General features: G+C 39.0%; 5 protein-coding genes and 1 long non-coding RNA gene across 17 annotated transcripts in view; 2 read left to right on the forward strand and 4 right to left on the reverse strand.

Moving 5' to 3' along the window:
* LOC122875080 overlaps window positions 1-808 on the forward strand; it is a 2922-nt gene extending 2114 nt beyond the window's left edge. The window contains exon 2 of the long non-coding RNA XR_006377743.1: window positions 103-808. This is a non-coding gene — a long non-coding RNA (uncharacterized LOC122875080). The remainder of the gene's footprint in view (window positions 1-102) is intronic.
* The window catches only part of lmo7b (LIM domain 7b), a 31366-nt gene extending 16290 nt beyond the window's left edge, over window positions 1-15076 (forward strand). The window contains exons 10-32 of one of the 11 annotated variants that reach the window (XM_044193745.1): window positions 1062-1121; window positions 1823-1991; window positions 2547-2692; window positions 2920-3103; window positions 3326-3952; window positions 5191-5535; window positions 6922-7036; window positions 7800-7961; window positions 8100-8275; window positions 8399-8462; window positions 8547-8606; window positions 9231-9266; window positions 10182-10207; window positions 10345-10452; window positions 10535-10624; window positions 10889-11076; window positions 11317-11361; window positions 11733-11785; window positions 11866-12037; window positions 12182-12370; window positions 12477-12585; window positions 14051-14153; window positions 14454-15076. In XM_044193745.1, coding sequence (XP_044049680.1) covers window positions 1062-1121; window positions 1823-1991; window positions 2547-2692; window positions 2920-3103; window positions 3326-3952; window positions 5191-5535; window positions 6922-7036; window positions 7800-7961; window positions 8100-8275; window positions 8399-8462; window positions 8547-8606; window positions 9231-9266; window positions 10182-10207; window positions 10345-10452; window positions 10535-10624; window positions 10889-11076; window positions 11317-11361; window positions 11733-11785; window positions 11866-12037; window positions 12182-12370; window positions 12477-12585; window positions 14051-14153; window positions 14454-14476 — 3250 coding nt within the window. In that variant the 3' untranslated portion in view covers window positions 14477-15076. The remainder of the gene's footprint in view (window positions 1-1061; window positions 1122-1822; window positions 1992-2546; window positions 2693-2919; window positions 3104-3325; window positions 3953-5190; window positions 5536-6921; window positions 7037-7799; window positions 7962-8099; window positions 8276-8398; window positions 8463-8546; window positions 8607-9230; window positions 9267-10181; window positions 10208-10344; window positions 10453-10534; window positions 10625-10888; window positions 11077-11316; window positions 11362-11732; window positions 11786-11865; window positions 12038-12181; window positions 12371-12476; window positions 12586-14050; window positions 14154-14453) is intronic. The other 10 variants (XM_044193794.1, XM_044193762.1, XM_044193754.1 and 7 more) reach the window with 10 other exon arrangements.
* Window positions 15077-27083: 12007 nt separating this feature from the next.
* On the reverse strand, window positions 27084-28972 carry LOC122878590 (BTB/POZ domain-containing protein KCTD12-like). The gene has a single exon (XM_044201525.1). The coding sequence runs from the start codon at window positions 28716-28718 to the stop codon at window positions 27924-27926; it is 795 nt and encodes a 264-aa protein (XP_044057460.1). The 5' UTR covers window positions 28719-28972; the 3' UTR covers window positions 27084-27923.
* An 11118-nt stretch (window positions 28973-40090) lies between these two features.
* On the reverse strand, window positions 40091-48028 carry slc5a7a (solute carrier family 5 member 7a). 2 transcript variants are annotated; one of them, XM_044204301.1, is made up of 9 exons: window positions 47807-48028; window positions 46723-46951; window positions 46202-46315; window positions 45626-45781; window positions 45352-45500; window positions 44875-45018; window positions 43905-44058; window positions 42913-43130; window positions 40091-42793 (listed from the first exon to the last, which is right to left on the reverse strand). In XM_044204301.1, the coding sequence occupies exons 2-9, from the start codon at window positions 46904-46906 to the stop codon at window positions 42107-42109; spliced, it is 1806 nt and encodes a 601-aa protein (XP_044060236.1). In that variant the 5' UTR covers window positions 46907-46951; window positions 47807-48028; the 3' UTR covers window positions 40091-42106. The 2 variants fall into 2 exon arrangements, with proteins under 2 accessions (XP_044060236.1, XP_044060227.1); XM_044204292.1 differs by having other exon boundaries at window positions 46723-46948; window positions 47807-48027.
* Window positions 48029-50072: 2044 nt separating this feature from the next.
* Window positions 50073-59016, reverse strand: arl6 (ADP-ribosylation factor-like 6). Its single transcript, XM_044198298.1, has 8 exons — window positions 58844-59016; window positions 57742-57895; window positions 56732-56793; window positions 56485-56553; window positions 56296-56390; window positions 55862-55991; window positions 54639-54694; window positions 50073-53109 (listed from the first exon to the last, which is right to left on the reverse strand). The coding sequence occupies exons 2-8, from the start codon at window positions 57859-57861 to the stop codon at window positions 53084-53086; spliced, it is 558 nt and encodes a 185-aa protein (XP_044054233.1). The 5' UTR covers window positions 57862-57895; window positions 58844-59016; the 3' UTR covers window positions 50073-53083.
* Window positions 59017-59911: 895 nt separating this feature from the next.
* LOC122877153 (ephrin type-A receptor 6-like) lies at window positions 59912-118450 on the reverse strand. Its single transcript, XM_044198283.1, has 20 exons — window positions 117893-118450; window positions 111343-111407; window positions 99389-99517; window positions 98459-98608; window positions 98199-98360; window positions 97851-98079; window positions 83686-83841; window positions 82374-82724; window positions 71437-71561; window positions 70886-71048; window positions 69453-69558; window positions 67312-67382; window positions 64030-64155; window positions 62634-62819; window positions 62446-62507; window positions 62146-62355; window positions 61887-62036; window positions 61591-61784; window positions 61226-61375; window positions 59912-60751 (listed from the first exon to the last, which is right to left on the reverse strand). Exons 1-20 carry the CDS (start codon window positions 117969-117971, stop codon window positions 60637-60639), a joined length of 2979 nt encoding a protein of 992 aa, XP_044054218.1. The 5' UTR covers window positions 117972-118450; the 3' UTR covers window positions 59912-60636.
* Between the last annotated feature and the right edge of the window lie 20782 nt (window positions 118451-139232).

Below are 139232 nucleotides of genomic sequence, written 5' to 3' on the forward strand. Positions count from 1 at the left end.
TCCTTAGGAGACTTCCTGTGTGGTTTTTTTATTTTTTTAAAGTCTACTGTTAATCATGTTGTACTCATTTCACGCATCTTCTGTTCTTTTCTTCGACTGTAGCCATAAAGCTTTGGGTTCTTCTGAGGAAGAGTTTGACTTCCTTTCCTGGCTTGTGACATCTGCTACCGTACAAAACATCTCTGCCACATCCGGAGAGCCTCAAAAGCATCTCTAAGAAACTCTCTCCAAGCCTGAACATTAATTCCTGCCCTGCAGATCCATACCTAACGCACACAGTCCCAAACACACACACTGTACAGACACAAGCTCTAACACACTGTCCTACTCGTTATCTCGTTGTGTACCACAGTGGCAAAGTGCACCTGTTGTTGTTTTTGTATTTTCAAATCTCTAACCGATTACCAAACTACACAATTGTGGTAAAGACATGCAAATTTTGCTCTGTTTATCAAAAAGATGTTTTATGAAGTTATCAGGAAAATGGAATGTGCTTTGAATTTGTAATTTTACATATTGTTTTCCTAACTACTGCATGTTGTATTATCTGGCACTTACTCTGGGCCTTTTGTTTATAGTGCTGATGATGTGAGGACCAGAACAGCACCATGCTGAGTGACTCATTAGTTAATAATGATTAAACGCGATGATTCATGCGTTGTCATACTTTTTAGAGCCATAACAGAATCATGTTATTTATAACATATTTTGTGCCAGCACAAATGTTTTCCAGTTTACTTCATGTGTGAATATGGCTTTGGTGTGGAAAAATAAAGTGTCATAGTGGGTCAATGAAAGTGACCTAAAATATTGTGCAGCATGTGAATTTGTGCATTAAACACACACTGTGTATGTGTGTGGTAGGTTTGTATTACAGCTGTGGCACTGAAGCCATATGTGTTGTATCTGTCAAATGACTACCTCTTTTGTAAGTAATATATATATCGTCTGCATTTTGTGTTACTATGCTGTTTAGTTATTTTTGTCAAGCCAGGTGCGTTTTATATTTAGATGCATAATGGCGTTCATCAGTCTACGTGTCTGTTTCTTTGGTTCTGTAGAGCATATCAAATCCAGGTCAGACCTGAGAGACCAGTTCAGGTCAACCCTGGCTGGATTTGGTAAGTCCTGAAGTTTTGGGCATAAAATTGGAGCAAAGGTGTCTTGAGACTGCTCTCACCATAACTGCTTTGTTGCTGCTTCATCTGGGTGTGCTTTTGTTTGTATTCAGCTTACCTACAAAGGAAATTATGCTGCCAAAATAACTTGCCTTTCCATAAAGATGGAGCACTTGGTACACCTCCCACTATTATTTTTCTGGGCAGAGACTTGACAGTAGAATTTATGACAAACTACACGATTGTTTGTAATCAGTCTTGGTTCCTCCCATCAAATTATGTCACAGTTGTGATATACCACCTGCTAAATGCTGCTGTAAGTTATTTGAATGTCACATCTGACATCCTCTGTTGCCTGCAGCAGTGCTATTACTTGTTACAAGTCATAGCTGTTGTGTTATCCAGACAGCAACATCTGTTGCCATTTGTACTGCTGAGTTACTTGACTTGCATGCAACTCTCCTGCTCGCACTTGGTTAAGGATTCTGTTGTTTGGATGCAGAATGTGCCGTGTTGCAGCTGTTAATACCATGGCATACGCGTGTGTGTGTGCGCGTCATTGCAATACCACTATTAATCATCCTTGTTTTGTGTTCTCAAGTGACACTTTCATGCAAGTGCATTGTTTTTAAATATCGTCTTTTATTTGCTCTGTAAATCCATTATTTATTTCCATGTTTTGCCTCTTTGTCTGTCTGAACCAGGAGCAAATCACTCAGTGACATCCCGATGGTATACCCTGTACGTAAAGTTCCTGACGTGAATACCATTTATGATGTGGAGAAGGACACTGGCGTGGCACGGGAGCGGAATCAAGAAAACAAACGGAAGTGTAGTGTTGCTGCCAAGGACAGTGAAGCTCAGTGGCAGGATGTAAGTCTAGAAAAGTCTGACAACAAAAAGATGTTGACAAAACAATCTCACTATAGTGTCCCTTGAGTAGCTGTTACTGTGATATGCTCAAACGCTTTCCATGTTCTTAAGCAGTTTGCCCAGCTGTCATGGAATGGTAGATGTTCACGTCTGTTTTTCTGAGCACTTCTCTTCCATTTCTCTTCCATGTTGTTAAAAGTTGAGATTGAAAGTTTATTCTTTACCTTGATAATAGCAGTCCTTTTAAAGTTAAAGTAGTTCTGAAAGTTCTCAGAAAAAGGGGAAATTTGAACATCTACAATTCCATAATTGTAACAACAACTATAACAATTCCAACTGAGCAAACTTCACTTTCTGAGGAACATTGTGTTATTTGATTGAAAGCTCCAGAACAGCTACTGAATGAACCTTGTGGTGAGAGTTGGCAATACTACATCTGAATATGGTCCCTTTTTTTTTTTTTTTTTTTTTTTTTTTTGAGATTGTTGTGTCAACTTACAATATTAATATAATATTGATAATATACAGGATTACTGGGTCATGCATTAATTTCAGGACTTGACAAAGTGGAAGAACCGTCGCAGGAGCACCAAGTCTGACCTCCGCAGGAAGTCGCAAGACAGAGAGCATGTCATTACCCAGATGATCAATGGTGCTGTGACTAACTTTGAGAAGAATGAAGCAGGCGGATTGCTAAACAGGTACACTCCTGCCTCAAATGTAATGGAAAATCTTAAGCATGCACTTCCAAACCCTGTTGCTCCCAAAGACTTTATTTAAAGCGTGCATGAAAAGATGCTGACCTAGCTTGATAACTGCTCAGTATGCCACAGTAAACTCATGTAATATGTCACACATCCTCCCCCTCCATCTCTTCTGCTTCCTTTTATTACATTGGCTCTTCTTCCCTTACATGCCAATCCCCCAGAGACCAGCAGTCACCACGCAGGCATAACCCTGCCCCCCGTCCTTACTCCACCTCTCCTCCATCAAAGTCATCGAACTGTGATCTCCGGCCACGTACTCGAGCTCTGCTGGCGCGCAGCTACACCACTGAGGCACCTTTCATCCCCACGGCTCCGCTTAGTCCCCATAACTCAGCCAACACTCGGGTAAATTATGTTCCGTTTTACCTCCCTGACCTTAATGAACGTCCGTGGCTGTGTTTTACTTCAGTATACTTGTAATGAAAATGCCTACATGACTGATCAGAACAGATTCCCCAGATACAGGTGCAGTTGTGCGAGGCAAGGTGTATAACGTAATATATATTTGTTATATTTTACACAGTTACATGGCAAATCTCTAGCCAGTGTTGACTTATTTCTTCTTAGGGATCATCAGTTGGAGCCATGCCTGCCTCTGATGGGAACATCTTGGGAGAGGAGACCCACTTTGCCTCCTTGGCTTCAGATGGAGCAGGAGTTACCACACCTTCCCTGGACTACCCTTTCAGCTCCCAGACCCAAGCCAAAGCCCAGGGTAGCCCAGCTCCTTTCCAGCCCACATCTGAACTGGCCCAGTCAGAAAATGTTTTTACAAACCAAATCGCCACTCTGACCACAACTGTACAGCCAAACGAGACCACAAATTCAACCAGCACCAGGGATCCTACGGCATCCATGTCGAGTCAAAAGGAACTTCCATTCTGTGTTGATCCAAATTTTTGCCCTGATGCAGTTAATCAGGTAGGAGTTGATGATCTTGAGGGCCACCAGAACCACAAGTCCCAGGAAGAGAGCCACAAGACCTCTTGGGAACCAGCTGTGGAGCAAGGCAGAGGCCGGCAGGCTGCAGGCGTGTACAAGTACCTTTCCAGGACTGGGTCGTGGTCCGGCTCAGCCAGCCTTCCTCGTGGTTACCGGAGGTCCGAGGGCTCATCCCGTCTCTCTACTGCAATCACAGCCAGACCATTTGGGACCAAGCAGTCCAGGGTGTCCTCACTGCCGAGACTGTGCAATGTGAGTTCACTGCTATAGCACTGTGGTTCTTTGAATGGATTGGAGTTTAACTAAATGGTTTCCACACAGTAAGTCACCAAGTGGGGAAAAAATTAAATTGTTCATTTTTTTTCCTTTCCTTTTTTACCTTATGTTGTTTCCTGCCATGATATTGACTTAAAGAATAAGTCTGGTGTTATTAATGTATTATTTCATTTTTGTTGTCAAAAAATTCCAAGACCAAAACCATCCTTTAAAAACGGGTCACAAAGACATGATTTTAAATGGTAGCAGTTTTGAGGTTTTAGCTAACTTTCTTGTTGGCGACTGTTTTTCAGCCGTGGATTAATACACATTTGGCATGCTAACAAGTATTTACTTCTGCAGGACAGTGTAAGCGTGATCAACTAAAATGCCCATAGTCATAACAAAGGAAGGAACATGTGCACACAGGGCAACGGTGTGGATTATTGATGTTTTTTAATAGTTTTTGGACAACAGTGGAGGTCTATATAGGGTTTTTTTTCCCATGGGATTTGTTGATGACATACACATGGAATATCACCATTACATATCTGTTTTTTCCCAACTAAATATTTTAGTGGTAACTTATTGGCATACAAGTAGGCATACATAAAACATTTAACCAGTACTGTCAACTTTTTTTTTTTTTTTTTTAACTACCATCCTCCCTCTCTCCCGCCCACAGATAAAACTGGAACACTATATATCTAATGAATTTTATATTACCAACACGGTTAGTTTTCGACAGCCCGTCCCCATGATTCATTCAGGCTTTACATCCTGTTTCAACTTGAAATCTGTCCAGCTCTGAAATCAAGACGCTCTCAAAATGCTGGTGATTACAGGGATGGATGTGGTGGTACAACAGAGATAGGTCTATGTGTTTAAAAAGCATAAGAGCTTTTAAAGTAGATAACTTTATTCTACACAGTCTGGACTGTTATAATTCTGGCTTAATGGTGTGAGGCTCAGGAGGGTGCATAGGGACTTGTTTAGTCGGCCAGATAGGCTCAGACTAGTTAAAGTAATAAGAGCATTTCCTGTGTGTGTGTGCTATATTTGCTATATATTTTCTTGGAACGCCCGCCTCTTAATAATAGAAATGCTGCTGCACCATTGTGTCAACTCACTACAAGATTACACATTTTTATTTACATTCTTTACAAACTGTTCTACATCGATCAAATGTATCTGTATTGTCCTTCTGGGCACATCTTGTTTTTGTTCATCTCCAGGTAGACAACAACCAGGGTCTGCTGTTGAAAAGTGAGAAAGAGGAATCTCTTTCTCCACCCCCTGAATCTTCGCTCAAAAGACAGACTGCGTCCGCCCATCTGAAGGGTCAGTACCAGGCTTCAACCACACAGAAGAAAGCTAACAAGGAAAAGCAGAATGGTACAGAACAGGGGGAGGAGGTGAAAGGTGCCACTCTTTCCAGCCAGACCTCCTTCCAGATCACTGGCTATCACCATCAGCCCTACAACCAAACCCAGCTACTGCCGCAACCTTGTTCGAACCTGCAGGCCCACCACAACATAAGCTCGAGTCTCCCCTCTAATGTGAGCATTGGCCGCCCAAAGGTATGCTGTATTATTTTTCAGCACACATTTGTACTGTGTGTACATATTGATGCACTTGTAAAACCATGAACATCTTTGAAACTTGTAATGTTTGAATCTAGGATTTAATTATGTTGGATCAAACTGTACTCTTTCTAATTAGGGATTATCAAATAAATTTCATATATTGGCAGTGCCTGTTGATCAATAGAAAAAACAAATGAGCCAAAGTTGTCTAAGAAGAACACGGGCATGGATGGAAAAATAATCACTTTTCAATGTAGCTATTTTACTTGGTGCAGAGATCAGGCACTGATCAATATCTGCTGATATTTATTGTGACTTAAGTGACTGATCAAAATAACCAATTGTTAAAAAGTTTAGGCAAATAAATGAACACCACTCATGGCTTTCACTGCCTGAGATATCATGATCAGAGAGGCATGCAGAGGAGAAAGAGCAATCTAGAATTTTGACTAAGAGACAGAATTGCCTGTTTTGTATTCATAACATAACAATTTATAATTAATGATTGCTCTTATTAAAATAGCTTTCTATTTATGAAATGAGTAGCTGGTAGTGTAAACCAAAACATTAATATTTTGGATTACAACACAAGTCAAACTTGGAAAAAGTTTATATTCTTATAGAGTCTTCTTTCACTCATACAGGGATTTTCACTTATCTGGACTAATCAGACCTTCTCTCAGGACTGTTTGTTTGATTGACCTTTTGCAGAGCAGACCTTTTGGCTTGTCATGGCAGGAAAAACAGCGGTGTAATTGATAACATTAAAAACTATGGTATTCCATTTAGATGAGCTACGTCCAGGGTGCTAGTATTGTGCATGCTGGCTCACTGTTTTTCACCTGTGCTTTTCCTGTTATGACAAGTCAAAATGGTTGCCATGAAAAAGGTCTATTGACATTTCCCTCATTGTCCTGTTAGTTGTCTAGCACCTGTGAGGGTGACACAACTCAACTCCTTTTATTAGCACTGTTATTGGTACATGGCCTCCAGCTTATCTTTTTGAAGCTAATGTTCAGTTTTGGACGCTCTATATGAGGTGTTTTTAATATTCTGCCCACCTTATTTGATTAAATGGGGGTTGAAGAGACACCTTCCAATATAATTCTGTACCACCACTAACTTAAGCCACAAACATTAACGTAGCATTTAATCAGCATCTCCGACAACAAAAAAACCCCTGAACATTCTAAATGTCCCAAAGATGGCATTTGTTGCAGGGCTGCTGTGATGATTGGACTACATTTTACATAATAAACTGGTCCCTCGGTGTATCCCTTACTGTATTTGTGTAGCAGGCCTCTGAAGTTTCTAGTTTCCACCAGGAAGCACATGACATTGGATCTCAGGGTGTCACCTTTACGTGTGCGTGTGTTTCAGGTGGATCACAGTGACATGAGAGTGAGCCTTACTCTTAAACCCAACAGTAGACCAGACTTTGGTTTCCAGACTCATTGGGACTCGACAGGGGCGAGAGTCAAAATCATTCAACCTGGTAAGACTTTTTAACTCTGGATTACTAACATCACGTTTATGGTTAGGCTGACATAGTTTTGAGGATTGAGTCTTTTATTGTGAAACAAGGACATTTTAGTGAGAGGGATGGCAATGCTACATTGTGCTCACGATGTTTTTGTTTGGTTTTGTTTTGCTTCTCCACGAGGAAATTGGTTCCAACATCATGCACTTAGAAACAGAACAGTAATTCAAGACACTGACAAGTCTCAGCGTAGACAAATTGTCCCTACCGAAACACAAAAAATTATGTTACTGAGGCAATTTGTTGAGGCCTAAGACAAAGCAGCTTCTCATGTGGTAGGAAATGAGCAAAAACAGTTACTTTTTTATGCTAAAAAAGAGAGAAAATATAGATTTTGATTATCCAACACATTATAATAAGGGCACACTTGAACAGTGAAATTGTCATTAGGATGTTAAGTATTACTCTTTCTTTTGTGTGCATTTACCGCACATGCATAAAACTACAAAGTCACTGTAGCCAGTGATTTTAAAACTCAACCATGAATATTTAATAAGATGTGAGAGGACGTGTCACTTACTCGCTGCTATGTAGTTTTGGCTTACTGGCCTGCTTTTCAACTTGGAACAGCAACCTTGTCCTCAGTACTGCTGCTTGTTTCTCAGTTTGTGCTAAACAAATCATTTCTGAAGCTGATACCTTTTTTTTTGTTTTCTGTTTTGCTGTCCTTGTTCTCACCTTTTCTTAATTTTCCTGATGCCTGTCCTGCCTTCCTCAGGCAGTCCAGCGGAGCTTTGCCAGCTGTGTGTGGACGATGAGATTGTGGCTGTTAATGGAGTTGCGGTGGCACACATGAACTACAACCAGTGGAAGGATAAAATGACATCTTCCCTGCAAACCGGCAGTCTGACCATGGACATTCGGCGCTATGGCAACAAGGGTAAGATAATGAGCCAAAAAAGACAGTCATGTCTTTTACCGTCTTCTGAAATTACTTGTGATAATAACTTCTAACTAGCGGTCACAAACGTTGGTTTATAGTGTGGCCTTGGATTTGATGGCTGGTTGTTTTTATTAGATTGGAACACCAGTGAGGGGAGTCATCACAACCAGCCAGGCCAGAGCAGGATGACCCTCAATTTGACTGCCTCAGCGCCCGTTCTGATAGGTTGTCCTGATCACCATGCCAACAGTGGTGCCTCTACAGAGACCACAGTCAGGAAAGTGTCCAAATTCAATGGGCAGACAGACAATGTGAGCAATGTTTTAGCCAGTAATCACTTCAATTAAAAAATGAATGCAGAAAGCTTCTTCTGATAGTGCAGCATAATAAGTGGTGCTCATCAGGTGAATCTTGGTGTTCTCTCACCTACCCAGGTTTTACAAGGTAAAGCCATGCATGGTGCGCTTGCTGACAACCACAGGACAGCCAGAAGTAAAGGTAATAATAGGCATAAAGTCTGTAATAGCAATAACGTTCAAAACATGTAATTTCTCACTTTATCCGTCCTTCCTCTTCATGTAGATAATAATAATATTACTAGGAAAAATCAGTCAAGGAGGGCAGAATTTTTCAAACAGAAAGGTAAAATACCAGTTTGAATTTAAACTAGTGTAGCAGCTTTGGTGGCTGGTGCTTGGCTTGGTTAATTGTTGGGTATTCATTAAAAGCAAATCAAAATGCACATTTTCAGTAGGGTTTTTTATTTTTTTTTATTTTTTTAAAGGATTTTAAGAAGGGGCTGTAAATTAAAAGGAATCAGAAAATGCACGGTGATTAGATGAGAACTTTTACTTTAGTACAACCATAATAACATTAGTCTATTAGTATTTTAATCAAAGCAGCCTAACTACAAACTATAACAACTATTAAAACATTGCAGCATGTAGCATTTATTAATGTTCACTATATTTCTCCATCAAAGAGCCATTAATTGTTTATGCAAACTGGGGCAAAAAACTGTGGTTGCTAGGTAATGTTGTGCCAAGACAAGCACTGAGCTGACAGCACTCATCATGTCTATAATATACGGTGTGCAACAGATGCTTCTTTTACTGAAGTATTTCACGTTCTTTGTGTTAATGGGCTTGTAATTTTTAATTGGTGACTTTCTCATTCTTTTTCACAATGACTGATTTGTAATGCTGTCCTTTTTATGGTTGTTAGTGAATCTGATGTGTGTCCTACTACAATGGCTTCTCTCTCCAGGCTCTGCAGGATTCAGCTCATGGGTTTACTTGTGTGGTAAATGTTTGCAATGTGTGGGTTTATTTATTTATTTATTTTTTTTTTTACTGTACTCTGAGCAACATGCTAGCATCTAAAATCTGTTGTTGTGGCGCATCATCAGCAAATGAACAAAGCAGATTTGTGTTGTCATACAGTGTGTGGATACCCTTTTTTATTAATTTACTATGGCATGCTAAATTCTTTGCTCAACTGTTTCTTTTTCAGTATTTGCGTGCAGTATCTTTAACCTGGGGATACATTAGCAGATTAGTGTGCTGATCTACATACAGACTTGCTGAACCTGACATCCTGATCCTTGATCAGGACCAGTGGCTGTCAAAGATAATCTTAAAGCGTGAGAGGTCTACAGATTTAATCTTAACTACTCTCATCTACTGACACATGTGAGCCACCCAACATCTGATAGTTATAACCAGATATTCGAGCCAGATCTACAGGTAATGTTCTTTCAAACGGCAAGATTATAATTGCGTTCATTTTGTCCAACACTTTGTATTTTCAGTGAACATCCTAGCCACTAGTGCCTCTAGCAGGACTGTATACTAAATTTGTTGTGGCCTGCTAACCTCCAGCTGTGGAGTCCATGCAAACTGTACAATTCATGTTTCTGGCTACAGCTAGACCCAAAGTTTTTGTGCTATGTTGTAAGATGCTGCAAAATATTTGTCAAGGGTCAGTAGGATAAACAGTTCAGTTATCTAATGTGAAAGAAGGCAATGACACACAAAAATAAAAATTACATGATGCATAAAAAGATCATCCATTATGTGATCCAGTGCATTTTGCTTTGGATTCTGAGTCTTCTAATGTGTCCCCAGCCTTTGTGTGATGTATGTGTGACCTCTATGATTTACACACAACTTGATCATCTTCAGGAGATCTTTGCTGACCTGTTATTTTCTCATACAGGAGGTTCAGAATCTGCAATATCTGATGTAAGTTACCGCTTGATCAAAGGATGTTTGTGTGTGTGTGTGTGTGTGTGTGTGTGTGTGTGTGTGTGTGAGAAAGAGTTTGTGTACTGCACTGTGATCATGTTTGAGCCTACAGCCTTCTGTTTGTGCATCACCAGCTCCAGGTGCCATCCCTCAGCCCCTCCTCATCCAGCTGGTCGTGGGACCGTGAGGAGGATCGAAAGCGGCAGGAGAAGTGGCAGGAAGAACAGGAGCGCCTCCTACAGGTGAACACTATTTTCCCCAACACAGAACTGCATCTTCTTTTAAAGTTTAAAGCAACATACAAGGTTGTGTCTTTGTTTTCAGGAGCAATACCAGCGGGATCAGGAGAGGCTGGAGGCAGAGTGGCAGAGGGCACAACAAGAGGCAATGGGGGAGTTAAACAGGAACTCAAGGGTAATGTTGTGTTTTTAATGTTTTTTTGTTGTTGTTGTTGGTTTTTTTTTAATCGGCAGCTTAAAAAACACATCTGCCACCCAAGCACATCTGTGATTACCGTGCTGACAGTAATAAATACAACCTGCTACCCACATCTTTACTGCTAATTAGAGGCACATGAACCATTTGACAGAGTTGTAGCTTTTAAGTGCTATAGACTGTTTCTACAGAAGTATGTCATTTCTTTTCTTTATTATTATTATTTTTTTCATGTATTTGAAGCAAAACACCTTTGAGATGACCAATGGACGTGAGAGGCCTGCCAGCATCCGGCCCCATGTGAATGGACTGACAAACAAAACCAGAGAAGAAGAGCAGAGTGCTGACAGAGATGAGCGGAAGGAAGCGGGATCAAAACCTCAAAGTAATGCACAAGGAGTGCAGGATGACAAGATTACTGAACAAGCCTGGTAAATAAACAACACTGTCGACTCTTTTCCAACTTTGCTGAGTGTAACAGTGTTACATATATAGTGTAATCATTGTGCTTACTATTGAAAGCAAGATTAGACATTTTAGTTATATTTTTTTTTAAACAGGACATGATTTTTTTTTTTTAACTTGTCATGATCTCTTCTACACTGCTTCCGAATATGCTGTGCTTCCTGTTGCTTTTGCTGTGCCTTCATGCTATTCATGTTCTACCTCAGGGCTGAGGATTCCTGTGGCTTTGCTCAGCTGTCTCCTGCACACAGGTCAGAACAAGACTAGCTCAGTTTCCCCTTATTTTCAAACACTCAGTATGACTGAGTATATAGTATATGTTACCGTATAATAGTTCGTAATATTTATCTTTGGGCATAAAGGTCCTTGTGTAGTATGTTGTTCTACAAACACAGCATAGTATTGTTTTTTTTTTAAATAACTAATAAAGCAAGATGATTGGCTGTTTTTGTTAGGTGGGTATTATTTACCTTTACCCCTTGTGAAAGAATAACCCACCTTAAAGCCAACATCTGCATGCAACCCGTTTGTTGCAGACGCTAAAACCCCTATTTTTCCTCAAAAATCCTTTTATTAAAGAAAAAATTTTTGTAGAATGATGTGGACTGTTTTCCACCCATAGGGCAAAGTCCTTGTCTACCCCAGCATTAGCTGGCCCCCACAAACAGACAAGAGGTTAGTATACCTTCTGTCATAATATTCCCCTCTGTTCTGGTGATGTACTGGGCTAACCCCCGAAACTTTGATTGGTCCAGGTGATGAGAGGAAAAGAAAAGGACAATCTGTGTCTAAGGTTGAGCATGAAAGGCAGCAGATTTTGGAGGAGATGAAGAAAAGGACTCAGCTTCTGACCGACAACAGCTGGATACGTCAGCGCAGCAGCAGTTTTTACAAGGAACAAATCTGTGTTGGGGTTCCTCTGAAGAGGTGGGTGTATTTGTACCAAGTGGGACTTGGCTGCATCTTTTTAGGCAGCTGTTTGTTTGTTTCATAGCTTTTGGTTATGATATTTCCTTCGTCTCTTCCTTTTACCCTCTTACTACCGTTTTCTGAACTGTGACGTCTCTGCAGGCATGAGTCTCTGGACAACCTGGATACTTGGCGTCAGTGCCCACTCTCGACCGCTACATTCAGTTACCCTCGTCCACACTCAGCTGCCGCAGGTTACTGTGCTCCCAGTAGGAACTCCTCCTCCCGCTACAGCACTGGCGCAATATTATCCCAGAGATACACATCCATGGACCCCTCTCATTATGGCAGGTACATGATAATCATGTGAATATAGAGCTTGTCTCTGTTGTGCATATTGTATTGTGTTGTTTTCTGATACATTTTGGACTCACACTGTTAACATGTGCTGCCCCAGGATGGTCAGTGGCAGGAGGACTTGCTGTGTGTGTGAGCGTGTCCTGGGTAGTGGGGCAGCCATGGTCATAGAGGCCCTTAGTCTCTGCTTCCACCTCGCCTGTTTCCAGGTGAGAGGTCATGACCGGTTTAAGGTGCGGTCACAGTAGCCCCAGTCCCTGCAAATGATTATTCAGTCTCTGTTTCACTTCTGTGGAAGCGGTTCCTGTTTTGGTACGAGCTCCGTCAGTTTCGCAGGTCAGAGTTCACCTGTGTTCAACTTCGAGACTTTGGGGGGGGAGTCCACATATCACAAAAAAAAATTACACTTGGTTGAGATGGAGAAATTGGTATCGATTTTAAAACAAAGTGCAGTGGAAACAGCAAATGAATCATGACGTACATGAAGCAACGGACTTATTTGTCACTCAAGCTTTCAGCTCCGCTGAAGAGACGAAAAATGGCAGCAAACGAAAATATAATATGTGTGGGCATAAAACAAATAGCCGTCAAGTCATTCAAATGTATTTATAGAGCACATTTCAAATGTTTGTACAGAGAAATTTAAAATACAGTTAATGATTAAAAACTAAAATAAATAGATAAATAATATACGGACACAATACACAATAATAGATAAATACATGGAACAAATTTTCCATATTTCCATCACGTTTTCCACATGGCACTCTTTTTTTTAATTATGTTATGGCTGTCTTCTTCTGCAGTGGTATAATTGCACCCAACTGTAGAATTAGCGCCACCAGCTGTTTATCTCGAGGCACACAACTCCTAATATTCACATAACAGTAGTGAATGGAAACACGCATTCAGTTGTCTTGAAATTTGTTTAAAATTTGCGCTACATTTAGATGGAAACTTGACTAGAGACCACTCCACGATCATTCTGCCCAATATGTATTGCCTGCATCACATATGACATGACCATTATTTGGTGTTTATGATGGGGAATACTTTCACTGAAGACTGTGACCGCACCTTCAGTAAGATCAGCAAGAGTCTCATATCTGTAGTTTATATTATAGTAATATCAGCTTTACAGGCACCTGTACACTTCTGACACCTTTCTATGCTTCTATCTTTCTTAACCAGTCTGTGTAAGGCGTCTGGCCTAGTGGAAATGTCTGGTGTGGTAGTCCTGTGTGCCATTTCTCTCTTGGCCTCTAGTTTTCTGCATATGATTGGTTGAGTGGAAGAAGTCAGCCCGCTGACCTGCTTAGCTCTTAGATGCTTATTGTGAAAATCTCACTGGCAGAGGACCCCCAGATTTAGTTGACCCAGGTTATTTAGCATGTAGATGTAAAGGTCGATTCACTTCTATTTATTGTAGAATATATATATAATATATATATATATATATATATATATATATATATATATATATATATATATATATATATATATATATATATATATATATATATATATATATATATATATATATATATATATATATATATATATATATATATATGTGCTTGGGTGGCAGACGATCTGGTGATTTAGACACAAGGCCCACGTTACAGGTCAGCTGAATTTCTCTGAAATAGTCCTTTTCTCACTTCTCTCTCTCAGTGTGTGGGCTGCCACCGACATCTCGGAGGAACGGAGATCGGAGTCCAGGTTCGAATCCGAAACAGGAAGCCCTACTGTGAGCCCTGCTATTTCCAACTCAAGTGTGAGTATTGGTCTTTGTGAGGTGTGATATGTATCTGAGAGAATCAGTCGAGGTCATTTTCGCACATTTTCTGTAGCTCATGTCACTAGCCTTCCCAGATAGTTTTTTTAGTTATTTTTTTTTTTTTAATTTTCTGCTCAGACTCTTGCTGAATCAATACAAGTGTTCTTTTATGGCTAGTTTCCTTGCTGTGAAAAACGACAGCTAATCACACATTAAAACCAAATCACTGTCCAGGAAACTTTAATTTTATTTGCTTGTCAAGTAAAAATCTAACTCTATTAATGTTTAACATTTTAGCCGCTGGTGCCCCCTCCATGTGACCAACATGCTGTACTCCAGATAACAGAGTAAGCAGCCGAATCACTGGGAATTCCTGTTGGATAAAACTATGAAAACACAGTGGAAACATTGTACATACAGCCAAGCCATGACTTTTGTGTTTTACAGTAATTACTGATAAAACTGTAAACTCTATGATGTGATGTAAAATCTTGACAATCTGTGGATCCACAGGCAAAGTAGACTCTTAATGGCTGTTTTCTTTTTTAATCAAATATGGTACTTTGTTTGTGTCTGCTAATTTGTTTCCATGAAAGTTAATATGAAATAAAGTAATGATGGGGAATTATTAGTGTTTGATTAATGCTTTTATTTTAATGTTAGTGTTGCTCTTTGTCATATCCTTGTTATATTTGATATTTTCCAACTAGTGCATTAAAGATATCAGATATTTCTTGTTAATGTAACCCATGTATGGAGGCACGTTTTAACTTGTAATGAAGCACTTTCTGTTCTATTGTAATCTCACCAAGTGCACTTTGGGATAAATCAGTGGTGTGTGTGTATAACGCATATATTTCTCTCATGAAAATGGGCATCTTAACTGAAATGTTTTTGTAAATAAAGTGCACTGAACATAATCTATTAGGGTTTTTATTTGTTATTCATATGTGTACCACATGGTGGCATCATTGGTCTCCATAGTAAAAGAGAAATTTCAATGTCATACTGCACCTAGAGATGTCATTATTTGAATATGCCCAAATTATGAGATCGAACTATTTGAGCAGTGACAAATTTGTAAATGTTTTGTGTACAATACTACTTCTATTTTGATATTTCTATGACATGAAAACTAAAGTACAACTACTTGCCAGCATGTACTAATATCACTTTAGCTGACTACAATCCATCCATTATCTATAACCGCTTATCCTTAGAGGGTTGTGAGGGGCTGGTGCTGATCCCAGCTGACATTGGGTGAGAGGTGGGGTACATCCTGGACAGGTCTGACTACAATGGCATCTAGTAATAGGTAATCTAATTAACTAAACAAGAATTAACAACAGCTACAAAGATGCAGCACATTTTACATGAGGTGTCTTATGCTGTCAAAAGAAACTGGACAGAAACAAAGTTATTTAAATGTCAACAAATCTTCTGCCTACCCTGATTAGTGAGAGTATAACCTTTCTAAACTGTTGTGTAATGCAACAACATTTCATCTGTGTAATGCATCAACAGTTCTCAGAAATAAAATTGGACTAAATGCTGTGCTTGTTTGCTCTTGTGTAGTAAGGTATATGGGTAAGGAACTGCTAGTAAACCTGTATAGTTAATCAGTACATATATTTTCTCGTGTTTAGCTGGTAATTAATTCTGTTGTTATGACTTCTTATCTGTGCCGGTGAACTACAGCATCAATAAATGTCTTTGTTCAAGTATTTCAGAACTTGTATATATTTAAGAGGTTTCCTCTTTCTCTTTCTTTATCTAACTCTGCTGTAGTACGTAGTGTTTGGTTAAACAAAGAGCGTTTTATCATGAAATATTCCCATAGAATATCTGTGTCTTGTAATTCTTATATGGTATTTCTTGTGAAGACAGCCCAGATATAACTGCTTTAAAGTCCATTTTTGGCAACATTTACTAATGGAACCAAGTATGTTTTATATAAACTACTGACGAAGTGCGCTGCAAGCCACAGTAATTTCTCCTTAAGTGTAAAGGAATGCTTTTTGCTTTTCAAAATGTCTGTTTGTAAAACTTTTAAACACGTAAAGACTTGTTGGCACTGCAGAGAGTATCCTTTGTCCATTTATAGTTATTATACTAATTCCCATGAAAATCTTTTTTTTTTTGTAATGCTTTGCAGAGCACATACAATTCCATTCACCTCTGTTGTGTTGGGGTAAGCAAGAAAATGTTTTGTTATTTGGGTGAGCTGACTTTTTACAGGAAATTGGTGAAGCAAGGTTAAGAACGACAGAAGGGAAGAGAAAGTTTTCTGTCCTCAGGCCTTTAAATGGGGAAGTGCAATGCACTAAAATGGTAGATTCAGTCTCTGGCATCCAAAATAAAAGACGTCTATGGTTGTGTGCTCACTGTAGTAAAAAGTTATAGGGAAATGTGGACATTTAAAAAGTTGGGAGTTTGAGGTGACCTTTTGTTTGAATCATGAGGAAGGTTACACTGCAGCAATATATCCTATCTATGAGTAAATGTAGTACTGCAGCAATAAAAGCAGTATGTCATCCATATGAGGAAGTAACAATGCAAGTCACATTTAACAGCTCACTCAGATCTCGCTGGTACTCTTCCATCTGACATTTATGAACAATCTTCTTTTTTCTCATGCCACCATTCAACTCAGATGAAAGATAGGAGTTGAGGAAAGGAAGCTACAAGAATAGCATTACAAAGATGTTATTGTCATTGTGGCTGTGACCATGGTGGTTTTTGCTCTCTGTGGACCAAGACAGGCAAAACTGAGATGTTAAACATCGGTCATCCAGCACTCTTGGCCTGATAGATGGAAATGTTTTTTATGGTTTACTGTGACCTGGTCTTTTGGAAGGGGGATATGAGTTCCCCAAAGGCACAAGTAGAGACATTTTTCAGTTTCTGACATGCTCCATCTGTTTGGGGTGACTCTCTGCCTGACCCATTTAAATACAAGTACAGAAAGCTGGAATCAGCAGAGGGTAAACAGAACGGACAGGCTACACATGTAGAGACATTAGTTGTTTCAAATTTAGCTTGAGAGTTGACAGATGAACCAGATTGACTGTGTGGACAATGTTTACAGAGCAGAGATGTTTAACATTCCTCTGTGTAATGGTTAAACTCTCACTCCATCAGTGAGATTTAATCCTTTTATACCATGTGCACCAAAATGTTAGCTTTTTTTCCTAGTGATCAGTCAATCAAATCCAGATTACAGTAGAACATAACTGTCTTCAGTTTGCAGCATTTTTAGAACTGTAAAATGTACAGTAATTTGTCCCTTAGCTTACCTGAGATTTAATGCTTTAGTGCTGTTTGGGGCATCATATTTTAGAAATGAGCAAAGCCTAATCAAAGCTGAATGGAAAGTTGCACTTAGACATCAATGTCATCTTAATATGTGCTAAAAAACAAACAAATATTTGGACCACGAACAAGTGGACAGCTGTTGAATACTGCTGATTTATATGTTTGGGCATCTACAAAGAGGCTGCCAGGTGGATGTACGTTTTTAAATCTGTCTAACTGACAAGTGTAAATGGGGGAAAAGTAACCATGAGACACATGATGGGAGAGATCTGTCTTGAGCATCAGGACATTTTCAAAAAGCTACTGTGGCTGTTTTTCTTGTTTAAGACATGATTGCAGGGCAGCCATGTGGAAAATCTTGACCCTGGTCTTTGTCAAAGAATCTTAAGAATTTTTAAGGCTCCTGTTGCTTCCTTTGGGTATAGGAAACCACCTAGATATTTTATTTTTATTTTTTTTCATGGGAGATGCCCCAAGGCTTTTATTTATGGTGCTATTTTAAAACTGCTTTTATTGTTGGTTTTAGTGGAAACAGATTTTCATGAAAAACTCTCCCTACAAAGTTTCTCTAAGAGGTTCTCTGTCCAGTTGGCATCCACATCCACTTTAAATCTTGTTTGTCTTTGCAAATGTAAGCCCTTTTCATTACTAGTCTTGCAAGGTTTTAGAGAAAGTAACTTCCTCTCAGTGGTTTTCCCGCATGAATATGAGATCTTGTCTGAAAGATCTTTTCTGAAGTTTTATAGCACAAAAACTGCTCTGATTTAATAACTGTTTCACAGCTGAGACTCGTTTTCCTAACAATACAGCAAACAGTAGGAGCTGTAGATCTAACAGCTTGACATTAAAATGCTGACAGGCTGCATAAACAGGAAAGCATTATGACATGAGGAAATGGTTACAAGTTACAAGTGAGGCACTAACCCCTTCTGTCTACCTGTCAATCATCTGTTACCATTGTACTATCTGGACTGACTATCTGGACGACACAGGAAGCAACGAGGAAGAAGTGGGAGTGTCTGGGCCTTGCAGATATCTGGTGAGGATCCTGTCAGTGGAACATAACTGCTATAACATTGTCCAGAGCCCAAACAGACGGGCAGAGAGACATAGGCGTCCAGCTCAACGGACAGATAGGCGGGATGACCAGGAATCTGTTTTTACAATCCTCACTTAAACTGTATTTATGACAAAATTATGATTTTGGGCCATAAGAAGAACTTTAACTTCTCTTAAAAGTCAGTTAATCACACGTACAAACACTGCCTCAAAGGTTGTTCATACAGGTTGTCTGGTATTTAGAACTTTTTTAATGGGGAACAACTAAAAGAGTTCTAACAAGACTAAGAGTCTACAATCATGCGAGCGGCTCTGAGATTGTACTTACAGTAGGCGCAGTGGTTCAGCTGCAAATGCTAACATCAGCACGTGCTAAAATGCTTACAGTAACAGTGCTAACATGCTGATGTGTAGTAGGTATAATGTTTACCGTGTTTACCACCTTAGTTTTGCTTGTTATGCATGCTAACATTTACTTGTTCGCACTAAGCACAGCTGAGGCTAATGGGAATGTCAAAAGTCAGGGGATCATCAAAGTTATTACTATTCTTCCTGAGGGGGACGTGAACCATGCAGTGATTGTCGAGATACAGCAGGTAAAATAAGTATTGAACACGTCACCATTTTTCTCAGTAAATATATTTCTAAAAAGGTGCTATTGACATGAAATTTTCACCAGATGTTGGTGACAACCCATGCAATCCACACATGCAAAGAAATCTAACCATAGATGTTCATAAATTAAGTTATGTATAATAATGTTAAATGACACAGGGAAAAAGTATTGAACACACTTACTGAAATTCATTTAATACTTCATACAAAAGCCTTTGTTGGCAATGACTTCTTCAAGATGCCTCCTGTATGGATAAATGAGTTGCATGCATTGCTGAAGTGGTATTTTGGCCCATCTTCCACACAAACAGTCTTCAAATCTTGAAGGTTCTGTGGGCCTCTTCTCTGAACTCTGATCTTTAGTTCTTTCCATAGATTTTCAACTGAATTCAAGTCAGTTGATTGGCCGGGCCATTCTTGCAGCTTTATTTTCTTTCTCTGAAACCAATTGTGAGTTTCCTTGGCTGTGTGTTTGTGATCATTGTCTTGCTGAAATGTCCACCCTCGTTTCATCTTCATCATCCTGGTAGATGGCAGCAGATTTTTATCAAGAATGTCTCTGTACATTTTTCCATTCATCCTTCCCTCAATTATATGAAGTTTGACAGTACCGTATGCTGAAAAACAGCCCCCACACCATGATGTTTCCACCTCCAATCTTCACTGTTGGTATGGTGTTTTGGGGGTGATGTGCAGTGCCATTTCTGTGTATTATGGCATCCAAAGAGTTCAATTTTGGTCTCATCTGACCATACTATATTCTCCCAGTATGTCACAGGCTTGTCCAAATGTTGTGCAGCAAACTTTAAATGAGCTTCAACATGCTTTTTCTTAAGTAATGGAGTCTTGCGTGGTGAGCGTGCATACAGGCCATGGCGGTTGAGTGCATTACTTATCGTTTTCTTTGTACAATTGTACCTGCTAATTCCAGGTCCTTCTGAAGCTGTCCACAAGTGGTCCTTGGCTCTTGAACAACTCTTCTGATAATTCTTTTCACTCCTCTGTCAGAAATCTTGCGAGGAGCACCTGGTCGTGGCCAGTTTATGGTGAAATTATGTTCCTTTCATTTCCGGATTATGGTCCCAGCAGTGCTCACTAGAACATTCAGAAGTTTTGAAATCCTTCTGTAACTAATGCCATCAGTATGTTCTGGATGCAAAGGTCTTGAGAGAGCTCTTTGCTTTTGCCCATCATTTCTTCTGATACACCTTGGTAATGAGACACCTTTTTAGTTTTCCCATGTTAGTTTTTCCTATTTATGGATATTGATATTATATACCTCCATTACTGCTGTGCAATATCTTAATAATCTCATTAAGCTACACTTAACTCAACAGTACTTGCACCACTACTTATTACTTATATTATTACATTGTATTATTATACTGTATTATCATCATCAACCGGTAAACCCACTTGGTACCTCACACTTATTTTATCTTATACTTATACCCACCTGGTGGGTATAAGCTGCTGAAACAGCTGATATTAATTTGCACTGAAAAGGGGCAGGATTGCTTTCTAATTACTGGTTGTCTTGGCTTTCCATTCCTTTTTGCACCTCCCTTTCTTCATGTGTTCAATACTTTTTCCCTGTGTCATTTAACATTATAACACAACTTAATTTATGGACATCTATGGTTTGATTTCTTTGCATGTGTGGATTTCATGAGTTGTTATCAACATCTGGTGAACATTTAATTTCAGTAGCACCTTTAGAAATATATTTACTGAGAAAAATGGTGACGTGTTCAATACTTATTTTACCTGCTGTATTACACTCAAAAACTACAAATGTCAACCTCCTCGTGGCACTACAGAATAAGTCATTGGATCACCAAAGTCATTAGGACTCATCCTCTGGGGACCACAAATGTCTTTACAAATTTTCACGGCAATCTATCTAATAGTTTAAGTCTAATTGAGATATTTCAGTCTGGACCAAAGTGATGGACTGACTGACCCACCGTCATTGCCATCCCTTGCTTGCATCTCCAATAGCATGGATTAAAAAATGTGCTACAGTGCTTTTTGTATATTACGTCAAGGGGAACAGTCTTGAAATTTCTGAAATCATACAAAACCAGATTAGCTGCAAAACCACAGAAAAGTAAATATGTACAAGCTAATTGTGTAAAGGTGATAGTTCCTCCAAGATCAGTTACTGACAGGAAATATAGTTTTGTTGAGCCATTGCACCAAGAATAAAAATAATACAGTATCTTACTATTTGTGAAATGGCATTACAGCTCAAATTAAAGTGACCTTACTAACAGTCTCACAGGCCAACTTACACACGCAGAGGATGATAGGATGGTTCAGTTTTGGACTTTGAATCAACTTCCTCCACATCTTGCCCTTTCAGACAGCCTGGGGGGGGGGCTTGGACTTCTTGTGAAAGGAACAGCCACAGCAGGGGAGGAGGATGCTCCTTCTTTTTCCTCTCTGTTCCCTGCAGCTGATTGATGCTGGCAGCCTTTTACCTTTTAGTTTACCGGCACAGTGCAAGTCTCAGCTCTGTCGCTGGGAGCTTCACCAATCTCCGGTCTGCTGCTGGGTGCTGAGAGCAGCTCAGCGGAGACTGGCGACATTTACACCCTCCCTCTACCCAATAAAACGACACGGAGCAGACAGGGAGAAAGAGCTTTATGGTCAGAAGCACTAAGGTTGAGTCCTTGAAGGAGACAGATAACATGGAGGATCACAGATTTTAATCAGTCTGTCTGCAGCTACACCTGGGTTTTCTCCTCCTTTTGGCTGATAGCATGACATACACTTTTAAGTGTTTCAAAAGCAAAAAAGTTGCATGTAAAAGCCAGAAGAATTAAGAAAATCTATATCCTATAAAAGTATTTTAAGCACCCAAACTTACTGAACTGTTCATTGTAATTTCATGCATTCATATTTGTGCATTGATTCCACTTCACAAAAGACCTTGTTAAATAAGAATAGTCATGCTTGTTTTGTTGACAAGAAACAGATTTAAGAAATACAATCAAAAGTTAATTTTTGCTCTAAATATATTAAAAGAAGTTAAAACATAATTTAAATCATATTTGTTTTTAATTGCCTCTTGCACACAACTTGTGAAGACATGAGATGTCTTTGATAAAAGTCAGTTGCTGTTCAGGGCTAGCTTGATTCTTCCACTAACTTCTTGTGGCAGTGTGATTTGAAAATGTAAAAGCATATTGCAGGCAGCTTTAATGCTGCTGCAGGTAGTGTTATATGAGGCAGTTCCTTTAAATAAAACTAGGCTGTACTGTTGAAGGTTTTGTGTGGTGGTGTCGTGATTAAAAACATGATCTGATGTTTTTTTACTTTGTGTTGCATTGCTGTGCTCTCAGCTACAAGAAACAGGATAGTAGACGAACAACAGCTTGTCGTGTGCAGGTTTGTATGTCTTGTCTTATTGCTGGATTTCACTGAGGCTGATGTCAGGCTGGCCTTCACAGAGTCTTGCAGGGGGGAGCAAAGATCTGACTAGAATTTATTATTGCTTTAATTTCCTGCATCTTACCTTTTCTCCAGTGCAGTGATTGGATTTCATACTGTACTTGGACACAAAAACACACACACACAAAATAAAAAAAGCATTAACTCCAGAATGTACTGCCCTGCTAACGTAACATCACTCCTTGTAATTGACGAGGAAAAGAGGTAATTTAAAGCTGCCGTCCATTATGACAATAACAAAACTGCCAGATTGTAAAAATGAATGATGTTGCAGTATGAAAGATATCTGCATCAAATTGCTATGGATTAGAGTGTCACAATTCAAGAGCATAGTTGAGCTTTCAAATGATGGATTGTGGCTTTAAACAGTGTTTGAGTGGCTCTGCCAGACGGCCGCTCCAGTGGAGGATTTGTGAAAGAGGATGTTTGTTTTCTTGTGAAAGTGCTGGTGGTGTTTGGAGAAAAAGAAAAGGTCACTAATACATCATGTTCACTATGATGAGACACAAGTACACACAAGGACATTTCTTTTTTTAGTTGAACACAATTCTGAGAACTGTTAATGCTTCAAAGAATACATGGACCCTTAATGGTTTCACTGCTTGGTAACACAAACACTTAACTGGGCTAATTATGGGTTCAGGTAGTGAGCAAACAGTGATGGAACCCTGTTGTGTTACAATATGTGTACTTTACATTAGCAGTCAATGGCTGCAAAACTTCTCAGGGTTTGTTCAAGCACTGAGGTGTTTGCCCTAATACCGAGATAACTGAGGAGATAAAAGAGCTTTAAATAAAGCTCCTGAACAAGTGAGTAAGTGGACCATGAGCTGAGTTTTTTTGTCAACTGCTGTTTCCAATGTCAAGAATGAAATGTCAAGTACAACTTTTAAGAAAACATGGATGAGAAGTCCTAAAGGTGCTCAGAATCATGGAAATTCTCCATATTTCCATGACAACTGAGCAAACTCAATACGCTAATTAGGGCCATGTGATCAAAAGGTCCAGAACAAGGGAGTAAGTGGACCTTGAGTTGGGATTGTTTCCAGGTTGAAGAATGAACTGTCGAGCTCTGGTTTGTTCTGCTATTAGAGCATCAGAAACTTTACAGATATTTAAAGGGACAATCTGTAATTTTTGACAACAAGTATTTGAGGTTTATAAAAATGATGAGTTTGAGAAATAGATTAAATATCAACAAATCGAATTATCAAAGGGGAGTGATCCCAGGTTCCAGTCTTTTTGTTAAGATTTTTGATTACATTTGGATCACTGTTTGCGTCTTAAAAGGAATAGCTCATCGTTTTGCCTTCTTGCCCAGAGTTAGATGAGAAGCTTAATTAGCTTAGCTAATTAACAGATTAACAGGTTATATCTTGTTTGTTTAATCTGTACAAAAACTGAAGTGTAAAAACAAGTTGTGGTTTTATTTATGTCATCATTGAGCTTTAGAGGTGGCATAGGCAGGTAGGCAGCTTTTATTACTGTCAGACGGAGCCAGGCTAGCTGCTTCCCTCTGTTTCCGGTCTTTGTGCTGAGCTAAGCTAACCTGCTGCTGACTGTAGCTGTATTTAACAGACATAAATGAAAGTGGTATCAATCTTCTCATCTAACTTGCTACTAGAAAGGCAATAAGCACATTTCCCTAAATGTTGAATTATTCCTTTAAAATGTTTTGTTTTTGTCATGTAACAGATGCTTTTGTGGCCCAGCCAGATTTACTACGCTGACATACATGAATAAAATATATCCACTCTGCAAATGAACACAGCTGTGGAGTGTTTGATGTTAAGTGAAATCCATGTTTAATTAATAAAGACTTATTGCTGTTTTAAGTAGATTTAAGGTGACTAAGGTGAATATTTTGCAGTTGACTTGCTGGTTTTTTATTACAGTATAAGCTTCATGGTGGCTACAGTACTAATGTTTGTTTTAATTATCAGAGAGCCACCTAAAGTCACCCTTCTGAAAACATCATGTGGAAAAACCATATCCTCACTTCTTTCTTTGACTTTTTTTAGCCTTTCAGTCCTTTTGTTATCGTTAAATCTATAGTCAGATTTTCAACCACACAAAAGTCTGAGAGGTTCCCTCATTTTTCATGCTCATGCTTCAGTTCAATTCAATTTTATTTATATAGCACCAATTCATAGCAGAAGTTATCTCATTGCACTTTTCCTATAGAGCAGGTCTAGACCGTACTCTTTTTAATATTAATTACAGAGACCCAACCCAACCTTGGACAGAACCAGACTCAATGGTGGGCGGCCATCCACCGCTGCCGTGTTAGGTTAGGTTTCACAACTAAGCTTGAGAAATCCTGCAGTACCCAGTATTGATAAATGGCTGTCATTACTAGCTGTGAAGGAGCTCTGCTGTAAATGGGACATTTCAGAATGCTCTTAGATTTAGCTTAGGGCCATTGTATTTTATTTTCTGCTCTCACACCTGATCTAAACAAAGAGAAACACAGCTTGGATTAATTATTCATGTGTTGTTCTCTCTGTAAACAGCGTGAAGAGCTGGATAAATGAAACAGTATTAAAGACATGCAGGTCACAGTGAGCTAGAGGCTGATATGAATAAAGCCAGCACGTCTCTGTTATCTTCAGCTCTGCAAATTGGCTAATTTTGCTCTCTTTATCTGTCTCCCTCCTGCGCTCTGTTCATTTGTGTGCGTGCGTGCAACATTTTCAGCGTTTGGCCGATAGTTTTCTTACAGAAAAAAAAAATAGCATACATTGAGTGAAATGTGTTTTGGAGGTGTTTTATCACCAAGGACACACACCACATACACACACACACAACAAGGTCTGTAATAGAAATAGCTGCTTGGCAGAGAAACTCATAATCACATCAGAGGAACGAAAAAAGGACATTTAAATTTAATTAAGTGTTTTATGTGTCTTTTGACTAACATTTGTCCTGATGATCTCAGTCTAATGTAGAAGATATAAGGTATTAGAGGGCATCCTTGCCCATCAGAGCAATTTAAAGCATTCAACCATTTTGCTTTCTCATAACACGCAATGTGAGATTTGATCTGATTTTGCTGAGGACAGTGAGCACTACGTCCTGTTTCTGGAGATCATACTAGAGGAAAAGTTGTGGTCGATCCTTCCTTTTTTCTGTCCAGATGGCAGCATCAGCTGACAGCAGTTACGTTGTTTCTTGTATAGACATGTCTATCTTTGAAGCTCTTATGAATCTGCTTGGTAGCAGAAGTCTGTGTGGGAGGTTGGGTTGTTGGAGAAGTGCGTGCACATGTGTGAGTGTGCGTGTGTGTGTGCATCTTTGTTTGTGTATATGTCTTCATATGACTTTGCATATAGAGAGTAAGGGAACAAATCCCCCTTAATATATTTTACAGTAACAGCTTCAGTGCTCCTGGACACCTAACAAATAAATGATTCATTTTGACACATTTGTATTCAAGCACACTCTAACACAGCCCACACAAAGCCTTTTTTGTATTAGACTTGATCCTGGGATAGCTTGGATTTGTGCCCCAGGATCCCACAAGGGAACAGACATTTGATTACTGTACTTGTCAGCCAAAGAGAATACCCACCCCCCCACCCCCCAACCCCCCTCCTCCTTCCCATCCTGTCCAGAGGAGATAACAGAGCTCTTCTGTGTTGCAGAGAAGGACACTCTGCTATGCTTTGCTTTTCGCTACAATTTGCTGGCATTTATTTTAATTTTAGCTTGAACTGGACATAAAATCTCCTCCTCAGGTAAAAGAAGAAATAATTCAGTTGAAACAGTTGTGAAAATGTATATAATTCAGTAATTTACATAACTTAATATGATAAACCTCTGTGGGGAGAAATGAAAATGCAGAGTTACTCTTTCTCTTTTGGTTTAAATTATGTTCAATGTGCAGAAATAAGAAAATTCACAACGGAGTTTTGAATTAAGGCAACTTGTCTGTCATTTGTATATTTTAGTATTGTAGTAATTTTAGTGTATATTTTTTTGCACCATGACTGATGTCAGCGTTTACTAGAAAACACGACTTGATGGCAGATTATATCTGACATAATGTAGCTGTTGTTATTCATAACATCACCTCTCTCTCTCTTATTGATTCAGTGTTTCAATGTTAAAAACAATATGATGTGACTTAATTCAGGTCAAATTCTAATCAAAACATTTTGCTGGCATTATAGTTATCTGAGTTAGTTGATCTCTAAATATGTCCTTACTTGTAAAAGTATCCATGACTGAGGTCAGATCTGATCGCACAAGGGAAAAACCCTGCTAGATGAATATATCAATGATGGTCTTGTAAATTTCTAAAATGCCTTCTCTCTTTTTGGCAAATTCACAGAGAAGTCACCAAAACACTGGTGACCTGAGAAGACAAAAAACATGCTTACTTGTGTGAAAAGAAGCATCTATGTATTTGAAAAACACATAAATCTTGCTGTATATATAATATATAATAGTTTTCACAGTGAACTCAAGGGGACAATGAGGTGGATAGTGTTACACTTTATTTGCTGGAGCTTCATATCTAAAGAGAAAACAATGACAACAGCTCATAGATGGCACAGAACATTGTAGCATTGTGAAAAAGTCCCAATGTGTAATCTTGAAAGCTGTGATACTGTATATGTGCTCGATAAAATCTAATTTAACAAACAAAAAAACAAAAACAAAACAACTGATAAAAGTATCATACCAAAGAAGCAACTTACTGTCTTCCATACCCCCCCAAAAGAATTAAACACTTGAGAGTTACAAGGAGGAGCTGTGGGTCAAAACCAGACCAAACATTAAGCTATTTACAGCACACACTGTATGTCCTAGTTAATGTGTGCAGAACATCAGTAGCCTCTCTACAGTAACATGACAATGCAAGCACAGCTCAGTAAGGATCAAAAGAACCAGCTGCTAACATTTCTGCCAACCTGAGTAACCATTTATGTAATTCACTTAAGAACAAAACAGTCTTTGTGAAAGCCATAAAGGTTATGAGGCCATATAAATAACCCAGCTAAGGACCCAGTGACATATCAAAAGAGTCATTTTGTCTTTACTCCTCACTAACCAATGAGATTTATGTTTGAGTTTGGAGTAAGTCCTCTTGCAGAACAAAGGAGAAAATGGCAGAAAAGTTTAACTCTGGCTGATCCCACTTGCAAGGAGCAGAGAGTGGCAAAAAAAACAAAAAAAAACACGAGAAACTGAAACTAGGCGAGTCTGAAACTGCCAGTGTGGGATGTTAATTACGGTAAAGAACTAACTGGTGATCGCTCCCAGTGATAGTTGAAATAAGTCGTGAGCATGAATGCACTTTTGCAGATTTCAGTCCGTTCATCGAGAGAAAACATACTCGGTGTAACTGGTCCACTGTTTGTCTTCCCCCGGGTCATTACTGGCGTATGAGCAGGTCCCGGTGGAGTTGCAGGCCACCATGTGGAAACCCGCCTCGGCCAGCCGGTCAAACGCCTGCTCCAGAAAGTTATACTTGAGGTAATACCTGGCGGTGTATTTGTCAGGCGGTTTGTCCGGGTCGCGGCTCTCATTCAGGGTTTCTCCAAAAACCTCTTTAGCCAGACATATCTTGCTGCAGACGGTTATTCTGGCAACCCTGCGGAATTTAGCGTCAGCCTGGATGTCTCTCCCAATAGTGTAGCTGCCTCTGTACCCGATGGTGATGTAGCCGGAGTCGACCCCAGGAGAGCGCAGGGTCCTGTCCGAGGAGGAAGTGACCGGGCTGGTGAGCTGAGTCTCCTCCGGCTCCCCGCTGTCCTCCGTGCACGAGCTGTCTTTACTGACCGCTGCGAGGCGCCTCGACAGCTCCGGCAGCTGGAAGAAGTCCGCTTCTTTCTGCAGCCTCCTCCTCTCTTTGAAAAACTCGGGCAGGAAAAGCTCAGAGTCCCGTAAATAATCCAAAATGTAGCGAAACAGAAAGCCGTCCCGGTCGAAGAAGAAGCGGCCCTTGCTGTCTTTTGGCAGGTCGCCCGGGAAGCTCTGGGTGAACTTGGTCCACAGGAGAGAGTTGGGGACCGCCGTGAGAGTTTCAAGTCGGGTCACATACACCTGTCCACCCACGTTTAGCTCCACTATCTCGGGGAAAGTTGAACTTCGGCTGTCGGTTTGTGCCATCTCTTTCTCTCTTTCTCTCTCTCTTTCTCTGTCTTTAAAAAAAAATATCCTGGTAGCGTCCCTGTACGTGCCCCAACAAGGACGGATAGTTGGAGAGTAGCCTACCCTCACTGTACAGAAATGTTTGTATTGGTTTGGCTGCGTGGGAGGAGAAGGAAAAGGACGGCCAACAGAGACATTAACTATTCACTGGAAAGCTCTGAGAAAACATGCTGCCTTCAAGGACTCCATGTTAGCCTCAACTTCCTGCTTTAAAACTTGTAAACATCTTGACATCATGGTGTCCTTATAATCAGCAACAGGCCTACATTTACTCAAGTAGGCTACTTGACTGAAAGGAAAAGTTCGACATTTTTGGAAATACGTTTATTCCCTTTCTTGCCAAGAGTCATCTTAGATGAGAAGATTTATACCACTCACATATTAAGTATGAAAATAGCTACCTACAGCCAGCAGCTGTTTAGCTTAGCTTAGCATAAAGACTGGAAACAGGGGTAAACAGCTAGCCTGGCTCTGTCCAAAAACCTGCCTACCAGCTTGTCTAAAGCTCACTAATTAATCATAATATATTGTTTATACACTTAGGTTTTTGTATGGATTAAACAAACGAGATTAAGTACAATCTTAAATACAATTTTGTACTTTGAGTAGGCTTGAAATTGTGTGTTCAACCAAAGTAGAGGTTAACACTTTCGATGAATACCACTTATGTAATGAAGCCTGTATTAGTGCATTATAAGACTTGCAAGCCTTCATAATGCACAAATCAGCCTGGGTCAAGTACTGCAGTTGCTTATAGATACTTTACTTGTTTTTCATGACAAGTAGTAAAGATTTGGGAACACTGTGGAGCTATTTGTAACCATAATAGATGGCGAATGTTTTTATTGCCTGCCTTTAATGCCTTTATTACGGCTCATTGACTGCTTCAAGTGAAGTCAGGATGTGTTGATATCTGTATGGGGATGTTTGTGTCCTTCTGCAGCACAGTGCATAACATTAAAAAAGGTCAAGATGTAACATATTTTCATGTACATGTATTCCATTTGACTGCAGAAACTTTGATGCAGAATATGTTCAGATGATACTGATACACCCTTAACTGACAAGAAGCAGACAAGCTGTTGATGAATAAGTTATTATGGCAACCATAACAACTCTCCATTTATTATGTTAACATAAAGCACCATGATGTTAATAACACATTATATAACCTGTCACATAAAATGAGTGGCGTGATTATATACAGTCGGGATACTTAGGGTCATTCAGAGGTTCAAAGTTCATCCTTTACCGTGGAAACAGCAGTTTCACCTCAGGATCCATTTAGTACCATAGGTGTTCTGGAGCTTTCGAGCATATCACATGATCCTCAGCAGCAGGAGTCTGCCCAGTTGTCATGGAATTGTAGATGTTTAAATATACTTTTTTCTGAACTCTTCAACGACTTCTCGTCCATATTGGCTCAGAAGTTGTGCTCAGAAAAAAAGGAAAATGTAAACATTTTCAATTTCATGAGAACTGGGCAAAGTCCATCTGCAGGAAGACTGTGTGATATGATTGAAAGCTCCTGTACATCTACAAAATGGACCTTGAGGTGAGATTGTTTTGTGAACATACTTGTAATTTCCTATGGCTGTTGTTATAAGCCATTGTAATGCATTATTAATGCTTGATGTAACTTTTTTTGATGCGTTATTCTTGGGCTGTTATGCATTAAAGCTTAAAGTGTTGCAAAAATGTAGGGTGGCTGTGGTTTATTTTAGGAATCAAGCCATTAAACTGCATGTCAGAGTTCAGGGGGGCAGGGGCGTTACATTATTTGTCATGTCTGCCCTGGAGCATTTTTTCTTGTGCGCTGCCTAAACTCATCCTCAAGCCTCCCACGGTTTATGTGTTCAATTTGAACAATGCGTATGAGGCAAAGCTACACTGTGTTTGACAGGAATGAACAAATTCTGCTTTTGTGTAGTGGAGGTTGAAAACATCACCTTGGCTACGAGTCAATCCCTTGTTTCCAAGATGAAATACAATAGCTGGAATTCCACCAATGAACCCCACATTTTCCTGTGCAACTGAGAGGGGAGGTAGTATAAGTGTGCCTGGGGTCTTTGTGTGTACACCCCTGCACGGAAAATAGAATAGAAAAAATAGAAGCTCAGTACACATGATGTACCAAAAACCTCTACTTTAACGGTAAGATCAAGCAAGTCTGACTGATCTCTGGTGTCTCCAAAATCCCTTGAAAAGAGGCCGCACTTTTCCTCAAACCCACATAAGTTTTAACCCAGGATCGATTTCAACATAACACCAAAGAGCTCTTTGATCTAGTCTTGAAGTGCAGTGTAAGCTGTATTCATATTTCAGTCCACACACCAGTATTTCTGCTGACGAGGACCACTGACATTATCACTGACATTGTAAGAGAATGCTGATTAAGATCCATCTGTATTATAGAAAACAACACACGTTATGATATTGCTTGGAAACAAATGAGGTTTGAGAGAACTGAAGCATTTAGTGATACAGCTGCAGCCTGCAGAAATGATACAGTAAGTAAAAACCAATCATTAAAATTGGTGTTGATACAGTTGTACAATAAATATGATTTTGGAATAAATCTTGCAGAGATTTAGCCAATCTAATACGAAAGTAAAGCAAGTGTTAATTCAAGGATAAGACACAAAACATTGTGCATCAGTGGAAATTTTGATGAACAATTTTATGAAGCAAAAAGCATTTAAAACATCAGGAATTATGTTGGATTAAATAAACTGAATACAAACAAAACAGACTTTTGAATTAATTTTATGTAATTAAAATTTTTTTATGTTGATGCATTTTGATCCAAATATAATGAAAGAAAAACACTTCAGGTTCTATCGTGATGTCTTGATAAATGCATTAAAGTCACATGTTGCTCCAGGTAAGTTTGACATGAGTTTTCTGCAGAAGATGCAGCTGTACCAAATCAAATACATGCAGGGGAAAGATGTAAAGTGGATAATAAATTAATTCTAATCTTACTATTTTGTCTTTCTGTCTTCAGCATACCACCACCTCCACCATATTAGACATTAGAATGATTCTTGGTGGTTATAGCGTCATATCCAACTTTTACAACTGAAAGCATATAAACTTGTTGCTTTTTTGACACTTGAAGTTCTTGTTTTAGAGCACAAACGTGAACGTATCACCCAGTCTTTCCTACTTGAGACATTTCAATCTTTAGATTAGGGTGGCATCTAGTGGACAGTAAATAAGGATGCAGGTTGTTGTTACTTACTGTAATGGAGATTTTTACTGTAGCACCAAGCCACATTGTTTTTATGATCCACCTTCAAGACAACTGGCCATCGTTTGCAAGTTATGAAAGAAATTGTTCAACATGTATTAATGACAAACATTTCCTTTCCCAAACTGAAACCACCTAAATGAATTGTGGAGCTCTTCTATGGGACACTGCTTTAGCTTTTACTTTGTCTTTTACATTAAAAAAAAATTCTGGACACTGTATAAAATCCAATATGTGTGTTTGTTTATTGGAGATGTGTGGTTTGTTTCCATATTTATAACACTGAAAAACAGGTGTATCACAAACACTGGTCACTAATTTTGTTATAATAAAATAAATGATCAAGTCTCTTTCTCTGCACACCACACCTAAATGATCATTCTCTGTCCAGTCTAGACCTCATGTCTGTGTCATCTCCGTTAAATGTTACCATTTTTTCTCACAGTCTGGCAGAAGATAATTGGATAAAGGAAGTTGTACGGTTTAGCTTTCCTGCCATTTCCTAGAGAATATGAAGGTTATATATCATATAGGTTCCCACCTGAGAGCCATCAGTTCATGTATTCATCTGTAGTTTTTGGTTCATATTTCTAAGGCCATACATTATGTTGTGTTGAGTGTTGCTGACCCTGACAGAAGACATCATAGGCTTTATGTTGATGTAACATGCGTGGGTTAGACCTTTAATTTGGTTGTACAAAAATATGTTTTGGTTTAGAGAGAGAAGAAAGAGAAGTATGCTACGATGTGATTATCAATTTTGTGAGATTAAATAGCTGTTTAATACCAGTCAACATCTTAAAAGTAGTTTGCCAAGGTTTTTAGAGAAGTGAAATCCTTTTGTTCACTTAAAAATGTTTTTTGCATGTGTCCTTTGCAGTGGTGGAAGAAGTATTCAGATCTTTTACTTCAGTAAAAGTACCAATACAACAATGCAAAAGTACTTTATTACAAGTTAAAGATTCATAAATGTGGAAACAGCATTTTACTGTTGTAACTACAATACTTGAGAAAGCTTGTCATCAGTATTTGCTATTTACTTTTGAGTGACAACTCACCGATGATGAGGTCATTTAGTGGTAGAGAAGAAAACAATACAAATATTTAGATAGAATTTTAGAAATGTACAACACAAGTGTCTCTTTAGAAGTTACTTTTTTGCATAAAAACTGAAATAGAAATGCGCAACCCCATTTTTAGTCCACCTGGCTCCACCTAGTGGTCAGACACATCTTATGTCTACTGAAAAACAAACACTACATCCCATTTTTCATGTGTGTAATACTGAGACCCTTTATTTACCAAAAAAGACTTAAAAGGGAAAATATTTTTTCTTTTGTGCCGAGGTCAGAGCAGCTGTAAATGTGTCTAAAGTGAGCAGCCCAAGTCAAGGATTGTTGAAAAGGTTCATTGTATTTTGAAGTGCTGCTGGATTGTTGTGACTTTACTTTTACTCAGTGTGTATTTGTACATGTTTTTATGGATGTGTGCGCAGTACTGTATTACGACCTGTCTCTTAACTCTGCAATCTACAATCATGTGACCTTCTGCTTGTGACATAAGGCAGCCTTCTGATGTGACACCCAGCCAAGCACTGTCACTCTGCAGTGTACTGGAGTGTGCTCTCCACAGCACCCGGCCCATCATCCATGCGCTGTCGCCCCCCTCTCGCCCTCACCCAGCTCCTCAACAGTGATCCCCTCCCTGCTCCTGTCATGACACACAGGCAGAGACGAGAGACAGAAACCCCTTTCTTCTTCTCTGTCAACATGGAATCACTCGTCCTCACTCTTTCTCTTTTTCTCCAAAACACACTTGGAGTTACATTTGTGAAAGCAGCAGCAGTGTAGCAGCGAGGATACAGAGTTCAGCATTGTTGTATGCTGACTGAATGAGCGCCAAATGTTTATATGGACGGCCTACTGTGAGAAATAGGTCATGGACACGTGATTGGAGGAGGTATAGATCATGTGACACTGCAAGGCTCCATACATTTATTTGCCCTGAACTATCTAAACTCACATACACTCCATTATCTTATGGTGGACCACCATCTCCTTTAGAGTAAATTAAAACACCTTAAAGAGTAACAAGGGGCTGTAAAGCCGTGTTTCACTGTCCACTCGGAGTGCTGCATGCCCTCAACCGTTTGGTGTACCCAGAAATCTGCTCAGTTGCACCTGTAAACACACCCAACAGTGATGTCACGGGATCCTGGAGTACACCTGTACATCACTGCAACAAGGCAGGTAAGCAAAAACAAAATTTTCAGGGGGGGTTAAGTTTTGTTCTCTACCAACTCCTGAGGGAAATATCTGTCTCTTTAGCTGCTAAATGCTCAACTGTGCTCACCAGCTAGTCACAAACTGTGTCTGCCTGCCTTTTGGTGCTGATCAAGTAGTGCACAGTAGAGGGTGACATTTTTTCAGGAATCCTGTGAGTCTCGGGATCCTTGTGGGAGCCCTGAAAAAAAGTAAACGAGAGCGGGCATGACCCGGAATCATAGGTCCGTTTATATACATATATATATGCAGTTCTAATATGAAAAAACGCTATTTTCTGATTTTTTTAAAATCAAGAATGGGACGGGAGTCATTTTTCTGGGATTTGGGACGGGACAGGAGTATTTTTGTGGGAGTGGGATGGGACAGGAGTGAAAATCCACTCCTGTGTCACCCTCTAGTGTACAGTTGATGTGTCGGAGCTTTGTGCTGTGATTTTATTGTATTTTACTGAATAACCTAAAGCAAGTCATACACAATTAACATAACTTCCATCACGGTGCTACTTCCTGGTACCAACTGCAAACCACATTAACGAAAACACCTCTTTTGCCCTCACTATGTTTGTAGTTTTACAAAAGAGCTATAACAAAGAGAGCCAATGACAGCATTTGGGGAGCAGATGAAAGATGCCTGTCAATATTTGCTTGGTCACAGATCTGACAAAATGGTGGATGTAACAGTGACAGTTAAACTGGGTCGTGTTTAGATGGTAACCGTTAAACTGCGGTGGAATTGCACCAGTAGCCGTTGCTACTAGCAACAGAATGTTCAACTGAAACAAACTGCTGGTTTCAGAATAACACCTTTTATTAAAAATGAGCTGTAATTCATTTAGTAGCAGAATAACAGACTGAAAATTTGAATAACAGGATATTTATGGAAATGAACACATGCTAATGTACTTTAAACATGCACTAACAACTAGATCAGCAATTCCACACTGGCACCAGCTTTTAAAGGGCTGCTGTTTTTCAGTAAATGTTCACCCCAAAATAAAATAAATATGCAAAACCTCATCAAAGATCATACAGAAAAGCAAATGGACAGATGAATTTGTAGTTGACCCACAATAAGGAAGTAAAAGGTCTGAGTCATGGTGGTCTGAGTTCATGTAGGAACTGCACAACAAAAGTGTGTGTGTGTGTGTGTGTGTGTGTGTACTTGTACATGCTACATAGTGAGGACTGAAACATGTTTTTACCTACAGAATGAGGACATTTTTAGAAAGTGAGGACATTTTGGCCAGTCCTCACAACTTCAAAGGGCTGTTTGAAGTTAAGACTTGTTTTTAAGTGTTAGGTAAAAATTAGGTTATGGTTAGGGTTAGGTGAAGAAAAGGATAACTCCCACCAGGGTTATGGTTATGCATTTAGCTTTAAGGTTAGGGTAAGGGGCTAGGGAATGCATTATGTCAATAATAGTCCTCACAAAGATAGAAGTACAAGAATGTGTGTGTGTGTGTGTGTGTGTGTGTGTGTGTGTGTGTGTGTGTGTGTGTCTTTGTTGTGTCTTCAGTCTTACTCATGCTTTATGTGACTGGACTGTGTGTGTGTTCTCGTCACCTTCTCTCAGGGTTATGTCTGCACCCTTGTGCTCCTCAATCAGCTCTAATGGATCTTCTGGCTCAGTCTCAGCTGGGGCACTGATTGTGATACTAAAGACACTCAAACACACACACACACACATGCGTAAGACAGGGCGGGGCTGGAGGCTGATGTGCGTCGTGATTAGTTAAGGGGTACGATGACTCTCCTAACATTTTCTTCCTGCCTTTGTCCTTTGTCTCTTCTTCTTTGAAATCATGTCAAATTTAACAAAATCTCCAATGTGTTGTGGCCTTAAAATAAAAAACTCTTAATTTCTCTCTCATCTAAAATCTTAAGGCTGTAAAAATAAAACCATATTCCATACAAACAGCATTTCTATCTGAAATGTCGCAATAGAAATGTCTAAAATGTCTAAATGTCCCCCCCCCCAATCCATCCCATCACCACCACCAGGGCACTTGTGTGTGCATGTGTGTAAGTGAATGGTTCACATGGGTCCCATCCACCATCCCTCCCTCAGTGTCTTCATTTGGAGAGTTAACAGGTCCCCTGGGGCTAATGTGTGCTTTTGTATTTGTGTGTGTGGATGCTACATTATTCTCCCCAACGACTTTCTATGGGATGAAAAAAATTGACTGTCCATCCAGCATGCCCCTTCCTTCCTGTCTTTAGAAAAGAGATGGGCTGAGGGGAACATGTTGTATGGCAGGGCAGCCCTCATATGAATAAAGACAAGTCAGAATGTAGAGAAATAACGATACTTATGCTGTATTAGTACTTTACAGTTGCTTTGGCTTTGGGTTTCACAACAGAGAATTTTCAAAACTCTAAAATCTCACATAGCACACAAAATAAACACATCTGTATCAAATTAGGTAATACCTAAGGCTGTAAGTTTATCAAAACATGTTGCAACACTACTCACCGGGGAAATGCTGTTAAAATTAGGAGAAACTTGATTCAGTGAACATGTGATTTAGTGTTTTGCCCTTAGGTTTGCTCACTGAAACTGAGAAATGAGCCAAAACAATTGTAACAGAAACAGAAATGAATTGTGTATCTTTGGTAAAATGTAAAAATCAATTCAGATTTTCAACCAAAATACAAACACAACATAACAAAAACCCCCAGAAATGAACGTTGTGATACACTGATGACTGTTGCTTATGCACATGAATTTAACATGCAAGAGCTTTTTTTTCTTTCTCATTCTCAATCTCTGCACCACTGACTCTCCATACATGCAGGAACAATTTGATTCTCATTGATCCATTGGAGCTGACGGCTCTCCACCACTTCTAAAATCTAGTCTCGGAGGATCTGAGTATTTATTTGACTCAGAGCTCTAATTCCATATCAGTGAAGCTGATTCATGACTCTGACTCACTAAGAATCAGGGGTTTGCTGATTGCAGAGCAGTCGCCTCATCCCTGTGGTGAGCCCCAGACGTTCTACCTGCAGCCGGCCGAGTGAAACAAAGCTGGTTCTATAATTAGGTTCTTGGGGCTGATTCAATTAGAGCAGCCGCTACATTCATTTTGCTAAAGATGCTCCTGAGCTGCTTGGAGGGACTAATGGAGGAGATGGAGAGATAAATGGGAAACAATTAGACATGACATTATCGTATGGTGTGTGTGTATGTTTGTGCCAATAAGTCAAAAACTCAGAAATAATTTTTCCTCAACATTCATATGTCCATATACCACACACATACTCTCACGTATCTCCTTCTCAAACCTCCATCACTTCTTTGTCTTCTCCCCTTCTCCATCTCTCGCCCTCTTTCGATGTTTCAATTAGCTGCCTTGCAACTGAATTACAGGGGACATTACTTAAGAAGGACATAAATAGTGGCCTCCGATGAGATATGAGCTGCCTTGTGTCACGATTCAGAAACCATGTCTGATGCTCTACATTATGTTTAAATCACACATTTTACTTTTTCTGGGCTTATAATGAGAAAAGAAAATTATAGACCCATTCCACTCAAAAATGTGTTTTGCATACTTTTACTTCACTTGGGTGTCTGACCTTCACTGTGCAGACACCCAGATGGCTGTTTTAATCTGCTGAAGTTTCTCTGTGTAGGTGCAAGCATGATTTTGTGACATCTCAACTAGTTGGGAAGCCAATCGCGGTCCAGTATGCAACTTAAACAAGTGTGATGTGGAAACTTGAAGCCTCCAGTACACATACACTGAAGTCTGAACATCGCTGCCAAAGTGAGATCTACACAGGGAATTTTGAGATTACCTTCAAAATCGTTGTCACTTACACAACTCCTGTTAAAGGGGCAATCCAGGAAGATCTTGTTAGGTAAATGGCCATCTTTCAAACTCCACAGCCCGAGTTTGTATCGTAGACTTTGTATTAAAAAATTGATGGCTCGAGCTCAAATACTAAATAACCCTGGGGTTGTTTAATTAGAATTTGGAAAGCTCCCTCCAGAGCCACTGAAAACATTATACAACTGTTCTCACAAGCAGAGTAATGCGACTTTTAATGAGTAAACTGATCTTCATGTCTAAAATTGGTGGCATGCCCCTTTAAACTCTACATGCAACATGGGTTCCCATTTACCCACTTACTCTACCAAGAAACTGTTGAAAATGTGTCTTAATGTATTGTATAGTCTTTAAATTAATCTAAATGTTTAACTTTTATTAAGACAGGAAGTTGTTGACTTTTTGGTGATGTCTGAGGCGCTACTTTTGGGTCCAATTCCAAGATTCCAAATCACAAATAACATTTGCAGCCAGCAGTGGTACCTGGACAGTCACCTTGCTTTGAGTCCTCTCTCTAAAGTTATGCCTGACTCCAGCACAGTAGATGTCTATCTGAATGCAGCGTCTGCTCTCCGTAATCTCATCTCCCAATGTCCACATTGAGGCAAAGTGCTCTGGTGGGACCTTGATTCCCAGAATTCCCTTTTATCTCTTAAAGTTGGTCTGGGAAAATAAGCCAGACAGCTGCAGAAGATAAAACGTAGTGAAAAATTGTTCAATTTCACATTTTTAAACATGCCGTCTGTCCATTGGCCAGAGCTTAAAGTCTGCTGGTTCTTCTTTTGGGATCTAATTAGACACTTAAAAAATCTTCCTCCAGACGAAGAAGGAAATCATACCTTGATTAGTATGAACAAATCAAAACCTCAAGATTTCTTAATAAATGTAAAAGCAAAGAAATCATCATCCTGAGCACTTATGGGTAAAAATAAAGTTAATATGAGCTTTCCTAGAAGGGAAGAGAAGAGGCAAAGCAAATGTCTAAAAATTTGTCAATTTTAGGTTATTACAAATGCAGGATGAAAATCTGCACTGGCCAAATATCAATGACTCCTGGAAAGACATCATAGGACGTTCTAAATATATCCAGTAGTTATGAATGAATGAATCTGTTTTGGTGTACATCCAAATGCTCTCTATAAGAGAGTCCTACGCAAAAACCATCCCCCAACGATCGCCTCCTCATACGTAAAGCAGTAAATAAATGGATTGACTTTTGGACAAGCGACAGTTTTCCTTCATAATTGTTAATTATCATGAGTGCTCTCTGAGGTACTTTCTATGAATGGAGATGGGACTCTCTCCCTATTTTCTCCACCCTCTGTTCATTTTATGGGATTGGTCTTAGTTCTCAAGGACGACAAAAAGGACACCAGTGATGGAAGGAGGAGGTGCAGTGGATGGGTGGGGCACCTGCGTCATTCCTGCGCATCAGGGTTGGTGGATTTTATGGCAACGGGCGCCAGTAAGCTATATCCCCTCTAACCTCCACCCAAGTCCATCTTCCCTGCTTGACCACCAGCTGCTCCACCCACCCCCGGGTGGCTCCTCCCCGAGTCCCAGACAGAGAGAGTACAGCACTTAAGATAATGTAAATAACCAGAGAGGGAGAGCTATTTTGAGATGCTGTCTTTCACTGTGGCTGGGGAGGGGGACAAAGATGCAAGCCAAGCGATTGTAATTTCAGTCACGTTTTCCGACATCTCTTCTCTTTCTCTGTCTACCATCCAGCTAGCTGAAGGGCCTGACAAACAAGAAAGCGCTTGGGCCAGCTGAAAATTCAATGTAAGCCTTTTTTTGTAAATATATAATATATATATATATATATATATATATATATATATATATATATATATATATATATATATATATATATATACAATAACAGGCAGCTGAAGGTCTTGCAAAATGAGATACCTCCTTTAAGCTTAAAATTACACACAGAAAAGAAAACATGAAAATCATTCAAATGAGCTCTAATATTCTCAGAAAACAGAAATCCTCCAAAGGGCTCATAAGATAAATTTGAGGGGTCACAAAATGATTAAATAGAGAGAAAAAAACCATATTTCTGCAACACAAAATAGTTTCTTTGCTCTTTCTTGTTGAAAATCACTAGTTAATTTTACTTCTTCAGGCCTCTAAAGTTATAAACATACAACAATCCGACAGTGAAGAATCCCTTTTTGGTTGAGCCCATGCAACATGACAAGGAGACCCAAGTCAACTTAGCTTTGTTTTGAAGAAATCACATGCCAGTGCTATAAAACCCACACAACAGAACCTCGTCCCTGTTTATGTTCATGTTTCAGCATCATGATCAATAACAAAAAGACAAAAAAAAAAACATGACGCATACTAAAATCTAATTTAGTGGCAATTTTGAAAATTAGGAAAGTAAATTAAGTAAAAGCAATATTCTCAAAGTAGATTTTAACAACAGTCAGCGAACAAAAAAAAGTGGAATACCAATTTTATCTTCTTACAAAAGTAGAATTTATATATTTTCCTGAAATAATTTGTTCTTTTTTATTGTTTCATCTTTTTTGACATCAAAAATAAATAAACATTTAGACAGTATCTTTTCCATCTAATATGAATAGATTTTAACCAGCATTATTTATCTATATAGCTTTTTTCTCCATATTTATACAAACATACACATCACAGATAAAATAATCTGTACACTGCTGTTAACAACAAATAAAGAACAGATTTGTAAATCAGAACCTGCCGCCATGTTGTTCTGCAACAGTTACTACTAAATCACAAACAAAAACGTACACAAACAACAGGAGAAGTACACTACTTGATATAATAAGATTTTTTGTAGAGGTTACATTCATATTCAAGTCTTTGTTCACTGCAGTCTAACCAGAGTCCAGTCAGAACTGTGGAAATTAAAAGTATGTCTTCTTCATTAAGGCAGTTAAAATACAAGTTAATTTTAAACACTAATTTACACTGATTCTCATGATTAAAACTGACATTAAAGAGAATATTAGCTAATGCTTCAAATCAACTACCATCACTACTGCTTGTATATTTTCTACTCAGCATGATACATGGATTGTTTCTTTCTTGATTCACAGTCAATGTGTTTATCAGTAATATAATATACACGAGAGACACGATTACCTGTAAAAACTGTATTAAACTAAATTAGTTTTGGGTGTCGGTTAATATGTGTTTCACTTCATGACATTACAGTCTATTTAATTTGTTGATTGATTTAGAAATTAAAACCCAATCATTTCAGTGCAACAAATGTGAATTTGGTTAAACATAACATAAAGTTACTGGCTTGATATAACATATTAAAGCTATAAAATTATTTCATGTTTACTTCCACTCTCTCGCAGTCTGATTATTATAATATTTTCTGTACAGTGTGTGTATCACGTTATTGCTTTTATCTAATTGGTACATACATTGGTAAACACCCTCCTTCCATACCACGGTTGTGCTGTCAGTCACTTCTTATAAAGTACCTGTCATTTGTTTCATTCCTTGTCATACTTCTGACTTCTGATGGAATATTTCACCACTGTATGCAGCATATCTTATCTCCACTCATCTGCAGTTTGGTAACGACCTGCTTTTTCATTAGTGATAGAAATGAAAATGAATCAAATTAAGAGCTAAACACAGTTTTCTTAAAGTATATCTCCAAACCAGTTCAAAAGAGGATGAATATACAGTACACCCAACTATCTATAAGTACTATATGAGTGTGTGTGTGTGTGTGTTTTGATGTACTTCACAGAAAGACAACTTCATGTCCGGACAATCAGCAAGCTGCTACACTATATATCCTTACATGTGGCTGTTATCCAATCACCAAACACTGGATGTGGTACTTTGTAGTCCCAAGAGAGGATGTTTGCTTCTTGTCTCTTAGTTGTATCTTCTTCTTTTTGGCGTTTCTGACAGAGTAACCAGTTCTCTGGCAGTTCAGTCACGTGTTCAGCCTTTTTTAAAATGCTTTTATCACATCTTCATCATGGTGGGAGAAGTCAGGGCTGGACTCCTCCTCCTCCTCCACCGTTTCTGTCGGCAGTGTGTCACGGCGTGTGAAGGCGGCCGCCAAGGTCACACTCAGCCGCGGTTTGACGGGCGTCATTTCTGACAGCCCGATGTTGTTGCCACGAGTTACAAGCGTCGTCTTATCCATAATCTCTCCACTGTGCTTGGACACCACTGCGTCGAGAAAGTCGTATTTGTGTGAAATCTTGCCGCTCTCAAACAGGTACTTTGCCAGGTAGGAGAAAGCAACGTTACCCAGAAAGGAGGCGAGCATAGAGACGGTCTTGAAGGGGAACTTCTGAATGACGACTTCCTCCATTTCTCCAGTCATGTGGTGTATCCGCTGCTCAGTGGTCCAGCCAGGGTAATAAATGAAAGGAGGCAGCTGCAGGTAGGGTTCACCTCCACCTATACGCAGCAGCATGCCGAACAGGTAGGCAGCCACCGAGCCGTACGTGTTGGTGCCTTTGACAAAGAGCACACTGAGCAGCTGGGGGAAGATGATGACGTAAACCAGGTCTGAGCTCAGGTACCAGAGGCCGTAAACCGTCCCGGTTACCAGCGCCATAAATGTGGCAAGGCCGCCGAATACAAAGATAGTGATCCGCATCACCCACACGATCTCACGGTCAGACGCCTGAGGAGACAGGGAGGAGTGGCAGAAGGATTGTGACATATGCAGAACAGCCAAAAACAAGCCAACAAAACATGGATTTTGTCTAAACTTTGACAGAACACTGTCACACGTGTACTTACCGACTGTCTAAAGGCGAGCTGGTAGATGTTCCTCGCAAACATGGAGCTTGCTGAAAGGATGGAAGAGTCGGCAGATGACATGACAGCCGCAGACACTGCACCCAGGCCGAAAAAAGAGACAAATGGCGGGCAGAGGTGTTGGAGCACGATGGGTAGAATCATGTCTGCTTGATCCTTCTCTTTAGGAGGAATGGCACCATAACTTGTCTGGTTCCAGTCTGAGCAAGGGAAAAATGTAATGATTTAACATTTAAAATGACACATCCAATATGCCCAGTATACATGTACTGTAATATAAATATATAGATAAATAACCACATGACCTATAGAGAAACACAACTTTTTCAAATTTCTCAGAAATTAAGGTCATTTGCAATTAAACTCATAATTCTGAAATATAATGAAAAATGCAGTCATAGCTTAGTCAACATACCGTATGAAACTCATGCATTACAATGTAAAAACTGCATCAAACATGCACAATCATTGGACAATGAAATATGATAGCAATGCAACATTTCTTTTTCATTTAGTTTCTTAAAAAAACAAACAATTTTAGACTCATTAAACCAGTTTTGCAAACAATTCTGAAACTCAAATAAATAACATTTTACTGATAATGGGAAGAAGCAAGGTTGAGCTGTATGTGAAAATGTTTATTTTTGTCATATTAATTTAATGATCGCTCATGTTTATTATTTTTATGTCAAAACAAGACAAAACAAAGTTGTGTATTCAGATGATTGCTAAGCAATTTGACACCTAAAAATCTGGAGATCAAACCTCTAATTTGGTCCCTTGCCTCCCTCTAATGTAATATTTACACAAACAGCATGGTTATTAAACGGATTGCTGCTTCATTATGGATGAGGTGAACCAGCTGCTATTTACCAGGCTCTCTCAGATCTAAGGGCAACATGGACCCATCCAGAGCCTCCCACAAATACACACACAGACTGTGCATATGCAAGCTCATGTGTGAGCTCTCTAACCTGTGGAGGCCCCGATGGCCCCAATGAGAACGGAGGGCACAGCCATGACGAGGCACCCGAAAGCAGCCAGGAAGGAGAGGACCTGGGCGTAGGTAGCCGAGGAGGAAGACAGGACTCTCTGGAAATACACCTGCCAGGGTATTCCTCCAAGCATCTGCAGTACATTTAGAGCCCAGTGAATAACATTCGCAGAACTGAAGCGTCAAGTCAATTTTATTTATATAGCCCAAAATCACAAATCTGCCTCAAAGGGCTTTACAATCTCTACAGCATACAACACCCTCTGTCCCTAGACCCTCGGGTCTGATGAGGAAAAACCAAAAAATCCATTTAACAGGGAAAAAAGAAGAGAGGACAGGAGGGTCCCTCTTTTTAGCACAGTCAGTTCGTTTCAATTTGTTTTTGCAGAAAAATGTAACGCAGAAAGGTCAGAATGCATGAAAGTCCTTGCCATAAGGTTTAACAGTCTGATAAAGAGCTGTCTATACTACAATCAGTATGTACACTTTATAAAAACATCTGAACACTTTAACAGCAGCTGTCAGTGAGGAGACGACTTTTGTTCCATCAACTGAGACTATGGCATTTTATGGCTGCAACAAACAATAATCATCACGACTGATTGATCTCTGTATTATTTATGAGATTAATCAATTTGTAGTATTTGTCTACAAAAAATAAAATTAAAAAAGACAAATGTAGATCACAGGTTACCAGAGCCAAAATCATCACATTTGAAAGGCTGTAACCAGCAACATTCAGTACTTTCACTTATAAGAGACTTGACTCATGATCAAAATGATCACAAATAAATTTTCTGACAATCAACTACAACATTAATCAACAAATAGTCTCAGCATGATGGAATTTAGTTCATAAGTATTGTCAGTTTTAGACCTTTGAGAAAGTATTGATCTCAGTGGATTATATCCGTATAAAGTGAGTGATGAATAACTCGTGGTTACTGCACCAGGAGGCAGAAGTTGTCAATCCAGACCCAGGTGTCGCTCTTGTGGATGCTTCCTCTCCAGGGCGACTGGTACACCTGCTTCACTGCAGTAACGGTAATGTCTGACACCGCAGGGTTAGTCAAAGCAAAGGGGACACTGATCCACTGTAGACGGCCAGAAACAAGTACAGGAATAAACAGTTACAAACAAAAACTTAATGGTAATACTTTTATACTTTATTTATCCCACCTTAGTTTATTTTGATCATTTCAAGAAAATTTGTCACAAATAAATCTTTGCAGTGTCATTTCATGTCACGGTGTGCCCTTGGAACAGCATGTTTGCTCTTTTTGTGCATTATTCTTGGAGTGATTTGGTATATTTTAAGTCAAAGTCAAAGTACATTTGGTGCGACAAATACAGTAAATCTACTCAAGAGGGGTAACTAATTACACTAGTTGATATCTACTTTTCCCTTATGCTCAATGTGAACCTACCAGGCCAAGAAAGATACAGAAGAGCTGCACGACGTCAGTGTAGGCCACAGAGTAAAGTCCTCCAACCAGGGTGTAAAAGATTGCAATGAGTGCTGAGATAACTACTGACATCTTAATGTTGATGTCCACGATGACACTCAGAGTAGCACCTAAGTTCACAAACAAACAGATATTACGGCCACTGCATCATCATATAGACAAAACCTCAAACTCGCTTTGATCTTATTGTCCACAAGAATCTTTCATTTTAATGTAGACAGAAACATGAACTTACCAAGGGCGGATAAGATGGCAGCGGACCAGAAGATCTCCCCCATGAGTGCAGGTATGAAGAGGAGGCCACCCATACGTTTCCCATACATCTGCTGGAACGGGTCCAACATGGTGACGTAACCCCGTGAGCGCATGGGCTTAGCGAAAAAAAGACCACCTGGGACAAAGAGTGGACACATTACAGGCACCCACCATCCAGGGCCCCATAAATCTAGACTAATCTGCCTTTTGTAGTCCTCAAGTGTACATTTATATGTATTTATGGTTTAATTTTGCACTGTTTCTTAGATGTTTAAAATAGATTTTTAAAATTGACAAAACCATAAAAAACATACCATTAAAAAAAGGATTTTCCTGCGCAGATGACCACTGGTGAAGGTTTGATTAGCACCCAAACCAATCATTTCAATCAGGTTTGTGGTCAATAAGTCAGTATATTAATGTGTGGAGTGCGTTTGAGTGTAAATGGGTAGAAACATGTCTGATGAGTGTGCAAAAGTTATGCTCCTGCTTACAAGTAATATCACACCTGTATTTTACATTGTTTTAAACATGATAAACACTTAGCACCACTCACCCACAACAAGACTGAGGGCATATCCAAAGGGAGCTTGTGCCCATGCCAAGCCATAATCTGGTAGATACACATACTCAGCTGTGCCATTGATGTATCCCCCTCCAACCCAGGTCGCTGAAAATCACACATACACAGAAAAAAAATGCCACCACTCGAGAAAATCAGATTAAAGAATTACATCTATTTGGCATTTGTGTTAATAAAACATCTAGAGAAGCCTTTTATGCTAAAACAAGTATCAATTCAAACTATTTATACTGTAACACTTATTCTTCATTCCAATGCAAGTCAAATTTGAATCAAATAATTTGTCTTAAAGCTGGTGGAGTGACAGTCTTACAAAATGCTAGCACTTATTTCTAAAAAAAAAAACCGTACTGAAATAAATAAACACTACATTAGAAAGCCCCCCAAAAAGACTAAACTTGCTAAAACAGACTTAAGTGCTCATTTTGAAGCCTTTTTAAACAGCCAGAGCTACTAAAATCATAGCGTCATTGAGTAATGAATACAAACTTCACCCGTCATGGTAAATCCACCGACAAATAATCCAATGTCTCTCCCTCCGACCATGATGGTTTCGCTGCGGTCGGTGCCCTCTGCCTCCCCGGAGTGTTTGTTCTTCCATGCCGCCCAGATGCCCACGAACAAGATCAGTAGATAGAAGACCGCGATAGCCACAAGCCCCTCTACATGGATGGTCATTGTCGCACCGGTCTTCCGCTAGGAACGGGAGGGCATGGAGACCTGCTTGGCGCACGGAGAACAGAGGGTCAGATATTTAGTACAGTACAGTATAGAAAAACAATGATTTGGCATTTAGTTTTCTGCATCTGGTCAGTTGGACTAATAACAGATACGTGCCAACATTTGGAGCATTTTGGTTCGTTTCAAATCCACAGAAAATGTTGATGTTTTAGTTGGATTAGAGGTTCAACTGACCAAAACATGCGGTAACTTCTTGAAATAAAAAAATATAATAAGAATTGTCAAAAAAAAAAAAAAATTCCTCTGCCGATTTAATAGATTCCACGCGCACTTGTGGCCCTGAAAACTGTCTTTTCTAGAAATATGACTTTCATCTCAGTACAGGTCACTTGTGGCGATCGTCACTCTTCCTTTTCACAATAAGTAAAGTGAAAATGTATTGAAAAGAAAACCTGGAAGCTCAATTTAGTATTTATTACTATTCCTTCAGGCAAAGGCATGCAGTAAGTGCCATACATTGCCTAGCTCAATTCACACAAATGTAAAATAATTCCCTACATAAATCCAACAAATCCATGAGAATTGGCTTAGAAATTATTACAATTGGTCTTCTATTGATTGACTGCGGTTTCTGATCAAACCTTTTCGCTCTTTCCTATCTCTCCTTTTGTCCTTCTATCAGGACACATGCGCGTAAAATTCAAATTACGCACAGCGTTCATGATAAAAACATGACCACCCTGAGTTCGAGACAGCCTCATCCAAATCAGAGTGCAGGTAATTAACTCTCACCCAAAGATCTCCACTCAAATAAATAAGACATCATCCTCTAAAATGCCATTTGATAAACGTACCTAAACAGTTTACAAAAGCTTGAAAAACACATGCAAAACTTACCTCAAGTGTTTCTAGAGTCATGTGCTGGGGCACCTGAGGCAGAAAACTGTGAGCAGAACAGTCGGGTAGTTTATTAAGAGCTTCGTCCCACTTTGCACCGCGAGGAGCAGTTAAATGAAACGGTGGTGGTCTACCGGGTGACTTACTGAGGCTTAAAAGGGGGCCGGTGCCGTCAGAGGACTGATACACACGTCAGAGGAACCAAACGTCCCTCTTAATGAGCACCTTACATGGAGACACGTCACAGTGTACTGGTTGATCTGACCGCAGGAGGGAGGGAGAGATTCCTTTACTCAAAAACGGGGATGGATGGGAGTCTTACTTTTTTTTCATCCACTGAATGACATGACATGAATTTTAATGTCAACGCTGCATTTTTACACATTAAAGAATCAATGATTTGTGGAAGAGTTTTATGCTTCACGTGACTCCTGCTCCTTCGAACTCAGTGCGTAACAGCCGCCTAATTGCGCAGCCACACTTCACGTGGCCTTTTATCCGCTGTCACTCTCTCCCCAGCCGACATTTTACCTTACAACCTCAATTAACTTGCCACAGAAACTGTTTCGAGCGACTGAGGAGGATGAGAAACCGTCCTGGAGATGCCCTCTTTGCTTTGCGCAGGAGAAAACTGTGGAGCGATACATTTATTAAAAAATGAACTACTTACATTTAATACACATACATTTTACGCAATTTCCGGCATATTCAATAGCCTCTTGCCAGATGCGTTCCACTCTTCCTCCTTTTTGGGCCTAACATGGAAGAATTCGTAGACTAAAATGCTCCCCACCTTTGAGCAATTAGAAATCATTTAAGTTTACTGTGTCTGCCGCTTTCCCTTCAGGGTATATGTCAATGAACTGTGTCTACCTAATGGCCTCCTCTGCCTGAAGTCGTTTAAGCTGGGCTACTCTTGTCAAAACTAACAGGCATCCAATTAGAATGGATCCTGAAGAGCGGCAGACAGATTTAATGATACCGTCCGACTTAAACCCCCCCCCACACACACACAAAGTATAACGACAGACACGCACAAACAGTGTAACGGAGAAGTTATTTTCTAAACAGGGCTGAGGTGGTTACTCATCAAGAGAGAGAGGGTGACAAGCTCATTTTAACCGCTAAACGCGCACAGCGCCCCCTTTTGGAAACAGAACCGTTTCAGCACCATGGACAGAGACTAATATATTTATCTCAGGTTTCTCTGGTTGAAGGTTTACATTGCTACAAAACGTTTGAATTGATCTTTATTGTACCAGTTGATGGGACTGCATTATAATGCGTGATATGATTTGTGTGGTCATGTTTTGACATCATTGTGATAGTTGATTTCTCTGTATCTGGTCATTTCATCATGTGATGCAATATTTATTTCTGATGTTTTGTCTATAAAGAATACCAGACTCAATGAATCTGTTTTTACTATTCCCGCCCTGATGAAGAGCCTGTGAGGTCGAAACTGGTCAGCGTTTTAACCAATATGCCCGACTACTGTAAATGAAGGTTTACAGTAGTACTTCTCTCCTTGCTCTGCCTAAGAGTAGCCAAGGAGCATTTTCTGTTCTGTTCTAATAATGCTTCTTGTTAATTTAGGAAAAATAATGAAAACGCTTTTTGATTCAGCTTGAAAGGCTCAACTATATATACTTTTTGGGGGCCTTCTGATTCCTATTTAAATCTTTGATACATTTACCATACATAAAATTACAAATAAAGACAATTTAAGAAGTTGAACATAATTAGAAAATTGTTGACTTGAATTGGATTTAGGCTGACATTTGACAAGTGCCTCTAGTCTCTAATACTGATGCTAAATCTAAAACATCCGGAAGACAGCTGGAAAGGTTCCTAACTGCATGTTTGACAGATGGCTGGCACATGACCTTGACACTTTTTCCAAGCCAAACACTGAAGCTGAGCCTCTACGTGTTTGTGGCTTGATGATACCATCCACTTACACACGTCCTTTAGTCGTGTCATTATATCCAACATATAGATACAAACAACACACAATTTATAAAAAATCAACCGGTGTGCTGCACAGCATAATAACAGGCATCCTCATAACTTGTATGAATGAATGTTAATGTTTAACCAAATAAATTGGACTCCAGGTTTAATGAGCAGCTGTTGCTGGCAGCGCTCAAGATGTTCGTGAGAGAGGGAGAGAGAGTGAGAGACACACAGAGAAAGAGAGAGAAATTAACATGAGACTCATATGAGGCCACCAGAGTGCCATTATTTCCCAAATAATGAAACAATATTCATTTTCCACAGCATTTATTCTTTGAAAATTAACACATATACTGTAATAAACAAAATACATACAGCTCATTTGATGATACAGTTTGAAGGAAGAATCTATAACTTTGATGCTAAAGTGAACCTGTGCTCAGAGGGTCCTTGTTTTGAAATAGATGACTGGAGGACATGAAACATGACCTCACAAAGACCCTCTTCCTGTTTTGAAAATATGAAGTAAGATGTCTGGGGGGACATGAAAGTTGACCAAACTTTTCCCAGCAAATCACCACTCTAAAATGTCTTAGTTATTGTAATAGACAATATATTACAAAATCAATGTGGTGTCCTTAAAGCCACTATGAGTAGGATTTTAATATTTTGGACTTGGGTGTCCCCCAGTGGTAGTATAAAAAAAGACAAAAATATGAGTGGGCTGAAAGTAACACAGAGCAATTTTCGCTGGAAGCGTCTCATTGCAACGAAAACATTACAGTACAATGATGTACAACTTTCAGGATGTGAAAATATTAAACCACCCAATAGCAACAAAAGCAGAATATTCAGCTTGTATGTCTTGTCTTTAAGCTAAAACGATCACATACTTGACATATTTGATTTTTTTTATTTGCTCTACATGAAATGTATCTGTGAAGTTTTCTATGGTTGGTAAATCTGTTGCTATGGCCTGATTAACCATGAATTGACTTTTCAATCAACAACGAATAGGAATTGGTTTGTCCAATTCACCCTATACACTGGTAATACATTCAACAGTTAATATTTTGAACCATGAACAAAATCCTTTTCAAAACAAGACATGGCTGTCTTAATGTCAATCAAACATCCTACATTTGCTGTATAGTTTCTGTATAGTACAGTCTTAAGTGAACACGACTGTAAGGACACCCATTAGTAATCGTACTCTGACATTTTCTGTCTATATTCAGTTCCATGTCACGTGTTATGGGGGGGGGGGGATATTTTTGGAGTGTTACAAGGCGTTTTTGTAGTTTCTGGAATTTGTGATATTTCTAGTCCTAAAAATAAGGTTTACAGATGAGACATTTATGAACAGGATACCACAGAGTATATAAAATAAAACTATTATTTTAAATATTTTATCATACATTTTTGCCAGTTATTCCTTTTTGCCTTGAAACTATTTAAAAACAGTGAAACACCTCTCACTTGCTGTGGAGCTTGGTTGAGGTGATGGAGCTTGATAAAAGCTAAAAAAGCAGCCATACACTCTGATCTGTACAGAAGTGTTTTTTAATGCAAGCTTTCAGTCAGAGACTTGAGAAGAGGATCAAAGGCTTGCATTAAAAACTTTGTGCAGACTGAGCAGATTTTTTTCCCAGTTGTCTGCCTTTGAAATCAGTGAAGTACCATGAGTAAATTGTAAGAATCATTTTGTTTGATTACAATTTTTTTTCTTTGAGCAACGAAATAAGGCAAAGATAAAACTACTTGAAAAATAGCTTTGTGAAGAGAAGTTTAGATTTTTAAGCAAACTTTGCAGGCTAATTAACTTGACATTCACTTTATGACAATCATTGTATTACTTGTTACAGCTAAGTTATCTATATATGTACACTTAGCCACAAGTAACAATATGTACAACAAAATCTACTGGGTCCTGGAAAACATTTAATCTTAAATACACAACATATATTTTCACAGCTACTCAAAAAAGAGCAACATTAATCAAACACGAGCAGAGCCGCATGAAGTATTAGCTGCAGTAAAGATATAGTAACTGTTTTTAATGTGACAGTGAGATAGCCCTATATACAAGTTTTAGAAAGGCAGCGTGCACTGAAATGCATGAAATATTTTGGTATTTGTCAACCAAATACCAGAAAATATGCCTCTGCTGAAGAAGTAAACGATCGATAACTGAACTGTTGTGATGCTTCAAACATATATAATAATGTATCTAAAGAGGCTCTGAGAACATTTGGCATATTTCAGAGGTGGAAACAATTTCTAAAGGACCTTTCTTACAGGTCGTTTTGTATGTATTAGCCCAGTCACCTGCTCTCAAGCAGTGGCCATTAAATTGCAGATCAGAGCATTTATCCCCTGCTGTCAGGGTGCAGTGGAAATGAATATGATCATAGCACACAAGGCCACACCATAGCTAATATTGGTAATTGTGAGCCAGTGGACAAAGGGCAAAATACCTTGACATCATTGGTATAATGTAGTGCCAGTCTGAATCAACCAGCTGCGAAACATGTTGTCTCTTCAGGGCAGCTGGCACATGCCATTTGTCGGACACAGGGGATAGTTTAAGGGCTAAAATATGCAAACTAAATATGCAACCCAACAATATGCAAATACGTCCATCAAAAGTACGTCCACTAAAAGTGCTTGTTTTTGCCACTGACAGGCTCAGAAGTTTCTGACAACATTATGGAAAGATCCCTACAGAGATAAGATGACTTACTGACTGAGATTTCAGAGTGAGACTTTTCCCTGGGGGAGACTTCTGTTTCTGGTTAATCAAAAAGGGTCGTAACTCTTTAACAAAAAGGTCTATCTCTTCCATAACGTTGTCAGACACTTAAAATAACAATCTGAGCAGTAGTGGATGTACTTTTGATGGGCACAACTGCCTGCAAGGATTACTTCGCAGCCATTGCAGCCCATTTCGCGTCTCTACTGGACCAATTCCAAACCTTTTTGTACCTATTAGTCATTTAGACCCCAAAATATGTAAAAATATATTTTTACTGCCCCTGTGGACAGCTGTATTTATCAGTTTAAACTCATAATTAATGTTACTATTGCCAATTTGTATGTTTCTCATTGACTTCACTGTTGTGGATGCATTTTTACTGTTATTACTGGTATCAGAGGATCAAATCATGTACTCCTTTTCAGAGTGGACTACACACATTCAAGAACCATCTAAATACCCCATTAAAAACATTACTATCTCATGGTACCCCTGTAAACAGGGTCAACCAGTCTTTCAAGACTTCTATGGATGCTGCTACTTCCGATGTGTCCATCCTCATGCCCTCATGTTCTCATTGTTTTGATTTGATCTGGAAAAATATGAGAAATGCAGTTAATCAGCAAAACATAGAGCACGTCATGTAAAAATCAATAAAGATCAGTGTCATGTATGTATCACTGTCTCTCATAATGGAGGGAACCAACATACTGAGCATGTGGCTCAGTAGCGGAGAAATTGATTGCGCTGCAGGAACAGGTTGAGGAGTTTCTATGGATGTTGTAACTGCTGTGAATGCAAACTGACTACTACTGCCATCCTCTGCAACAGAGCTAGCTATAAACCTTTCAGAGGCACCTTTCAAGTCTTGAAACTTGAGCATTTGATACTCAAGGGATAGAATGTTCCTTTAAGAATTTGATATTGGACATCAGCACCAGCCTTATTGGGGCACCCTTGATTCAGCAGATGCAATAGGAAGCCAAAAGGCTATAGGGGAAAAAGTTTTGGATATGGGGAGAGTTCCAGAGTTTTAGACATACTGTGCTGTTAGTTCAGAGTAGCCCTGTGGCTCACTCAGCTACTTTAAGACTAAAGCCACAATAACACAATGAAATTGGTAAGGAAAAAGTAGGGGAGTTTTTAAAAAAATATAACCTTCTACAGCTACGCAGTAACACAATAAATAACACAACACTAAACACCCAGTACTCACTGCATAATTTGATCTATGGAAGGATTTCAATGAGAACGTCAAACATAATAAAAAGAAAAGAAGATGATGTTGAAGTAGTGGAACAGACCACACTTTGCAGGCTAATACAAAGTTATGTGCATATGCGATAAAACAAACATATGATCCATTTTGATGTGGAGAAAAACAGACATTTTCAAATTTTACACATTTGTAGGATTGACTGGGGAAATGTTTGCTATTGCTTGAAATGAGGATGATAAATAAGTCAAAGTTTTATAAATTGTAATGGAAATATAAATTTATCCTTGGAAATGTCACAATTACAAAACACCTAAACTACACCACCCAACAATAGACAAACAGGCCAATTGATGAGAGTATCATATTTCGAGTAACATCAGAGTAAAATTGTAGAAATACAAAATTACATAAAATGCACTGTAGGTTTTGAAAGCTGCTAAAGTTCTTGCTGCTGATTAATAGTGATCATGTCTGCAATAGGTGGCTAACATTAAACTTGAAGTTATACAACTAATGTAAGTCCATAACACAGCAAAACTAGTTTAAGCCACATTTTTATACATCTACAAATGACCCATAAATAAAAAACTGCGTACATTGGCATCATTATATCCACAGGTAAACTTTAGATGCTAACTTAGCAAAGATGAGACAAAAAGTGGTTCCTGTTATTCTGATCCTACACACACACACACACACACACACGCACGCACACACACACACACACATTTCTTAAATGGAAGTTTTTTGTTTTTTTATCTGAGCGTATAAAATGTAGGTAAAAGGTGATTTGATATACATGTATTCTACACTTAATATTGAACAAAATGTCTACCAAACTGCACTCTGAGCTTAGCACACCATCACACTCCCACTCTCATTCATATGAACTCTCATCATACCTTGTAACCAGTCGACTCCCTCCTGTAAACCTTCTCCTTTCAGAGCATCAGTGGCACTGAAACACATCAGGTTAAAAACAAACATTTAAGTGCCTGCTTTGTCACATCCTGCCAGGAAATACACAAAACAATTTTTTTTCTTATTATTTTTCTTATAGGAAGTATATTTTGCTGCTGTGGGTGGTGTGTGTTTCTTCACATACTGTGTAGGCAACAGCATGTGAAGAAATGCAAAATGTAATTATGTTGTTTCTTTCATGTTTGGATTTAACCATCCGCACCAACTCACACAGTGGTATAGCTAGTTTATGTAAATCTTGGCAGTGAGCAGTATGCACATCTACTCTACCAGATGCACCATTTTGTTTCCTGCTTATAAAGTAGTAAAGTAAATGTAGAGATGGGATGGCTAGTAACCACATCTTTTCATTCTTTTTTTACTGGCTGACCAACATTTGTTGTGGCTAGCCAAAGTCCATATAAGCATAACCTAAATATGACTAGGCCTGCCACAAAGATAAGTTTATCGACTTATCAAGGTCAGCAAAACTGAGTGAGGTCATGTCCATATATTGTACGATATTGCCCGTTGTGTTTACATGCATGTTTATTTGGATAAGAATGTCACCAGCATTTTAACCAACACGATGCCAGAATAAACAGCAGGGTTTTCCCTACATTGTAAGACTTGGGCGACATGCCGTTTTGCTGTCAATTATGGTCGCGCTGCTTCTGTCCTCTCGTCATCTGCTCTCTGTGTGTGAGTTTCACCATTGGTGGGCTCAGGCAGCTTAATAGTTCATTGCTCTTTGAGAGGGTGTATTATTATTATTATATTATCATTATATCAGTGGCATAAAATGGTCTTAAAATGACATTAATATCGTTTATAGCAATTTTTTCTGGGATAATTGTATCATCCAATAAATGTAGTTATCGTTACAGGCTTGTAGAGACTACTTTACTACATGCCTGTAAACACAGTCATTGACACATCCTGGTTGCTGAGAGTGAACAGCCGTGTTCTAGTGCCTCCAATAGAAGAGGTGTGGGTTAAATACTACCACAAAAAGCATCTTGTATTCTGGCTGTATGCTCACACCAGACAGCAATATTCCACAGCAGATTAAAATTTGTCTAAGATAACTACACTACTGTTTTCTCAATGGCATTGCCATACGGGCATACTAGGTAAGTAAATAAGAGCGCATGCATGTTTATACCAGATGTGCCAGGGTTTGTCTTTGATGTTCTCCAAACAGAGCAGCTGTGAGACCTTGACTGAAGATAGAGCATCCCTGACATCCATCTTGTTAGCAAAGAACAGGATAGGTATCCTCCTGTGTTTAACATCTGTAGTGAGAGTGAGAGGGACGATGTCGCAAAGTTAGTGTTATAAATTAGCAATGTCATTCAGTTCTGCTAATGAGAAACAATATTGTGAAACCAAAACAACTTGAAAAAAAGAAGAAGAAAGTTATGAAATGTGTTATTGGCAAAACAAAATGTGCGCTAATTTTTCAAATATAGTAACACCCATCTTTGCATAGTGCAGAGTTTAGACTGAAAATAGCCCAAGAAAGTGACACAACAACAGTTAACAGGACAGGGATTCAAACCCAAGTTCAAGAATCATGTTAAATGTACATGAACGCACCAGGATGGTTTAGTAACGTGTCCAGTTCTTCTTTGGCTACTACCATCCTCAGTTTGTCGGCACTATCAATGACAAATATGATAGCCTGACCTTCCCTGAGAAATACAAAGAGATCACAGGAATCAATACATATATATATAAATAAAAGGCAAATAAGATTGGTGTCTTTTGTAGCACTGGCACACTCACTTGTAGTAGTGTTCCCAAAGGTTTCTGTATCTGCCTTGACCAGACATGTCAAACACTGTGAAGGAAAGACTACGAGAAAAGAAGAGAAGAGAGAAAAACATAGCATAATATATATTAGACCTACTCTACAATTATATGAATTTACTTGAGACAGAAATATGCAGCTATGAGAAGATGAAATAACATTTCTTGGACTACTGAATTTATCAAATGTCCAACAAGTCGTTGTTTTATGATGAACAGCTACCTGGATGTCTTGAACTTCTCTATGCTGAAGCCAATCGTTGGGACGATGTCTTGTGCCTGGGCCTGAGACACAAATGCAATGTTTTAAATAAAAACCTAAATAGGGAGCACAAATTAGCAACATGTCTTAAATTCCTTGCTAGTTGACCATAAACATGCTAGTTAATCATACACAGGTGACCTGTAGATAATTATAGGAAAACAAAGGCAGTAATATGGAATATGACTGTGCACAACTCCTGTAATCACTAATTTGGTAGATACATGAATGTGACATGTATCTGTGTGAGTGAATAACATTTCTGACACAAACAGAAATCCTTGTTATTGGGCCCCAACATCTCACAAAACAAATACTGACATCTACTGGCTACCTGTCACAACATATCAAGCCAAAATACATTGCAAATATACAATCTTTTAAAAATGTTTAGTTGTATATTGATGATTGTAACAGCCTGTTCACTTGTTTTAATAAAAAAACTTTGAAACGACTGCAGACTGTACAGAACTCAGCTGCTAGGCTGTTAACCAGGACCAAGAAGTACGACCACATCACACCTGTTTTAGCCTCTTTACATCGGCTCCCTGTTTGTGTTAGGATTGATTTTAAGATCTTTTTGATTACTTTTAAGGGTCTTCTTCCTGAGCCCAGGATGAAAACTAAGGGGGACAGAGCTTTTGCCATCAGGGCCTTGAGGCTCTGGAACAACTTGCCCGAAGAAATTAGGCTGTCTGAGTCAGTGTCTTCTTTTAAGTCTCTTCTCAAAACGCATTTTTATCGGAAAGCATATCCTGATCTTATCTGAGCCGTCTGTTTATTTTATTGGTTTTTATGTATTTTATCATTCACTGTGGTATTTTATTTCTCCCTCTGTGAAGCACTTTGTACTTGATTTTGTTAAGTGATCTATAAATAAAGTTCATTATTATTATTATTATCATAAAACTCACTATAATGCTACCATAGTCCTTTGCAACATCACTGTAGAAAGCATAGGGTAGACTTACATTGGAGGGCTTGAGGTGGTTGATGATGGTGGTTTTTCCACTGTTGTCCAGACCAAGACACAGCACATTCACCTCCTTCTTCAACCCCAGCCATCCTGCCAACTTGTCAAACAGCCCCATTGGCTAGCCAGCAACCATCAGCTGTCTGTCTGATCTACAAGAAAAACGACATAAATACTGTAACAGTTAGAAGGTACCAGCATCTCTGGCACAGATTGCGGGCTGTTTCAGTTGTCCTAGAGGTTTACATCCGCACTTCTTGCTCTGGTTAAAGATATTAATACAGTACATGCATCCAGTACGGTGTTATGTCATTTTACTTATTTGAAAGGATTCATTTGGCGTGTCCTCTAACTTACATTTGCTGCGCTGAGACAAACCTGGTATTAATGTCACACATCTGTTGCTGTAGCTACTCCCACGAAAATGATAATGTCGCATTTGCCCCTGAAAATAAGGTTTTAGTTAACGCTATCACAATGAAGGAAGCGTCGATTACACAGTGAAAAAACTGTTTAACGTTTTCCCTGAGAAACATCAAGAGGCAGCGATTTCAGCAAAAGCATTTAACGCTAGTTAGTTAATTAACTTCCACCCTCTCCTATAAAGACATTTCGCCTAACTAGTCTAACGTTAAGAGACGACATTCGTGTCTTATCAACAGAGCAATGGCTCATTGCAACTATCAACAAATAGTATTATCTCGACGAGTTTTATTCGCTAACCGTAGCTTAAGCTGACATGCTTAGTGGGCTCTTACCAGGTTCTAACGTAATTAACATTCGCTAACAGCTATTTAGTTAATCTCTTGTTGTTACTGTTGCTAGCTAGCCTTAGCTAACGTTTGGTCACGAATTACTTCAGCTTGCTCAATTTACAGTATGTAACGTCAGACAATTCCTCTGTGACTCTTAATATCGGCAGTTTTACAAGACAGCCACAGACATGAGATCGCATTAAGTAAACATGTTTGAAACTTAGCTAGCTTAACGGTGTAGCGTTACAGTTAGCTAGTTAACGCTAACACGCTAGCTGGTGACGCTAACGTTAGCCTGTATTAACGTTATCCTTTCCCGGACTGTTTTGTAGAGCTGGACTTTACCTGTAATTTAGCCTTGGGATCTTGCTTTCAGGATGCACTCAATGCTCCCTTAAGCTAGCTCATTAAATAACCAGGGTCAAACCAATGTTTCATTCATTTCGCCTCTAACGTTACCCTCTCATGCTCCCTAGCCAACAGAAAAAGCACAGTTATTTACACTGTGTTGCTGGGAGACCAGAGTGCTGACTCAAGTCTGCCACCTGCAGGCCAAACAAGGCTGACTCCTATTTGATGCTGTAGCATGGACTGTATAAAACAGTACTGTAGTCTTGCAAAAGCACTGATTATAATGTTTTAGTAACTATATACGATCATTTATAGGGCACATACAACATGGAGCTGTCAGAAACATTAATTCAAGAATCCTGATCAGTGCACATCAGTGATGGGAACTGCACACTGGCAACGTACACCTTTCACAAGAGAATGGTCAAGCAGAATAAAGGGAATCTATGAATTGTATTAGATTTATGAAGTTAAAAAATTGAACAATTAATGTTTATTTTGAATAAAATGCAACTTTGCCCTATTACGAATCTATCCCACTTTAATTTTATTCACTTTTTCTTTTAAAACTTTTTTTTAATTTACCTATTCAGTTTTTGTTTTATCCCTGCAACTGCATTTGTAAGTTAACTTATGCAAATCACTATGGGCAATTACAGTAAAATATTGGCAAACTTTGTAAAAAGGCACTATACCACATGAAATCTAAAAATCTGGAGATATTCAACAAAATGTGTGTACTGTAAATTCAAGACCAAAACAAGCCTATATTCTCACAATAATTTAACAAACACATAAAATTTGTTTCCCACATATTTTGCCATTGTCTTTGGCTCTTTAAGGCTGTATGCCTTTCATCTATAACCTTCCATAAGCACCCATTTGACAAACTCACCTGACAATTCTTCATGTCCAGAAAACATGTCAGTCTCTTGACAACTAAGAGGACACTTTGACTGCATGTGTGTGTTTGAGAGAGAGCGTGCATCCATGGACACCTGTGTGTGTTAGTGTGCATGAACAATTAACAGCCTGCTTTGAAGAGAGAGAGATGTTTGGGCCTTGGGTGGTTAAAGTCTGAGAGACTATTAAAATAGGGTTGTTTATTAAGGAACAAAGATACTGAATAAAACATACAACTTTCACAAGACTTTTTGTACAAGACATACTGCATTATCATGAGGATAGAATGTACATTTCTATAAAATCTTTTGACATTCAGCGGTCTTCAGTTCAAAAAACATGATTGTATTTACCATTCTGTCAATTTTTATTTCTGGTGAATTGTTTCAGTAACCACCTGGGAAGGTTGTTAAAATCACGTACTGAACGATACATTACCCTACCTTATATCTTATCCACATCTTCTCTGGTCATGAGGTAACAGACTTGAGACCATTCAAAGTCAATAGAAGCCATTGGATTGTCACTTGGAAAGAAGAGGTATTGGTGAACACTTGAATAGACACTAGAGAAAAGAAGTCCTAAATTCAAGTGAATGCTAGTATTTGCTGAGATAACAAAGAGACCGCATTTGGCCAACGCTGACAGAGGTTGGTTGTTGTGGAGGCTGTATTGATAATGATCCATAAGATGATGAGTGTGTGTGTTAACTAGACCACGTGAGGTCTAGCAGCGGACCGCTCTCAAATGAGCAGCGTGTGGTACCTGCTACACCTAACAGTCTGGTGTTTGTGCAATTAGTTGAATGACGATGCCAAAGAACTCTGGTTTGTTTCAAGCTCAGTGTGCACAGTGCACACATAGTCTGTCTTTGTGCAATGGTCTCACACTTGAAAGCCACTTTGTTGGATGTGATGAAGCTGCAGGCGAAGAGACTGTATGCTGCTTATGATTCTCCTCTGGTGACCAATCAAACAGATCCCGATACGCCTGATGTCACTGAAGGGGAGAGGAAGATTTACAGTTTGATAAGAGCAGCAGCAATAAAGCTGTCCTTGTCACTTTAACCTGCAACAAGCACATTGGGAAAACTTGATAACAATAACCAAATTTAACATAGCAGGACAAAATGCTGTAATACTAGGAGTAGCCCATATAGTTCATTTCAGACTGTCAGAATATGTCCAGAAAATGTTGCAACTTGGAGTGACATGTCTGCAGCTTCATGATGATACAGTGATTAAACCAGGGCACAGACAATATTATAGCATCATCAAATAAAAACAAACATTTAAATGAAGGCTACATGATACACACACACATACTGTACAGTTATTTTCTTGACCAAGCTTAATAGTGGAATCAATTTTAATGCAATTTCACCATTTTTCTGTTCCTTTGATGTTGCTTTGTATCCTTTTAGTGTGCCTTTTGATATTGTAGCTGCACTCTGTATAATTTGGCTTCACTCACTCTATGCTCATGGTTGAAATAGAATCCAGTGTTGTGTATCCTGCTGCAAGGAAGTTGTTCTTATACTGGCTCATTTTGATGGAGTCAAGCCAGTCGCCGATAGAGATGAAAAGAGGGTAGTCTGGCATGTCCTCTGGGGAGTCAGGGAAACTGAGATGGCAAACGGAAAGTTAAGGAATACAAAAAGACAAGTTAGCATATCGTCGTTCCAAGCAATAGCTGCCTGGAAGGTAGGAAAACAATAAAATCGTACAGTGTGCTTTAGATAGTATTGTACACAAAGAGTAGTTAGTGGGCTAAAACATGCAAAACCACCTGTATGACACAGACCTTTAACACAGTGTCTGTATGAATTGATACTTCACCTCTGCACATCATTCACCAGAGTGAGCAGACTACTGGGATTGATTATGAGTTTGTCCAGATAAGAGAGCACATTGTTGAAGCGTGGGCGCTGGCTGGACTCCTTCTGCCAGCAGTGCAACATCAACTGGTGCAGTGTCACGGGGCAGCCCATTGGTGCTGGTAGACGGTAGCCTTCTTCAATTGATAAAATGACCTGAGATGAACATCAATAAGTTAAATACAAATGAAAAATAAATGATTTTTGTGTTAATCATGCTTTAGCGGCTATGGAGTTTTAATGTGATCAACAGCTTACATCTTGATTGGACATCTCCCAGTAGGGCCTCTCACCATATGACATCACTTCCCACATGACAATACCGTAGCTCCATACATCACCAGCTGAGGAAAATTTTCCGTAAGCAATAGCCTCTGGTGCTGTCCAGCGTATTGGTATCTTTCCTCCCTGACATAAAACAATAACAGAATAAGCTTGTTAGGAGACATTCAACATTTCTAACTGCAATAACTGTCAGATTGTGATATCCTACAGTAACTGTTAGATCCACACTCACTGTAGCAGTGTAGGCTGCTTCAGTGTCATCTTCAAGGATTCTGGACATGCCGAAATCAGACACCTTACACATCAAGTTTTCATCCACCAAGATGTTGCGAGCAGCTAGGTCTCTGTGAACGTAACCCATATCTGAAAGATAGGTCATGCCCACTGCGATGCCGCGCATCATGCCAACCAGCTGGAGCACTGTGAACTGACCATCACGTGTCTGGAGGGGTTGTGAGAAAGAGAGAGGACAAATATGATGTATGGAAGACAATATTTCCTTAGGACACAGGTAAATGTGTATCCCTCTTACCCGGAGGAAAGAATCAAGCGCTCCATTTTCCATGTACTCAACCACTATCATTACTGGTCTGCCTGAGGAAAAGGTAAAACACAGAAAAAAAGAGACTAAAGTAAACAATTTCATGAACTAAGACTGAAGCTGAAGAGAAGAACATCTATGCAAATACACACAAAGACAGATACACATATAGAGCTTACTGTTGGTGACCACTCCCTCCAGCCTGACAATGTTGGGGTTGTGAAACTGTCCCATGATTGAAGCCTCACGCAAAAAGTCTCGCCTCTGTTGTTCCATATAGCCACCTTTGAGTGTCTTTATTGCCACAGCGATGTCCATCCTTCCAGGTATACGCAAACGACCACTACACACTTCTCCAAATTCACCTGTCAAAACAACACAATGTTGTTTAGTCATTAACTGGACATTGATCATTAACATCACTGCAATGCTTGACTTAATTGTGTAATATTCTGTGTTAATACTGCTGTGCAATATACTCTTTTCAGTTTAAATTTCCCTGTTTATTTATATTTATTCATACTTCTATTACTGCTGTGCAATATCCTCTGTCTCATAATCTTAATAAGCTACACTGAACTTAACAGTTCACTATTACTATGCACTATTACTTTATACTGTACTTCATACTTATTATTATCATCAATTGGTAAACCCACTTTGTACTTCACACTTATATTAATTTTATACTTGCTTAATTTATTTTTTGACCTGTATTATAGTGTATTATATTTTTTGCTTAGTACTTCTATTCCTGTGTGCACTGACGTGATAGTGAGCAGCTGTAACAAAAGAGTTTCCCCTCGGGGATCAATAAAGTATTTCTGATTCTGATTCTATCATAAGTACTGTAACTCAATGAAATAATAAAAATATTCATTCAGTAAACATTGCTGCCCATATAAATTTATCAATGTGTTTCCAGTTCTTAGTAAAGTATAATTGTATGTTTTTGCTGGTGAAATAAACATTGTGAGTCAGACAGATGGTTAATCAATTAAAACTTGGAGTTGGAACAAAGAGAAATGTGGAAACACATAGCAGTATACTGCAGTTGCCTTGTCATTTATAACATTTGTAAGTACACTCTGCTTCCACCAGATGGAGCCCAGAAACTAGACAAATGGGAGGCACCTTCATAATTACTCATGGGCTAAATAGCAGACACAATCTGTTCAATTTAATTAACCATGGAACATCATTATTCATAGTTGGCAGCACTGGCTTTGCTCCTCTAAGGTTCAATACACTAAATTACTTTAAATCAGCTTGCTAAGAGTGGCTATAAAAAAATTAAACTTGAACTTTATGAAGTTTAACATTTCTTATAAAATAAAAATGCTACTCAACATAAAATGTGTTTCTTTATCACTAAATAACCTCTTCTACCTAGATTCCAGTCATGCATTATAAGAATGTACAGCATGATTTCCTCTTGCACATAGGTGACACCTGTGCTGTTCCTGCCATAAATACAGAAAACACATGTACAGTATACAGTGTACAGTACAGTATGAGTTATTGCTTGCGTACATTTGTGTACGTACAGTATTTACGTGTGTGTATCCATTTTACCTGCACCAATCACCCTCTCGATGCATATGTATGAGGGGTCTATCTCTTTGGCGAATTCCTCCACAGCCTGAGTGGGGTCTTCATATGTGTCTGGATCCACATAGGTCTTTATCCCAGAGAATGGGACTGGAAGAGATGAAACACAATGTACAGTATGCAATATTACAATATTTTGCACACTATATTTGAACATGAAACTTTGAGAATCTCCATACAGTTGCATTGCAGCAATATATTAGGGACAAGATAAGAGTAATAGCGTGAATACAGACATATACACATCTCAAACACACTGATGATCTGCAGAACTTTCCATGGCGAACACTGTCAGATTTACATGATTGTTTGCACTATTAGCTGTTCTTACAGTATAATATTAACGGAAACATGGTACACATGCATTGATAGCTATTCACAGAAGATTTAGATCAGATCTCTGATTTAGAGAAATGTTAGTATCGATATGCAAAAAGGTGTTTAGAAATGTGTGCACATCATGCAGATCAGATCATTTGTGCATCCCTTTGTACATACAAGATATGGACATAATAACATGAGCACCTGTGCAACACGATGCAATCAACTACTATAGAGCAATAAGTTTGTAGCCCTAAAATGCCAGAGTGAGTTGGCAGTTTTGAACCATGGGTTCACCAGATTTTAAAATACTTTTCTTAAACAAGACTTTGATTTATGTAGAAATTAAGGTCTTACATTTTTCTCTAAAACATGTATTACACCCTTACCCAGTTTTGCCTGTCTAAAGACGTTATCTTTGGACTACTGCACTGCAGTAAATTCCGATATACTGAAGCATATAATTTTTGTTGAGACTGTGCCAGGGAAATTGATTCTTGCTTCCAGTATAGGCCGAATTAATGTTGTATTTGCTTCTATTATACTGTAAGGTCTTTCTGTTATTTTGTCAAGGGATGGAGAAAAAAAGAGCTCAGAAAATGCCCCAGAGCAGCGTATAAAGACATTGCAGGCAACCAGGCTTCAGCATCCTCCCCACTGGCTGAGGCTGGGGATGTTGCTGCAGTGAGCACTGTGCATGATGACTGGCACAAATGATAACTTGAAGCAGCCCCTGGTACACCTCGAGCAGATGAGCTGGGGACTAAATGTACTTTATAGCTGTGTCAGCTCATATTGTTAAGGTTGAAGGCTTCGTCTGAGATAGATTCCAGTTTGGAGTCTACACTCTACCAACATCCCCAGGGTGTCTAAGCTCAGCTCTATAATACAGTGGAACAAGACTTTTCTACCAGTTTGTTGAGCCTGCTGGCATCCCCTGCCTGGGTGATGCCTCCACAGCACACAACAGCAAAGAACAAACAAGAAAAGACTGTGAGCAAGGATTATAACAATTCAGATTTTTATTTTTATTTGGTTTTGTATCTGCAAGACTTATCATTCTTTGTAATGTGCTCCAAGTAAAACTAGACTCTGATGGTATGCAAAATTAAAATAACAAAAAAGTATGAGTGGATAATTTTGCAGCAAAACTCTATCCAACTGTCTGTACACTGGAGGAAAAGACAGAAAACACACATACAAACAGTAGTAGTGCACACACACAGAAAGGCCTTTTCTGTCCATTTCCTTGCACAGACAAGTGTATGTCTGTGGAGGTATGTCAGCATGTTACAATATCTGTTTTTTCACAGTCCTTCCTGTTCTTCTTGAATCAATCACACATTTTGAATCCCCAAATCAAGCCCACATATTGTGGAATGGTTAGATTTGTCTCAGGAGCCACGCTTGTGCCCCTGCAGACCTCAGATCGAATCCTACAAGAGCTCTCACTGAACTGTCTTAGTAAATTACACAGGATACCATTTTGTTCCCCAAGAATGACACGCCTCCCCTGTGGGGCAATCAATAACCCTGTTTTTATCTGTAATTTAGCACCACACTTGGGTCAATCCTGTAATTCTTATAACGGAACAGCGGTTGCCTAAGTTTTGTCACAATCCAATAATGGGTGTGTGAGATGCTGTGAGTGGTGGATGGCTGAAAGAAATGAAAGATTTAGCATCAAAATAGGGCCAATCTGTAGCATGCACAATCAACAGTGCACACAATGGTGAGGCAGATGGAAGGATTTGTAAGAGATATTTTTTTGTATAGTTACATAAAGTGTTGCATTTTTGTGATAATGATGTAGTTAGACAGCGCCAAGGGCTTAGTTTGATCAACACAGGTGTGGGTGTGCTAAAAATATTGAAAGGACATGGAGAAGAAACATTTTTCAACTGCTGATTGCAGTTTAATCGCTTCTTATCTGGACTATAACCCGACGAACACTGGATTTTTGGATATTTGGGAGTTTATTAAATCTGATAATGATATATTGGCGGATAGTCATTTTTTCCACATAAACACGTAACCTAAACAACAACCTTGATTAGATTCATTTCTTTAAAGAATTGCGACCAAGATACTGTGGTAGTTTAGGTGTTGTCACTTCCTGGTTTATTTTGGTGGTATTCTCCTTCCCTTGTGTGTCTTGTGTTTTTACTTCCTGTCTGTGTTTTCCCTCCAGTTTTGATTGTTGGTCCTCCCTTGGATTTTTGGATTTTGTCTGCTCCCCTGTGAACTGTGTTCCCACCTTGGACTCACTCCCCTGCTTTCACCTATGCTAGCCGGGACTTATCTGCCTTTTGTCTGCTCATTACCTGTCTGCTTACTGTTCTGCCCGTACTTGCCTGCATACCACCCCACAATAAACACGGTGGTCATCCGGTTACTTTTCCCTGAGACTGCTTCCTTGTCATCTGCTTTTGGGTCCACATACCTCTATATAGCACCCCTTACGACACGATACATACTGGGTGGGACATTTTGCTCAAATGTGGACGAACTAATGTAATGGAGACTGTTTCTTAATGACCTCAAACATAATTTGGCATTTCTGTACTGCAATTTCTCGTTACTTATCGGCCGACATATACACTGATATCTATACGTGTGAAATGAGCTAATATTAGCTGATACATTGGCCCGATAGATTTATCGGCCTAGATCTAATCGGAATTTAACTATTTGAGGTTTCTTCAAATTGATGACTCAAACCACACTAACATTAGCTTAGTGCTCTCATCTAGCCAACCATAACAAGCCACAAACCTTCAATCAACTCCATCAACCAAGTAAGTGGATGTAACTGACAAGACAGCGAGTTGTATGCATACCAGTTTGAAAACCCATGCAAGCAATCAGAAGCAAAAACAGAATTTAAAACACACAGACACACACAATAAAAAACATATACTGTACCGTGTCCACTGTGGAAGCGAGTCCTCCTCTTCTCCTCTGACTTCATTCTGGCTTTAATGTACCCGTGACACCTGCACAGGTGAACCAGTTTGCCAAAGAATAAGAATCACCTTTATCACAACATAAAACTGTACATCTCAGTCTTTTTCCTCAGCGTCTTCTCTCTTTCTGCTAACAACCCTCTCAGTGTTTTGTGCTCAACATCACAGTGAATTAGTTGACATTATCAGCTGGAAACAAGTATGACATTTAACAGATTTACTGCCCTCATGACAAAAGTGCACATTTATTCTGACAGCAGAAACTGCCAAAAAACTGCTTGTACTGCCACATCATCAGTCTTTGGGTTTGCAAAGACATCTCTGGTGGAAAAAACAGACAGCCATTTTCCTCTTTTCTATAACCCATTCTTTTAGAGTAATTTTTGTTCTTGCCTTTATGTAGTTCTTTTTATTTTCTTCCATTTGTCCACATTTATCCTATTCGGAGTCCCACAAATTCAAGGCTTTCAAGGCTCAGTCTCCATAGTTAGGGAGAGTCGAGACAAAAATAGCAATCAAACACTAGTATAGTAAACAATAACAATTTACATCCTCCATGTAAAAAACAAAGAAAGATGCCCTTTAATCCATCATAGGATTAAAATGTGCTAATACTTTGCAACTTTTGACTTTAGAAGTGTTTATTTATATAAAAATAGGTTATGAGACTATTTAAAAAAAAACACTTTGTTATTTAGACTCAGTTGAACCTGGGTCAAAGAGAAATTAGAGATAAATTAGAGATAAAGCAAGTTTAATTCACATACTGTACTCTTTCTGGCTCTGTATTATCCTACGTGGCCCATCCTGGGCACCAGAGAAGGCTGAAAGGCTGATCTCTCCAGTTCACAGAAACAGGTTTCTGACAGATATCTAGATAGCTGTGATGTAGGTTCACCTATGCAGTAATATTGCCTCTCTGCTGTACATTACAAGTATATTTCAGATGAAAGTGAGGATAGGGATTGGCTGCCGACAGCGAATAGGGTCAGAATCCTGAAACAGCTGGAGAAATATCTGAGGTTTTCAAGGAAATATGTTGGAAATTGTTGACATGTTTAATATACAGTATGTTGAAAGAAGATGTGCCCTGAAGATGTGTGTTTAGTATAGACTAAACACACATCTTCAGGGCACATCTTTGGAAATTTTTATCTTATTGGACCTCATGCAAGAACCACTCGTACGAACAGATTTGTTAAGTGGCACATACAAGTGACTTCCAAGAATTTGTCGCCAATTCACATTTTCCCATACTTAGAATTTTTGTTTTATGTCATACAAGTCAAGTACAGATAGTTTACCTTTCTCCACAGTAGGAAAAAACACTTGTTTGACATAATTATAATGCCTTAATCTGAATGAATTTAAAGATTAAATATGATTGGCTAACATTTTTGTGAATAAAAACTGCGCCCACAAATTGTGCGGAACAGCCTTGTATAGCAATTTAGGGGCGCTGATTATGCTAGTTATCAAATCTCACGAATGTGCACCTGGTCATTAACAGGAGGCGTTCATCAAGTTGAAACAAGCAATTTACGATAAGTTTGTGCACTTGAGAGAGTGGTGAATCTGACTTGGAACAAGAGTGAGTTTCACAGAAAAAGAGATTTAGGATAAGTACACAAAAATGTTTTTGCATGAGGCCCATTGTCTACCATTTTGTTGTCTGGGATTTACCTGAATCAAGTTTTTTTTCTATAAAGTGAGACACGTTGTTCTTCAGTTTGTATCACAATTAGATAAAAATCCAGTCGAAGAATCTACAGATTCTGGGCCATTTTCAATTGTTTATTAATAAATACCACTAATGGTAAAACCCTGTGAACCAGAGGACTGAAGACAATAGTCTGAGATAACCTGCGGAAGTTAATGGAATGGAGCAAACTGCTGGTACATGCATTACATGCTGAGTAATAAGGCAGAAAATTGGTTCAGCCATTTGGAAAATAAGAGTGTCTGCTTGGTGGCAAAAGAGAGTCCATTAACAGACTTCTGGTTGTAGTGTCACTCTGGAGATTATGAGGAGAGAAGTACAGAGGTGTGTGGGTAAGGGTGCGTTAAGGCAGCACCAAAGAGAAATGGGGGTGGGCTTACCGGCCAGTGATGAGGAGGAAGAGGGTAAGAATGACCAACAGGGAGAAGCCTCCTACAGACGCTGTGACGACCACCAGAACTTGACCCTGATCAGCGATATCAGGGTCTGAGGAAATTGAGAAAGCAATGGCGAACACAGAGGAAAGCCCAATCAGTACCTGTTAATATTAGCATTTCTCTCCCAAAGTTCAAACCAAAGAACTGACACACTACTTGGCGATACAAAGCTGTCACAATTTACTATGAACACAATTGATTAAAAATTATATTCAGTTTTTGTGTTGCTAAATTATAACTTTCTCCATATTAATCACTATTGAAAATACAGTAGAAGGCATCAACTCATTTTATAGTATCCTAAATCTGACCTAAATCAGACTGCATTGCCATAAAACAGATTGAGATACAAATGTTGAAGTAGTTCCTATTCAGACTTGCACAGTTGCACATAAATCTATTTGAAACCATGACTTTTTTCTTTTCCATTGGTATGTTGGAAAGTCATGGATATTTCTTTCTATGTGTCTCTTACACAAAAAAGCTATTTTAAACTATCCTCCCTTTTGCCTGTGAGCAAACAAAATATACATATAAAAAATGTTTTCATAACAAAAATAAGTAACTTTATAAAAATGTTTTGACAACAGCTCCTTTAGACTCAACTTAGCAACTTAGTGAATTGCTTTGCACATTTATTGAGTGATGTATTTATTTTGATGAGTCCTGAAACATTTAACTGAGCATAACTTTTTTAACATTGTTGGTTCAGACCTGGTCTTGGTCTACTTCAACTGTTGGTATAAAATAAAGGTAAATAGACAAAAGTAATCACTGCGTTGTGTGTGACATGAGTAGTAGTATGTTGTATGTGAGAGTGAGCATTGTATGTGTTGAATAAGGAGTGAGAGAAGATGGTACATATGTAGAAACACAATCCAAATATATAAATGGACTTATGTCAGATGCATGGGTATATGGGAGTATGAGAATGTGAAGGTGGACATCTACATATTCATCACCTAAAGTGTGTATCTTGTAGGAGGCTGTGCATTTCTGCATATTTCAGGATTAGAATCAGCAGAGCGTTATGTGTGCATCAGGAACTTACAGAGCTTATAAACATTTAAATAAATGGCTCATGCTTGAAGAAGCACTGATGAGTTTCAGTGATCCATAGCAAAGAATGACCATAAAATGTCTCCAGGGATTTCATAGGGTTATTGATCAACACTGATGACTCCACATCTCTGATTTTAAAACTCATTTCTTCTCTTGTGCATTGTTTTAAAACAAAACTCCATATCCATTGGATTTCAACGCATATCTAACTAACTGAATGACCGAATATTAGTGCCATTTCTTCCTAAAACATCAGCCAGTATAAACACAAACACAGGCACAATTCCCACATGCTCACTCCTCCACAGTCGTACCCTCAGCTCCAGTAGCAAACTCAAATTTGGGGCTGTACGTTGTGTAGCCAGCAGCAGTGCGAGCACGCACGTGGAAGACGTAGACAGTCGAGGGCGTGAGGCCTGTTACCACCACGCTGGGGATTTTGGTCCGCGTCGATGAGTAGCTCAGCTGCTCTTGCTCCTAGAAAAGCAGAATGAGATGATAAACAAAAGCAAGTTTTTGGCAGGACAGACAAACATGTTTGCATAAACCCATTATCAATGCAACGTTTGAACAAAACATCATTTTTTATCCTATTAACTATCATAGCAGACAGTGAACAAAGCGGAGATAGCAATACATTATGGACGCTCTACACTTACATTTGGATTTCTGTATGCGAACAATGCACATTGTTCTGTGAGCAGTGATTGTTCTCTGTGTATGTAATCACTTGTGGTGCATTTCAGTACTAAAATAACTGTAATGCAAGCCATTGTTACCACTAAGCAATGAACACATATGATACATAATCATGGTCTAAAAGAATTTTTCAAACTGCCTTATTTAGTATGATACAAGACTTTACCTTATCATAGTATTTGACTTCATAGTCCACTATGTCTGAAGGTGGCTGTTCCACTTCTGACCAGGAGAGGGCGATGCTGTTTTGAGAGGCCCAGTCTTTCCTGACTACACCCACCAGTGCAGGACCTGAGGATACAGTCGAAGAGTGCAGGGATTTGAGTCAGCTGTGATTACAAACCTGTGAGGAGTAGGCTGTTTGGAGGTTTTAAAATTATGCTCAAGGGTTTACACAACAACAAAATGTCTTTTTATACTATAGACATTTCTAAATAAGTTAATTCACTCTGTATAAATCTTTACACATTGGCAATTTCATGATACTTCTAAAATAACAAAAAACACGATAAGCTTATTTGACTTAGCGATTAACTTATGTACTAAGGGTTCGCTTACTGAAATGTATATGTACATAAAGATTGGGAGAAACATGAGCAAGAAAAATGGCAAGTTTGCAGCCGGACTGAGCAACCTAGAGTCACCTGTCCGAGAGGCCCAGGGGAATGAGGAAATGAGTGATTCCAGCCATTTATTACTCGAGCCACTGCAGTGAACTCCAAAGTGAATCCACTTCAGAGACACGACTGCCAAACACATTATAAAAGTGTCTTCAGCCATCATAAAAAAATATATCAAAATTGTACAAAAAGTTTCAGAACTCCAAACTGGAAAAAGATATCTGAAATAGTGCCTGAGAAAAGTGCATGCCGCATACATAACATCTCAACTCTACAGCTTACAGTAGACAATCTCAAGTAAAACAACTTTAAAAAAAATGTAACGACCTGATGGCACTTTGGAAGAGAAATTGTTTCAGTATCACAGGAATACCCAAAGGGAAAGGAGGGCCAAAAAACAACCATTTTACTGTCCAGCTCCAGTATGATGTGCAGCCTGAGAGAAACATTTTTGGTAACCAAACCACTAGACCTACAGCAACTGTTTATCATGTTTGTCATTATTGCTGAATTTGGGGGAATATTTTACACAAGGCTGCTGAGGAGACACAAAATCACCTAGCAGAGATTCAAATATTTACCATCAATTATTCATAAAGCCTTCGCTTGAACAGAATATGATTTGGCAAACTAATAGATCCAGTCCCTCTGTTGTCGAGCGTGCTGTTTGGGAGATCACTGTTGGAATACAAATTCAAGCCCAGATTGATGTCTTAAACTGTCCTCATGCTCAGAGAAGTGGATAACCTACTACACACAGAAGGCCACAGACCGGATGGGGCACTTCAGAAAGGTGACGCGTCACTGTATTTAGTTGGCCGCATTGGGGCTCAGATGAGACTTTGACATCTTGTCAAGAAGCCAAGATTTTCTAGCAGCAGCTCGGCCCAGACATGACACTTCACAGTCCAGCAGCTCAACCATTTCAACTTGCATTAAAGCAAAAAAAAAGAGAAGAGAGGAGAGAAAAATGGTGCACACAGGAAGGAAGAGTTTGATGCTGACTCCTGCAAAAATGCACACTCGAGGTGACAAATATGTAAACCTTATTATGAACCTAAAACTCTAAACTACGTCCTGTCTGTGATACAGAGCCACAAAACCTTGTCATAGTGTTTGAATAAAAATGATGACGCTCAACTGAGAAATTAAGTTGTGTCATATCAATTAAAAGTTTTACACTACTTACAGGATTATCAAAAGGAGACAAAAACATCTTCAAAGTGTGTCAATCATTGAAATATCAACACACACCCTAAACATATACTGTGGCATAACACAAGGATCACACATGGATAGGATCCCACTCATTAGACTATGCTGTCTATTAAACAATTTGCAGAGCCAGATCACACATCTGCCATGTCAGCCATGTTATACCAGGTACAGTAACATGTGCCCTTTCTATCCTGGTGGCAGGTGGTGCCTCAGCTGCGCAGAGCGTCTGGAGATGATGTGGGAATATTTCAAGCCTATCAGTCTTGCTGCCTGCTGCAGTTATTAATGGCAAACAACAGACACACCAACAAAAACATACACCATATATTGACAGAACACTACAGAAAGGTGCACATGAGTATGTTTGTGGTCCCTTATTAGTTTTACAGGTATTTAAAACCATAACAGGATTCCTTGCATGAAATCCTCAAAACCAAGCATGAATAGATCCCAACATGTAAATGAATAAGTACATTTGTGACAATATGAGCTTGTGATTTGAATGATTCTGGTAAGACATATCTAAACAAAAATGGTGCCAATAAATGTCTTGTTCAAATAAGCAATGATGATGTGCTTCAGTTGGTATCAGTGTAACCAGGCAGATAAATATGCATAACCCACTTAGGGGATAAGAAGGTTTGCGAGAATCACATTACTAGAGGGGATTTCTGTCTGCAGCATAAAATATAATGTTATGTATCTTTCACCATGCGCGCGTGTGTGTGTGTGTGTGTGTGTGTGGACATTTTTGCAAAGTGAGAAAACTCTCAAATACCCCTCTAAACTCTTATGCAAGAAGCTATTTTAGGTTCAGGATAAATCAATCCACTGGTTAGATACCTACTGTTATGTATGAGTGGCTCAAAGAAAACAATTATGGTCATTACAGTTTAATCACAATTCACACATTAAAAGATAATTAAGAATCTATAAACTCTAGTTACTGGCAACATGTAAAATAGGTTAATCCTCAACTATAGATGCTCAAATAGATAAAGAATAGACAGAGGGGGGATAAGAGGAGAGAGAGAGAGAGAAAACGTGAACAGGGAGAGCTGTAAAGAAATCCCACAAGGTTGCATCTCCCCAGCATCTGAGCATATAAATAGAAGTCAGCCTTATTCCCAGAGCAAAGGAGACGAAGACAGAAGAGAAACCAATGGAGGAAAGGGGAAAAGAGCCAAGTAAAAGGGAGAAAATCTCCTGAATCAGGACACCACAAAACAGTGGGAAATGTTCACATGTGGATTTAGAATATGAAAACTTTGCATGACTCTTGGTTTTACTGGAATTTGTAAAAGATTGAAAAATAGACAAGTCAACAGCCAGTAATTTCCAGTGTGAGGTGAACTCTAGGTTCATATGAAAGGTTATCTACATAAACCTCTCCTTAGGAACCTTTCTACCCAAATGTTTTAACTGAACAACAGTAGACATGCCACAGCACACCTTAAAAATAACCACGTGTATACTGTATGGCATATTTACAGTATACTATATGTAAATGTATATATTGAATACGTAATCTTAATATTGTTCTTTAAAGCTAGTAGAAGGCTTAAATTAGGGGGAAAAGGCATTAAATTAATGAAATGACTGATTCCTTAGATTCCAACAGACACAGTGCAAAAACTGTATGCCATGGACAGCCACAGATGTTCAACCAAGGGCCAACAGCATCCACTGACTGAGTGTCAGATTGGAGGGTAAGGACTCTAAAATTTGGCCATCCTAAAACGATGTCATGGTGGTGAACTAGCTATAATCAAACTATGTACCACAAGCTATACATGTATGCTTATGAATTAATGTAATTTATTGGACTGTTTGGACCATTGGGCAAACATTTGTTGTAGTCTAATATTACCAACAATGAGTCAGAGGACAATACGGACATTAACATCGTAATTTATTACTAATTGCTTATTTAAAAAAAAAAAAAAAAGGTATTTATCATCCGATTTTAAAAACTAGTATGATGAACACAAGTGCAATGTGTCGTAGTAGAGAAGTAGAGTCTGGAATGAACTGAAAGACAATGAGCACAACTCTGTAGGTATTTAACCATTTAAACCAGCAGCTGTCGTAGCGGGGGTGCTATATGGAGGTATGTGGACCCAAAAGCAGATGATGAGGAAGCGGTCTCAGGGTGAAGTGGCCGGATGACTACCGTGTTTATTGTGGGATGAAATGAAAGCAAGAAACAGGCAGAGGTGAGCAGACAGGTAATGAGCAGACAAAAGGCAGATAAGTACCAGCTTGCATAGGTGAAAGCAGGGGGGTGAGTCCATGGTGGGAACACAGTTCACAGGGGAGCAGGCAAAATCCAAACAAGGTCCACAGGAGAACAAAGAATCCAATACAAACTCACTAGATATGCTTGGCAGGAACAACACCATGTGTACAACAATGATCCAACACAGAACAAAGAAACGACCCAGACTAAATACCCTCGGGGAGGTGAGACAACGAGACATAGGTGCAAACAATCAAGGGAGGGCCAACAATCAAAACTGGAGGGAAAACACAGACAGGAAGTAAAAACACAAGACACACAAGGGAAGAAGAATACTACCAAAATAAAACAGGAAGTGATAACACCTAAACTACCACAGCAGCTATTCCATTTCAATTATCTCAGCAAAGGTTCAAATCAATGCACAATTAAATCTCACATTGAGCGATTGATATGATTCGATTAGATATGTAATTCAATTAATTTTGATTAATTTGATTAATATCTTCCAGGCTCCACAAACATAAAAACTAATCTGAACCGCCAACAAAAACACATGTTAACTTGACAGGTGTAATCTTTAGTCCAAACTTTATTTACTTTACTGGCTCAATAGCCAACATTTTTAGCCTCTGCTAGGGCACAATCTTTCCTTTTTTATCTTACATAAGGGTTACTTTGAACACAGAGTGAGCCTATCTTTGTGGTTGTCTCTCTGCTCCTGGAGTTAGGAGCACATTTTGACCTCTGTGCAGCAAACACTTAACACAAATTTGCACTGATTTCTCTGTGTCTCTTCACAGAATACTGCAGTGAACCTTGCGGGAGGAATCGTTGGTGAGGAACGCTCTGCTGAGCAATATCTCCAGTGTTTGTAAACACAGAGATCATCCTGCTCAATCTGCTCTGCATTGCTGCCTTGAGAGGCTGACCTTCATCAACTTCAACAAGCGGAAAACCAGTGTCCTGCCTTACAAAGTTAAATTAAGTATGGAGGAGAGTACGTAACAAATAATCAAATGTTTTCTGAGAATCCATGGCTAAACAGATATTACTCAGCTCTTACGGCTACAAAACTGACTGATAACTCCAGAATGTCATATCGTCGAAGGCGATGAACACTCCACTCAGTTCAAAGTGATCATGCATCTTGCTTAACTGAGCATTATAACTTATCAAGGTTAGACAAGCACACAGGCAATAGGGAAGAGAAATTATTAGTAATTCTGATTAATAGGTTTAGCATAATTAAAAGCATAATGAGGCATTAATATGAAATTTACAAACAGCATGCCAACAGAAAATAAATCACCCCCCTCCTTCTCACTAAAAAATCCAGTTAATTGCTAATTCTGCTTTTGATTGGCTATTATTCCATCACTGGCATAATATCACAATCAATTATATGAATCACCTTGCAGCATCTGCGTTAATTGCCAATGAGCCTGTCCATCCCAAGTCCATCCAAACATAAGTTTTGACAAGCACAGATTTACAACAAGCACTTCTCTAAACTCAATGAATGTTCCACCTCATTTGAATTTATAGTAAGTTTTGGAGTGCTTGAAGAATGTTTTGCATTTAAGAGCAGACATATGGTGCTTTGAAGAGTTCAAATATATTTTGTAATAGTTGTCTGTTATTAGAAAGCATCATTAAGAATCTTCCTGGAACATTTTCCTCAATGTACAGCTAAAATATGTATTAAATGCCACATGCATGTTGCTTGTTCATTTAGATTTGTGGGAGTTATTTTTGAGTATGAGTGGTGTACAGTGTGTAAACATACTTTTTATACTAACTGCCTTTTTCCCACATAAAATGTGCAGGACAGTTATATAACTGCAAACAAGGAATCAGGATCTATTCTTCTATCCTGTATCAAAGCACAATATTAAAGTATGTTTGATTGTACTCTCTCTAATGGATAAACAGTATATGTGTATATGGAACTATATCTATCTATTGTACAATTCTGCAATGACACTCAATCAAAGAAAAGGGGTATCTCTAGTATAAAAGAGGCTGTAAGAGAATAAACATGTGTGTGTGTGTGTGTGTGTGTGGGTGTGTGTGTGTGTGGTAGAGAGGATTAAAAGAGAGTGCAGGGAAGAGCTGGGAAATGACTAACAGACCAAATGCAAGGCTGTAGGTGGTACATGGGTTAAGCAAATGTGTGTGCTATTGTCATATGTGTATGAATTTGTTTGCCTGCTTGTTTTGCATGCGTGTCTGGCTGTGTGTGTATATACAGTATGCCTACTGAGGAAACGCAGTTTGACAAGTTAATCCACTCTAAACATCCTAATGGGAACATCCCCACAGGCTGCTTCTCCTCCTCTACAGAGATTATTTTGCATTCCAACTTCCTCCCATCAGTCTAGCTGCCTTTGCCAGAGAGATGGGTATGAAGTGACACACATACACCTGACATCTGGTTTCCATGGTATGGTGACAGCCTATCAGCAAAACAGTGCATTTCTAAAAATAATACTGTAAAATAATAATTTTCACTGTATACTAGGGGTGAGGTAGCCACAGGAAATGACATAAAGTTATTAACTTTTCTTGAATGAGCAGGAGCATGGTTCAAGACCATTATGATGGCGATATTATAATTGGGACAACTTTGACAACAAATGTGAAATGACATTTTTGTTCCCTCCACTCAGTCTTGGTTCCTTGCTGTCACTTAAAACGTCAACTCCATCATTAGTGCTGCTTCATTCTCATCTAGCATCTTACTGCTTTTGACATAGTAAGCTGCTGGATGCTGCCTTCCACCTTTGTTCTGTACACATGGGCACAGTTATTCAAAATTTGAATCTGGCACACAGTTAAACAGACTAATAATTGTACTGATTTCAAGTCATTTTTTATTATGGGTTGGTCGATTGGCTGGTCCACCACTTTGATCCAGGCTGAAATATCTCTAACTATTGGCTGGCTTTCCATGAAATTTTGTACAGACATTCATGTACTCTGAATGTATTGTAATCACTTTGATGATCCACTGACTTTTCATCTAGTGTCATCATCAGGTCAAAATGTTATTTTGTCCAATACTTCTGTTTACTTCTAAATGACTGCAAACTAATGACATTCCCATCATCCTCAACTTTACTTTGTGTTTAGTGGTAATTAGCAAAAGTTAGCATGCTAACATGCTAAACTAAGAGTCGTTGTGGTCAACATTATACTTGCTAAAAATCAGCATGTTAACATTGTCAAGACTTTTCTTGTTTAAATATCACACAGCATCATTCTGACCAAGGCACCACAAAATCGAGACTTCAGAATTAAGACCAGACGTCTTTAAGAGACTTTGTTCATGCCATCTATTGTACAAGTAATTGGACAAATCTGTAAGCCTACCGATTGGCTGTAATTGTAAAACAAACTTTCAGCCAGGATAGCATATGTCTTGTTGTCTCTAAAACTGAAGTAGAATATACGATAACCTGATGTATACTGTTTGCACTTCCCATGCTCCCCTATGTTAATACAACTATGGCAGCCTATTGTTGCACACATAGATGATTTAGCACAGATATACCCATTTCTCAATTCCCAATTTTTATATGTGAGCCACTGATGACTGATGAGCGTCTGTCTTGTTCTAATCAGAATTTCATCTCAGTACTGGCTTGCAGATGCTGAAAGGGGAGAAAATGTGCAGATACGTCCCAGTATAATTTATTAATCCACTTTCTTTTCTTCCTTCATCTCAACCTTCTCCATTAATTATTCCATCAATATTCTTGCCCTTAAAATATATGGTTCAGGTTTCAGTAGTTGAACTCAGGTCTCTTATGTTTCCTAATTCAAGCCCCAGACAATGCTGGATTGAAGACTGCAAGCTGTAGTTGAACTCAGGTCAGCTGGGTTCTACTAATTAGGACTAAGTTCACATCACAGTGGCTCTGTCAGCTCTTCAAGGGTCAGAAATGTGCTTTATCTCCATCCATCCATCCATTTTCTTCCGCTTATCCGGGGCCGGGTCGCGGGGGCAGCAGTCTAAGCAGGGACTCCCAGACTTCCTTCGCTCCAGACACTTCCTCCAGCTCCTCCGGGGGGATCCCGAGGCGTTCCCAGGCCAGCCGAGAGACATAGTCCCTCCAGCGTGTCCTGGGTCTTCCCCGGGGCCGCCTCCCGGTGGGACATGCCCAGAACACCTCCCGAGGGAGGCGTCCAGGAGGCATCCGGATCAGATGCCCTAGCCACCTCAGCTGGCTCCTCTCGACGTGGAGGAGCAGCGGCTCTACTCCGAGCTCCCCCCGTGTGACTGAGCTCCTCACCCTATCTCTAAGGGAGCGCCCAGCCACTCGGCGGAGGAAGCCCATTTCGGCCGCTTGTATCCGCGATCTTGTCCTTTCGGTCACTACCCAGAGCTCATGACCATAGGTGAGGGCAGGAGCGTAGATTGACCGGTAAATCGAGAGCTTTGTCTTTCGACTCAGCTCCTTCTTCACCACAACGGTCCGATACAGCGCCCGCATCACTGCAGACGCTGTACCGATCCGCCTGTCAATCTCACGCTCCATCCGTCCCTCACTCGTGAACAAGACCCCGAGATACTTGAACTCCTCCACTTGAGGCAAGGACTCCCCACCTACCCGAAGAGAGCAAACCACCTTTTTCCGGTCAAGAACCATGGCCTCAGATTTGGAAGAGCTGATTCTCATCCCAGCTGCTTCACACTCGGCTGCAAACCGTCCCAGTGCATGCTGCAGGTCCTGGTTTGAAGAAGCCATCAGAACGACATCATCTGCAAACAGCAGAGATGAGATCCTGTGGTTCCCAAACCGACACCCTCCGGCCCCTGACTGCGCCTAGAAATTCTGTCCATATAAATTATGAACAGAACCGGTGACAAAGGGCAGCCCTGGCGGAGTCCAACATGCACCGGGAACAGGTCTGACTTACTGCCGGCAATGCGAACACAGCTCCTGCTCCGGTTATACAGGGACCGGACAGCCCTTAGCAAAGGGCCCCGGACCCCATACTCCCAGAGCACTCCCCACAAAGCGCCCCGGGGCACACGGTCGAATGCCTTCTCCAGATCCACAAAGCACATGTGGACTGGTTGGGCAAACTCCCATGAACCCTCGAGCACCCGATGGAGAGTATAGAGCTGGTCCAGTGTTCCACGACCGGGACGAAAACCACTCTGCTCCTCCTGAATCCGAGGTTCGACTATCGGACGAATTCTCCTCTCCAGTACCCTGGAGTAGCTTTATCTATTGACACATTATAGTTAGGGTAGGTAACGCTGGCGAAACTAGCAACACTAGAAACAGATAGATTTTGAAAGTATCTAACCGAAAAAATCCTACCCCCTCCCTTCAGGTCTCTCTCAAAAGCCACTACCCCAAAACACATTTTCATGCACAATGAGTGTGCGCAGGTAGCCAGGTAGGTAGACAGGCAGGTAGGCCAGCCAATCAATTCATTCAGTGGATGAGCTTATTGCAGGCCTGCGACAGCCACAGATACCGGATTTTTTTCTTTTCCCCCAGAGCATATGATTTATTGATTGCTGTCGGGATGTAAAGAGAATTTCAACAAATATAACAAAGAAAGCTTCTGAAGTACATCACCTACCCTAGCTTTAAGCCAGATGGAGAGACAGAGACCGTGGAAGAAGTCAGGGTACTCAGGAAGCAGAAAGGTAAATCTAGCTGCAGAATAAACAAATCCCTGCCTGTTACTGTAGAATAAATATCTTAATCTGCTCCCAAACACAGTATTCATGAGCTATGAATCAGGTATTATGTAACTACAGGAAATGCATATGTCAAGCATAAGCATGTACATTTATTTTTTATTAATATTTTAGAGCTAAATATGGCTAGTTGAATGTAAACCCTCAACAATCTGTCCAGAAAAAGGAGAAAAAGTGGAATACATAAACTGCAGATGTCCTGTCAACAAAATTTGCCATTTTTAGGAACAAGTGCAGTCACTAGTGTCCTACAGTCACTATGCACGAAAGTTAAGGAATTTAACTCAAAGCCTTAAGATACATTTTAATTTACCAAATACAGTTAACAACCATATTACCAGTAATCACTATAAGCATTTGACCAAAACTGGTCCCTCATATCCATTGAGAAACTCCAACCAATGCCCAAAGAGGTAAATTGTGGATGCAGGAACAGAGTACTACAAGATAAGGAGCTATTTTTTCACATAATCTTTTGTTTCAATATGGAATTTTTGGTGAACACCTTGTTAATGCTCATGTGAGTTAAGTAGTTCAGTGCAGCAGGTGTTTTTGGGCAGCGGCAAGATGAACTGGTGGACAAGTAAAACTCCAGGTTGCTTTTGCAACATGCTAGTTTGCAAGTTTATAAACTATTTTTTATCGGTTTTGCTTGGCCCCCTGCCTCCCACAGGTGAATGGTCCACTGGGGAAATTCCCACCACTCCGGATGGCCATTTTGCCCATACCAGCAGGATTAAAGTGATGAATGTGCTGCAATATTTTGTAGCTTACAATGTACTATTTCAGCCCTGCAAAATATTTTAAAATTTATTTATGTAGTAATGAAATTCATGGCTGCAACTAACAACTGTTTTCATTATTTGTCTTTCAAATATTTTTAGGGTCATTAGTTAATCAAAAAATAATGCTCAACATAAGACACTGGAGCCCAGTGTTAAGGCTCTGAATTGCTTTTTTGTCCGACCAACAGTCCAAAACCCAAAGTTCTTCAATTACAGTAATGTAAAACATAGAAAATCTGCAAATCCTCACATTTGAGAAGCTAGAACCAGCAAATGTTTTACATTTTTGCTTGATAAATGACTTATAAATGACGAATAATAAATTATTCAAATCTAATTTGTTTGCAATTAATTGTCTGTCGATGGATTAATCAATTAATCCACTATCTGTTTAAGCACTCATGAAATTAGTAATTAATGGTAAATCATATTTAAATCAAGACACCATATCAATATAAGTCAATCCTACAATTAGGTAGGATAGAGATACAAGCGAACAAAAGCGCTGCAACTCACCAGCTTGGTGTGTATTGACGGTAACATTCGCCAGTGAGCGTGCAGCCACACCCAGCCCAGAGACACCATTCACGGCCTCTACGTGGAAGGTGTAGTTGACGTGCATTGCAAAATCTAGTATTGCCACAGAGGTACCAGTCAGACCAAGTGGCCGTGGGATGAACCGCAGGTCTGGCTCACATGGCTCACACTGTGTCACGCCGCTGTCGCTGTCACCTCCATTACAGCGCTGGCACAGGATGTTGTAAGTGATGTCCTTCCTGCCTCCTGTATCGCTAGGAGGCATCCATTGCAGGAAGAGAGCCGTGTCATTGATCAGTGAGACCAGGTTCCTGGGAGCTGACGGAGGTCCTGAAGAGAATGAAAGGTTATTTATAGAGAGATACTTATTGATAACCCCCTGATCAGGTATTTTGTAAATATCTTACAAATACGCTTGTACAAATATAACATAACACATATAGAAGGTTCTGATTTTTGTCTGATTTAATACAAGAATGGACAAAACACATGACCTATGATCACTGGTGCCATTTTAGACATTTTGTACTCTTGGGAGAGCCACTAACAGTGTCTACAGTTTAACAAAAATTATGACATGTGCAGCAATAACATCTTACTTTTGGCATACTAATGTGCAAAAATACTGATACTTAAATACTAACCTGTATTAAGTATAACAGCAAATACACCACTCATCTGACCTTGATGATGAAGCTAAAGTGGGCGCATGATCACCAAAATCTACCAATTAAAGGACCTTTAACAGCAAGTGAGTATATTTTGAATTTGTAGTATGTGTGTGTGTGTGTAGGTAGGTGTGTGGGTGGTTGGCTTTCAACGTATTCTGCAGTATTTCCTTCCAACAGCCTGTGTGTCACTTTTCTGTGTAGAAAAAGGTTCAGATTTTTTTCCACTTTTCACAACTGTACAATGTCTGAGTTGGCAAAGTGATCAGAACTGAAGTTGAGAGTGTGTCTTTGAATATCTGTGTGTAGGCGTGTCTTTGGTGAGCTTTTGGAGTGCCATAAATGTTGCTACTTGTCAATTTCATAGATACTACTGTCAGAATTTTTTTTCATGTTCATGAATGGGGTACCTCCCAACAGATGTTTTTTTTCTCCAAAGTTGAGATATACTGTAGAGGCATAAAGTTGTGGAGGCATATATTCAAATTTAGCTCAATCATACTGCTAAAATAAAAACGAGCAGATGGATGGGGGAAAGATGGCACCAGACTAAAATAAATGACATGCAAACAGAAACTAAGAATGTCCCAGCTGACAGTCGTTTTTGTAATTACTCTACTAACTTGTACAAGCCATGGTGGAGGAGTCTTTGATATCCCTGTAGAAGCCTTTGTCGCAGTGACAGATGGTGGCGGCCTGGTCATGGCTGGCGCTATGTGGAGGACACTTGGAGCATTTAGTGTTGCCAGCGTATGCCTTGAAGAAGCCAGGCTTGCAAGCTGGAGAAAAAAAGAGGTGGAGGAAGAAGCCAGTTACACAAGGTTAATGTTCCTCATGCAACTTAATTTCCATCAGCACAGACACATTTAACTCAAAGCTGCTTCTCTCCTCACCTGTGGTCTGACCTTATTTCTTGAGGCACTATGGATCAATGTCACCTCCTTATTAGCTCACTAAGCCACATGCTTATGGTCCTGTCCATTGTCCAGTCTAACAAATGGCACACACCTGTAATGCCCCTTTTCTGAATAAAGAACCCACAAACTCACACAAACCACAAATATGTTTTGAAATAATCACATTACAAACAGCTTATAGCCCCACTAAGGCAGTTTTTTTTTTTTGCCATTGTGGTCTGGCAAGGCTCAACAGGCTTTTCCTTGAGATAGTTGTCATATCATGAAGGCTGAACAGCAGATGGTTGCTCATGTTAGGCTGCCTGTGAAAATCCAATAGTTAACAAGAGTGTTGGAAAAGTTACTTGAAAAATTAGGCGTTAATCAAACACTCTCGACTAACCACTCATTGTCAAAGTCACCAATCACATTAATGTTACTTTACAGACTGTATGAAATAGGACAGGCGGTAAATTAGCCGAATGTTACTCTGTCTAGCTTCACAAAAGTTGCTTTCTAATCGCCGAAGCCACAAACCCAACTGCTGTTTCTACAAAAATGAAGACATTGTGGTTAAAAGGCACTGGACTGGACCATCAACGGCTAACGTAGCACCGGTGGTCGTACGCTCCCGAACTCCCATCCTCACCTCAGCCGCCTGAATCAAACACCATTCGGACTCTGAACTAGCTAAACCCGGGTTATTATTAGGTATGTACAGCTGGCAAGCTCGCTAGCTAAGGGGAGACAACATGCAACAAAAATAAGTTTAGAGGTACTGGAAGGCATATTCCTCCTCTCCTGGCGGAGGCCAGGCACGCTCCATGCCATGTCCATGGGATTTGTTGGGTCTCTGTAATTAATATTATAAAGAGTACGCTCTATAGGAAAAGTGCAATGAGATAACTTCTGTTATGAATTGGCGCTATATAAATAAAATTGATTTAATTGAATTGAATGTCCCTCTGGACCTTTCTCTCTGCTGAACGCACCCTACTCCCGGTAAGAGAGCTAATGTTAACCAAGCCACCCTCCAAAATGTGGTAGTAACGTTAACATTCTGATTGTATGAACACTGTGATAACTGAGTTTTGACATTACAAACACTACACTACTAATGCTACGTTAATCACATTATATTACTAAATAACACTATATTAACTATATTACTATATACTAACAATATTAGCAATTACTGAATGTTACCAACGTTTTCGCAGGTAAAGTTAGCTAACATCATGTTTGGCACAAATCAGCAGTAAGCTCCTAACGTTAGCATGGAACTCGTTCTAAACTAGCTAGCTGATGCTGAAAGTAATTCGGCTATTAAGTTACCGTTTTCAAAGAATCAAGTCTAAAATAAAATAAAAGTGTTAACAATAGGGTGTTGCACAAGTTGAAATTTTTAACTGTTAGTGGTGATGAAAAATAAAGGGATTACTAAAACTCATTATCCTCTGGGAACCACGAATGCCTGTACAAAATTTAACGTTACACCAGATAAATATATCCAAATACAAATATAACATATAAAATTGACTTTTATTTGATGTAATGGTATAGCCTTAAAAAACTGCAACTTAAGTGGAATATAATATCACTAATACAGGTTCAATGAAATGCTGGATCACGAATATACAGAATAAGGTTGTCACGATAGCAGCATTTTAAACTTCGATACAGTACTAGTATAAAAAAATGATACTCGATACCCTTTTTAATACCAGTCCTAGACACACAAAATAGTATAATTGTTTTCTTTTTTAATTAACAACCTGAACACATTTGTAATAATGTTAATAATAATAATGTTAATAGTAATTAACATTATTATTACTATTCTTAAATGTTTTCCCTACCTTGTAGGCCTACACATTCTTTGTCGTTATTATTGCTTTTAGTATTATTTCTTTTTTCTATTTCTGTTTTTTTATAGCTTCAGTACTTTTGATACTATCAGATGTATAATTAACAGAGATCATATCGTTTTAAACACAGTATTGGAAAAGTATCGAAAAAGTGTCAAAGTATCGATACTTTTGACAACAATACAGAATATATGTGATATTGTCTTACAATGCTTAAAAAATACATGTTTAAGGCTTTAAAACTAAAATTTTCTGGAGTTCTGAAGGTAAATTGATGGGGGAAAAGGATACTACTGTATAGAAATTATTAAGCTATGGAAGCTTGTTTTGATCAGCAGGTTTTATAGAGTCCCCACTTTCAGATTCCCTTGAATATAGACAGAGGAAAGTCTGTATTATTTGTCGGGCAGGTTAAAAAATTGCTATTAACATACAAACAATGCATTATAAAAATGCAATTATAGCCTGCTTTCAGTCTAAAACCTCCATCCACTTACATGGTCCATTCTGCTGACCTAAGTATTCTTCAGTTTTCCATCCTTAACCCGGTTCATTTTCCTACCTCATTACTTCCTCCAGTTCTCTCCCATTTTGCATTTATTTTTTCCCATCAATACAACCAACTCTCCTTTCCTTATCTCTCAAATTTTTCTCCAACTGTTTTGCTCTGCCACAATTTTCACCTTGTTTTTTTCATCTTTCTTCCAATATTTCTCCTTTCCCCATGTCTCCTCCTGCTTTCCTCTACTTCGCTCTTTCCCTTAAGGCTTATCAGAAGATGGCAAATCCATTGCAGGTTGCCCCCCTTCTCCCCAGATGTATCTCAGCAGAGAAAAATAAAGCACTAATGGAGCAATGATATAATATTCTGGGAATCTGGGGATCATTTTTATTGCAGAGTGATTTGTATGAGAATATATGTGTGTGGATGGGTTAATAATTTCAAAATGATCAAATAAATATGCCAGCTAAAAGAGAGACAATGCAACGATAGAGAAAAGGGTAACATAATGGGAAATTCAATTAAGACTTCATGGCAGACAGCTAGAAGGATTTTATAATTTCAGCATTTTCATATTTTTCCCACAGTTACTATAAGTATGAAGCACAAAGATGTAGTAGTGAGCCACATTTATTTCTTTTCTTCCTCACATCAGTAACCATATCACATAAGTCTGTTATTGTCTGATGCATTATTGCCTCCATTGAAAAGCATTACCACTATATTCCTTATGTTGATATTAGCCCTTTTTATTATTCAGTGATAAGTTTGAAACTGTGTCACATAAATGATGTCCAGCTGCTACCCAGTATCCAATCCTGTACCCAGGACTCCTTATAAAGGATTATTGTTACTGACTAGATTATTTTGGTGAAATAAAGTAAACTGAATCAAATTGCTCCTGGTAAGCATATTCATGCAGTAATGAAGATTCTGATTCAGTTCAGATGTTGTAGATACACAAAATTCCTCAGACTGTAATGCTGACCAATTGATGCAGTATCTCTACTATCTACATGTATGTCATCTTGGGGGACCCGTCGGGGAGTACTGGTTGAATGAGGATTAGACTTCCTACCTCAGGCTAGATGGTTGTTACTTGAGTCTACCCGAGGCTAGAAACTGAACAACTAAATACTGAACAACTGAACTGTTGATGCTATGAGTACTATAGTCGTATAATAATAACTGCTAATAATAATTCATTGTGTAGAGAAGTGTGGAAGTGCAGTCTGTCATACCACTGTGGAAAATTACTGTTTAATGACTGTTTTAAATTCGTCTCCCCTTGTTCCACTCCCACAGAGATTGATCTAGCTGAACTTTCAAAATGGTATTTTTCATCAATGATAAATCCAATATGAGATTACTTGTTCCCAGCAATATAAATTGTATCATGATATCTCTGTCAATAAACTGTAAGCTGTACCGTGGCCTTTGAAAATACTCACTTTTGATTGGCTTTTAGGTGGGCATTAATTGTATGTCAAGACACCTCAAGCATACTATAAAATCATCAGTTTAACCCCCATAGAGTTGCGAAGTGTGAGCAGCTATTTTGGACGCTCTTGGTTCAGTAAAAATCCCATTAATTTTCTCCATAGACCACATTTGGTGACTGACAGTTGGAGCACTTCTACGGCTTAGACTGAAATACTTTTTCTATAAAACGCCAGAAAACATAGAAAAATGCCCATCACAATTTCCCAGAGCCCAAAGTTTTGTTGTCAAATGCCTTTTTTTGTCTGAGCAACAGTCCAGCACCCAAAGAGATTCAGTTCAATGTGCTATAAGGTCAGACAAGTAAAGGCAGCAAATTCACACTTTTGAGAACCATTCAAATGTTCAAATGCCATTTTTGTTTGAAAAGTGACTCAAACTGTTAATTGGCGATTGTCGATCAACAAATCGCTTAATCGACTAATGGAAGCATCTCTAGTTGTTGTATAAAAAGCTGTGTGCATAAAAACGTAAGGTGAGAAGTTAACTACGACTCCCAAGGTGCATTTTTGCAAAAAACATCCAATCACCAAGCATAAATTCTGCAACACGCGAACATGCCAATTTTCTGTCGAATGACCAATAGATTAACCGAGTAATTGTCGGTCCATTTAAATTTGTTTTCTGTAAAGCTATATATTCCGTTCTATTTTACACAGCTATATTTCCTTGAAACGCAGTGGTAAATGGTTACTATATTTCTTTAATTAGCAATGGTCAGTGGTTTAGAATGAGAGAGAGAATGAGAATTTTGAATGAGGGCTAACATGCAAGGCAGTGCCAAAATGAAGATGGAATTTTGCAAGAAGGAAACAAATACAAGGAAACAACAATCTGCATAAACAGGTGGACATAATTGAGTATAAAGATATGTAAAAGGGATGAGATGAAAGATTGACACTGTGGGAAATCTACATGTTTCTGCCTGCATTCTGTATCAAAATGTAGTGGATATGAAGCAACAGCAATTGAATTAACATTCTCCACCATGTAGAAATTTAGTTCAGTTTTACACTAAGCTGTTTCTCCTGATCAGTAGAGAGATAATGCACAAATTAGCTTCGTGAGGTAATTAACCTGAAATCAGGTAAAACAAGGAAGGGATACGTAAAGGGACTGAATGTAAGTTACAGAAACCAAAGGCAACAATCTTTATAGGAGAAACATTTATTACACACACAACTAACAACACACAAACAACTATACACACAAATGAACAGATAAATGCAACCATGAGTAAAGATGAATACAGTGATGAGTAATTAATGAATGAATGACCAGTGTATCAGATAAATGGATACTTTTGGCATTGACCAGTGAAAATTAACCTTTATGCACCATACAGCAACTGAGAGAAGTTTAACACAGGAAGTGGTTGATGGTGGTTCTGATAGTCAGGGGACAAGTTGCGCTGGAAGGGAGGAGGGATGTGGAGTCAATTTTCCTGTGGGAGCAGCTCTGCATGTTTGGATGCGCTGAGTCCCATGCGCAGTTCCACCAGTGATTCGTCTTGTGGAGCTGCCAAGAGCTCGAGCTTCTTCGGTCATTGTCAGTCCCGCGGTGCAACTCGGCTTGAATCGGTCTCTCTTGGAAGGCGGATCACATTTTGCGTACCCACTTGGCTGGGTGTTCTGTAGCCGCGATGGCTTTCAGAGTTTGATAAACTCACAGTACGTTCAGTTCTAACTTCGTCATGTTAAAATGCACGTTCTGTGCGGATCGAGATTCAGTTGATTCACCTGGGCTCGCCGGAGGCGACAGGATGGGCCAGAGGGCAAGAGAGCTGGGCTCCGGACAGACGGCCCGCAGGCCGCCGTCCGGGCGAGTCACAGGACTTTGTTAAGGGTCTGAAAGGTATTGAAGAGAAGAGCGCATTGAAGAGCAGAGAAAACCTGACTTTTTGGGCTTTCGCTTTTTTAGTAATCTTCTGTCCAGGGGACGTCGATGTGACGTCATCGGCACAACACTTCACTCCCATCCCAGATCTGTTCTGTCTTAATTATTTTCCTGTACTAATTTCTTCCTAAAGAATAAATTGTTTGTTACAAATGTAATGCTTCCATGTTAAAACCCTCTTAGTTGCTGAAAGACACTAAACACACATTATATAAATGGCAGGAATGACAGGATATCATCCTTATGAGTAATAGACTGGCAACCCAGAAAAATGTCATAAATGACAATCATAAATGACAATCATGTAATCTATTATTAATAATATACCGTATACTTATAACAAATGAGAAAGTAAAATAAAATCAATACAGGTCACTGTTATGTCCATATTCATTACAGGAATGCCTTTTGTTTGTCTCTGATAGGCATGCAAAAGAAGGGAACCAACCCCCCCTAGCAGACACACATTAGGTGTGACATTTGACATTCCAATTTATAAGTCCTTTCAGGATTAGTTCAGTTCCTGTATCAAAATCAGCATGTTGAAATAAAACATCTTCCTGTAACATTAATTAAACATGGTATATCAATTAATGTACAGTTGACTCTGAATTACAAAATTGGTTTCTTTTGTTCTTTGTTCCCTTTATTGATGAAGTCCAGATATCATCCCGATGGGGGATTAGTGAGGGTCATAAATTTGCTCACTGTCACTTAACTTTTATTGGCGTCCTCTTTGAGTCCTGGCAGGGTTCATTTTATGACCCGAAAGGAGAGTAAGACAGGATGTTTGGGGAAAGTTTATTTATAAATTCTCACAGAGCTTGTTTCTGAGTCAGAGGCAGGCTGTTTAGGAGAGGGCATCACTTTTCTGTGGAATAGTTAAATTGTTCATCATCATCATCATCATCATCATCACAATCCTACAACACACAGAAATCCTTGCCAAAATCATGTTGCTTCTTAGCTCCTCATGAGAAGAGTCATTTGTCACCCAGCTTCCAATTTTTGAGGCACCTCATTCACTTGGATATTACTTTCCTGCTATGCTGAGCTCCTGCCAAAGGCAACAAACACACCGATTCATTTGAATTTCCAGCTGCTCCCTGCTCTGTGGTATACGCTGGGAAGATCACCACCAAAAAGCAATTACAATACTCATACCACTATTTCACTATTACCCCACCCCACCCCCCACACACACACACACACACACACACACACACACACACACACATAATGAGATCCAATTTGTTCACTATCAGTTGTCAGTTGTTTGGCTTTTTGTCATTCTTATCATTCTTATTTCTGAAAGAAACAATATTGGCACAAAATATGTATTCCCACTCCTAGCAAATACTGCTGTACACACAAAGCATACAACAATAATGCAGACATGTATATTTCACCAGTTAATAGCTTTAGGGCTAAAACTAACAATATTTTTTTTCCATTATCAGATATTACTTTTTCAATTAATCGGTTAATCATTTGGTCTATAAAATGTCAGAAAATAGTAAAAGAAATGTCTGTTTTAATTTCTCCACAACCTTAGATGTATTCAAATGTCTTTTTTCGTCCAACTGCACCAAAGCCCAAAGATATTCAATTTACTATCATATATGACAAAGACAACTAATCAATTAATTGATTAATTGTTGCAGCTTTAAATAGTATTCTTTTATTGATGACACTGGCATGTTACCAGTCAGATGATATATGGTACAGAGCCGTAGCTTCTCTTTGACTCTCTTTAGTCTCATTTAGTAGTGATTGTTACATAAAAGGCACACTCTAGTTCCTAACAGCAAGAGTGACTGAAATTTAACTTGTATTACTTAAACCTGCATTAATTACTTTTTTGGCCACTTGAGGGCAGCGCAACAAGCTATAAACATAAGATTGTTATATTGTCAACTTGTAAACGTCATATGGCAAATGTGTTAGCAAACACTTGTCTAGTTAGTATTCATTTGGAGTTGAGTTGATGTCCACCTGTCAAGTCCAAAATGAAGCCAAAATATCCCGGATACGGGTACTGCCGTCTTGCACTAGTGATGTCATTTAGAGCAAGAGTCTGTGAAATAGTGATCGGAGTTGAAGCCACAGTATCCAGGTCATGCCCATACACCGGGCCAGCTCAATCGCGAGCAGGGCTCAGCTGTTAATCATGATGTGAAACCCCGTTTTTATAGCAGCAAATAACTAATTAAAACTAAACTTATCAGGAAAATGACCACTTGAACAAACATCAGCATGATAAAAAACTACCTCAAATGACAGAAATCATCTTTGGGAAAAATGTATTTGACATGTACTTAGATTTTTTAGTTTGGCTCATGTCCCATCTACTTACATGGAGGGGGCGGGGTTTTTGACCTATACCTCAGCCAGCCACCAGGGGGCGATCAATATGTTTTCGCTTCACTTTTCGGGAGCTCTCATGTCGTCCATGTCTATATAAAGTCAATAGTCTCCACCAACTACTAGATGCTGTTGTTTGTACACAGCCCTGGCTCTGTAAATGGGAAACAAACAGAGTGGCTCAAACCAAGCCACACAACACTCTTCCAGCCATTCCAGCCATGATTTGTGTGTCAGGTGACTTGCCCTGACATTCAGCTTACTTTCTAGTTTGCCAAGATATGCTGTTGTTGTGATGTTAGCTATAGTAGCAGGAGAGTTGTGAGTTTTGCTGTCTGGAGCTGGTTTGCTTGCTCTGGGAAATTGTATCGTCCTCTCTGGCTGTTAGCTTCGCAGCAGTAACTGTAAGGACGGTTTGCTAACCCACAACCTAGCTAAGCTAATGCACAACCTTGCTAACGTTAGTTACATTACTTGCTGTGTTGTTGTTCGCTCTATATCATGGTATTTGTCATGGTATTGGACTTCTCCAGAATACCCCACCTTTAAGAGTAGCACTTAAGAATGCGATTTTAATTTCTTATAGTAACCTACAGGAGCTTGGTCAAAGGAAGTACATCACCTGCATATTTGCAGGAATGTAATGACGTGCCAACTAAAAGATTTTGACTTGTTTGGGTGTGTAGAGTTGGAAGTTTTCTCTTGGCTTTACATTGTCAGAAACAGATGGAGCCAGAGACTATGTTTACCCTGGTCTATCAGCTTTGATATGCAGATGGGAAGTTCACAGAGAATGAGTGATGCTCTAGTCTGGCTGAGCTGCGTTAGAGGCCAGAGTAAACAGTCCTTAATGGACAGAAGAAGGGAACAGTGACTCAGATACAACTAAGAGAATGTATTGATTTTCTCATTTCCTATTCCACTTAAACTGAATTTAAGGTCAAAAGTTTGTACTTTTCCTGCCTAATCAATCCCGTGTCTTGAGACAGCAGAGGACAAAAGTGAGCAAGCTAAGTATTGTTGAACTCTGACACGATCATGGGTAAAAATAGAAAAAGGGAAAACACTGGTGGACTTTCTTGTCTGATTCTGAAAATCTCTGTTAATGTGCTTCCTCACTATTCATCTGTACAGTAAGAAGAGAAACTGGGCTGTGTTGGTATCAACTTTATGAAAAGTACAGGAGGTGTTGGCTGCAAAAACATTCAAAAGGTTTTGTTGAAACCAGAATATTTGAATATAGTAGATATTCCGGCTATTGAATGTAATCACTTAGCCTACTGGTGGGTTTTTGGTCTTGTCAGTACATCTATTCTGATTCAAATGAAATTCGAAAAGACGTCTCTATTAGCTTCCCCCACAATTCACTGCCTCCTTTTGAATACGATGGTGTGACGAAAGGATGTGGAACAAATAGCATTACCACTATGATGTTGCCTTATCTAGGTCATGATATAACCAGCCTATCTCTGAGTAATCCTCTTGTGGCTGACACTGAATGAAAGGAATAGAATAATAAAGCACTCGATTGAGATGTCAAAACAGTCTGGCAGAATGCTATTGGGGTGGAAAGCAGGGTTTGATAAGGGCTGATGCCTTTGTTTAGGCAGCTGGGAGAGAAAGATGGACGTGTTAGCGCAGAGCTCTGCTTACATTTGGGAGCACTGGGGTTTTCCCTATTCTCTCTCTCTCTCTCTCTCTCTCTCTCTCTCTCTCTCTCTCTTTTGCTCTTTCCCCATGCTGCCTCTCAGACAGCTTTGATCACAGTACCCTTTGAAGCAGTGTTCCAAAATGAAAACGAGGAGAAAGCAGAAGTCATCGCAAGTTCATGCCTAAACTTCCTGCAACTACTTGCAAAGTGCACATCTTCATCACAGCATAAGCTCTGCAAGACCTATGGAAATTATTGATGAGAAAAAATAATTGGCCATTAATCATTAAAGCCATAAATAATTAATTACAAGGCCATAATCTGTTGTTGCTGTTGATCACCTCTTCTAACCCAATGTTAAAGTCCCCCTCCACTCAAAAATATGTTTTTGTTCTTGTTCCTACAGTTGGATGTTTGAGCTTCACTGTGCAGAATGCACAATGTATCTGCAGAGTTTGACACTAGAAGGCTGTTTTCACATTCATCTGCTGAAAGTGGAAAGTTTCTCTGTGCTCATTGAAAATCTGATTTTAGGGGTGGGCCTATTAGCATGATTTGTGACATGACAAATAGTTTGGAAGCCAGTCCTGGTCCAATTCGCAACTTATACAATTTGATATAGAAACTTGAATCCACCAGTGCACTGAGAATGGATTTTACAGTGAAGTAGGAGACATCTTGTGTCCAGCAGGAAAACTTTAGAAATTAAATTAACAAAATTAGCATATTCATAGATTCTGGAATTTGTAATGAGCTAGAAGGAGTAGATGCCTTTTTAAGGATTTTAGATCATCCTTGATAGATGTTACCTGACATTTCTGAACCCAACCATAGCTTCTGCACAGCAAAAACAATAGAGCATAGCAGCATCTCTGGTTTCCTTTAACTGGAATGCTACAACAGTATTTCAGTGAAGGGTGAATCTTAAAGGAACAGTCATTTTGGGAAATATGCTTGTTTTCTTTCAGACTCGCTGAGATGATGAGATCAATATTAGTTTTGTGTCTGTTCGTCCAGTGCAGAGATAACTCTGGGAAATGTTGGACTGGACACAAGGGGAACCTGCTAGTCTAGCTCTGTCAAAAGTGAAAATATACAGTAGGCCTCATAACAGTTTGTAACTTTTACTTACATGTTGTATTTTGTTAACATTGGACATGCAGTAAGTACCATAGATTGATCACTGTTGCAATTGATTCTATATAGTAATTGGCTACATAGGTACATGTAGCCTACATTACATAGGTAATTGTATACAACTCTGTATCATGACCCTCATTGGTACTCATTAATTATCTTTAATGTCAGTATGCTTGTGCATAAGTGATGATAAGTTTTTAACTCTGTATTAAATCATTATTGTAGTTGATTATATTTTTGTAGTCTGTAGTTGTTTGTAGATTGTAATTCATTCTAAACTAAATGTTAGGTTAATTTACCAGGGTTCAATGTTAAGGTTTTTTTTTTTACTTGCCGGAAGTCAAATTTTTCTTGTCCCTATACAAATTGTTTTATTTATTAGCAGTTATCAAATAGCAACAAAAACTAAAGTTAATTGTCATGTTTAATCTTTATAAATAAAGTAAATCAGAACAAGGACACAGTGTGTCATAGATGTAAAGCAATAAACATTATTGCATATCGAAAATGGTATGACAATCCCCCTCCTTCTCTCCAGAGATGGACTCCTTAACTGTAAGTGAGTGTCTTTATCAATGCTCTTATTGGTTCTGTTCTTAATTGATACTCTTATTGGTTCTTTTTCATTACTAAATAATTGCTTTTTAAGAAATATATTGTTTAAAAACAGAATTCATTCAGAACAGGATTAGAATTTAATATTTTAAATATAACTAAATGTTTTTTCTAGAGCAGCAACAGTGTTTACAACAGCAGTATATAAACTCAGTATCTCACTGGAGACAAATCTAAAATAAATCATATTTCTGGCATCGAAATACTGAGCGAAGTTTAGAAAGAATGAAGAACACAGACATCAGTCAGGATCAGTCCCTCCTCCTGTCCTCTGTCCTCCTCCCTCTGCTGCTGCTGTGATTCACTGCAGTAAGTTACCGCTGGTAGAGAGGAGGGGCTGGTTTGTCTCAGTCAGCAGTAAGTTTACAAGAATTTGCCAAATTTTAAGATTGGTGGCAAACTAAGCTAAACAGTTAAACTACATACAGACAGCTTTCATTTTCGCTTGTTTGTAACAATTTGCTATTAGCTGAGCTAGCTGTGCTTGTGTAAAACATATGAGACTGCAGACAGAGTAGATTAAAATATCACTTTCTACATGTTCAGGTTTATGCTTGTTGAACACGTGTATTGATAAAGTATTGGCTTTTTACTCACGGAGGTTTTATTGCACTTACAGTAATGAGCTCAGTTGTTGTCAACTCGAGTAATCTCCACCACAGCCTGTCTGATCTGCTGACTGTTGACTGCGCTACTAGTGTGGGTGTGTGTGTGTGGAGGAGCTCAGCTCAGCCCGACACAGACAGCAGGAGAGGCTGCAGCGATAATACTACGGTCTTTAATGATTAAGCCCCAGGGCCCATTTAGTACCGGGTTTAGTAACTCATCCCTAGTTTAACTCATTTCTACCTAGTATGCACAAGCATGAGCTAACTTGTCTATAACTATAACAGGGTAGCTGTTAGTGACAGTTTATTTATTATTTATAAGAGACATTCTTATATTCAGGCATTCTTGTACTATTTTTGTGCTTTATTTCCTATACGAAGGACACCATGAGAGTGCTGCTCCTAAGCTGCCGTCTCATCAGTAATCTCTCCTGACAGGCTTCTGTGTTGTTTAATTACATGTTTCAGATGAGTGAGAGAGAGAGAAAGAAAAGAATAAAGAATAAAAAGCAGATAAAAGAGAGAAGAAGATAAAAAGAAAAATTACACCTGAGGAGTAAATAAAGGAGATATTACAGTCTGTCCTACAGATCAGCTGTACTAATGACTGTTGGAGTTCTCTCTGTAATAACCTGAGCAACCACATCACCACAGGGGGTACTACATGAATTTCACCCCGACCAGCTGAGACTTCTTTAAGTAGGAAAAATGTAGCAAGTAACACGGGGTGCACTTCAATTGTAATAATGCAGTGTGGCTCAATTTACCACCTGCCTTAATTACAAGAGTAAGTCTAAGCCTCGTAAATGAAATAGAGGGTTGGCGGAGTTTTAGAAAAGGCTAGGTGTGAGCTAAATTAGCTGTGAAACTAACAAATGAAGGCAATTAGCCAGCTAGCTCCCGCTCTGTCTGCACAGTCTAATTGAGAAACCAGGCCAAAGACTATCTGGAACAACTCAACAGTTGCCTTAACTTTTTCTTAATCTGTTTTGCTGAGCCACATTTAGGTGATGCTGATACGACTAATTAGAGCAGAGGCATCCCGAAAAGCCTTTTACAGAAGCTTTGTGGTGAGTTTTGAAATTTGAGAGCTTTTTATGTAAATGTTATGTGCATTTATCTGTCACAGCATGCTCTTTATCAAGGCAACAGCAGACCTAAAATACAAGAAAACAAAACAAGCTATATTACAAGAAATTACTTTCCCATTTGAACCAAAATTGATAGAGTTCCGCGTGAGAGCCAACGTAATGATTTTCAAATGTCAGGAAACTCTTGGTGACATACACTAATCTCTTCATATTCACATTATTTAGCAGAAAAAGATGGTGATGAGAGACAGCCAGAGTGAGAATGAAAAGGGAGGAATGAAAAGAGAGCAAATAAAGGGACACAGAGGAGAAAGAAGGGAGATTTAAGTGAAGCGTAAACAAAGTGGACAAGAGAGGAGAGAAGATAATGAGGGGAGGTGGAGCTGCAAAGAGGTGAAGAGAGATGTGGATGGAGAGGATCAGACAAGGATGCAGAATCTTAGAATGACAGGAGGGAATAGCATTTGTGTAAATTTAAACTCCTGCAGATGACTGGGGAGGCCCTAGAGATCTGTTAATGTGATGCAATGCCTTCTTCTCTCTCTTGTTTCCTTCTCTGTATCTGCAGCTTTAGTATACTGCTGGTGAAGTGTACTGCTCTAAAATTAGTACAAACACACACACATGCACACAAAAACATCCAAACACACTTCTCACCCCGGCAGTAGCCATCCATCTCCTCGTGGCCAATACTACAGATGCAGCGGCCCAGTGGTACCAACCAGTCTCCATCAGCACCACAGTACAATTTGGGTGTGTCCCTCTCTTCTGCATTCTCCACACATGCACCTCTTACTTCCACCAGAGATGATGAGTCCATATGCGGCACTGTGTCAGGAAATGCTGCCAGGTTCCTTAAAGTCGATGGGCAGCGTTTGTAGAACACCTTGTGTGAAATAGAGAAACATGAAGTTGAAGTGCTGCCAGTCTTTTGAAAGAAATAAAACTGACAGGTTCATGGCTGTAGTTCATGCAAACATAAGTCACACCACCCTGTTCACTGACCTTGACAGACACAAGCGCAATACAAGCTCCCACATCCTGGAAGGCCAAGTAGAAGCCCTTCTGTGTCACTGGCCCCACCTCCCTGACCTCAGTATTGAGGCGAAGAACACGATCTCCAAGATCTGTCTGTGTAAAACTCTCATCTGCTGCTATAGTGTCCACCTTAAAGCCAACAACAAACACATTATTGGCACAGTTCATTTCTACTGAATGATACCAGTAGCGCAACAGAGAACTCTTTTTCATGATACGGATCCAACCTTGGCATAGTCAGTAGGCCGAAACCGTGTCCCTGCAGGGAGCTGTTCATCTGTCTGCAGGTAAAAGAGGTTGAAGGTTTCCTTACAGGTACCAGAAACCCAAGGAATGGAGTTGCAGTCTCGCAGTGTGAAACGCAGCTCCACATATACCTGAGTTAGAATATATATAAATAAATAAACAAATGATCAAAAGCTCATTAGACATTACAAATATTAAACATTTTGCAGTCAGCTCTACATATTGCTTAACTGGAAATAAACTGGTTTCTGTCTTTTAGAATAAATCCTACTGGCCTAATATTTCTAATACAGGTATAAATGTTATTATAACAATAAAAATGACAGGCTTTATGTTTACATATTATACAAAAATCAATTAAGTGCAAGCATCATAGCAATGAATTAATTCATAGAAAGTAATTATAATAGACAAAAAAGACAGCAGCAGCAATTTGAGAGCACAAACAAGCAATAGTAAAAAGGATAAAAGACAACACATGAAAACAGTTTGATAAAATGTAATAGTTTCTCCCATTTTAAACTGCACAGGCAGAATCTGGGTTTTCTGTAGTTTGTGATACAGCTCTGTTTCAGAAATAATGAGCAGCACTCCAGTGTAGTGTAGTGTAAAGAAGAAATTCTGCACCATCTTTGATTTATCATGTGCTGTTCTGTATTGACTTCAATGGAAATCAGCCCGTCCCTATCAGAGTGAAGTCATGTTTTTTGTTACAGTACATCTGCCTGCCATTTTCTTCCTACCCTGATATGTTACGTAGAAGATTGCGTTCAATCCAGTTAGTTCGACACTTTCCCAACCTTGACACAATGTCACAACCAGGCTCTGCTTCAAGACTACTTCATTTGATCCAAATATCTGGCAAAGATTTTTGAACAAGTGTGTGTCTGAGGAAATTATGTGGTCCAGACCCTCTGTGCAGCCTGCCGCTGGATCCATCCAGACCGTAGCCAGTTGTTCTGGTTTGGCTCCATTACGTGGCAAACCTGGAAGGTGTGAATAGGTCTGTTCTGCTCATCCATCTCTGTGATAGCATCCCACTATAAAAATATAGGAAGAAAATATGGGTAAATTTGTAAATAACAATTGCCATATAGCAAGAAGAGTATTTGGTTAATAACTTTATTGCCTACAATGTGAAAAATTGTCTTTGGCTTCACGACGCACCACATGGTATCAAAAAGACATACAAGCAGTATGCAAGTGCAGTATACAAGCAATTATAAAAACAATTTAATTAAATATTTTATTTGTTAGCAGAACACTAGTAGTTTTAACATCTAGAGAGTTTAGTTTGCCAGTAAATTTACTAAATATAGTTCTGTATGCAATAATAGACCGTCCTACCGGCATTACTAGATACCATTATCATTTGTGTCATTTGGGTGACTGACTCAACAACAGACAACAGTAATTTGTGGATTGGTGTGAGTGACTAGGATTGGCTGATATGTTATTCTGCATGCAAGCATTCAGTTATGGGTATGTATTATATTAGTACTGTATTAGGCTGCAGATTAGTAGGAAATATATTAATATTGAGATAATGTTTGGAGATTTAAAATACATGCACCCATGAATGATCTGGGTTTCAGAACTGCTCCATAAAATGTTCAACCTGTGCACCTTCTATTGCATGTAGTGAAACTTAATTTCTATAGAAACATGACGTTTGTGAAACACCACGTTAGTTTCACCAATGTTTTCAAGCTGTTGCATCAGCCAGAATCTCTCATTTGTCTACTTCGCTTTAACGGTATGATGATCAGAGCTTCAAAAGCCCTAATGTTTATTGACAGAACTCCTTTCTCACAACTCCTGTGACAACAAATGGGCAGCTGAGATTGTGTCAGTTACACAACTCAAGAGCACATACATACATGAGAGACATGGCAGCAGTTCTACTTGATTCTGTTCTGTAAAAGCCAAGGTAGAGACATTTACAGCATGTAAACCATTATGTATGAATGAGACTAAACTATTAAATTCATAATGGAGACAACACTGTGGAGGTTGAAATGCTATAAGTCAGTGAAAAAGAATTCACATTTAGCACACACACTCTCCCAGATCATCCTAGTTTCCTGTGACACCAAGGGGCCCTTCAAAGTCCAGGGATTTTCTAGAAACATGAACAATCGTTCTAGTAATTTGGTTACTATTTAATGTCCTACATGTTAGCACACAAAGTGGTCGGGTTATGCTTGAAAATAAGTAGTTCATACGATGTATTGTCCAACCACGTCGGAAATCATTTGTGTTTATAGTTGTTCTAGGCTGTCATAGAGAGGGGGAGACATGATATTGTTTAAATACGGGGCAAATGGTGCACATTTTCTACACAGTCTCTCGTGTAAGGCATTCATGTTGCACTCAGCTGTTGAAGCATGTGAAAAGTGACAGAAATAGTTGTGTAAAGAATGAAAAAGAGAGATAGTGAAGTTCAAATCCTGGCTCCTTTCTCACCTCCACGCCACTGGCCAATCATTATGTGAAGTGGGTGTGAATGTTGGATTGTTGTTTCGGAAAGTTAAAAAAAAAAAATACAAGCATCTTAAGAGAATGTGTGGGTGTTCTCTATTTAGCTAATGTGCCAACATTTCCATCTGTTTCACAGGAAACTAATGGACAATTAATTTCCTGGACATTACTTTCCATTAAACTTATCTTATAATCAAAACTAAGGTTGAACCAGCCATTGGAACACTTCTGCATTTGTGTCTTCCTCATCAACAAGTCCAAAATTCCCATGGCCAAACAGTGTAACACACTGTGATTAACAATATATCCGAGTTGCAGACAAGAGCAAACAGCAGAATGTATGCCTGTCATAAATCATTACAGCAGTGCCTTTTTCATTGGTCTGTTTCATCTGATGTATTTATCACATGAACTAGACCAATGAAAAAGAGAACTACCTGAGAGGAAATACCAGATAAATACAATGCAGTTATGTGACATTTCTTAACATACCGAGTTGACAAGGATCCCCTGAACGCTCCATTAAACATGTGAAGGAGCACAATGGATTATGGGATACCGAGGGCCGCAAAATATACTTGAGTTATGTCCTCCTAATGTGGACAAAAGAAGGAAAGCTTGGTCTGGAAATGCTGTCTTTTGTGGATCCATCCCCTGAATTTGGATTTGAAGGGGTGTCACTATCCAGTAAAAGACTGCATAGGATACTGTGTAACCTTCCTCCAGTAGCCTCCTCTCTCCCAGCCTTCTCCAAGACGCAGAAGCTTCCTCCATGATTGCAGACTGTCATTTCCAGGTGCACAGGCTGGAACATTGAGGACGTGAGAAAGTATAAGTAGCTAAATGGAAAGCACTCTGTGACTGCTTATTGATTTCACTCTCCAGTCTCCACCATGTTGATACCTACATTATGTAATTCTGTACCTGTGATATTTGCAAAATGGGGTGTTCAACAGGAGAAAATTATCCAAAGCTGCTGTGTTGAATGTGATATGCATACTTCTTCATTTTAAAATACACACACACACACTGGCTGCACAGTCCTTGATGAATACCTTGAATGTGTCGCACAAAGAGAGACCCAATAAAGTTAGATGACAGACAGAACGAGTTGAGCCAAGACAACTAAGGTAGAGTGGTCTCTAATATAAATTATTAAATTACACTTTAACCTTGACTGGAATGTACAAAAGCAATTCATCTTATATTAATTAAGCTATCTAAATTAGCTCTATGTGACACCCAAGGGCTAAATGATGAATCAATCATAATCACTTTCTCTTTCATTTGGAACTCCAGCCAGCCAATAATGCTGTGCCTTTATGATTTTAAGTGGACTCTGAGGTAGAATGTAATTGTTCATATATCATTGCTATGGGAAATATTCAAGGTAAATGAGCAGAATCTAAAAATTGAGAAAACATCTTGGTATAGGACTTAGTCTGTAATAGGCTAAAAATAAAACCAAATACCTGTTAACTACTATATACCATATAGCATATGCATAATTAACAATTGTATGTATACCTAAGTATAATTCAGTACAGCAAGCAAAAACTGTTTCAATGTTCATTTGGGCACCTGACTATTGTTTTAAGACAGACTTGAAACAATGTGAACCTATCCCAAGCTAAATGCAAACGTTAGCATGCTAACATGCTTACAACAATAATGCTAGCATATTAATGTTTAGTGTTTACCATCTTAGTTTAGCTTGTTAGCATGCTAATTGCTAATTGACAATAAACACAAAATACAGCAGAGGCTGATGGGAATGTCATTAGTTTTGCAGGTGTTTGATCATAAACCAAAGTATTGGATAAACTGATGATCGACCTACATGAAAGGTCAGGGGATCAAAGTTTTTATAAATCCATGACTAGGCGTTTGTCCATTGTGTCCGCACTGCAAGAACTGGGAATGATCGTTGTTCCCAGAATGCCGTTTTGAGGGAGTTTTTTAGCTCCTACTTCAGAGTAGGTACTCTCCATGCACAAGAGAAATCTTGAGTGATGTAAGTGTATGGGGATCGGTCCAGACGTAAGTGTAGGTTGATTGGTTGAAAACATGAGCACATGCAGCACTGGCAACTGCCATTTTTAAAAACCCTTGTAAAATGTTAGCCGTGTAAACAACAGCTGGTAACGGTAGCCCAAAAAAATGGAAGAAAACATGGATAAATGGACCGACAGTGAAATCCAGGCTTTATTGAACTGCGATACACCTACAGCCTGCAGTACCCCCAGTCGTCCTAGCTCTCCTCTACCTGCTAGACCAGGTTCCTATCAAACTGCATGAACACCTGTGTCATTTCATAATCACTTAAGTTATGTGTATAAGAATAATAATAATAATAATAATAATAATAATAATCACTTTAGTTAGTAATTTAATAATAGGAAAAGCAAAAAACAGAATACATTAAAAGAGATGTACTAAGCTGGCACATGACCATAGTAAACATTCAAATAAAGGTTTGTAAGGAGATATGGTTTACTGGAGTTATTTGTGCAGGTACTCATACTACAGGTGAAGTCATGAAATAAAACAAAGCACATAAAATTAGGCTTGGTGTTTTTTGTTGTTTGCTCATGTTTTTCTGTATTTGGGCTTTACAGGGTTAACTTTTAAACATAAAATAATACTCTCCAAGAAAAACTTACAGATTTGGTTTATGCTAGAAATAAAAGATGCACTATATTTTAAACAATGAAATCATAATCATTTTCTCACAGAGATGTGTGTGATGCTTTGTGTTGTGGTAGGTTAGTTGTCAGCCACAGGGTTAAGCTAATGCATCAGGGCTGCACACACTGCTACTCCTTCAGTCTCTGCACCAGGTGGCAGTGACACATCTGGCTGGGGAAAAGTGGCATCTGAATGATTTCAGGCAATAGATTTCTTCTACAGAGGAGAAGATCTCTTTCAAACAGTCACAGGCCTTTGAAATGCAAACTCCAACACTCCTGTACGCGAGTTTCCACATCACGACAGCAACTCTTTTTTTGGAGTGGGACAGATAGACGACAATTGGTACCCATTTTTCTAATGCAGGCTTCAGACGGTGACAGATTTACTGAAACGTTTCTTTTGACATTCTGAGATTTTGTGGTCGTCGGTAAAACTGGGAACAACAGGTTTCCACCAGTCATCAACTCTGTTCTGGACCCAGACAGTTGGTGAACAGTGTTGTGCAGTGATCCGCAGTAACGTGTGAAATACAAACACTGCATTTTTGTATTTCACTGATTGCTTTACATTGTTGTATTACCCCTTTATATATTTTGTTCACAAGACATAAAACTACAATAAGCTAACGTTAAAGTTACCCGTCTCCTGTATCTGCAGTGCAGTGTTCTTCTCTGATATTAAGTACTGAAAATTGTCGCAGGAGTTTTCGCCTCTTAGGTCTCCTTCATGCTCTTTCATCTGTATAATCTAAATTCGAATGTCTCCTTTCCAACATTATTATCATGAAACCCACGACACACAACAAACACACAGCTCTGACCATGGTGCCCTTCATCTTGTTGTTGTATGTCACGTAGAAGTGACGTTGCTATACCAACGTCGGCCGGCTTACGTCACTTCAGCATTCCTATTGGCAGTACGAATGCAAACAGAAAAAAAGCCCTTGAAGGTATGTAGTTCTTGGGGGAGCTCCCCAGAGAGTCACCCTGAGAAGAACTGTTTGGTCCAAAAACCAAAATTTGGTTAAATTCCATCAAATACATGTTGAGGTCAGAGGATTTCCAAAGCCATTAAGATTTATCCTAAAGGGAACATGAATATCTGTAGCGAATCCCATGGCAATCCATCCAGTACTTGTTGAGATATTTCAGACTCGACCAAAGCGGTGGACCGACTGACATTGCCATCCCTAGAGCCATGCCGCTAGCACGTTCAGTCTGTGTTCACTAAAGTGAGAAGCTGACAAGTGTTGCGTGCATCTGCAAGGCCTCTGCAGTCTTTGATACATGCCATTCAGCCTTTTCTATTTCTGAGATTTTCTGCTTGTGTATAAAAGTGGAAATACTGTAAAAGTCATAGAAAGGAATTGTAACTTTAAGCAAGAATCACACACTTGATGTGAGAGGAGTTTCTTCAACATATAGACTCTATATTCTGTCATTTCAGTCCCCTCCTTACAGACCAGAAACAGAAACTTAGTATCTTTAAAGAAAGCCAGCTTTCTGATTTGCATAAGATCAGCATTAAGTAATTGAAGTTCCATTATGCATACAAACAAGAGAAAATGGTAATTTGTCACTCTCTGTGCCTCAGTGTTCTAAAATGCCCCCTTGGGATGTGGCATGGTTCAGAGCAGAGAAAACAAATGCAAACCCAGAGTTTGAAAGATGAGCTGCAGCCCACGCTCTCTGAGGCAATCAGATATGCACCTACTAATCGCTCCGCCTATTAGCCCCAAGCTTAGCAGACTGTAGCAGACAGAAACCAGGTTTTTTAGTACAAGGTGTAGAACAACTTAATGTATTGAACTGACACTAATATTGCAATATGAGAGTGCAATACCAGGTTTTCTGAAACTGCCCTGTAAAAATGGCTCACTGTTAACTTAGTATTGAGCCTGACCCCTAAAGATTTGGAAAAATATTCATGATGCAAAAACAAATTTGGGTCTAATTTTCTAGTTTGGCATCATGACCCTTGAGTTTGTTAAAAACTTCCTCACTTAATCCAAAAAGCACTTAAAACACTTCATATCAACACAGTGACACTCATACTGCAATTAAACCTGCCCCTATTAAGTGTCCTGTTGACTTTTGCTAGTTCAGGTGCACTTTCACCAGGTCCAAAGGGATTTCAAGAAAGTTTGCAACAATTAATGACTACGGTGGATGCATACAGATGGTGATCTGAAGGAGAGTAGGAGAATCATAGACTTCATCATTATTGCTTTGTAGATGACCATTTACTTCAAGAGTCTCAGTCCCTCTTCAGACTTGAAGTGGACAGACACATAGCAGCTACTCAGTTTACATCAGTTCCTTATGGCAGCTATATTCATTTATTGGATTGGTACTTGGGGCTGATGTACCTGCAGTGATAGTTCTGGTGGTTAGCATCCTTAAGAGTGGAAAATGCCTTTTGACACTGTATGTAGGCAAACATACAGTACACTTGTGTTGTTCTGAGACATTTGAGTGGCTGATTCTTTTATACTTGTACTAATTTGAACAGATTTTTCTTTGTTTTGGACATGCCTTGCGACAGGAAGTTCTATGAACCAATCAGCTTGTTTGATGTGCAGGGCTGCACAACACATTAAGATGTGGAGGGAGTGTGCGTCAGCTGCTCTGTGATCCTATGCAACCTACTTTGCACATGCTGGGCAAATTTAACAAAAATTAAAAATTAAAATCCTTTTCAAATCCGTTTTGTCATGTCACCGCAGTAGAAGATATGTACATATTAAATGTACTGATCAGCCTACAGTGTATTTAACTTTACTGCCATATACAAATGTTAAACACTCACTGAACTGTCACTTTAATTTGTTGTGTTTCTGTTACTTTATAAACACTAATTAAGAAACCGGCTATTTTTCCTCGCTGTACTCATTGTTTTTGTCCCAGTACTCAGGAACAATGCTGGACAGAGCAGCTGCAACCTGCGCATGTAAATCCCAATATGTGTATTCCACATCCTGTCTGGACTCCTACCTCTCAGGTAAAGTAGTGTTCTGCATCCTGCTTTGAATGTGTTTTAAAAATGATGATGCCAGCTTTTAACGGCTCCTCAGGGACTTCATAGAGACACACTTTAGCCTTCTCCATGACATTCAGAAGCACCTGCAAAGCCCAATCATTGTGCAGAGATGTTCAGACATTGAAAACTTGTGGTGATTGAATTTCTAACTCTAGTTATTTATGACAGGGTTTTTTTTTGTTTTTTTACCATGGCTCCTGGCAGCTTAAGGTCTGCACTCAGCTCCTGACAGGAAGCTTTGACAGCTACTGAATTTAGTCAGTGGAAAGTTGTTCATCGCTGAAAAGAGGTTTAGGATGAGGATGAACTTTTGTCTCGCAGATAGAGAAATTTAATGCTAATTTAGCACTTAATGCAGAACAACTACTACTCTACTTCAGTAGAGCATTTGCATTTGGCCACAACACATAAACTACAGTATGTGATCATTTTAATTAATCCTTCTCACATACTGACAGTGGATTACTTGTTCAATCTAACTCAGTATCACAGAATGTAGGGAATACCAGCCAAAATATATCTGAGCATTTTTTATTACTGTGGGTGAGTGTGATTATCAGTGTCTAAGCTATAATCACAATAACAGTGTGTAAAGATGGGAACCCCCCAGGCTTAACAATGCTACCTGCCTCATGGTCAAAATGGCCACATTAATCTAGTCATATGATTGATAACAGTCTTTATAAGGTGCTCAAGAAAATTCCTTAAACATCTTTTCTTTTCAGCAAGGATAGGTTCATTAACTTTTAACCACCCACTGTCTGTCAGAAATCTTAAAAATACAGTGTCTCCAGGGGGCTGGGTGTTTGTTCATTCATTCATTCACAACCACATTATACATAAATACAGATAAACAAACACACACTTATATCAGTTTGAGCAGAGAAAAACAAAAAATAGCAATACCAGTCAGTATTAACTCAAACCAAATCAACCAGTGTAACCAAATATGAAAACAAATAAAAGAGTATCATCCCATGAGGCTGACTGAACAGAGACACATTGACCATAACATCAGCCACTTTTAATTAGCACAGACAAAAACATCTCTCAGTACACTTTCACCATGGAAGGAGGTTGCCAGTTTGAACCTATGGCCAGATTTGCGCCTCCTGGTCCCGAGGCCGTGGTTGGCCTTGTGGGTCCGGAGTCCATGGATGTCCAAGGAGATGTCAGGGAATGATACGACAAAGCTAGTGTTTACTTAGTTGAGTAGAAGCGACAGAATTCAGCTTAAGTGATCTATAAACTCTACGGAGATGCAAGCTAGTTTTGAGCAGAAAAAGTGTTTTTTGCACACAAGTGTTTTTTTTTTACATAACACACCAACAAGAATCAATGTGACTGTGTGTACAGCAAGAAAAGAAAATGAATGTGGAGTTCCCCTTTAAAGTGATTCTAGTTTCTAATTGTAGTATAGTAAACGTTTCATGTCACTAGGTCTTAAAAAAGGCTTTAGGCCGTTAAGAAAACTCACACACACATACACACCTAACCACATTGCACAGACATATACTGTTGTATTAATAACAATGGTGGAGGCATCCAACCTGCCTAAGAGGAGTGAGGTTTTGATTAAAACAAGACTATTTGTCATTGTCAAACTAAAGGGAAGAGAGAGAGAGGTGTTATGAAAATATTATTAAATCTCTGTAGTTGGGATGAATTATTGATTTGATGTGAATCTGGGTGGTGGCGTTGTGTTTTTGTTCAACCAATTAAAGGCGTTGTTGCTCCCCATAGCAACAACCTGTTTAAGCTGTCTGCAAGGGAGGAGAATCCTTTTCAATATTGGCATTTGGCCCTGAAAATATCTCAATATTTTGTTTCTATTTATTGGTTTTGCTGGAAAGGATTTATTACACTTTTAATAATAGCCTGAAAGCACAAACAGTCCCGCTACCACCTCGTGTCCCAAATTAGATACATCATGGAAACATTATTGTTGCTGCTGATAGTTCCTCAGTCCCAGCAATGGGCCCTGAAATATTTTTAAGAATTAAATCTACAGCATTTCCCCTTCAGGCTTAGCCCTGTAAGAATTATATGCTGCAATTGAATTTGTTTAATCTCTAGATATTCTAAAGTCTTGATCAAATCTGTATTCATTGCACGTAAACATTGACGTATGTGTCCTAAAAAAACCCCAGTGGAGATAACCAGAGACCACACTAATGAATCAAGATGTTTGTGTTTTAGGAGATTTATTCTGCCTTTATGTTTTAGAAATGGTCTTACTGGACTCTCAAGGTGTTGTTTGTGAATTCTTATTCATATTTTATTCTAGGTGTAATAAGTGTACCTTATTCGTGAATAGAGTTGAGATAAGTGGGTGCACAGGAAGAAAAACTTGAAATTTAAATAGCAGTGACATTATGCAAGAAGTATATTTACTGAACTCATGTGTATTAATGATCCATAGTGCTCATGTTAAGAGCTGTCATAAGGCATGACCTGCTACCTGCTGTCAGAAGGGTTAATGTTCAGATGATGACAAGCTCTCATCACTAAAAACTTTAAGAAACTAGTGGAGATCCAACCCTTGGGACTTTTTAATACTGATGCAATAATATGTAAGCAGCATTTTACTGTTGTAGCTGGTTGAGATGGATTGAGATTAGATTATTATTGGGAGAGGACAGAAGAAAAAAGTTCTGCCACATACATTTGTATGGACTTTTCTCTAATATTTGCTTTTTCATGAAATAATGGATAATTTTACCCCTTTGGCCCTCAAACAGTTATTTAAATGAAACCATCTGAGAGGCTTAGAGGGGAAATGTCTCATAGACATCTGAAATGTGACAACGGGACCTAACCAGACACAGTTTTTTGTAAGTGGTCACAAGCCAGTTGGTTGGAAACCACTGGTTGTATCTTAACAATGTGTATTTTATAAGCTCATCATATGTTTTTTTAATGGAAAATCTAAATCTGTAAAGTAACTAGTAACTATATCTGTCAAATAACTGTTAGTACAGAATCAGAATCAGAAATACTTTATTGATCCCCGAGGGGAAACTCTTTCGTTACAGGCTGCTCACTGTCACGTCAATGAGAATAGAAGGAATAGAAGACTTAAGCAAATCAAAATATAATATGCTATAATACAGGCAAGATAAATTAAGTACAAAGTTGATATAAATTATAAAAGCTAAAATTTGTGTAAGTAGTAGATTTAGAGGTTGATAAGTATGTATGTATGTATGTAAGTGTGTATAATACAATGTAATAATATAAGTAATAAGTAATTGTGCAATAATGAGTACTGTCAAGTTAAGTGTAGCTTATTAAGATGGTTATGAGACGGTGGATATTGCACAGTAGTAACAGAAGTATGAATAAATATCAATAAATTAAAATGAAAACAGAGTATATTGCACCGGAGTATTGAACAGAGAATATTGCACAATTATTTCAAGTATTACAGTGAGTATTATCCCTCTGAAATGTAGTGGAGTATACATATAAAGTAACATACAATGGATATACTCAAGTAAAGTACAAGTAACTAAAATTTTTTCCTAAGTCCAGTTCTTGTGTAAATCTACTTAGCTACTTTCCACCACTGGACCCATGGGTGCATTTTACCTCTTCCTAATGGATTTGACTTCTCATTGCCAGACATAGGATGAGGGTGACGCATGAAATTCAGTGTATCCTCCACTTACACTGGTGTCAGGCTTTCACCTGTATCAACACGTAGACCACGATGTTGTTAATCATCATATTGTTTGTTTCTCTGGCTAATTACTCTGTCACTCGAGTGACACGTGAGACGTGCATGCTCACTTAGTGATCAGAAATCCTGAGGCTGGATAGGGTGTTCACATGCCACAGTAACGCTGTTTCTCTTTGAAAAAAGCAGTATCACACATTCTGGTTTCTCAAAATCAAGATAATCATGTATGTGGGTTTCTGTAACAAGGACATATTTTCCAGCACAAAGACTGTGATTTTGAAAAGCTGCCACCAGAAATGGTAGCTCCATTTGCTTCTATGGTTGGGGACACAAGTTCTTGTATTGGTTTTTAACAACAGCACATTATATCCCTAAAATTGTCCTACCAACGTTTTATCTTGACATTTTACCCAGTGAGCATTGTTTTGGTGATTTGCAGGTGAAAAGAAATCATGTCTAGGTTAAAACTGGGTTCACTTAGGTTGAAAGGTGATTTATTTTTTTCCAGATGTTGAGGTTACATATAGCCATTGTTTAAACAGCTTTTTATAAAATGAAGCAAAGCCTGCAAGCTAGTTAAGTCAGTCAACTTGAATCAGCAAATATACACTCACACGGCACACTCCTTTCACTGCAACAAATAGCAAACACACCCTTTTAATGGTGTGTATGCTGCCTGTATGATTCTTTAGTCCCCAGGTCCTGTCTCCTGTCTTTATCTAATCACAGGAAACTACTACTCTGGCTCAATGGTTCAGTTTTGGAAAGAAAGCGCTGTAGGTCAGGTTTAGGACAGTTTGGAGGGCTGAGCTATGCTCTACTAAACGAGTAAAAATTGGTACATCAAAATGTTTTATTTAATCTTTGGTGTATTTTATTCACTTTGCTCACTTGTTTGACTGGTTATATTCAGTGTAGGCAAGATGCTTAACAGTGACTATTCTTATTTTAAGAAATGCTAATGTCACTCACCCCATTGACAGGATAGGTCTTCCAGTCCAGTTCTCCTAGCACTGTCGTCGTGTCCAACAGAACCACTAGAAAGAGCGGGGTGGTGAAAAAAAAGGTCATGTAAAATGGAGGAGAAAAGTTGGAAGAATGAAAGAACGACAGTATAAGCACAAAGAGTGACAGGAGAGAGCAGAAAGGGGAAGAGAGAGAGTGCGAGAGAGGTTGAACAGTGAATTTAAAAAGAAGAGAAATGGAGGTGACAAAATAGGAAGAGAGCAGACAATAGTTATCAAGCTGTCAATGAGGAGCTGACAGAGCTGTAAAGCTCTTATCAGATTCAACCACCTATGAAATAACAGCTCTTAGGAAAGTCCAGGACAACACCAACACTAACAGATCTGCCCTCCATCTAGGTGAAGTCTGGAAGATTAGTACTCTCCTTCTCAGAGGTCAGGAGTTTTCTGTGCTACATGATATCAAAGATAAGCCAATGATGAATAAAGGGGAAAGACGGAAGGACTATGGAAACTATAAATATTTAACCAAACTAAATATGACTTAATCAAAAGTCATTTAAGACAAATACAGTCAGCATGCATGTATGAACATGTAACATGTAGTCTGCCATGTCTTTAAGCCAAGTCATGCCAAGAATCTTTTACCCTAACAGCTAATCACCATTTCAAAAGATAAAAAAAATAGTGTAATCTGAGCATTAGCATCTCAGCATTAGTGTTTGACCACATTGTGTACATACATACAAGTGTAACAATCTTGAGCTGTCTGCACTCTGGTCACGGCTCAGGCATGAAAAGATCCATTATCTGGCCCTTGCTAAGCCCCCGGAGCCAATTTGATATGATGAATGTGCAATTTCCTTTGTCTCCACACAGCCAGTTAATTACAATCTCTATCAATAAAGTGCGTCCCACTTCAGTGGTCGACATTATAAACCAAAGAGTCACATCTTCAGACGACCTGTCACTCCAGTGTACAGTGGACTTTGCCAAATCTGGACTAATTTAATGGGGTTGCTACTGTTTTGAGAACAAGTTAGATAACCAGAGAAGATACACTTTGGTGAGAATAAATGAACCACTTCAGTATTTACAGAGACTTCATTTAGCCTTGATCCCTTGCTGGTAATTAAGGGCTGAATTATAATAAGATGGCCTTGCCTCTGTTCAAAAGGAGGACATAGAGAGGGAGGGAGAGAGACTGCGAGACACACCAAGAGAAACAGAGAGATATTGATTTTTGACAAAATTAGAAAAACAATCTTTCATAATCATGAGCGATGTTCCATAACATGTTTGACAGCAGCAAACATTTTCCATCAACTCCCTTCACTGTCTGTCTTACACACATACACAAACACACACACCCAAACATACATACACAGTAATGTAGTCATAAAATAATTTAATTCCTGCAACTATCTTTGGAGCCAGGAAATAATAGATGACCCAAGACCATAGTGCTGAATTTAATACACAGATTTTCTTACTCAAAGCACACACACACACACACACACACACACTGCACACACATATGCCGACGAGTATTTATCAGGAGGCCAAATCACATTACTCTTGTCTGGGTATTGTGTCTGGAAGCATAATAATCTGCAAATGTCCTTTCAAAGTTTTCCTGACCATAGGAAAATTATCACATTTTAGAAAATATAGTGGGTACAAATAGTCTATATAGCAGTAAATTGCTACAGTTGCTCTTGTGATATGTCATTGATACACTTGCACCAATATTGCAGGGTGAGGTGTTCAATACGTGAACTGACAAATCTTTAACACTGAATCCTCAAGCTGAACTGAATGTATTGAATCAGTAGTGTCACTGACCGAATCAGTGGCCTTTAGCATTGAGGCTCCCATCACTGCTTCGCATCGCTGTATCTTTCCTTTACTCTTTTACTACTAGACATGTTGTTCGGTGTGTGTGTGTGTTTACAAGGTTTAGACTGCAGGTGCTATACCGATTCATCTTAAAGGTTCCCTGTGGAGTTTTTGACCTCCGGCAGCGCTATGGAGCTGTTTTTCTATTAGTGTGTCCCCCGTTCTGTTTATCTCATGCATGCCCACGAGGATGCACAAACACACACACACGCACACATGTGGGCAATGCGATACACATTCCTGCCAATGGTTTCACGCTGTTCCACTGATCTACAGGCAACACGCCAAGATGTGTTGCAATGTGCTAACAAAGACAGGGAAGAAGAAGAAGACTGCAAGCTAGTTAACAATGCTGGATTTAAAATACTTTGCAAATGTTTTATGAGGAAGGAAATACATTAAACACATTTGTTAAACCTCAAGGATACACACAATGCGTTTTGGTGAGTAACACTAAATGTAAATGTATGGGCCCTTTAATTGACTGTAAAAATTAAAGAACTTCATAATGCAGTAAATTTACTGCATATTTTGAGTGATCATTTAAAAAATGTTTTGGCATCTTAAAGGAATACTTTGACATTTTGGGAAATACGCTTATTGGCAGTCTCCCCACTTGTTGTCTGGCATGTAACTCCCCGAAAACCACAACTTTTTGCATTTTACATTTCTGTTTGTGTACAGATTAAACAAATGAGAAATACTGTGTTAATTAGTGAGCTTTAGAGGTGTTGGGTTGTGGATTTTTTAACTTTGGAGAGAACCAGGCTAGCTGTTTCCTTCTGCTACCAGTTTTTATGCTAAGCTAAGCTAATTATCTTCTGGCTCCAGCTTCATATTTACCGTACAGACATGAGAGTGGTATCACTTTTGTCACCTAACTCAGTAAGAATACGAATAAGTGTATTTGTGTCAAAGTGTCAAACTACTCCTTTAAGGACAGGTTTTAATCTTCAGTTACACGGATATAATGTTACAGTTCGGTGTATTGCAGAATGATTTCCACCACTCTTAGTATATTAATATAATGAATCTTGTTGCCTAGTGTCCACCAAGTGCAAAACAAGTTCAGTGGCACCACATGTGTGATTTTCCTATAAAAAAGCTTCACCTTGTACAACCACATGTATTACACGGATTTCTTCATTGGCAGGTACACAGCCTTTATTGAGCAGTAGTTCAATAAAGAAAAAGAAAATTAATGTGTATTTCTGTGGATGACACTGGAATGGGAAAGGTTTTATATAAATATTAGCTGTAAGGGGCTCATGAACACTCAAAAGCTAGACATTAATTTGGAATCCTCAATTATATACAGTACATATATATATATATATATATATATAAAAATAGTAAGTATTTGGCTGAGGATATTCAAGTAGACAAGCACTTGGCTGAGATCCCTCAGAGAGACAGGCATTTCTATAAGGGCCCTTTTTTCTTTTCTTTTTTTTTTGCAGTTTCCAGGATGTGGTTTCAGAAAGCCATTGGGAGAGGAAGAATCATTATTTTCTATATGAGATGATAATAAAAGTCGACAGCAGCATCTAATTCACCTGATCATGACACAGATGATGCTGCATCCTTGTGTTAAAAGTGGAAGACTGTGCAGTATCTGCCTGAATACTTCTGCTGTTAAATGATTAGTTGATTAACAGAAAATGTACCAATGATAGTATTGATAATTGATTCGTGTGTGAGCCATTTATCACAAGCTAATACCAAATATTTGCAAGTCACAGCTTCTCAGATGTGAGGATTTGCTTGCTTGTAAACTGAATACCTTTCGATTTCTTTTGCTGTTGACCGGACAAAATACCCAGTTGACTGTTCACTTAAAACCCTTCCCCAAACAGCAATTGTCCAATCGTAGTACTGTAACTAGGAGTTTACAGGGATGTTTACACTCCAACCAACGTTACCCGAGATAGCATTTTGCCATGGCAGACAGACATTCTTTTTTCTTTTAATGTTAAAAGTGTAATCATACTGTACAACTAAGCTAAGCACCTGCACAAGTTATCTTAACAAGAAGATAAAAGAATTAACAGTTTGATCTTACAATTTTTCTTCATCATACTTCTAATACTAATACTAACTTTACCCTGCAGTACAAGAACAATGCTGCTTCTTTATTTCCATATATTCTAAATGGTGAATCTACAACTGCTGAGGATGCTGACTTTTTACCTTGGACATGTAGCTTTAGCCTGCGGATTTTAGCACGCTATCATGTATGTAGCCATCAAGTGCATATTTGAAACCCCTTTTACAAGATTCTCCTTTTGAAACAAGTCAGTTGGAAACATTAAAATGTCAAGCAGTAGCCACATTCTCAAACAACTCTGAGAGCTAGATTAATTCGCTAGCTAGCATCAGCCAATAAAATCTGCCAGTGACAGTTGTCGTTTCAGTCTGCAAAATCGAGGGTCGCTGACTAGAATTCAGAAACCTGTGTTTATCTAACTGTCTGAAATGAAGGGCTCATTGTTACAATCATTACTAAGAATTTCAAGTGGTAAATCTGCCACTGTTATCTTTGTAAACTTCATTATGTGCTGTGCAAGAGTGGAAGGCTTGACAGACGTATAGCAACAATAACTAAGGGGGGCCGTCAATATTAAGACATCACATAGACAAGTTAACTTTAGACTAGAATTTACCATTATTTCTGATTTTGAATTTATACAAAATGACCTTTTATACTGACCACACAATAATTAAATGACCAATAAATAGCCTGTCATATAAAGACTACATCTCATCTCTCTCTCTTTCTCTTAGTGTGAGAGGACATACACAAGTGATTCACATTCATTAGAAAACTCACTCAGATAAATTGCACCTGGCTAACATATGCTAGCTTGTTCTCAATATATTTTAAACTCAGGTTGTCATTTTTTCAAGTTTCCCCATATGTGCATTCCCTCCCCTTCAAGCCTGTCACCACCACAGGCAGACAGGCATCCTGTGGGGAAAACTGAGCGCACACACACACAAGACTCACAGAAAAATGAAGTGAAGGAGACTTTTGACATTTGGCTAGTGAAAGGGCTCCTGTCGTCTTTGAAAATGTGTATCCTAAACATTAAACATTCAGGAAGGAATATTAAACTGACCTCTGCAAATGTGCGAAGTGGAAGATGTCAAGAACCGATTACATTATGGCAACCATTTACCCATGCGACTTATGAGTACGGCTGAGGGGAGATAACATTATTATGTCCGGTGTTTCTCTACCATATGTGACTGCACACAATGCCCATATGACTGGAAATGAATTTTGAAAAGTGGGAAATTATTCAGATACATTTAGTGTCAACCACTGGCCCAACATAATAAAATTCACATTTTTTTTTTTTTACAGTACTATAACACGAGTGTCTGTGAGGAATCCTCTTGGGAATATATGGGCCAAAATCCGTTACATTTTTATTCATGAATATATGAACTGATCAGACAGAAAAGCAGAAATAGGCAACTCAAAAACATCAGTATAGCTGACAGTGCGCTAGAAGCTGACATTCACTGTAACACTTTGTGGTCCCTATAGCTGTGGCAATGTTTCTGTGCACATTTTGGAGGTGAAGTATGAAAATATGATATCAGACCCGCTTCCATAATTTGGCTGATGGAGCTCCTGTCTGTAGGCCTAACAGAACACAGAACCTAGGTATACATTTTTGCATTTTGATACTGTAAATGTGTATTTCAGTGTGTAATCATTGTACAATTCAGAGCAAAATTCATCTATTTTGAGATGAAGTGGGTTGAAATGTTTGATTACCATGTTGAGTCTTTTGAAGATGTGTGTTCTAAGGTTTACAGTATCAGTGATTAAGATTACTATATTTGCTGAAAACAGCAGACAAACTGACATTTCTGCATGCATTTTGATGCTGTAAATGTGTGTAAATGTGTATTTTTGGTAAATTTCAGAGCAAATTTCATATTATTTCCGATGGAGTGGGTTGAAAAAGTTACTAAAACATTGCCATGTTCAGTTTTTCAAAGATGTGTTTTGAGACAGAGTAGGTTTAAACCAAAGTAACCAAAATGTTATTATCACTGCCATGTTCAGACTTTAAGAGATGTGTTTTGTAAGCTATACAGTATCAATGATTAGGACAACAGATACATCTGCTGAAACCAAGACTGACTTGGTTCAGCCAAGAAATTGTGATTTTTACATGCATTTTGAGGCTGTAAATTTCTACTGCCTCAATATCTTGCTTCAACCAACACATTGACACAGGAGGAAAATAGCACCTGAGGTATAACACGCATTAGTCACTCAAGTGCAGATGAAACAATTACTAGCCTAATATATAAAATAGGCTATCACTTGTGAAAAGATTACAATGCACTACCCTTCATGGCACCCATGTAAGATGAGTGAAGGCACTTTAATTGTGCTTATTTTGTTTAAAGTCTTGAATATGTCAATGGGTTTCAATTTTCCTTGGTTGCAGACAGTAAATGAGACGCACTGCAAAACATTAGGTTACCTTGTGTTTTGCGTGTGAGCGTGCATGTGTGTAATGGGGGAGAGCAGAGAATCAGTTTTGTGGGGGAAAAAGATACTTTAAAATGGTCAAATTTGGTGGATCCGCCCTTGTTCTGATGTGGTTGGATGCAGTGACGCTCTTTATACCCACCTTGGTTCGTGGTTCCCGGGTCCGACAGGATACTTTCAAGCAAGAACAGAAACACACAGTATTTCCCACCGGAGCACATCGTTGAGTCAGACACAAGTGCGCTCTGAACTAAAACGTTGCACAGACTCCTAAATAGATCCCCCAAATGAAAAGGTAAGGAGGTTTCATGAAAGAGGCTACTGAAATCGTCCCAGTATCCAGACTCAGAAGGTCACTCTAGGATCCACAGGAGTTGTTTATTTCTGTTTAATTTATTATTTTTTTTAGCCCAGCATCCCGAATCCCTCCATGTGGAGACGGACAGACAGATAATACAAGCGACCAGCCATTGCGCACAAAAACCCGGCGAGTTAAAAAATAAATAAATAAATAGTTGTCTGGAAAGGTCGACGTCGGCAGGTGCAGACTATCCCAAAAGTGTCCAAAAGCGAACTTCCCCGATATGTGTTTGTGGTAAAGTCAGTCTGTTTGTCTTTTAACGTTTTTATCCCAAAATGAGAGAAACGCAGGGAGACAAAAAGGAAAACCCCGGACTTCCCGCTCGACTTTCAGCCAGTGCATCCCTCACTGTGTCTCTGTATCACTGCGTGTATCTCTCTCTCTCTCTCTCTCTCTCTCTCTCTCTCTCTCTCTCTCTCTCTCCTCGGGATAGAAGGGATGCTCTGCCGCAGGCAGAGGAGCCGATTTTTATACCACAACCAGATACTGAGGAGCCAAGTCCAAGCGTGCAAATCTAACTTGGTCTTATGACATTTCACCTCATGTATCACTTTACATCATGTAAAACGCGCGAGTCGTTTCCATCAGATGTTATTGATTCCGGGGGGACGCTGGGGAGATGGAAGGAAATATGAGGCCATTATTAAACTAGTGTATCACTTCTGTGGTATGATGTAGGTTATACCTGCATTGGATTATGTTGTAGGAATAGTAATGTGTCTGGAGCAGTTTCTATTTATGGTGGCAGGGGAGGAAGGCAAGCAGACAAATAGAGTATAAGTTGATATAGGGCATGGTGGGTTGAAGGTGCACACACACACACACACACACACACACACACACACACACACACACACACACACACATTCATTTACACGATCTTATGAGTCACTTCATTGCATTGTTGTGAGTGAAATTTAAAGCAATACTCTGCAGCCCACTTGTGTACTGTAATTAAAATTTCCTTGTGCAGTGATTCATTAACATTATTTCTTTTTTGAAGACTTTAAAATAGCTGTTTTTGTTGGCAAACAGCTGGTGTTTTTGTTATACTGCCTTGCATGATGCACCTGAAGTGAATATGATTCCAGCAACAGCAACAGCAGTTTGTTTGAAGAAAGAACAAACAACCGAAAACTCAAACGAACATTGCATTGCAAATACACATCTTCACAACACAGACAGTAACAGGATTACCATTTTAATCCTTTAATGTGCTTGTGTGTACATTTCCATATTTCATATTTATGTCAGATTATGGTTGATATGTCTCGGCAGTGGGTGCCTGCTCATTAGAAGTGAACCCACTCCACACATTGTAATTGAGCTTTTGGTTAAAGCACGTCCTGACACAAAGAGTGTCATCCTTGCTTCAAACACTCCTGACCAATGGCCTGTGAGCTTTACTCTGCAGCACAATAGTGAAGATGATTGTTAATTGAAGTCCACTGAGAGCCACACTCAGGGAGAAGGTATAATGACCCTTTGGCCTCCAGAGTCGCAGCTCAGCAGTTGGAGGATAAAGGTGTTGCTTGGACTGAAGGGTTTCATTAGTCACTCATTGTCTGTTTGAATGACATCTCAAATTGCTGGCTGCATTGAAAAATGGTATTGCAGTATTTAGGCAGGCAGCTCAGTTAAGCAATGTTAGCATTGCTTGTCAGCAACCACATGCTAACTACTGTATGTAGTTTATGGTCTTGTACAGAAAACAAATGGTGTGGCAGATACCCAGCAGACATGGATATCTAGGTTGCTTGCCTTGTGCCGACACATTGAGTCACCAAGATGATTGCCAAACCTAACTTTGTTGCCTTCTCGGGCTGCAACATTTTTAATGTTAATGTCATGGTGAACCATTTTCTAAAAGCCAAACTAATGTGTCTTCCAGGTAGTAAATTAGGGCTGGCCTGTGGCATGGCCCTCTCTATTTGCCTTTCATTGTCTTCTTGGTTGTGTTTCTGAGGCTGCCTTCACCGTTAACCCAGGTTTTGGATTAGAAGTAGATGGCAAATTTTCAAAACATACTCTTTGTTACCTCCTTGAGTCCAGTATTCTCAAATGGGCTTTTTTGGAACCTGAGAAACCAGTCCCAAACACCGCTGCAGTTACAGTACATAAAATATCTGAAAAACATAGTTTTTAGACAAATACAGACGTAGAAGGCATGTTTGTTTATGCAATGTAAAATAAAAGAATCTAATAAGTATTCACCTCACCTGGGACCCCAAAAAGACTCAATGAAGGAGACAGGGCTCACCTCTTCTCTCAATGCACCTCAGTGGGTGCCTAGCATAATACAGCATTTCAGAACCATGGACAGTGACAACAGCCTGCAGTAGAGTTTGGCTCTGTGATCACTTTTGGCCTTGCTTGATTAAAAAATTAAGTCTTGGTGCTCACTTAAATGATGCATATTTGTGTTCCATCTGCATAGCACAGACCGTATTAGTCCCTACTTCAAAATATGTGATTTAACTAAATCAAAGTGTTCTGATATTGCTTTTTCCAGGTTTCAAGGGACAATTTCCATTTCCCCATTAATATTTCCACTCTCTGCTAAATTGGCAGGATATAATAAAGATAAAAAGTGGGAATAGATGTTGGATTGTGTCCTACACCATTATTGTGTTTAAAATATACAGCACAAGACCATACGATAACTTAAAATGACCATATTCTTCCAATTCATTTTGTTGGAAAACGTTTGGAATGATTGACCACAAGCCCCTTTGTTTTATTTATTCATTTTTGTTTTCAGTTTTGTCCTCTCTGTTGGATCATAACCTTCTACCTGCTGTTTGAAAGACTCTAGGCACGTGGCTGTTGATTCTATTGGTCGATTTTAAGCCATTTACTTCCTGCAGAGTAAAAGGAGCATGACTGCTTTCCATATTTTCATTAAGAATTTTTACCCTATGAGGAGTTGGGCAGAAGGATGGCAATTTCATTTGTTTGTCCATCTGTCCAAGCAAAGAAAGGTGTATAAAGCCTTTTGTGGCTCCAGATGGAGCTGCATGAAATTTGAAAGAAATTACCTCAAGTGATGTCACTTGAGGTAATTTCTTCATCTGTTGACTGAAGACTACAAGTTTGAAAATGAAACAAATCTGGGGCGTGGAGTTAGAAAGAAGTGAGCTTACCAGACCTTGTCCGCTCCTCATCTCTGCTTGAGGCTAGCAGCTCAAGGTTACATTAGCAGCTACTAGCATATAGGGCTGGGCGATGTATCGAATATATTTGATATATTTGAATATCAATTAAAGTGCGATGTAGCAGATGACCATAACGTCATATTCGATTTTTCAGTGTTTCCGCTGGTTGCCGCTGAAGGGTAGTTGTGTTAAAGTTACTTTAGTCAGCCATAAAGTGTGTAGATAAGCGCATGTTTTAGTAGCATACATATGTAGCAGAGTCGGTCCACACTGTGAAAAGTTAGTTAGCAGCTATGGGTCATTGAGAAAACGCAATCAATCATATGATCGCTCTGATTACTCTACCCGCAGTTTTCAGCTCTGCAGCTCCAAAATGTATTTGGAAGACCTCCGGCTATTTTAATTGACTTTAGCCTGACTCGTAACTGCAGGGGCTCTTGGGGCTGCTAATAGGGGTCAAGTCTTTTGTATTGTTTCTGCTGCGCATTTGACTAATGGAAATCTGCCTTTTGTATTGGCAGTGTTATTTAGCTCTCCCCACCTTTCACATGCTTGACATGGTCTTTGTGTTTTGATAGGAGCTTTCTTTAAAAATAACATACAGCCATTTAACTTTGAGCTAAAAGGACAGCAGAACATCCAACTTTTACCAGAGGGCTTTGGACAAAAGTGTCTGCCAAATGAATAAATGTAAAAGCAAATAAATAACATGTAGTTCTTGGCTGTACTGTAGGTGATTTTAGAATGTAATGGTTAGTAGTGGATAATGTATTGTTACAAGTGCAAATCATCTTGGAAGGGATATTTCTAAAATCAAGCAAAAGGGATGTCTGTGGATTCCCGTTGAGGGGCCATGAAGGGCCCGTTGGGACAAACATCCAACAGAATCGTTACATCCAGCCCCCTAGACACCCTCCATTCCAAAGCCCTCCAAACCCAAAAGCTGAGCCCAGAAAAGAGTCCTCTATGTCAGTTGGGGATGAGACTACCTGCCCCCTCTCAGACACTCTGAACAGTCTCACAACAACACTGCTTTCCAAAAAGAGTAAACCAAATTATAATGTTCCTATTTGGAACATTGGAAAGAAGAAACTAAAAGCCAAAGAAGATCATAAAGTTATCTGGCCCTAAAAAGAGATTATGAATTAGCAGAATGTCTCTATACTGTCAGAGATAGAAAGCAGAGACAGAGCCTAACCAAGTACAGGCTCAGTGACCACAAACTGGCAATCAAAAAAGGAAGACACAAAAAATCCTGGCAACCAAAAGAAAACAGAATATGTGGTCACTGTTCGACAGGTGAGGTTGCGACAGAGATGCACTTCCTCCTACAATGTACAACATTTAATAAAATAAGAAACATTTACTTTAACAAGTTCAACTCTGTAATCTTAGATTTCAAAGAGCTAAATGACCTCACAAAATTAAAAATACTCCTAGGAGAGGGAGACAGGGCATATCTTGCTGCCCAGTATGTATCAATGTGCCACAACCTGAGGGACAGGGAATGACCTACACACACACACAGACACACACACACACACACGCACAAGCACACACACACATAGAGCATAGTGACACAGTGAATAAAATTGCAGATAAAACAGAAAGTTTTTAAATATTGTAAAGATGGGCTTTGGAACTGTTGTTCAAGTATAAGTCATGGTAACTATAATTAGCTCAACGTGAACTTTACAGTAACAAGTAATAAAAAAGAGAAAAAATGTAATAGTGTAATGATTTTTCAAGTTGCAAAGTGAGCAGAGTGAGAGTGAAGAGAGCAGCTGAGAGAGTGAGAAGTCTTTCAAGATACCAGGACAGAATGACCTGTGAAAGAATAAACCCTCATTAAGTCCCGGATAGGGATTATCACTCTTCAGCTGCAGACTGACTGGGACCGTAAAGAGCTTTACAGCATCATTTCCTGCGATCCATTTACTCTTACACATCTCCTCTGCTGTAGGACACCACACACTGTGCTGCCTGATTATTCCTGATTTTGACCGCCTGTCAGTCTACATCTTTATTTGTCCTCTGCATTTAGATTACCCGTCCCTCCTGTCCCTCTCTGCTCCTTTGCCTTCTTTCTGTCCTGTTACACTCTTCAACCTCTGTCCGCTCTGTGTTTCATTCTCTCCTCAGCCTTCAGCCTTGTTGTTCATTCCCTCTGCCTCCCTCCTGTGCTTTTCTTTCTCTTCCTCTCCACAAACAACCCATTCCTTTCCTTCAGATCTTCTGCTGTAGCACCGAGCCACCTACTCACACACTTTTTTCCCTCCGTCCATCTTATTCTGTTATGTGTGACCTCTCTTTCTCTTTTTATCCCTCTCACTCTCACTCTCTCGATCTCTCCCTTCCTCCCATCTCTCTCTCTGAATATTTCATGATTTGGTGGCACAGTGCTGAGGTGAAGAGCCTTCCTCTGTCTAGAGCTTGCACAGCACAAATATTTACTCCCCGAGCTGAGCTTAGTTGAGTGTTAGGACGGACAGACTAACAATGTGTGTGTGTGTGTGTGTGTGTGTGTGTGTGTGTGTGTGTGTGTGTGTCTTATAAGTAACAGTGATTACATGTGACATGGGCCCCAGAGGGGAAAGGAGATCTTTGGTCTCTTCCTACATTGATGTTACTGCTCCATCGCACACTCTGAAGTCTTCTAGGATAGATAGATAGATAGATAGATAGATAGATAGATAGATAGATAGATAGATAGATAGATAGATAGATAGATAGATAGATAGATAGATAGATAGATAGATAGATAGATAGATAGATAGAGTGAATAAGGGGTTGGTCTGGATAGAGCAATAAGATAAACATAAGGAGAGTCTTGATAAAAGTAGGACAGAGTGAAAAGAAAGGAAAAGGAGATGAAATGGAGGGCAACAGCAGAAAATGTGGGAGAGTGGGGAATCTCACGGTGCCTGTGCATTGACAAATGTCTGTTCTGTTTTGGCTGGCGAGAATGGATCTCAATTGCAGGTCTGGAAGAACATCAAAACACAATTAAGGGCTGACATGGAACTGGTCATGCAGAAGAGTGAGGACAGGGGAAGAGGAAGCGGAGCTAGAAGAAGGAAGAGGAGGAGAGCTCGGTATAGAGAGAAGGACAAAAAAGTGAGATATTTGGGAAGCAGACAGAGAAACAAAGACACATAATTGTATTTTATTGGCTATGATTAGAAGAAAAATGGGAAGGAAAGTGATAGAATAGGGAAAAAACTGTACAGTCATTTAGAAGGGGGCGTAAATGGGAGGAAAGAGGTTAGATTACATTTGTTACTGACTAAGCCTGTTCATCACATGAATAATAATTTCTTGTGTACAGGAATTATAATGCATTTAGAGAGGCTAATTTAATTTTCAACTAAGTGATTCTGTAATTTACTATGCATGAACTTGTTTGAAGTCAGTGTGCAGACACGACCATCAATTCCTCCCAGATTATGAGCAGTGGCACCAAGTCCAGATGAAGAAAATTAGCTATATGGGTCCTCTACAGACCAGATTTCAGTCCCCGTGTCTGTTGCTCAGACGCTTGGTCCACCACTTTGGTCTAGATTGAAATATCTCAAAGGCTATTGGATGGATTGTGATGAACTTTTGTACAGACATTCATGATCCCTAGAGGAATCCTACTGACTTTGGTGATCCACTGACTTTTCATCTAGCACCACTAGCAGGTCAAAACTTTGTCCAATACTGCAAGACTAATGACATCCCCATCAGCCTCAGCTGTGCTTTGTGTCAGTGATAATTAGCTAATGTTATTATGCTAACTCACTAAACTAAGATGGTGAACATGGTAAACGTTATTACTGCTAAATATAAGCATGTTAGCATTGTCATCGTGAGTATGTTAGAATGCTGGCATAAGCGTTTAGCTCAAAACACAGTTCTGCCTATAGTAAGTATAGCCTCACAGAACAGCTAGCATGGCTGCAGTCTTAGTTTTGTTGTTTACTGGTGGTCCTCATTCTGCTTATTTTTTATTTGTTAAAGTAGGACCTGCAGCTTGGAAGCAATTAGCTTAGCTTAGCATAAAGACTCCAAACGAAATAGCAAACCTTTCTAACCCCAAAGTAGAAAAAATATGCCTACCAACATCTCTGAAGCACATTAATTAACACAATGTTTCAGTAATTTGATGATTTATAGGATTTACGTCGTGTAACCATTTCTTGGCAAACACTAGCTGGGCTTAGTGACTGTGTAGCTTCCCAGAGTCTTGTCATCGTGAGGTTGCCAGGTGTGGTACCATCATCCCTGTACAGAACCAAAACCAAAACCTGTACTCATATCTGGCAACCTGCGCTACAGCCTGAGACACGGTACAGAAATGTTGGCTGGACGGATAAGATGTTGTTCATATTTCTCAAAGTGAACTATTCCTTTAAAGTGGTAAAGCTAACTGTCAGGGTGCACGTGGACTCTTTTACTTAGCTGAACACATGTACTGTGGTTGGTATTTCTTCCTACTTTTCTTCAATTCCAGCCAGTGATCATATGACCTCTCCCCTCCCTTTCTTTTGAATATATCTCAAAACATTTTAGAGTTTAAACTTTATTTTATTGGGACAAAATGGTCTTCATTTTGAGTCATGACAGTATCTGACAGTTACGATTCTCCATTAGCATTCATTCCTTTGAGAATGCATTATAATTGATATGCTTGAAAAATCTGGATTTGAACTTTCAAGTAGCAGTATGGTAAAACTGAGAACGTTATCTACCTAAAGGCACAACAGCTTCAAAGCTGTGAAGTCAGCAGGAAGAATCCTAACTTTAACATTACAGTCCAGTGGACTAAGCCTACCTTTACTGTGACTATTAACCACAACTTCATTGCTATCAAATTGAACAGTGAGCATTGAACAAGTTCAGAGCTGAAAGAAAATGGGCCATATGAAAATTAAGTCATGTGTATGTTAAGTTTAATATCCATTCTAGACTCGTTCTGCCCTTTCTGCAAGCGTGTAGTGTTTGGTTGATAAACTTTATTTTCCCTCAGGGAGAAGTTTCATTTTAGTCAAAAGCAAAAAGGTTACAATTAACATTTTGTTAATGTTTTTTTGATCCCCAGGAAGAATAGCTATAACCGTGAAAATAAATAAAGGGGACCGCATAGATACACACTAAACAATACAGATAACATACATTAAAATCTCTTCTAAGACATGCATAACAGGGCGTTCAGTCACCACCACCATCATCATCACATTGCCAAAAAAATTAAATATCACAAAGTTTCAGCAGAAGTGTGTAAACAAGGTTAGTCATGCTCTGAGTTTGACATTACCCTTTCTAAGATATATAAAACTGTTTATTGGGGGGTATGTGGTAGTCTGAATTTGCAAAATTAGATTACTAGCTAGGTTGAGCACTGAATCAAATAAATTAATTTCTGAAATATCATATCTTTCTTAGTCAAATTTGAATTTATCTAACTAACTAACTAACTCAGTAGGGTTTTTACTGTATATAACAGTAAGTCCTCTATGTCTTCCTTCAAATCAGAGGATGTTTTAGGTATTCAACCCTACATCTCCAGTGCAAAGAGAAGGTGACATATCAAACATCTAGAGGACATCACATAAACTGCGACCCTCCCTCTCCCGCTGCCTACTGAGCTGATTTCCTTTGTTCTAAAGGTGAGAAAGGCTTTCAGTCAATGCGTGACCACATTTGAACACCTGTGAACACCTGTTGTTAGAAGATCGATCTCAGTGACAGGAGGGGAAGGCCAGATTTGTGGTTTAGAAATTGGATTGAAGCTGTGTCTAAGAGGCCCAGTGGGATGTTGAATCCTCTGAGTGATTAAGGGATGAGAAAGGCTTCATGCCCTTCAAAAGTATTTTATAACTACAGGTTGGCACACACTTTTATTTGAAAGAACAGTTATGTATTAATCCATAACATAATAATGTGATGACAAAACTGCACTTCAAAGAGATTAAAGTAGTGGTCTGTTAAAATTCTTGGATTAAAGGCAGTTTTCTAGGATGACTCAGCAGCCTGCATGATCCTGTATAACAATGTAAGGTGGTTTATTCAAGCCCAAATAGCTGTACCAGGAAAAACAATAAAAACTTGACACTTATGAAAAGCTCCCGTGCCAGCTCTTTCCCTCGTTCTCACTGTCTCTCTAAAGCTAAGTGTCCTGATGAGGATTAAGCTCAGGCCCAGTTTGATAAGATGAGTCAGTGAGACTTGTGTATCACTCCTCCAGGGGAGATTTTAAAGAGGTGGCACCAGGCTGCTGCCCTCTCGCTGACCACAAAGACAGCGAGCACAGCAAACTCTCAGCAAGCTAGATCCTCCCTCCTGAAGTGGTCAAGCAAGGGACTTTGCAATTTATTTCATCCAAAAATACTTTTCTTAGGCCTTGAGATGCATGGCTGATAATGCATGATCGGTAAATTATTTGTGTGTTGCAGTTATAGATCTTTGTTTTCTCATCTTAAAAAAGGAGTGTCCCAATCAGAACAAAGCAAACCTTCATATTGTTGCCTGTGACATTTGGTTAATATTGAACTCCAGAGGTACAGTGTCTTTTCTCTCCCTTTCAACAGTTTGCTTTGTAACCTCTCTGTCTGCCTCTTCCTCCTTTCCATCCCTCAAATTATTACTCTCCTGAATCCTTGTCTACTAGCTTGCAGGTCTTTTATTTTTAACAATGCTAGTGGATTGCCCTGTTGGTCTGTTGGCCCTCAAACACTTTGGTCCACTTTGGACTGAAATAATTAAACAACTATTGAATGGATTGCTATGACATTTTGTACATTCACTGTCACCTGAGGATGAATCCTAGAAACTTTGGCGATTCTCTGACATACTCTAGTGCCATCATGAGGTTGATGTTTGTAGTTTTGAGTGAAATGTCTGGACAACTGTTGGAGGGTTGCCATGAAATTTGGTACACACATTCATGTCACATCTGCCTCAGGATAAATGGTGATCTTTGGTAATTCCTTAAAGCTGCAGTAGGCAATTTGAACATACACAATGCTAAACCTTCTGCCTCTCTCTCTGCTGACTCGTATCACTCTGCTAAGCCAAATGTTGCACCAAACACGTACATGCATTTTGCTGGGCTTGAAGCGGAACGTCACAACCTGTTGTAGTGCCAGGTTAGCACTTACCTGTCAAGAAAGAAAAGGGAAACTTCTGCATTGCTCTTCAGCCCCTTACACTCCCGCAGCCCTCATCATCTTGAAAATGCTGTTCCGATGTTGACCATCGCCTGAGCTCTGTTTTTATTTAGCGCTTTCTTTTTCTCTCTCTTCTCCTCCAAGGTCTTCCTTCTTTTGGCTTGTTTTGTACTATAACTGTGGTAGTTTAGGTGTTATCACTTCCTGTTTTATTTTGGTAGTATTCTTCTTCCCTTGTGTGTCTTGTGTTTTTACTTCCTGTCTGTGTTTTCCCTCCAGTTTTGATTGTTGGCCCTCCCTTGATTGTTTGCACCTGTGTCTCGTTGAACCCCTAGGGTATTTAGTCTGGGTCTTTTCTTTGTTCTCTGTTGGATCATCGTTGTACACATGGTGTTGTTCCTGCCGAGCCTTGTCTCTAAGTTGTGTTGGATTCTTTGTTCTCCTGTGGACCTTGTTTGGATTTTGGAATTTTGGATTTTGTCTGCTCATTACCTGTCTGCTCACCTCTGCCTGTTCTTGCCTGCATTCCACCCCACAATAAACACGGTAGTCATCCGGCTACTTCACCCTGAGATCGCTTCCTCGTCATCTGCTTTTGGGTCCACATACCTCTATATAGCACACCCGCTACGACAATAACGTTGTAGGAAAAGGCGGTATTGGAAACCAAGACACATGTTTGTACACTGTCACTGTGATTGGTTAATTATGTAGCAGGTGCTCACAGACACACATTCTTTTTTTTTTTTAAAAGAATCCTTCAATTAAATATTGTTAGTGACATACAATGGTCAAAATTTGTTATTGTGTTTAACACTAATTAACATATATTAGCATCCTAACAAGCTAAACTAAGATGATTAACATTATACCTGGTAAACAATGGCATATTAGCATTGCCATTGTGAGCATGTTGCAGTGCTAGCATTAGCATTTAGTTATGCCAAAGTGCAGCTTCAGAGCCTCTATCATGGCTGTAGACTCTGAGTCTTGTTCCTAATAAAAAAAAGCATTTTTTCTTCACTTTCATAATACTATATATTAATTTCTGTCCATTTGTGTGTAATTTGGCCATATCCTCACCTGCCATCCTTCGTCTTATGGCTCATTGATCTCATTAAAGGTTAGAGCCTCATTTGACCTGCTGTGTCTTTCTACTTCCTGCCAGCTATTTCATCTCCACTAGATCTTCCACCTCATTACTTTTCAGCTAACATTATTAACCTTACATGTCTTCAAATTGTCTTCAACAAGTGTCATACATAGTGCCACGTCTGAATGAGAATCTGTAACAAAATAGTACTTTTGTAAAGACATTCAATTTTTACAGTTGAACATTATCTGTAATAGTTTACTTAGTTCGTTACCCACTGGATGCCATTTGTGAAGCATATTCACTTAAATTACACAAAGAAGAAACAATTCCTTGCACTTCTCTTTTACATTTTCTCTTAATTTTAAAGACTTTTACCTTTTCATGTTGCATTTATTATAAATCCGTCTGGTTTATCTGTTAATTGCCTAAAATGTAAATGTAAAATGACAATTATGCTGTCAGATTAAATGCTATTATGTATTGCATTTGACTAATTATACATGGTAATGCAAAAAATAGCTAATATTGGTTCAGCTTTGTGTTTGCTGAAAAGTAAAATTTGGCTGAACAATTTTTCACAACAGATTTCTCTCTTCTCCATCTCTGTACTTCTTAGTCTGAGCAGGTGCACTCTGGTAGTTTCTCAAAGAAATCAATCTACAGTACAGTTGTGGCTGTGGTGACGTGGATTTCACTGGGAAAGGCTCCATTGCACCCCTGACACTGAATGCACTAAGCAGGTGCAATATGCAAAATGAATGGAATGAATGGATGTGTAATGTTGAAGTGTATCTGTTAAAGCTTCAGTTGGAACTTTAAGTCCATTAATAATGGAAATCCCCTCTAATTTCCTTGTTATAGATGTGAGTGATGGACAGGCAAGTGGACGAAACATGGCCGGGGAAAAGGGATGAAGGGAATTGAAGTGGTAGAAGAAGATTAAAGTTTTATGTGACCATTTAATTAGAAGAGGAACTGTTTGGGAAAGAAAATAAGATTATAAGTGGAAATGCGATTTGTGTTTCCAGTTTGTTTTCAGACATGCTGATGACTCAGTTTCCTCACAGTTTTGTTCTTGAGCTCATTTGAGCTATTTGACTGTACAGAACTCAAGATGCATCAGTTACCTTGAACAAGTGTGATGTTATTTTCTGTACAAACTAAAAACTTGATATCACCCTTGTATAAGTGTTTCACTCTGCCTGAGAACAGATATTTTGATGTTTTTGTGATTGGTAGGTCGTGAAGAGGAGCTCATTTGACACACACAAGTCTGGCAAAGTGATCATACACTGCCTCACTGTGTGACTAAAATCTCCAAGCACCTTTTAATAATAAATTTATTATTCATGATGATAATTGAACTACTTCTGTAGAACCATTTAGTCACCTGCATTATTCATTTAAACTAGCTGTGCATAATGAATGTTGCAAAGCAGCAGCAACACAAAAGTTTGTTTATGTTTTCACACTTGGACAGATGTTTCCCCCAAGGCTTTGAAATTCGTGTTTCTTTGTTTGTTGATATATTTCTGCTGGCACAGATTAAAAAATAATCTCATATTTCTTAGCAGCAATATGTATCAGTTTAGGAAGTAATACAAAAGGATGGCAACTAAAATGCTAAAGAAAAATTTGCAGAGGTCTGTTGCTCTTGTTGCATACAGATAATTTTTTGTCTGCTCATATGTAAATACTTTGTAAAAACATGTCTGCGTGTGTGTGCACTTATAGCTAGTCCTGCTCCTACAGAGCTGCTGTACCCATACTATTGTGTGTGTGCAGCATGAAATTAGACACAACAGTTCAAAGGAAAAAGACCCTCTGAGACATGAGAAAATGAAACATTAATTTCTGGTCCACGGTCTGCAGTTCAGCTAATGTTCAGCCACGATTTTCCTTATTGACCCAACCAGTTAGAGTCCCCTGATGCTTGTTAAGAAAACAGTGCACATTCAGAACATGAACGAATCAGCCATTTTGCCTTTCCAATCACTCATTATCTACAGTTTGATTTACAAATAAAAATGTACAATGTTAAGCTTGTAAGCTTAAGCTTTATTGAATTCCCAAAGAATAATTTAAAGTAGCTCTATTACAAGATTTATTAAATATAACTTCAGTGTATTGAATTCCCAGAGCCTTATTCCCCAAATATAAAACTTATTGATTTCAGGGAGTAAAGAAAGGCCTCATTCAGTCCAGCTTTGATATTCTGGCCAACAGCCACCTGTCACATCGATGTGATCCACCCACGGGAAAGAGAAATATGTACTGTACACACAGACACCACCTCTGTCTTCTCAGCATCTAAACTGTAGACTCTATGCACTTCCAGAAACAAGGATGTGTTTATACAAGATCAGAGAAAAGAAACACTCTTTGGATTTGTATGAGTTTGTAGGTGCTCTTGGGAGACACAGGTAGAGTCACACTGATACGAGAAAACTTAACACATTATATTGCAGTGATATGAAAAGAAAACCAAGGAACTTTGTGAGAATCCTAAAGATTAGTCCACTCTTGTTTTGCTATATGTAATTCACGATTTGATGCCATTGTTGTGTCCAGATTTATTATCCTTTGATACTTTGTATCAGCTTGTCCAGTGTTAATATTTGACTCAACATTAAAGGATAGGTTCATATTTTTTCAAGTTTGTCTTAATACAATACTCACATGCCCATATGTACATTAAAAGCATTATTGGTCGCTATAATTGTTACATCCTGGCCATATTGGCCACAAAGAGAATCCTTTTTAAGCAGTTTCAATGTCAAAGTGATAGAGGACAAAATCCACAGTCCTTCTGTGCAAAAGTGCATTCAGCCAATGCTAATACAAGACTTCAGCATCTTCCAAAGAAACTGTCTTTTTAGTACAAAATTCCCTCTGTTACTATCCCTTTGCCGTGGCTCAGCAAGCAAACACTATTCGTTGTAGCACAATGAAGGAATTTCGTAAAAGGAGAAAAAACAGGAAAGATTACATCGAATAACTCTTTCAACATAATGTACTCATGGTCATGTGAGCAATTAAACCTAAGAGACTTGAAAAAAGGGGACCCTATCATTTAAATGAGTGTCAGTTTAAGTTTTATGAATGATTTATTAATAATACTTATTAACTCCAATAAGAACACTCATCTTGATATTATTATACCATCGGTTAGGGGTTTAACATTTAAGGCAGTGTTAATGATTATGTATGGCTGCTAATTTGCCAGGATAGGCATTTTTCATAAAATACATGTTGACATGTCACAGCAGGAAAAAGCCCAGGTTATTTAATTATGGCTGAGTTACATTTAGCTGCTTCGGTTTCAGGGTCTTGGTATTGTTCATGCTGGCTCACTGTCACATCTTACTGGGACACTTGAATAGAATAGAGCCATCATTAATATTACAAGTAACACCTCTGCTTTTCCAATTATGACAAGTCAAAATGTGTGCTGTGATATGATAGAAATGATGGTCATTTCTATAAGCCCCCCCCCAGTTTTAGTTAACTAAAAATATTCTTAAACTCTTTTGTTGTGAATATGGACAGAAGTGTCAACGTGAGTTTATCATGAAGCCAAATGTTACTCTTCTGTGGTTCTGTGTTAATACCCCTGTGCAATATACTCTTTTCAGTTTAAAATTCCCTATTTATTGATATTGATATATATTCATACCTCTATTACTGCTGTGCAATATCCTCCGTCTCATTATAATCCTAATAAGCTACATTTTACTTGACAGTTCATGCACTATTACCTTATACCGTATTATTATCATCAACCAGTAAACCCACTTTGTATTTCACACTTATTTTATACTTATACCCACTTAATTTGGTACTTAATTTATTTTCTGACCTGTATTATAGTGTATTATATTTTTTGCTTCGTACTTCTATTCCTGAGTGCACTGACGTGATAGTGAACTGCTGTAGCAAAAGAGTTTCCCCTCGGGGATCAATAGAATATTTCTGATTCTGATTCTGATCAGTGAAGAGTATGAACTGCACTGCAGATTGGACTCTTTGTTAACAGTAAACAGACAGATAGATCAGCGTTATATAAGCTCATCTCCTCTATGAAACGTCTGTATCCTCACTGCGCTGCATTATTATAAACTATGATGAACTGGTCGTGGGTCACATCTCTTGCCCGCGTACAGGCGCTGTCTCTCCCTCTTCATCGTTCATTCGTTTTATAATGACTCAGTTTAAACTCAACTGATAGTCATAGATAGTTGATACAAACTTGAGCAATAACAGAACATCCTAGTTTAAATGTATTGTTTTAGTAGGAAGTTAAGAATAAAATTTGTAGAATCAAGTAATTGTGTGATGTTTAAACCTTTTGTGTGTCCAACTTGATGTAACTTAATAATTGCAATAATTAATAATAGTATACAGCAAAGCAGACAGAAACAGAAAGATACGCTAAAATACACCAAGACAGGAAAAATTAAGTCGTAAACAGACTTACAATTGGCATGTACTGTAGTTTAAAAATGAAGACATGAAGAAGCACGGATTCAGGGATTTATGAATGAATCTAAGTCAATATACAGGATGTTTTTTTGCCCTCACATATAGTAATGCAAGGATGTGTGCAAATATGCAACTGCAAGTGTGTACACTGTACTCACAGCGGTAATAGTAAGCCCTCTTCCCTTCTCCTCTGTTTCTTTTCCTCTGGGTGAACGGCCTTGAAAATGTATGTTATGGGTCTTTAGTCCTGAGTGCACTTGTAAGTTTCACAAGAACATCAAAACACAATCAAGTTGTGTGGATCCCTGAGGCTCGAGGCTGGGAGCTAGCACTTAGGGAACGAGAGGATTAAGGGGGGGGGGGGTGGACTTCAGAAATGGGGAGATGAAGGGAAGCAGAAGAAGGATGTGCAGTTGGAAAATAGATGAATGGAAAGGTTGGGATAAATGATCAGTTCATATTGAAATCAGATGATAAGATATTTTAATACAAAACCTACATTGGATGATATTGCATTGTTCATATCAGTTTTTATAGGAAGCAGAGTTTATGACTAATTTATTCCCTCATACATTCATTCAGAAGTTTTTATCCTCCTCTGTCGTTAAGTACTGAGTTCACTGAATCGATCCAAAGCTCAGCTCCAGCCCAGAAACCTTTTTAAATTACATGTGTCACAATTCATGACTGAACTGTGTGAACTCTGACAGCAAGAGAGGGGGAGTAAGGAAAAATTAAAAGTCTTCTCTCTTTTTTTTTTTTTTTATACATGGTCAAGAAATCCTGCTCTTTGCTCGCACAGCTTTTGAAGCCTGAATGTGAGGAGTGGTAATTGAGTGTATGAGGATATGTTGGGTTGGATTGAGCCATCACTCCTGGAAAGAGAGAAAGATGAATAGACAGCAGGGAGAGAGAGAAGTGGAGGGAAGAAGGGAGAAAGAGTGACTTGGCTCACAGAGAGAGATGAGAGGAAAGCAAGCTTATCTCCTTTGAATTTTGTTCATTGGCAAATATATTATGATGATGATGATGATGATTATTATTATATTTGTTTTAGCAAAAAACAAACATAATGATGCTAAGATTATTACTGATTACTGAGTGTGTCTGCAAAATCTTCCATTTATAATCTCCTTTATTTATAATCTCCCTCTTATTTGTTCAGTATATTATTGTGGGGTAAGCAACTATAATCACTTGGTCCAGCTTGGGGAGGATTGTGGTCATGGTAAAATAAAAAAAATGCCAGTGGTGAGGTTGGGTTATGTTGAGTAAAAATAGTTATGTGTAGGTAAACTCCTTGAGATGGTTAAATTAAGGTTTAGAAGTTGGAATGTTTACGGTAAGATTAGACATGGTTGGGGGGTTTCATTTATTGTGCGTTTCTTCTTCTGGTTCATTGCTTCTGTTTAAAGAATTTTGTTTAACTCAGCAGTGAAGTAGAGCTGACGCAAATAGTCAATTAATCAATTAGTCAATTGATAGAAAATCCACTGGAAACTATTTTGATAATCGATTAATCATTTCAGTAATTGTTCAGGCACAATTTCAAAACATTGCTGCTTCTCAGTGTGAGGATTTTAGGTTTTTCTCTGCCAGACAAAACAAGCAATTTGAAGACTTTACCTTGGGCTATGGGAAATTCTAATTTATATTTTTCACTATTTTCTGACATTTTAAAGATAACATTAATCGATTAATTGAGAAAATAATCAGCAATAATCAATTATTAAAATAATTGTTAGTTAAGGAGCTTCTAGATCCGTTCTGCCCAAGGGAGTGTTTAGGTCAACACTCCCTTCAGGTTCCCTTGCTTAAAATTATGCAACCCCACTTAAATGATGTTTTATCGCCCTGTTAATTTTTCAAAATATATCCCTACACCCACAACTCCAGATAGATACCATAATATACAAACACAATACAAAGCAAAACAAAATGAACAAAAGAGAGAAAAACACACCAAAAAACTATTCTGCGTTATACTGCATAAAGATGTATGCTTATACCCCTTCACACAGAGCTGTGCATAACCATATACTGTACATGCACCCATGAAAAAACAGGATATGACACATCTCTCATCATATGATGTGTGTCACGTGTGCATATGCATGTGCACACATACAGTAAATCTCTTTTACAGTTAAAAGAGATTGTAATTGTATGGATAGCACCTGCAATCAGCTAAGATGATCATTAGTCAGTTAGTTGCTTTACATGAGCAATAAATGATATCCATGTGTTACGACATTTATCGACTGATCCTTGCGAAGTCTAACACTGAAATTAAAGGGGTTCTTCACTGTATCTACACTACAAAAAGCTGTTTTAAGGTCTTGGGGAGTACTGCTACGTGAAAAAAAAATGTATAAAGCCTTTTGCGGCTCCAGAGGGAGCTGCACAAAATCAGATAAATTAATAAAAGTGATGTCACTTGAGTCAGCGTCGGATGGGGCTGAAGACTACAAATTTGAAAAAAATAATCTGGGGGTGTGGAGTTAGAAACAAGGGAGTTTACCAGACCTCTGTAGCCTGCTCCTCATCTCTGTGTGAGGCTAGCATCTCAAGGCCACATTAGCCGCTACTAGCATAACACTCCCAAATCTGCGACTGAAGGCGAGTTGCATTGTGGGTAATGGAGGTGCAAGGTTTTGACAAGGAAGATGAATATGTACAATAAAAGAGATGATAACGCCAGTTTCTGCTGCATCGATTTTGATCCTTTTAAAAAAAAAACATTGTGAGTCTGACAATGTTATAGAAATGCAATGCTAAATCTGTGGAGTCCTGTGTTAATGAAAAAAACAAAAACAAAGCTGTTGCTTGGAGTATGTGCATATTTGTATGCAGCACCACATTCAACGGTGTTTTTTGTTTTGGTCAAGTTCAACTCTGCTGTTTGTATACAGCCACCACAAAGGTAACTGTGTCAGTGTGGCTTAGCATCACTTCATAGCTGTTTCAGTAAATCTTCAACTCTCTAACTTCTTCCCATTCTGAGGATTGAACTCTCTTGAAATTATTTATTTTGTGTGTGACACTGGGAAAGCAATCTCCCCCCACCACAATTTATATTTATCTTAATTTACCAATTTACCAGAGAAAATTGTTTCTTCCCATTTTCCTTGAGCAATAATGATTCAAAATGTAGTACCACAGAAGAATGATATGATGCCTTGATGATGCAAAGTTTAGGAAGAAATATTTTAGATACCTTCATGTGTTAATTTATCCTATACAGTAATAAAATAGCATACATGATAATCTTATTGTGTGAAGTTATAATTCAATCTAGATATGTCTCTCAGTGTTTTTCATTTCACCGTCATACTTTCATCATATCGTACTGTATTTATCTATCTTATGCCACAAAATTATTTTTTGCATCAGATTACAACTGGCCAGTGTGTGCTGTGTATTATGCTATGGCTATGATTTGGTGTGTTTGTCATTGATAAGGACACTGGAGTGTTATTGCTGTCACATTTATTTAAGCTCATGTGAATTTTAAACCTGTTCCTCACATCATTTGAATCTACCTTATTCCTAACACACACACACACACACACACACACACACACACACACACACACACACACACACACACACACACACACACATACACACAATATGCTTGTGATTAAGGGTGTCCAGGTCTGTCATTAGACCATGCGGTGTGGGGAAATGATGTCTCGGTAGACCTCCTGCAAAAGGCAGAGCAAGAGTTAAGACATTAATAGGCAGAGAAAAGCTATACAGCATCACTGTCTACCTCTGTGCTAGGACTGGCAAGATCAAAGGCTGACTCTGGGAGAGAGAGAGGAGGGGGGTAGAGAAAGACAGCCAAACACACAGACACAAGCGAAGAGAGAGAAAAAGTCATCCAGCGACAAGGAGAAAGAGAGAATAGTAAGTTCTGAGAGCACAGAAGGGACAGGGAGGCAGGTAAAGAAAAAATCGACAGGGAGGATAAATAGAAAGCATTTCCCTTCTGCCACCTGTCTTAATGCTGACTTCAGATTATGCTACATTGGCCTCAGTGTCACCTTCTGTATACCTTGTGAAACCCTTGTAACAAGGCAGGCATGAACTTGTCTGGTCAGCACACTGACTATTGAGTCATGCTAATAAGCCTGCAGTGAACATGTTTTCATCGAGGAATGATGCAGCACCTTTTTTGCATCAATGACTAATGTTGTAGCCACGGCATAGCTCTATGGAGGGCAGTGTCAGTCTGTAGGTCGGTCGGTCCTGACAGATTCCCGATGAAATTTTCTACCAACATCTGTGTTTCTCAGAGGATGAATCCTAATGACTTTGGTGATCCTCTGACTTTCATCTAGTGCCACCATTCAATGTATCCATTACTACGTACTTTGTGTTTAGTGCTGATAAGCAAATGTTAGCATGCTTACACACTAAACTGAGATGGCAAACATGGTAAACATTATACCTTCTTAACATCAGCATGTTAGCATTGTCATTGTGAGCATGTTAGCTTAATGTTCAGATTTAACTCAAAGCACTGCAGTGCCTAAGTACAGCCTCACAGAGCTGCTGTTGTTAAATACTGTGTGAGATAAAACTTTTTGGAAAGTCTTAAACAAGAAATGTTGACATTTTTTGTAAGAAAGAAAAAATATATCAAATGTTTGATCTATCACAGTGATCACAATCAGTTTATTACTGCAGCACAGGTAATCAGTGCCAGATTTCAAAAGCAAAAAGTTTTATTGAAGTAGAAATAAATGGTGTGAAATAATTTAGAGGAGATGGCATCCTGCAACACTTTACAGCTGCACACATTCCACTACGACTGACTGAATACGAATAATAAATATATTATGTGTAAGTGCTTATGTACTTACATAAAATGTGATGAATAGACTTTTGAATATCCATTCTAAGGATTTTAAAGGTAGGCTCCAAGAGGGCTCCATTATTTCTGAAATACCTCAAACTGCTCTGCCAATATGTTCTTAATTTGAGAAAGTGTCATCCATTTGATCCTTTGAATAACATCCCCCACTAATGTTTTTATGAATTTTTAAACTGAAAGTATTGGTATGAAATCTATCAGTTTTAATCAGCCCCTTCATACCCCTCCCCTCTGACTTCCTTTCCCCTTTTTTCCTTTGGGTGAAGAATCTATTATTTATGCTTTTCCTTCACTCGGGGAGTGTCCACTTCAACAAGGTTTGAAGTCGGGGAAGTTTAACAGAAGTGAAGTAAAA

The sequence above is a fragment of the Siniperca chuatsi genome, linkage group LG1 (genome assembly GCF_020085105.1).
Source record: "Siniperca chuatsi isolate FFG_IHB_CAS linkage group LG1, ASM2008510v1, whole genome shotgun sequence".
Classification (NCBI taxonomy): Eukaryota; Metazoa; Chordata; class Actinopteri; order Centrarchiformes; family Sinipercidae; genus Siniperca; species Siniperca chuatsi.

Excerpts from the sequence above, each read along its gene's own strand:
- arl6 (XM_044198298.1), bottom strand. The coding sequence starts at position 57,861 with ATGGGGCTGTTTGACAAGTTGGCAGGATGGCTGGGGTTGAAGAAGGAG. Across the intron at positions 56,391-56,484 it reads CTTTGGGAACACTACTACAA|GGAAGGTCAGGCTATCATAT; the intron begins GTGAGTGTGCCA and ends TGTATTTCTCAG. Across the intron at positions 55,992-56,295 it reads CACGTTACTAAACCATCCTG|ATGTTAAACACAGGAGGATA; the intron begins GTGCGTTCATGT and ends CTCTCACTACAG.
- LOC122878590 (XM_044201525.1), bottom strand. The coding sequence starts at position 28,718 with ATGGCACAAACCGACAGCCGAAGTTCAACTTTCCCCGAGATAGTGGAG.
- slc5a7a (XM_044204301.1), bottom strand. The coding sequence starts at position 46,906 with ATGACCATCCATGTAGAGGGGCTTGTGGCTATCGCGGTCTTCTATCTA. Across the intron at positions 45,782-46,201 it reads TGCCCTCAGTCTTGTTGTGG|GTGGTCTTTTTTTCGCTAAG; the intron begins GTGAGTGGTGCT and ends TCTTTGTCCCAG. Across the intron at positions 45,501-45,625 it reads TGCCATCTTATCCGCCCTTG|GTGCTACTCTGAGTGTCATC; the intron begins GTAAGTTCATGT and ends TTGTGAACTTAG.
- LOC122877153 (XM_044198283.1), bottom strand. The coding sequence starts at position 117,971 with ATGTGCTCCGGTGGGAAATACTGTGTGTTTCTGTTCTTGCTTGAAAGT. Across the intron at positions 98,080-98,198 it reads TTGCGCTTGTGTCTGTCAAG|GTGTTCTACAAACGCTGCCC; the intron begins GTCAGTGAACAG and ends ATTTCACACAAG. Across the intron at positions 61,785-61,886 it reads GGGAGATGTCCAATCAAGAT|GTCATTTTATCAATTGAAGA; the intron begins GTAAGCTGTTGA and ends TGTTCATCTCAG.